This window comes from Schistocerca piceifrons, chromosome 6 (genome assembly GCF_021461385.2).
Source record: "Schistocerca piceifrons isolate TAMUIC-IGC-003096 chromosome 6, iqSchPice1.1, whole genome shotgun sequence".
In the NCBI taxonomy this organism is placed as follows: domain Eukaryota; kingdom Metazoa; phylum Arthropoda; class Insecta; order Orthoptera; family Acrididae; genus Schistocerca; species Schistocerca piceifrons.
In genome coordinates, this window is record NC_060143.1 from 211,065,439 (window position 1) to 211,209,617 (window position 144,179).

Consider the following 144,179-nt stretch of genomic DNA (forward strand, 5'->3'; position numbering starts at 1 on the left):
TACACTCCATACAAATACTTTCAGAAACGACTTCCTGACACTTAAATCTATACTCGACGTTAACAAATTTCTCTTCTTTTGAAACGCTTTTCTTGCCATTGCCAGTCCACATTTTATATCCTCTCTACTTCAACCATCATCAGTTATTTTTCTCCCCAAATAGGAAAACTCATTTACTACTTTAAGTGTCTCATTTCCTAATCTAATTCCCTCAGCATCACCCGATTTAATTCGACTACATTCCTTTATCCTCGTTTTGCTTTTGTTGATGTTCGTCTTACACCCTCCTTTTAAGACACTGTTCATTCCGTTCAACTGCTCTTCTAAGTCCTTCGCTGTCTCTGACAGAATTACAATGTCATCGGCAAACCTCCAAGTTTTTATTTCTTCTCCATGGATTTTAATACCTACTCCGAACTTTTTTTTTGTTTCCTTTACTGCTTGCTCAATATACAGATTGAATAGCATCAGGGAGAGGCTACAACCTTGTCTCACTCCCTTCCCAACCACTGCTTCCCTTTCATGTCCCTCGACTCTTATAACTGCCATCTGGTTTCTGTACAAATTGTAAATATCCTTTTCGCTCCCTGTATTTTACCCCTCCCACCTTCAGAATTTGAAAGAGAATATTCCAGTCAACATTGTCAAAAGCTTTTTCTAAGTCTACAAATGCTAGAGAAGTAGGTTTGCCTTTCCTTAATCTATTTTCTAAGATACGTTGTAGGGACAGTATTGCCTCACGTGTTCCAACATTTCTACAGAATCCAAACTGAGCTTCCCTCAGGTCGGCTTCTACCAGTTTTTCCATTCGTATGTAAGGAATTCGTGTTAGTATTTTGCAGCTATGGCTTATTAAACTGATAGTTCAGTAATTTTCACCTCCGTCAACACCTGGTTTCTTAGGGATTGGAATTATTATATTCTTCTTGAGGTCTGAGGGTATTTCGCCTGTCTCATACATCTTGCTCACCAGATGGTAGAGTTTTGTCAGGACTGACTCTCCCAAGGCTGTCAGTAGTTCTAATGGAATGTTGTCTACTCCTGGGGCCGTGTTTTCACTTAGGTCTTTCAGTGCTCTGTCAAACTCTTCACACAGTATCATATCTCCCATTTCATCTTCATCTACATCCTCTTCCATTTCCATAATATTGTCATCAAGAACATTGCCCCTGAATGAGAAACATCCCTGAGGCTGTGGCTAAGCCATGTCTCCACAATATCCTTTCTTTCAGGAGTGCTAGTTCTGCAAGGTTCACAGGAGAGCTTCTGTAAAGTTTGGAAGGTAGGAGACGAGGTACTGGCAGAAGTAAAGCTGTGAGTACTGGGCGTGAGTCGTGCTTCGGAAGCTCAGTTGGTAGAGCACTTGCCCGCGAAAGGCAAAGGTCCCAAGTTCGAGTCTCGGTCAGGCACACAGTTTTCATCTGCCAGGAAGTTTCATATCAGCGCACACTCCGCTGCAGAGTGAAAATCTCATTCTGGGAACATCCCCCAGGCTGTGGCTAAGCCATGTCTCCGCAATATCCTTTCTTTCAGGAGTGCTAGTTCTGCAAGGTTCGCAGGAGAGCTTCTGTAAAGTTTGGAAGGTAGGAGACGAGGTACTGGCAGAAGTAAAGCTGTGAGTACCGGGCGTGAGTCGTGCTTCGGTAGCTCAGTTGGTAGAGCACTTGCCCGTGAAAGGCAAAGGTGCCGAGTTCGAGTCTCGGTCGGGCACACAGTTTTAATCTGCCAGGAAGTTTCAACATTGCCCCTGTATAGACCCACTATATACTCCTTCCACCTTTCTGCTTTCCCTTCTTTGCTTAGAACTGGGTTTCCATCTGAGCTCTTGATATTCATGCAAGTGGTTCTCTTTTCTGCAAAAGTCTCTTTAATTTTCCTGTAGGCAGTATCTATCTTACCCCTCATGAGATAAGCCTCTACATCCTTACATTTGTCCTCTAGCTATCCCTGCTTAGCCATTTTGCACTTCCTGTCGATCTCATTTTTGAGACATTTGTGTTCCTTTTTGCCTGCTTCATTTACTTATTTTTTATATTACACTATAATTCATTGTGTTTTAATACAATAAAATATTTTTGTGAAGAAAGGCATTTTTAGAGACATGTGGTTTTGGTGTTGGAGAAAGCAGGTTCATGTTCTGCTACATGCAAAAATTTGTTCCCCTTCTTTGCGTTTGTAACATATTCCGCTTCTTTCTTATTCATGTAATGGAAATACGTGCTGCAGTATTTGATATTGTGCACATCTAAGAGAGCGTTCTCTCTCAGGTATGAGTTTCTTCGATTTTGTGACTTTGGTTTTAATAAAAATCGATAGACGAAACTCCTCAGTAATGATATTTATATTGTAGCTTGTTACGAATATTTGGCTGTTTATTATGAGTATGCCGCAATTTCCGAGGCTTTGGATAGGCAGGAATCTAAGACGATAACTTATATTGCTGTCAGGGAAACAAGAAGCAATCATATTTTTAGTCTAGCTTGTCACAAATACTTTTGCGTGTTATTCTGATTACGTCTCGATTTCCGAGTGTATAGTTAGATAGGAACCTAAGTGCACAGCTGAAACTGACGAGAGTGGAAAGATGAGCAATGACATTTATATTTTTGCTTGTCACAAATACTCGTATTTTGCTGCAGTCGAACCGTTAACATATTCAGCAGTCATAAAAAAGATCGGACCACGCAGCGAGTAGTAATGAACTCTGTGCAAAATATAAAATGGACAATGATATTATGGGGCCTGACGGTTATTTGTACCATTGTGACGTGTACAATGAGTGCAGTGGTCAACGACCGAGGTAGGTCGAATTACTAAAGAGTGTACATTGTATGTGTGTCATATCTTTGAACTGATGATCATTGTTTGGTTCCCTTCTGAGCAACCATAACTCGCTCCATTGTTTGGCGGGTCAGGAACTCCTTTCAGATCAGTCTGTGAAATTATTTTGGACGTGGCGGCCCCTGCAACTTGTTGTGATGCAAGATGTACATGTGCTCCTCTTCTATGTAATTAGCTTGAGCAGTGTTAAATAAAAAAGGGGTGTCAAAGTGCTTGTTACATGTGCCTTTCACCCTACGGTGGTGACCCCGAAGTTATTAGGGGGTAAAATTACTCTTCCAAGCCTTAAGCATGATCCAATGTAATTACGATGACACCTGGCCTTGTCAAGAGGGATCAGCAAGGGCCACCGGCAATAGGACCTTTCCTACAGTCGCTTATTGTGCCTGAATCGCCTCGTGCCTCTCCTGGCAACACCTTATTGAGATAGGGTATGTAAAGCAACCACCTTTTTGGCCTGTGAGGCCTCAATTGTGGTTTGAACAAGTGGACGCCATTTCTCAACTGCACAACATTCCTTCAGATGCAGACTAATTCGCAGACTTAATTTTGCAGCTGGACTTGAACGTAATCGAACCTGTTCTGTCTGCTCTGATTCATCAATCTTTTACTATGTTTAAGAAGACTGTCTTGCAGCGATTTCTTGACCCCCCCCCTTCCAGAATCTCGTCTGAACAAGATTGTGCACAGTATTTTTGGTGTCGAGAAATCCCCTTCTCAGCTGCCACACTCGCTCTATGTTTTGGCGGTTCTGAAACTCTTTTCAGATCAACCCATGACATTATATTGGTCGAGGCAGCTCCCACAACCTGTTCGCGAAGTTTTATCCGCATTTCCTGACGTGTCTATGGACGAATTGGCTTTGATGTGTGTGTGTATCAAAAGATGTGGTGTGTAGTAGAAACCTTCTCAGTGACAAATCTAAAGTGCTCAGTGAGAAAAATTTACGTGTGGTACAATAAGAATGCAGTGGGAATGTATTCACATCTGTTGGACGAATGTTATGAAAACGAACACTCCAAACATTTCATGACAATTAATCTGTAAAAAACACACCACGTGTCATAAAGAAAGCGTGTAAACCGTCTGAGGATGAATCACAACGATTCAAAACCGGTAACGGTACCCTTTGAATAAAGGAACTGAAAGTAAATTTGTGGCTGGTTGCTGTCTCAACACCATCAACATTTGTCTTCAAACAATAGCCACGGTCTCCATCATGTCATCATATGACAAAATTGCATTATATTAAGCTTATTTATTTATTCAACTAAAAATCGTTCAAGACTGCGGGATAGGCCTACATAATTGGTTTTCAAATATTGTACACACACACACGCATACACACATTGCTACAGAAAATTAAACATAGAGAATTGCAGATTCGAGATGACGTGTTACGTAAATTCGATCAAGGCGACATGCAGAGTGACTCGTGACATATGTATAGTCAAGTTTGTTGCCATGTATCGTCTCCCATATATCGAATACATGCAATTCCTGTATCAGTTGCCGCAGCTCGTAGCTTTTAATGTGAGCATACAGCTGAAGTCGCCTCCAAATAAGACATGTTCATAACGGCCTAAGAATAGTGGCGCAATCTCCTCTGCATAAACAGAGATCGACTGTGCCTTCTGTTGGACCCCTACGTTTCACAGACGTTGATGATTCGTACTCTTAGCACTGTGAGCGCCTGTTTTCGCACTGACGGTAAGTACACCACGACCTCGGTTTCTATGCCTTCTCACAGAAGTATCACTGTTCCGCTGCCGCTGTCTGTAGTGGGTATAATGCATGTTTCGTACTCATAGAGATTGGGAAAGCTCTTGACACATACTTCCTATAAAAGGACGATGTCGATGTTGGATGCACATAGCATGTCTCGTAATAGTTGCAATTTGATTGACATTCTGATTGTATGAATGTTTATAGAGGGTGTTCGATACGCTTGCCGCTGTTTCTCAGTGTGTAAATCGGACGTGAATGCCTATGTTAACTAGTGTGATGCTGCTCGGCGACATGGTGTTGGTGCAACCGTCTGCTTCTTTCGTGCGGTTAACATCCTGTGGACGCCGCATCCACTATTGCGGCTGCGTCGTCGATCTGTGGACCAGTATCCGATTCATTGGCCCAGTTCCTGTGCTGATTGTCCGTCTCTCTTCAGGCTGTCCATCGTAGATGATTATTACTCTGCATCCGTCGATGAGCAAGTATGAGAGTACATGTTGTGTCAGTTCCTTTCTGATCTGTCACACCCCACTGATAACTGGTAGGTCGTGAAGTTCGACATTTTCCCTCCAAGTGGCTGAGCACCCTTCCATATGGGCATAGAGTATCGATCACCAAGTCAGACGGAAAATTCGAAAATTCGTGTGCTTCATAATCCCTGTCGTGCATGATCAATAGTTACCTCTCCTACACGTCCATCGGAGAGACGAAATTTGAGATCATGTTTAGTAACTCGAATGACTTTGTCACGTACTTCATCATTAATCACTTTGACGTACACATCGTTGCTCACTATGGAGAGTTGTATTCAAATAAGTTCGTTTTAATCAAGGTTAACTTAGTCTCGTAGGAACCTTTCAATTTCATAGGCTTTTGGTCAAGCTTGTTCAGTCTAAAAACAAATCTTGAGTGTCGACTTTCAGTATGCATGTGCCATTTTACAATGAAGCGCAAAAGAAACTGGTATAGTCATGCGTATTCAAATACACAGATATGTAAACAAGTAGGATACTGCACTGCGGCTGGCAACGTCTATAAAAGACAACAAGTGTCTGGCGCAGTTGTTAGAACGGTTACTGCTATACAATGAGAGGTTATCAAGGATTAAGTGAGTTGAACATGGTGTTACAGTCGGCACATGAGCGATGGGACGCAGCATCTCCGAGGTAGCGATGAAGTGGGGATTGTCCAGTATGACCATTTCGTGAGTGTACTGTGAATATCAGGAATCCGGTAAAACATCAAATCTCTGACATCGCTATGGCCAGAAAAAGATTCTGCAACAATGGGACCAACGGAGACTGAAGAGAATTGTTCAACTTGACAAGTGCAACCCTTCAGCAAATTGCTCCAGATTTCAACACTGGGCCATCAACAAGTGTGAGTGTGTGGACCATTCAACGAAACATCATCAATATGGGCTTTCAGAGCCGAAGGCCCATTCGTGTACCCCTGATGACTGCACGATACAAAGCTTCAAGCCTCGTCCGGGCCTATCAACACTGACATTGACTGACTGAAAACATGTCGCCTCATTGAACAAGTCTCTTTTCAGATTGTATTAATGCAAATAGACTTGTATGGGTATGGAGACAACCTCATGAATACATGGACCCTGCATGTGAGCAGGGGACTGTTCAAGCTGGTGGAGGGTCTGTAATGGTGTGGGGCCTGTGCAGTTGGAGTGATACGGGACTCCTGATGCATTTAGACACGACTCTGACAGTTGACACGTAGGTAAGCATCCTGTCTGATCACCTGCATCCATTCATGTCCATAGTGCTTTCCGACGGACTTGGACAATTCCAGCAAACAATGCGTCAACCCACATGTCCAAAATTGCTACAGAGCGGCTCCAGGAATACTCCTCTGAGTTTAAACGCTTCCGCTGGCCACCAAACTCCCCAGCCATGAACATTATTGAGCATATCTGGGATGCCTTGCACCGTGTTGTTCAGAAGAGATCTCCACCCTCTCATGCTCTTGCAGATTTATGGAGAGCCCTGGAGATTTCATGGTGTCAATTCCCTCCAGAACTACTTCAGACATTAGTCGAGTCCATGCCATGTCATGTTGCGGCACTTCTGCATGCTTGGAGGGGGCTCTAAACGATATTAGTCAGGTGTACCAGTTTCTTTGGCTATTCAATGTATATCGGTGTCTTCAAAACCAGCGAGGATGCCAGACAGGTAAACATCCGCACACCCAAAGTTCTGCAGCAGGGACGTAGACAGACATCCGAGTCGCAGCACCACCGAAGGCAGACTGAAGAATTGAGCTACAAACAATGTACATGAAGTTGGATAAAACTACAATTTTCACTAAAAGTTTAATTTCGTTGAATGACGCTATCCTTCATCGTAATAGCTGGATAGCATGTCTCGGAGCTAAATTACTGTTAGCTTCAGAGTGCTAGACATTTGTAATTAAGTTAGGGACCTTGTGTGTCGATGAGTTGGCATTTTTCCAGTACAGTGGAGCTACATTTTATGCACCTTCTCATTCTTTCGAACACTCAAAAACTATTTTTCAGGAGTTTTTACTGACGTAGTTGTACACTGTACTACTACATTTGTAACCCATTTTCCGAAACATAAATTCCAAAATAAGACATCACTCTGATTGAGCTTTATGACAGTAGGAGCAACGAGCTAGCAAGTGACGTCACAGGCATCACATGACTCAAATGGAGCGTTTTAGTGGACTTTCAAATTATTTGACTTTCATTTCGGTTTTTATAAAAGAATACTGAAAATCAAGCGGAAAAAAGCATGCTATGAGCATAAAATGACATAATTAACAATTTAAGACGATTTCCAGAAAACAGTCAAATACCATAGTCCCTTTCTGTGCAACCGAATACTCACTCCATAGACGTTTATAGCGGCTTTTTTTCAGTTAGACACCATTTAGTCACTGCTGTGTAATAATAATATCCATGTTCACTCAGTATCCGCTTCTTTTAGTGTAGCCTCTCTTTTCCTGTTCCTTATATTTTACTATTAAAGTTTATCTGTCCATTACATATAAATTGGATAATCTTCTTGTAGGTTTTAATGTTGGGTTCAGATAACAAGGAATTGATTGACATTGGCTGTAGAATTTTGTTCTTGATAACAAATGTTAAAAATTTGTTCCTTGCCTCACTATATTTTCTGCATCGAAATAATATATGGTTCATATTTCCCCGAGTAGTATCGTCACAATCACAGGCTGTTGTTGGTTTATATGCAGTCAGTATAAATGTACAGGAAATGTCCCATAGTTGAGCCTTATTCTGCTTAGTGTAGGTGTTGCTTGTCAGGGTCCATAAACATACTCAAACGAAGATCGTAGTTGTATTTCTGCATAGTTGCCTCCTTTGCGTCTTGAGCTTTGCGTCCATTCGTTCTACCAGGATTCGAATGTCCTTTTCAGAATAATTTGTCTATATTCTATATAGGGAAGCTTTATGTCTATGGTTTTCCCTTGCTCATAGGTTGCTTTTCCATTTGATATGCTTTTTTGTTGCCTTGGACTCCACAATCGGCTTCCACCCACGTAAAGGCAATCTGTTTTTGTCTTCTGATACATTCATAATACTAATAACGAACTTGGAGCAGGTACTCATTAGTGGTTTTTGAAACTTTCATATTTGATATTGCTTGAAGTATATTTTTCGAGAGTGATAACTTTGTATTAGGTCTGTATTTCTTATCCACACATCATTGTATTGCCTTTAATACTACGATTGTTTCGGCCAGATAGGTAGAAGTGGTTGCTGGTAATTTATATTTTTGGGCTATCTGCGATTGTCGACTGAATATAGCACAACCAGTGTTGTCCTCTCCTGCTATCTTTGATCCATCTTTGCATATATGGATTACCCATTGTCTTGTTTCATCCATTTGTCTTTGCAGTGCCATAATTGTCTCCAAGAAATCAGACTTTTCCTCTGTCATTTGCAATGAGATGCAATGCGTGATGATGAAATAGTCATATTGGTAAATGGCGCACTGCATACTTGTGGCAATATCTTTGCGCTCATTTGCAAAATCGTTACATGGCAAATGAAGTCAAAAGGCGTTCTGCCCCAATTTCCTGGACAACAACAGTACAGTCATATTATCTGATGAATTGGATGCTGCAAGCATATCTATCATTCCACAAGCATCTTCCTCTTTATATGGAGGTTATCTCTAGCGCTTCCACCAGGAGTGTATTTGCTGGTGTGGATTTAATTACTCCTAAGCATTTGTGTATACAGTAGTACTGCAATCTATCCAGCTTCTCTAACATTTTGCAAGTCATGTATTTGCAGTATATACATCCATAATCCAATCTGGATCTAATGAGTGAGCAATGTAGGAGAAATGTCACTGAAGGATGTGCTCCCTATCTTATTGTAGTAAGTGATCGAATAATGTTAAGCATTTGCTCACTGGATTCAATTAAATATGTGCCATCTAAGTAAGCTTGCTGTCCAGTGTCATTCCTCAGAACCGAATAAGTGCTTCAAGTTGAATTACTTTAACATCTACATGTGTTAACGATATCTTGGTACACAAATATTCCCAGTGAATATATCTACTGAAGATTTCTCTGGTGTCATCATCAGGCCATGTCCACAAAGCCACCAACTCAGATTCTCAACTCATGATGTAAGGTTGGTCATCGCCTCCTGTAATGAAAAATCAGAAGTAAACATACGTATGTCATCTGCAAACTATATAATTTTAACTGATTGATTTACTACCCTCTCCATATCATAGGTACAGTATATTGCATGTATTAGTGAGCTGAGTACCAACCCTTGTGGTATGCCATCATTCATCATGCATGCACCCTTGAATCCAGAATTTTTTCTAATATATATAGTTCGTCCACTGAACAATGATGACATATCTTCTAAAAACTGAGGTTGAGCTCCTACAAGTAGTAACTTATCTAATAGTGCATATGTCTGAATATTATGATATGCCTTTGCAATACCTGAAAATTGTGCTACTTTATCTCTCAACAAAGCCCCAGCTAACTGGAAACTAATATTGAAATGTTTTCTATGTGTCTTCTACCTATATGTAACCCAAATTGCGACCCAGCTAGTAAAGATGAAGATTCTTCCCACCATTAGAATCGACTTTTTATTAAAGAAGAGGGCGAAAAAATCAGCCAAGCAGTTGCAAAACAAAGATTCACTAGCCCGTGGTCTAGGTTTTGATATTTCTAAAAATGGCTTGTTCAGAAGGAGTGGGTTTATTACATCACATGATGGTACATTAGATTAGCTGAAGCTGAGCAGCTCTTGTCATATAGAAAATCGAGCAAACAAGAATTATCCCAGGCTATGGCTTTAGATAGCAGCCAGATTACATTTAGCATACTTCAGAATGAATGCTCACTAGTAAATGCCCACAGGTAGAGTCTCTAGCCAACATAAAATTGTAATAGGAGTCACAGAATAAAATATTTGCATAAGTTACATGTACATCATGTTCACTACTTTAGCTAATACATGAAGACAGTGCAATCGGTCTGTAAGGAGTGACTAGTAATGAATCATTCACGTTTTTCATATATGGGGACTATGATCTGTCTCTTCCATTCTGGGACAGATTCTTGATGCATCCAAATTCCGTTATAGATTTGAAGAAGTAATTCTACAGCACTGTCAGGCATGTTCTGTATCACAGAATATGTGATCTGATCCATTACTGAGGCAGTGTTAAGGCTCTCTTTGATGACTAATGTCAACTCACCAGTATTGAAATGTGTGGTTAGCATATGATGAGTTGCAGTAAAATCCCTCTGTCTCCTGAATAACTTATTGCAAACACATGGTGAAGCAGTAAGGTTACAGAATTTTTCCGTCCACTCATATGGTCGTATATTATTGACTACAGGGGCGATAATACTAAATCTGTTGAACTTTTGCCATATCTCTAACGATTTTGTATTCTCACTCAAACTATTTCAATATTTTTCCAAATTTTCGATAGATTTCAATATTTTCTTGGTTATAGCTGCCATTTGTTTATAAAACAAAAAATTGTTCATCTTGGATCGTTTAACATGTTCACATAATGCTGCCATTCTAACTTGTATTGCTTTATTGGAGTCTTCATTCCACAATTGATTACCCAATCATCTAGCTTTTGTTGATAAAGGTAGCTTTGGGATGGATTCATTTGCTGTATGATATATGCTGTTCTCTAGTTGTGTAAAAGTCCTGTGTGGATGTTTTTTCTGTTGATTTTACCTCTAATTCAAGAATGTGGAAATGTTTATATCAATCTGCTTTGTTCATCTCCCAAGCCAATTTGTTTGCATTATGTGCTTAGTTGTTTGTCTAGTATTGTATATTCATAGTAATAGGGAAATGGTCTGATCCCATGGTATCCTGCACAACCGACCATGCTGTGACTAGTTCATACAGGGAGAAGCTAATGTTATATCCGCTGCAATTGCTCGCATCCATGGTCCTTGGTTTAATGTGATAAATCCATCATTGTATATTATCATGTTGTAATCATCAGTTCAAGACATTATGTACTCTCCTTCCTTATAAACCATATGATTCCACCATGCTGTGTGGTTGGCGTTGAAATTCCCACAGATTAGGAAGGGTTTTGGTATGTGTTCACAACATTGTGTACATTTGTTGTTTGAAATTCCTACAGGTTGAGGGATGATACGCAGATGTAATGAATGGAGAATTGGCATGTGTTAGTACTGACTTCTACTGCTAAGACTTGTAAGCCAAGGTTGGGTAGTGGCATGGTAAGTGGTTTATAGTTGAATTTTGTACTAACCAATAAGGCTACTCCATCTGTCCTGTCCCTTCGATCTGATCTTATTACGTACTTTATATCCTAGACATCTAACAGACATACTTGGTTTAATCTAGGTTTCACTTATGACAGTGATGAGTAGTCATTAGTATAAATTTGTGCATGTATGACTCTCTGTTAGCATATACAGTTCTGGCATTCCACTGGAGGACTTTAATAATCATCACTCTGTTTATATGAGTGAAGTGTAAGTATGGCCTGTTTCTGTACTGATCCATATTTTTTTATGCTATTGAAGCAACCGTTTTGTATATATTAGCTTGATCCAACTATCGTTGTTTAATGAGGTAAGCTGTGTTATTAGATTTGTTATTCTAGGTACCAGCTGTTCGATTATCGCCATATTCTTGTCCTCCACTCCTGATACAATTGCCTGTTGTGGTACAGGGGTATGTGATTGTGGTGCTTGTGGATTATCTTTAATAGAGATATTAGTAAATTTATATTTGCAAAAAGAGGACTTGGAGTTGGCATAGTCTTTATTTGTTTTGGCCTACTGTGGTGAACAATTGTCGTGAATCTGTGCTGAATGATTTTTATGGGGAGTTGGACGGACTATTTCTCCATCTGCAATTTACTCCTACCAAGATTCCCTGCCACAGTAGCATGTAGTCTTTGGTTTATATATTCTTCAGCTTCCTTAAAGGATACACTGTATCTAGCTGATGCTTTCTTGATCTCTAGTTGTTTGAGCTATATTGGGCAAGACTTATCTCTCAATGTATGGTCCCCCTTACAGTAGAAGCAGCATATTGTTTCGCTTGTGCATTGAGCTGTCTCATAGTTCCCTCCACTTTGATTGCATCAAGCCTGTGACTAACATTGGTTACTAAGACGGCAACATAAAGGCATCTAAAACACTGCGACACCAGGGGTTTGTACAGTCTAACATTGCACGTCATGCCATATGTTTCACATTTTTGGTAGGAACTGCGATGTGAATGTGGCCACACATGTTTGCCTGGGTATGTGGTTTGTCGTTTCCAAATTATTTATTCTCTTGTTCATTCTGCATACATGGGTGAGCGTCTTTCAGCTCCAAATCTGTTAATTCGGAATCTACGTTTCTAAAAAGTCCCTGCATATGTGTTCTGTGATTTAGTATGTATGGTACCATCCGTTTATGATGTAGCAGGTTGTTCTCCGCAATCTTGTTTGCGATGTGTATTGGTCATCTGGCTAGAAAGGTATGTTGTATTAGGTTTAGGTGCTCCGACGTGGATGGAAGAACTGTGACACACAAATATACATCTTTTGCCCTGTGAAACTTACGTAAAGTTGTACAGCAGCTCATTGGATGTGCTTGCAGACAGATACAACTAAGGAGTGGTTTGTGTTACTGAATATAGTGTCAACGAGACTATGTCCATCCTGGGTGGCACACTGTCAATCACTGTAGTAAACACCTGTCCTTACGCAAAGCTATAGGTAGCTCCGCTTCCATAGTCTCGCAGGCTGATCTCCACTACTAACTGTAGCTTCAAGCAGCAGCCTTGGAACTCCGTACTAGAACTGTCATATATCAACACCAAACACGAAACCCGTTGATACCTGTGGCCGCTGTTTGTCACAATGCGGAAGTCCATCTCATTGGCGGCGGCACGGAGCTTGCTGATTGAGCTGTGCTTCTGGTTGGCAGCGATATTCAAAGCATCACCCATAGCACTAGTTGGGAGCTGTCTGAGTGGGCTAGCTCTGGTCGCAGTCATTGGCAAGGTCACTACAGTTTGCAGTCTCCCTTGTTGGTAAATCAATATGAATTCTTTTTCCCCCACATTCTAGAGATATGAGATGTTCTGCTTGTACCCAGAATCTGAGGTAGATAGTATCTTCCCCAGGGTCATGGTGTGGGATTACCATTATCACTGTGGTTACCATTAAGCCCCTCAACAAATACATAAAATGGGACTGCTGTATCATTATAGTACCCATTTTTCGACATATGTTAGCACTGTATTTGTTTGCGAACGGTTTTTCCTTGGTATATTATTCTTTTATTGCGTAAGTTATGTTCTAAATGAGTTACCATCCAGTACAGTCCTCAAAATCCCTCTACGGGGAAGGGGACTTGATCCTTTACTTATATCAAAAAGTGTCAGACATGCATGTGTTGTGTGTTGTCTAATTTGTTGCTGGTGTTAAATGGTGACTGCTCGCCTATTCTCTTTTACTTCTTCCTTCAGCCCCAATGTGCGTTTTGCTGCGGAGCTCGTCATTTGCTCGATATTCATACTCATGTTCAGGAGAGACCTCTTCCCTCCCCAAATGTGCCACTGTCCATATTTATAGTACCAGTATTTGTTCTGATTATGCAGAGTTTTGGTCCTTTTTATTTATTTAACACACTCGGTTTGTATGTGTCGTAACAACTTTGTCCTGCTGTTTTCGCAAAAAAATGAGAAATTAACTATTGCAATCCCATTTATTCCGTTGCTAACCAAAGATACAGAATTTAATTTATGTTTATACACAATGGTACGTTCCAAAGATAAATGTAAACAATTGATGTTGAGTGTTGATATCTTTGTTGTATTGGTCCGGAGCACGTGTAAGATGTGTCGTCTGCTACTGTAAACATGTCTAGAATTGTGAAGTTCTTTAGAGTTATAAGAAATAATTGGAAGAAAAGTGTATTTGGAACAGCTGCTTTATCATATGGAGTGTCTTATGCCAAGGATAAATACGAGTAAGTATGCTTTGTAATCACATTTACGTTATGAGTTTTCTCGCTGTACTGTATAATACTGTCAATGTTACGGCTACAGTAAAACTGTGACCAAAAAAATAGGCTAATGTAGTGTATGCCCGGGTGTGATGTAATTGTTGGTTTTTTATTTTCATTTACCTCTTTGTCAAAAAAAGTCGCAAATTCATATTCGTTTACAAGTTTGTCTGTTGTATGCTGACCGTGCAGTTGAAAATTTGACAGTTGCATTTCTTGTTAACGTAAAAATTTTCCTTCGATACATTCTTATGTCGCTGCTGTTGTAGTTGTTCCATTTTTGCCTTTGCTAAACTTCGATAACATTCATTTTAATTTTGATTCAACAGGACCAATCAGTTGATGAGAGACTACTGTTTGAAGGCGTTAGAATATGGGTCACTACCAATTCCAAACGAATATAATCCTAAGAAAATAGTGGTGATACTGAATCCAGTTGCTAACAAAAGGTAAGAACGCTCGCCATCTACTCAGTTGATAATTCTAGTTGTTGTTTTGCATACAGCTGTTCTTGGTTCTCATAACATAGGCCTGCAAAACCTTTGCTGTATAATTTTTACGCATATATGGAAGAAAATTACGGAATGCCTACAGCAAAATAAGTATGGATCTACACTTTTATAACATCCGGTGTGCATACAGGGTGTCCCATTTATTTTGACCACCCTAAATGACTGTTTGTCCAGATGCAAATTACAAAATGTTTCAAGCAAATGTTCTTTAGCCATCACGGGGACATCAATCAGCATGATTGCCTTCATTGTAGCTTTGTTTTTTTACAAAGATATGAAAAATGGTATGACTTTTTTAAATGGCACCCTGAATTTTTTATTCGGTAATTCATTTCCTCACCTAAACACCTATTCAAAAATGTATCACAGTGTACCATTCACCGAAACTCAACGTTATTAATTACACAACACAACATTGACATTGACGCTGCCAGCATTTGGTGCAGGTACGGGGGGTAATGGATCACATCCACGTGCTGATATTGACAGAGGACAAATGTAAACATAAGTAGAATGCATACCCGTCATTCCATCAACTATCGTCAGTTGAAGAGTTGTGTGAGTAGAATATACACCAACGAAGAGAAGGTAGACATGCTACTCATCTATGGGGAATGTAAGTTAGCAGAACAGTAATTACAATACTGTTTTGTTATGTACGGGCGCATTTAGTACAATAGTTTAGTCCTTTTAGATACTGTTGTGTAGAGTAGGCATACAGTAAAGGCTGTGCTTCCTACAAACTGCATCGACGTAAGATTTCTTTTATTGTTGTTATTGAAGGTAGGTGAAATGCTACGCAGGCAGTGGAACTGTACAGAGAGCAACATCCTGACAAGAACCCACTTTCCTGATGAATGTTTTCTTGTCTTGTTGCAACGCATCAGGAAACGTTAAGTTTCAACCCATGTCAACGCAATCGTCATAGCACTCACACAGACGAAGCTGCCGAAGTTACTGCTCTCACTTCCGCTGCTATGAATCCACATGTGAGCACACAACACCTCGAACACGAGGTTGGCATTTCTAAAACCAGTGGACATCGTATTCTTACACATCACCGGTTCCATCCTTACCATGTACACTTACATGAAGAATTGCATGGGAATGATTTCCAGAATCGTGTACAGTACTGTCAGTGGGCACAGCAGCAAATTCTCACCAACCCGAACTTCTCCAATGTTCTATTTACTGATGAATGTTCCTTCTCAAACAAAGGACTGGTAAATACAAGGAAGGCGTTATTGGTCCAGTGCCCATGATGGCTTAGACAGGTGGAACATCAGCATCAATAGGAGAGTGAACGCCTGGTGTGGGATGCTTGGTACTTCAATTATTGGCCCTTATTTCATCAATGGTAGTCTAAATGGCACAACATATGCCAGCTTCCTTAGATGAATTCTTCCCCCTCTTCTGGATAAAGTGCTACTAAGAACCAGGATGCGTATATGGTATCAGCACGATGGATGTCCAGCACGTAATGCCTTGCATGCACATCATGTTCTGAACCGAAGGTATCCTGCCAGATGGATTGGTCGAGGAGGAACTATTACTTGGCCTGGTAGGTCTCCTGATGTAAATCCACTGGACTTTTTGCCTTGGGGATGCATTAAAGACATTGTCTATCGTGATTTTCCAACAACCCCAGAGTACAAGCAGTTACATATCGTGCTTGCTAATTCTCTTCAGCAGGCAGCACTGGAAGCAATAAATAATTCTTTCATTTAATGAGTGCACCAGTATATCTGTGTCCAGGGTCACCACTTTGAGTACCTTTGAATGTTCTACTCCTGGGCAATGGTACAGGAGAGTCAAAGTCAATTTTGTGTTATGTTTATATTTGGTTTTCATTTGTTTTCTGACAACTCCAGCAAGTGGACGAGTTTGTGATTCCAGGCTCAAAGTCAGTGTTGTGTTATGTAATTAATAATGTTGTGCTTGAGTGAATGGTACACTGTGATACATTTTTGAATAGGTCTTTAGGAGAGGAAATGAATTACTGAAAAAAAATACAGTGTGTCATTTAAAAAGTCATGTTGCTGTTCATATCTTCGTAAAAAACAATCATGCTGGTTGATGTCCCCCTGATGGATAAAGAACATTTGCTTGAAACATTTTGTAATTTGCATTTGGACAAACATTTATTTAGGGTGGTCAAGATAAATGGGACACCCTGTATAATAATAAACTGCTGCTTTCTCGAGGCACTTTAATCCTACCTTAGTAGTAATCCGCAAGGAAAAATTCAAGTTTCTGCAAGGTAGATAGCTTATACACGCAGGATGTCCTAGAAGGAATGGTCAATATTCAGGGATATGACAGGAACAATCATTTGAAGCAAAAAAAAAAAAAAAAAAAAAAAAAAAAACATGGGTTCTGAAATGTATATCTTAAGAGCCATGAGCGCTTCTTCATCTTTGATACAGTGAAATGCATCTCTTGTTCTCAACAAGTACTCATAGCTCATAAGGTATGCATTTTAGAGCCCTTGTTTACTAGATTTTTTTTTACTTCAAATGATTGTTCCAGTCATATGCCTGCATATTGACCATTCATCAGAGCACACCCTGTATAACTGATGTTAGGATGATGATGATGGAGACATCAGAATGAAATACTCCCTCTTCATGCATTGATACAAACATGATTATGCTGTGGGAAACGTTGCTGGCAGACTCTTTGTGTAAAGATTATCACATTGTAAAACTTCAGAAGTAAAAGAGAGAGAAAGCAACAGAAGCTTAAATTTTTCAACATGTAGCCTTATTTACACATTAATTTGTGATGTGAATATAAAATGATTCATTCCACATCATTAAGATTTATCATTCAGATGATCCATGGAACATGAAACTAACAAACAAACTCAGAGACTTTGTCTTTAAATTAACACTTCGGTTTCCAAAACTACCTTTTCCTGTGAATATTACATTCCTACAGATGTTTCACAATAATTAATTTGTAATAATTTGCTGTTAGGTATATACACAGACACAAGCATGTAAGGTAAGTCTTTCCGCTCCCGGGATTGGAATGACTCCTTACCCTCTCCCTTAAAACCCACATCCTTTCATCTTTCCCTCTTTCCTGACGAAGCAACCGTTTGTTGCGAAAGCTTGAATTTTGTGTGTATGTTTGTGTTTGTTTGTGTGTCTATCGACCTGCCAGCGCTTTTGTTTGGTAAGTCTCATCATCTTTCTTGATATACCACTAAGCTGCACAGGGTAGCCACGTGGTCTAAGGCGGCTTGTCACGGTTCACGCGGCTTGTCACAGTTCACGCGGCTCCCCCCGTCAGAGGTTTGAGTCCTCCAATGGGCTTGGGTGTATGTGTTGTACTTAGCGTAAGTGAGTTTAAGTTAGATTAAATAGTGTGTAACCTTAGGGACTGATGACCTCAGCAGTTTCATCCCATAGGAACTTTACCACAAATTTCCAAAATATACTGCTAAATATAACATCGCTCTCAGTTTTATTTGCAGATGACACATCTGTACTCATTGGGATGAGACCACAGGAAAAAATTCCCCAAAGAATCATTGACACACTAAATTGTTTAGAACATTTATGTATGGAAAAAACACATCTCACATTTAAAACTAAACAGTCTGAATCAAGTGACTTCCAAATTATCCATAAAAATCACTAGGCTAATTTAAGGAAGCAGAATCTGTCAAATTCCTGGGGATATTTTTAGAAAAAAATTCATCCTGGTCGTTGCATATAAGTTACTTGGCAAACAAGCTAAACAGTATAGTATTCGCAATGACAATATTGCCCTATGCAAGTGACATTGACACTAGGGAAGTTGTTTAACGCAACTATTTTGAAGCCATTGTAAGATAAGGAATAATCTTTTGGGGCAATGCAAGTAGTGTAAATAGAATATTGTTACTCTGAAACACTGTTATTAGAAAAATGTGTAATAGTAAGCCTAGAGAGTCATGCAGACATTTATTCAGGAGTCTTAAAATTTTAACTATTTGATGTACTTACATTATGAACCGTTTTTCTTTACCCGTACCAATCCAGAATTATTTATAGAAAACCATTTTCAACATGTATGACACAATTAACAAAGACAAATTCAAGTTGCCACTTCATAGACCAAAACTCTACTCTCAGATTACATGGCTATGAAAATCTATATAAATTTAAAATGTAAAACTTTCACAGTATGAAACTAGGTTTACTGAAGATAAGATTACATGCCACTCTAGCGCAAAATGTTATTATTCACACATGGAATTTTTAAAAGATGATTTCTTTGTAGAGTACTGAAATAGATTTGTATTGTTGTATGTATCTCTGGTAAATTATCTATATTGATGAGTCCCCTGTACAATCAATGATTTATTTATGTATGTCATGTGACTTTAAAACTCTGATTCTGATTCCACACCTTGAGTCCAAAAACATTTCCCATTTTACTTGTAAGGATGATGTGTTGGTCACGAATAAGAAAATAACAGGTACCAGTAGTGCTCGGACTGGAAGCACGACGAAGAGGTAACTGTCATAGTTTTGAAGGAAAACCTTTAAATTTGTATGAGGCAAGTATTGTAAGTGCAATATTCCTTCCAGAAAGTCTTTTCTTGCACAGAATTTGTGTAGCAATGAAACTTAATAATAGATTAAAACTGTATGCCACATCAAGAATCAGACCAAATATTTTGTCTTTTGTATGCACTTGTGTGGCAACTTAGCCTCCAGAGCATTCACGATTAATCTGTATAGGCATGTATCATATTGTCTGTTAGTCCTGGAACAGTTTGTAATGGAAGGGAGCCTCTATGCTACATATACCATGTAAAGAAACAGAAACTATGGCATTGTAGGTGTAAAACAAAGCATGAGGCTACAGAGGGAGAGAGATGCTAAGTGACATTTGGCTAATTTGACTGTGAGAAGAGTAATGTGTGAAGGCTTCAGTGACTACCATCCCACAATTGCACTGAAAGACCTCTCTAAACTAAAAAGCTCCATCCGAACAGGTCTCGAAAGACCCAATGGTACTGACCAACTGCCGTGTCATCCTGACCCTATAGGTGTCTGTGGCTGCAGACATAAAGGGGCTTGCGGTCAGCACACCCCTCTCCCAGCCATTGTCAGTTTTCGTGACCGGAGCCACTACTTCTCAGTCAAGTATCTCCTCGGTTTGCCTCACAAGGGCTGAGTGCACCCCATTTGCCATCAGCGCGTGGCAGACTGGATTGTCACCCATCCAAGTATCAAGACCAACAGAGCTTAACTCGGTGATCTGCCGGGAAACAATGTTACCACTGCGGTAAGGCCATTGGTGAAAGACCTCTCACAAAACCAAAAGAAATTGCCATCATGTGTAGTGGCTGTCAGTGTCACCAAATTTTGTGTCCAGACATACATTGATAAGACAGGATGTGAAATTGAGGGTAAGAAAGCAAAAGCAGACATGTTTGACACTGTTTTATAATGCTCCTTTACAAAGATAGAGCCAAGCATACTTACCCAGCTTAATTCTCACACGACTGTAGGGTCATTAAAGTCACTGGAAAAGTTTGAATTGTGGGAAGGAAATCAGCAGTCTCCAGTGAAAGGAATCATCCTAGCATTTACCTTAATGCAATTTAGATAAATATTAATCTGAATGGTCGGGTGAAGATTTGACCTGTCACCCTCCCAAATGTGAATCCATTTTGATAACAATTTCACCATGTCGGTCAATAAAACTTTTCTTAGGTTTCTTATATATGATCCAGTTATCCGTATTGGAGTGCTTTTTAAATGCAGGTGGACAAATATCCAGTCAGTTTGTATAATATTTCAAACTGCTCGAAAGATTGGAAATTTGTTTTAAATGTTCAGAAATGTAAAAGTGCTTGCTTACGAAAAATTCAGAAATGTAGTGTTGTGTGATTATATCAGTGAGTCACTATTAAATCTGTTGTCTCATACAAATGCATGGGTATAGCAATTTGTGGGGATACCAAACAGAATGATCACATAGGCTCATTTGTAGATAAAGTAGGTGGCAGATTTTGGTTAATTGGTAGGAGACAAGGAAAATGCAGTAATTCTACAGTGGGGACTGCTTGCAAAATACACATGTGGTTCATTCTACCATATTTCTAAAGTGCGTGGGAGCCACGCCAAAAAGGATGAACAGAGCATATTGGACATACCGGTATACAAAGAAGGGCAGCATGAATGATCCAAGTTTTTTTTACTCAGAGGAGGGTTTCACAAAAATGCTTGCTGAGAGCTGTCAACTATCTAGTGAAAACCTACTTATAAAGTTTTAAGAATCAGTTGAGGAATCTATAAACATGCTGCAGCCCCTTACAGACTGCTCCTTTTGAAATTGCAAAGACTAGGTTACACTAATTGTAGTGTGTACAGAAGTCTTTCAGTCTTTCCTTCTCATCCCGTGCGGTAAGTCTCCCCTGACCTGAGGTTCTGGGCGACTTTTCTGAACTGTACCTGTTTCCCTAAACCTCTCCAGTCCTTTTCCTTTACCCCTCTTCCTTCCCCTTCAACTCTTATGCCAGAAAGAACCACTGGCTCTGAGAGCTTGTAAAAGTTAAACCTTATTGTGTGCGTGTTCTCCTCCCGCTGATTGGTGAGTAGACTTTTTATCTATCCATTTACATTGTATTGTCAGTAATTGATTATCATCATTCAGGTATTTAAATTATCTTTTGTGCTGTGCTCAGTGCAGGAAAAACCCACAATATGCTGTACAATGGGAGTACCATTTGCCATGCACTTCACATTCATTTGCTAATTGTAGTTGTTGATATAGAGTAAAGGTAACCACTCACAATATAGTGTAGTCCAGGCGTTGAATAGCAAGCAAGCACATAAACAAGACTGAAATCATCAATAAGCTTTCAGGCAATGTCTATATAACACACACATTTTTCTGACATTATAGCATTACTGTGGTGAAGACATGCAGCAGTGAGACATTTGAAAACTTTGTTAGTTAGTTAGTTAGTTACTATCATGTTCCACAGATCATTCATACGATTAATCACAACGATGTGGAACTAGTCATTTTACATTCACATACACTTTCATTTGGAAATATGGCTACATGCTGACGATTTACAAGAGTATTAGAAATTCAAAAATAGAATTTTTCTGTGGAACAGGAATTGTCAAGGACAAACTTTTTCAGTTTGTTTTAAAATTTAACTTTGCTGTCTGTCAGACATTTTATATCAGTGATTGTTGTGGTTGTTGTCTTCTTCAGTTTGAAGACTTGTTTGATGTAGTTCTCCACACTACTCTATTTTGTGCAAGCCTCTTTATTTCTGAATAGCTACTTCAACCTATATCTTTTTGAACCTGCTTATTGTGTTCAACTCTTGGTTTTCCCCTACAGTTTTTACCCTCATGCTTCCTTTGAGTACTAAATTGGTGATCTGTTGCTGTCTAACAATGTCATGTCAAACAATCTCTTCCTTTAGTCAAATTATGCCACAAATTTCTTTGAAGCTCAGTTCTATTCAGTACCTCCTCATTAGATATATGAAGTACCCATCTAGTCTTCAGCATTTTTCTGTAGCACCACATTTCAAAAGCCTCTATTCACTTCTTGTCTGAATTGTTCTGGTCTATGTTTCACTTCCATACAGGGCTACACTCCATACAAATACCTTCAAAAAAGACTTTGTCACACTTAAAACTGTATCCAATGTTAACAAAGTTCCCTTCTTCAGAAATGTTTTTCTTACCATTGCCAGTATACATTTTATATCATCTCTACTTTGACAACCATCATTTATTTTACTGACCAAATAGCAAAGCTCATCTACCATGTTACTTTTAGTGTCTCATTTCCTAATTGAATTCCCTCTGCATCACTTGATTTAGTTCAACTACATTCAGTGGCCCTTGTTTTGCTTTTGATACTGTTCATATTATATCTTCCTTTGAAGACACTGTCCATTCCTTTTACAATCCAAAGGGTCCACAGTGTAGAAGATATCTCTTTGAAACATTATGTACTAAAGTCCAGATTGCTACTATAGTAGTTTAATGATGCATTGTCATGGATCCATTTGAGTTAGAATGCTGTCTTCAGATCATCTTTGAAAGGTTACATAACATTTTTTGTAACTTTCACAGATGGTCTGAATATGGCATACTATTAAAAATGGATCCATTACAATAAATACATAATTAAATTACTATAGCAGCACCGAGCAAGGTAGCGCAGTGGTAGCACACTGGACTCGCATTCGGGAGGACGACGGTTCAATCCCGTGTCTGGCCATCCTGATTTAGGTTTTTCGTGATTCCCCTAAATCACTCCAGGCAAATGCTGGGATGGTTCTTTTGAAAGGGCACGGCCGACTTCCTTCCCCATCCTTCTGTAATCCGATGAGACCGATGACCTCGCTGTTTGGTCTCTGCCCACCAAAGCAACCCAACCAAACCTACTATAGCAGCAATGAAGACTTTATTACATACTGTCCATGCCCAGCCTCATAAACAGTTCAAAATTTCCCAATGGGAAACTATGTAGATATATTGTTACAAGTAAACTTTTTCAGTACTAATTCACAACCATACACTTCAATATATTGATCACTGCAAAATCTACATTTTCAGTGCTTTTGAACTTTAGCTCTGCCTTAATATGTGTAACAACTCTCTCCTTTTCACATATTAGTTTTATATGAGTAAAATGCTGAAGTGTAATATTTTATATTTAACGTATCTAACCTGATGGTCATATGATAGGCACAAGGATTATATCTTTCCACAGCTCTCTAAGTTTCCCAAACAGACAAGCAGCTCTCTTGCTCATTGATCAGTGGAGAAATGACTGATAATTATTAGAAGAGACTGGAAGGTAAGCAGATGGATCAGGTGACAAATGTCATTATAAAATGAAATTGTGCTTTTCATGAAAATGAAATGGAAGTGGGCAAGGCATGTAACCATGTGAATTGATGGTAGGTAGACTAAGAAACATCTTTTCTGGACTTGAAGAGAAATGGTCATTTAGTGGAAAACTGGTAGATGGCCTTAAAAAATGTGAGGAGGCAACATTAATCCTTGTATCTAAAACCTTAATGCTTAAAAAAGGCAAGTCCTACATCCAGCAGAAGTTGCCAGATGGATGACGACGACGACGATGATGATGATGATGATGATTCAATAGAAACTACAGCAATCATTCAATGAACATAAGAGAGAAAAATTAATTTCCAACGGATAACATTTCTGTAACCTTTGTACGTGTACACTGATGAACCAAAATATTATGACCACTGCTCACTGCAAGACCAAATACTGCCTGGTGGCACTGTGGACATGGAACACTGTAAGAAAAGTAAAAAGTGGAGCAGAGATGAATGGGGAATCATTTAGCAACGATACAGGATGAAGATGGGGAAATCCACCGATATGAGTGACTGACAAAGGGCAGACTGTTATGACATAGCACCACAGAACAAGGATCACAGGAATGGCAAAACTTGTTGGCACTTGCATGCAACAGTTGTGAGCATCTATAGACATTGGTTGAAGGATGGTGAAACCACAGATAGGTGACAAAGTGTCAGACAACCCTACCTCATCATACAATATGTAGTTCGGAGGCTTGCCTGCTCTGTAAAACATGATAGATGATGATCTATGGCTGATCTCACAACAGAGTACACAAGCATAAGTGTTTCAGAACATGCCATTCAGTGCACATTGTTAAACATGTGACTCCTCTATGTACTGCCCCTGAATACTACCGTGTAGAACCGAAATTGTCATCATTACAATTGCAATTGACACGGGACCATCAAGATTTGACCAAGGATCAAAGGAAGCATGTCACCTGGTTGAATGAATCAGTTTCCTTATTACACCAAGTTGATGGTCATGTCAAGATATGCCAGCATCCATGCTCTGTACCATGGGTGCAGGCTAGTGTGTGTGTGGGGGGGGGGGGGTATTATACTATGGGGAATATTCAACTGGTCTTTCATGGGACTCACGGTAAAGCACAGACACTATAACAGCTATGTAAACATTTTTTGAAACTACCTGTCTCCCTTAATGCCTGATGTCTTTCCTACCAATGATGGCATCTTCCAGTACGATAACTTCCTTGTCACTATACCAGAGACGTGCCACAGTGATTTGAGAGCATAATAGTGAACTCATATTAATGTCCTCGCCACAAAATTCGCTTGATCTGACCGCTGTGGATCACATCTGCAACACTATCAAGTGCCATATCCGCAAATCACTAGCCCGTAATTTATGGTTACCACATTATTTGTGTCTAGAATTGCTGGTGAATTAAATAAAAATTTAGTTTCTGCTGGAAATTATATAACTTTCTTGGCAATTGCCTTTCCAAGATTGACTTCTGAAATACTCCTCTGTGATACAGACAAGAGGGAGATTGAGTCAATAATTAAATCACTGAAGACTAAGGACTATCATGGTTATGATGGAGTGTCTAGCAGAATATTAAAGTACTTTGCTGCACATGTTAACCCTGTATTTAGCCATATTTGTAATTTTTCCTATAGGAATTGTCAATTTCCTAAATGATTAAAGTACCCAGTAGTAAAGCCACTTTATAGAAAGGGAGAAAGGGTTAATGTAGATAATTTTAGACCTATTTCTATGCCATCAGTCTTTGCAAAAGTTATTGAAAAGGCTTTCCCCTGATAACGAAGTTCGGTGGCAGGAGGAACAAGACTTTTGGCCAGGTGAATACATGGTTATAAATACAAAATCAAATAGGGGTAACGCAGGAGTAGGTTTAATAATGAATAAAAAAATAGGAGTGTGGGTAAGCTACTACAAACAGCATAGTGAACGCATTATTGTAGCCAAGATAGACACGAAGCCCATGCCTACTATAGTACTACAAGTTTATATGCCAACTAGCTCTACAGATGAAGAAATTGATGAAATGTATGATGAGATAAAAGAAATCATTCAGGTAGTGAAGGGAGATGAAAATTTAATAGTCATGGGTGACTGGAATTTGACAGTAGGAAAAGGAAAAGAAGGAAACATAGTAGGTGAATATTGACTGGGGCTAAGAAATGAAAGAGGAAGCCGCCTGGTAGAATTTTGCACAGAGTGTAACTTAATCATAGCTAACACTTGGTTCAAGAATCATGAAAGAAGGTTGTATACATTGAAGAACCCTGGAGATACTAGAAGGTTTCAGATAGATTATATAATGGTAAGACAGAGATTTAGGAACCAGGTTTTAAATTGTAAGACATTTCCAGGGGCAGATGTGGACTCTGACCACAATCTATTGGTTATGAACTGTAGATTAAAACTGAAGAAACTGCAAAAAGGTGGGAATTTAAGTAGATGGGACCTGGATAAACTGAAAGAACCAGAGGTAGCACAGAGTTTCAGGGAGAGCATAAGGGAACAATGGACAGGAATGGGGAAAAGAAATACAGTAGAAGAAGAATGGGTAGCTTTGAGGAATGAAATAGTGAAGGCAGCAGAGGATCAGGTAGCTAAAAAGACGAGGTCTAGTAGAAATCCTTGGGTAACAGAAGAGATACTGAATTTAATTGATGAAAGGAGAAAATACAAAAATGCAGTAAGTGAAGCAGGCAAAAAGGAATACAAAATCTCAAAAATGAGATCGACAAGAAGTGCAAAATGGCTAAGCAGGGATAGCTAGAGGACAAATGAAAGGATGTAGAGGCTTATCTCATGAAGGGTAAGATAGGTACTGCCTACAGGAAAATTAAAGAGACCTTCGGAGAAAAGAGAACCACTTGCATGAATATCAAGAGTTCAGATGGAAACCCAGTTCTAAGCAAAGAAGGGAAAGCAGAAAGGTGGAAGGAGTATATAGAGGGTCTATACAGGGGCAATGTTCTTGATGACAATATTATGGAAATGGAAGAGGATGTAGATGAAGATGAAATGGGTGATATGATACTGCGTGAAGAGTTTGACAGATCACTGAAAGACCTAAGTGGAAACAAGGCCCCGGGAGTAGACAACATTCCATTAGAACTACTGACAGCCTTGGGAGAGCCAGTCCTGACAAAACTCTACCATCTGGTGAGCAAGATGTGTGAGACAGGCAAAATACCCTCAGACTTCAAGAAGAATATGATAATGCCAATCCCAAAATTTAAATTCTAAAGGTGGCAGGGGTAAAATACAGGGAGCGAAAGGCTATTACAGTTTGTACAGAAACCAGATGGCAGTTATAAGAGTCGAGGGGCATGAAAGGGAAGCAGTGGTTGGGAAGGGAGTGAGACAGGGTTGTAGCCTCTCCCCGATGTTACTCAATCTGTATATTGAGCAAGCAGTAAAGGAAACAAAAGAAAAATTCGGAGTAGGTATTAAAATGCATGGAGAAGAAATAAAAACTTTGAGGTTTGCCGATGACATTGTAATTCTGTCAGAGACAGCAGAGGACTTGGAAGAACAGAATGGACAGTGTCTTGAAAGGAGGGTATAAGATGAACATCAACAAAAGCAAAATGAGGATAATGGAATGTAGTCAAGTCAACTCGGGTGATGCTGAGGGAATTAGATTAGGAAATGAGACACTTAAAGTAGTAAAGGAGTTTTGCTATTAGGGGAGCAAAATAACTGATGATGGTCGAAGTAGAGAGGATATAAAATGTAGACTGGCAATGGCAAGGAAAGCATTTCTGAAGAAGAGAAATTTGTTAACATGGAGTATAGATTTAAGTGTCAGGAAGTCGTTTCTGAAAGTATTTGTATGGAGTCTAGCCATGTATGGAAGTGAAACATGGACGATAAGTAGTTTGGACAAGAAGAGAATAGAAGCTTTTGAAATGTGGTGCCACGGAAGAATGCTAAAGATTAGATGGGTAGATCACATAACTAATGAGGAGGTATTGAATAGAATTGGGAAGAAGAGGAGTTTGTGGCACAACTTGACTAGAAGAAGGGATTGGTTGGTAGGAATGTTCTGAGGCATCCAGGATTGGTTGGTGAGACATGTTCTGAGGCATCAATTGGTCACCAATTTAGTACTGGAGGGTAGCGTGGAGGGTAAAAATCATAGAGGGAGACCAAAAGATGAATACACTAAGCAGATTCAGAAGGATGTAGGCTGCAGTATGTACTGGGAGATGAAGAAGCTTGCACAGGATACAGTAGCATGGAGAGCTGCATCAAACCAGTCTCAGGAGTGAAGACCACAGCAACAACAACATTTAAAAGGCTGTGTATGTAAGGATAATTGATCATTTTATATCCCACGATTTGCTATCAAATGTACAGTTTGGCTTTAGAAGTCGTTTAACAACTGAAAATGCTATATTCTCTTTTCTCTGTGTGGTACTGGATGGCCTAAACAAAAGGTTTCAAATGCTTGGCATATTTTTTGATTTAACTATGGCATTTGATTGTGTTGATCACAAAATATTTCCCCAGAAGTTGGACCATTACGGAGTACGGGGAGTAGCTCACAATTGGTTCACCTCTTACTTTAGCAACAGGCAGGAGGTCATAATTCACAATGTTGATAACGTCAGTATTGGGGCCACTGCTGTTCCTTATTTCCATAAATGATCTGCCCTCTAGTATTACAGGTAACTCTAATATATTCTTGTTTGCTGATGACATTAGCTTGGTAGTAAAGGATGTTGTGTGCAACATTGGCTCACTTTCAAATAGTGCAGCACATGACCTAAGTTCATGGCTTGTAGAAAATAAACTAACATTAAATCACAGTAAGACTCAGTTTTTACAGTTTCAAACACACAATTCAATAAAATCTGGCGTTTTATTTCACAGAATGGGCATATGATTAGTGAAACTGAACAGTTCAAATTTCTAGGTGTTCAGATAGGTAGTAAGCTGTCATGGAAACCGCACATTCAGGAGCTTGTTCAAAGACTTAATACTGCCATTTTTACTATTCAAATGGTATCTGAAGTGAGTGATCATTCGACACACAGATTAGTCTACTTTGCTTACTTTCATTCGCTCATGTCGTATGGTATTGTATTTGGGATAACTCTTCCCATTTTCTAAAATGATATTTTTGGCTCAGAAATGGGCAGTTCGAGCAATAAGTGGTGTAAGTTCACAAACCTCTTGTCGATCCCTGTCCACGAGTCTGGGTATTTTGACATTGGCCTCTCAATATATATATATTCCTTACTGTCATTTCTTATTAACAGTATTAGCTTATTCCCAAGAATAAGCAGCTTTCACTCGGTTAATACTCAGCAGAAATCAAACCTGCATTTTGATTGGACTTCCTTAACTCTTGTGCAGAAAGGTGTGCAGTATACTGCTGCATCCATTTTCAATAAGCTACCACTCAAATTCAAAAATCTCAGCAGTAATCCACGCGCTTTCAAATAAAAACTGAAGAGTTTCCTCATGGGTCATTCCTTCTAGTCTGTCAATGAGTTCCTTGAAAAATTAAGCTGATTCTTATTGTATTGTTGATTGCATTTACTTAAACTTATGGACTGACTTTTTGCAGATTCATAAACATTTATTTTTATGTGTTATCTGTTATTACTTTTATGTCGTAATTTCGTGTACTGACACGTTCCATGGCCTTGGAGATATGCTCCTCAATTTGGTCCTACAGAACTAGATGTGTAAATAAAAAAATAAAATAAAAATTAAAAAAAAAGACATCTAGTTTCACATACCTACCAAGGATCTGTCAAATCCATGTCAGCAGAATCACTACTGTGATGCATTCTACAGGTACACAAACATGACAATAGGTAGGTAGTTGAAATGTTTTGGCTCATTGATGTATACATGTATGTATGTACTATTCTACAGGTTACACTTTCAGAGAATTTCCAATACGAATGAAAAGTGTGGCTAATGATGTTCTGATTTTAAAATCTGGAATCTTTTGCTGGAATTTACCATTTGTATGATACTACTGTGAAAAATCTATTGTTTTGTGAGTTTCTTCAGTCAGTGTTCTTTGAATTGTGCTATGTAGTGAATTGTTGGCTCATAATATGCCGAAGAAGCTAAAGGCAGAAGTACAATAATTGATGGAAACAGAAAGTTGTGTCTGTATATACTTTCATCCTTGTGCTGTACCATTGTCTACTGTATCCACACAAATAAATCTATAATGGCAACAAAAGGATGTAGTTGACATGTCTTTCACTAAGCGACATGTGAGGTGTTCGTTGTGTTCCGTCAGTATCTTGAGAATCCAATAAAAATGTAAACAGACAACTAGAAATACATAGCACAAGGAATTATGCATTTATATTTCAGTTTATTAATGTTCATAAAAAAATGTGTTCATTGCACATTTATTGGTGTTCCTTCTTCAGTTTTCAATAATTATACTGTTCATTGCAATAGTGTTCATTGGTATAATTCTCTTTTCTGTATTTAATTTCAGGAAAGCAAAGAAAAATTTTGATAAATACTGTGCTCCATTACTTAATCTTGCAGGAGTATTTGTTGATGTTATGCAGACAGAATCTGTTGGCCATGCTTGTAATATAATAGAGAAAATTGATGCCAGAACTGATGCAGTTGTTGTTGCTGGTGGAGATGGGACTCTCTCTGAGGTAAAGAAGGAAACAAAACTCTAAACCCAAATATGTCTGTTCCTTTTTTTTACATATATAATGTAGGAAGGTATTTTTCACGTACCAGGTATTACGTTTACATTCCTAACTGCAGCAGTGCTTAACATGAAGTTACATACATTCACTGTATTGAGGCTGTGAAATAACTTTTGTCATTGTTGTTGTGGTGGTCTTCAGTCTGAAGACTGGTTTGATGCAGCTCTCCATGCTAAGCATCTTCATCTCAAAATAACAACTGTAATTTACATCCTCCTGGATTTGCTTAATGTATACATCTCTTGGTCTCCCTCTGTGATTTTTACCTCTCACACTTCCCGACAATACTAAGTTCATGTTCCCTTATGTCTCAAAATGTGTCCTTTTAACTGATCCCTTGTTCTTGTCAGGTTGTGCCTCAAATTTCTTTCCTCCCCAATTCTGTTCAGTGCCTCCTCATTAGTTATGTGATCTGCCCATCTAATCTTCAGCACTCTTCTGCAGCACCACATTTCAAAAGCTTCTATGCTCTTCATATCTAAATTGTTTATCATCCATGTTTCACTTCCATACATGGCTACACTCCATTCAAATACTTTCAGGAAAGACTTCCTGAAACTTAAATCTCTTACTTGATGTTAACAAATTTCTCTTCTTCAGAAACATTTTTCTTGCCATTGCCAATCTACATTCTATCCTCTCTACTTTGGCCATCATCAGTTATTCTGCTGTCCAAAAAGCAAAACTCATCCTGTTACCCAAAGCACAGCAGAGTGAGTGGCAGGTGGTAATGTGTATGCATCACTTGAGGCTTCGTCGACTTGTGACAGTCATGGCCGCAGATTTCTAGGCCTGCATTGTCATATAGGGATTTTAGTAATCCCCTTGATAGGTCAGGGGTGCACAAAATGAAGGAAGCAGCTACTTGGGTAGCAGAATACTTGTGGAGTGCACATGAGGGTTTTTAGGCTAGATGGTAGCTCTGATGAACACTCACTGGTCGATGCACAGCAAGGGAAGTCAGTCGGCATGCGTAGTAAAGTAAACTGACAAAATATTTGTAATAAAGTTCCTGAATTTACTGCTCTCCAGGAAAGTTCTCACATGCAGATTACTCTTGGATCGAAAGTTGGCAAAAACCCAAACTGGAAAGCTCTGAGGTATTTACTGAGCAATGGAAAGTATATCGGAAAGACAGATTTGAAGCCATAGGAGGGGGAGGTTCATTGCACTTGACAAAAATATTGTCTCTGTTGAGGTTGAAATTGAGTGTGACAGTGAAGTTATCTGGTCACGTATAATAGGTGCAGGTGAAACCAAGTTAATTGTTAGATGTTTTTACTGGCCACCTGATTCCACTGTGATAATTCTAGAGTCATTCAAAGGAAGTCTTATGATCAATAGTGTGTAAATAACCAGATCGTGCAGTACTTCTTAGAGATGACTTTAACCTATGCTAGCTCAGCAGCTCACATGCAATGGAAATATCTTAGACCTTGTAGCTACAAATAGGCCGGACCTTATTGACAGTGTCAGTATAGGAAGGGGGATTAGCAATCATGATGTAATTATAGCAATTATAGTTACAAATGTTAATAAATCACTCAAGAAGGCTGAAAGTGTGTTTCTGCTAAATAGAGCAGATAAGCAATTGTTAGCATCTCACTTAGAAAGTGAACTGACATCACTTTGTTCCAGTAAGGTGGACATAGAGGAATTATGGGCAAGGTTTAAGCAGATTGTAAATTGTGGTCTGGAGAGTTATGTGGCTAGTAAGTGGACGAAGGATGGACCCACCATGGTTTTATAACAACATTTGTAAGATGCTGAGGAAACAGAGGCTGTTGCACTCTTGATGCAAAAGAAAACACACAATGACAACAAACAAAGGTTAGTTGAAATATGTGCATCTGTGAAAAGATCCATGTGCGAAGCATACAACTACCATCGTCACACCTTAGCAAAAGATCTGGCAGAGAACCCAAGAAGTTTCTGGTCCTATGTAAGATCACTAAGCAGGTCTAAGGCTCCTATTCAGTCCCTTGTTGACCATTCCAGTGTGGCAGTTGTAGATAGCAAAATAAAAGCCGAAGTTTTAAATTTCACATTCAAGAAATTGTTCACATGGGAGAATCGTACAAACATACTGTCATCTGACCACTGGACAGACTCCCATTGGGACAACATAGTAATAAGCATCCCTGGCGTAAAGAAACAACTGAAAGATTTGAAAGCAAATAAATCACCTGGTCCAGATGGAATCCCAATGTGGTTTTACAAAGAGTAGTCCGTGGCATTGGTCCCTTACCTAGTCTGCATTTGTCATGAATATCTCACCCCACAAGTGAGTAGAAAAAAGCTTAGTTGATTCCAGTATACAAAATGGATAAAAGAATGGACCCACAAAATTACAGACCAGTATCCCTAACTTCAGTCTGCTGAAGAATCCTTGAACATATTCTCAGTTCAAATGTAAATAATAATAATAATATTCTTGAGATTGAGAAGCTTATGTCCAAGGATCATCAAGGTTAATGAAAGCATCACTTGTGTGAAACTCAGCTTGCCCTTTTCTCACATGGTATATTATGAACTGTGGATGAAGCGCAACAGGCAGATCCCATATTTCTAGATTTCTGGAAGGCTTTTAACACGGTGCCCCATTGCATGCTGTTAATGAAGTTACAAGCATTTGGAATAAGTTAACAGATATGTGAGAGGCTTGAAGACTTCTTAAGTTGTAGAACCCAGTATGTTGTCCTTGATGGTGAGTGTTCATCAGAGACAAGGGTATCATCAGGAGTGCCCCCAAGGAAGTGTGATAGGACCACTGTTGTTCTCTATATACATAAATGATATGGGAGACAGGCAGGGCAGCAATCTGCAGTTGTTTGCTGATGATGCTGTGGTGTACAATAAGGTGTCGAAGGTGAGTGATTGTAGGAAGATACAAGATGATTGAGACAAACTTCCTAGTTGGTGTGATGAATGGCAGCTAGCTCTAAATGTGGAAAAATGTAAGTTGATGTGGATGAGTCAGAGGAACAAACCTGTAACATTCAGAGAGAGTATTACTATTGTCCTGCTTGACAGTGTCAAGCCATTTAAATATCTGAGCATAATGTTGCAAAGTGATATAAAATGAAACAACCATGTGAGAACTGTTGTAGGGAAGGTGAATGCTTGACTTTGGTTTATTGGGAGAATTTTAGGAAAGAATGGTTCACCTCTAAAAGAGACTGCGTATAGGATGCTGGTGCAATCTATTCTTGAGTACTGGTTGAGTGTTTGGGATCTGTATGAAGCCATATTGAAGGAAGACATCGAAGCAATTCAGAGGCGGGCTGCTAGATTTGTTACCGGTAGGTTTGAACCACACATAAGTGTTACGGGATGGTTCAGGAACTTAAATGGGAATCCCTGGAGGGAAAGCGACATTCTTTTTGAGAAACACGATTGAAAAAATTTGGAGAACCAGCATTTGAAGCTAACTGCTGAATGATTCCAGTGCCACCAGCGCTCCCACCAATACATTGACATAAGGACCATGAAGATAAGACACGAGAAATTTGGTGTCATATGAAGGCATATAGACAGTTGTTTTTCCCTCACTCTGTTTGCGAGTGGAACAGGAAAGGAAATGACTAGTAGTGGTTCAGGCACACCATATGGTGGCTTGCAGATTACGTAAGTATATGTGGATGTTATACTTTAAATGTCTCATTTTCTAATCTAATACCCTCAGCATCACCTGATTTAATTCCACTACATTCCATTATCTTTGTTTGCTTTTGTTGATGTTCATCTTATACCCATCTTTCAAAGCACTATCCATTCTGTTCAGCTGTTCTTCCAAGTCCTTTGCTGTATCTGACAGAATTACAATGTCATTGGCAAACCGCTAAGTTTTTATTTCTTCTCCCTGAACTTTAAATATAAATTTTTCTTTGGTTTCCCTTAGTGCTTGCTGAATGTCAGATTGAATAACGTCAGGGATAGACTACAACCATGTCTCACTCCCTTCTCAGTCTCTACTTCTTTTTCAAGCCCCTCGACACATGACTGCCGTCTGAGTTCTGTAAAAGTTGTAAATAGCCTTCCGCTCCCTGTATTTTACTCCTCCTACCTTCAGAATTTCAAAGAGTATTCCAGTCAGCCTTGTCAAGAGCTTTCTCTACGGCTACAAAAGCTATAAACGTAGATTTACCTTTCCGTAACCTGTCTTCTAAGATAAGTTGTAGTGTCAGTATTGCCTCACATGTTCCTATTTTTTCTGCAGAATCGAATCTGATCTTCCCCCAAGGATGGGTTCTACCTGTTTTTCCATTCTTCTGTAAATAATTGTTGTTAGTATTTTGCAGCTTCTTGAAGTCTGTGGGTATTTCGCCTGTCTCATACATCTTGCACACCAAATGGTAGAGTTTTGTCATAGTTAGCTCTCCAAAGGCTATCAGTAGGTGTGACGGAATGTCGTCTACCCCGGGCCCCCTTGTTTCAATGTAGATCTTTGAGTACTCTGTCAAACTCTTCTCGCAGTATCACATCTCCCATCTCATCTTCATCCACGTCCTCTACCATTTCTATAACATTGCCTGCAAGTTTATCTCCATTGTACAGACCCTCTATGTACTCCTTCTACCTTTCAGCTTCCCCTTCTTTGCTAAGGGTTGGTTTTTTGATCTGAGTTCTTGATATTCATACTACTTCTTCTGTTTTTCCAGAGGCCTTTGTCTTTCCCTGATTATATGTGCTTGTAAATCCTTACATTTGTCCTCTAGCTATTCCTCTTTAGCAATTTTGTACTTTCTGTCAATCTCATTTTTAGACTTTGTATTCCCTTTTGTCGTCTTCATTTGCTGCATGTTTATATTTTCTCCTTTCATCAATTAATTTCAGTATCTCCTGTGTCACCCAAGGATTTCAACTAGGCCTTGTCATTTTATCTATTTGATCCTCAGCTACCTTAACTATTTCATCTCTCAAAGCTAACCATTCATCTTCCTTTTTTTCCCTTCCCCTGTTCTAGTCAATTGTTCCCTAATGCTCCCTCTGAATCTCTCAACAACCTCTGGGTTCTTTCAACTTATCCAGGTCCCATCTTAATTTCCTATCTTTTTGCAATTTCTGTAGTTTTAATCTACAGTTCATAACCAATACAGTGTGGTCAGAGTCCACATCCGCCCCTGGAAATGCCTTGCAATTTAAAATCTGGTTCCAAAATCTCTGTCCTATCAATGTATAATCATTCTGAAACCTACTGGTGTCTCCAGGTCTCTTCTATGTTTACAGCCTTCTTTCCTGATACCTAAGCCAAGTGTTAGCGATGATTAAATGATGCTCTATGCAAAATTCTACCAGGTGGCTTCCTCTTAAATTCCTTGCCCCCAGTCCATATTCAATTACTGTTTTTCCTTCTCATCCTTTTCCAACTATCGAATTCCAGTCCGTCATCACAATTAAGTTTTTGTCTCTCTTAACTACCTAAATAATTTCTTTTATCTAATCATACATGTCTTCAGTCTCTTCATCATCTGTGGAGCTTGTTGGCATGTAAACTTGTACTGCTGTGATGGGTGTGGGTTTTGTGTCTATCTTGGCTACAATGATATGTTCACTATGCTGTTCACAATAGCTTACCCATATTTGATCTTATATTATAACCCTGAATTCACCTGACTATAAGTCCTGTTCCTGCATATCTAATTTCAACCTATCCATTTCCCTTTTTTAAATTTTGTAATCTACCTATCTGATTAAGGGTTCTAACATTCTGCACTCCAATCCATAGGATGACAGTTTTTTAAAATAATATCACAATAAAAAGTATTTCTGCTAGCACCTAAAATGTTCTATAACACTGTGATGACAAATTTTTGGATTGCAAGTTATTACATAACACAATAAGATTGTGTCATGTGCTCAACTAACAGCAAAGTACACAGTTGTATACATGTATCTCTGTAACAGGGGAACACACTTACCACTTCTGTTGTATGCAAAATTTTGATTGAAAATATCTCCTAAGTTAATTGTACATATTCCGTCAATATATGACTCCTTGTTATGAGTATGGTTTAGACATCATGACATGGTGTGAAAGATGACAGTTCTATGTTCTGAATATCAAATAAACATACTGGTACTTCAAGATTTTTCATTTATCTTATGACAGTATCCAAGACAGAAATTGTAGATTTTTAAACTTCCAGTTCTCTCATGTAGATGAATTTGGAAATGGGAAGAGAAAAAGGTGTAGATAAGTGGGAAGGGAGGTTACTCCAAATCCCAGAGTAAATTAGACAACAACCACTTAGGAGCAATTGAAAGTTTATAATGTGCAATTGCAAATGAAAGTCAAAGGGACAATTGTAGAAGTGGTGAACTAAATAATTATAAAAGGGAAGTGGGAGTATTAATTTTTTCAAGTACACATTAAGCCAAGAAATAAGAGGGAAAGGCTGTTGAGGAGTACTGAGAAAATGTGAAGGATAAGTAGAGCTATAGTAGGTGGTGAGAACCAAATTTGTACTGAAGCCCAGTTTCCCTTTTTGAGTGTTAAAAGTAGGGTTGTTGGGAGTAGGGTCCCAAATGGACAGAATAGTGAAGCCAGTGTACAGATCTATTGCATTGTTAATCAACTACATGTTGTGTTATATTAGTGTTAAGTTTGTTTTCTTCTTACACCTTGTTGGAATATTACAGGAATGGAAATTCTAGCTTATAAAAAAAAAATACCGACATGACAAGCAACCACTTAACTACAAATGTAAGGTGCATGGTGCGTAGGCACTATTAAACAAGAGCTAATACAGATGGGAGAGATTGGCTTCCATTTATTCATTTTTATTTCTTACATGGTTGTTGGAAGTTTGATAGCGACCATCTCAGAATAAAATTATAAGTAGACTTTTCATCTCAGGTGAAACAACAGAATCATATCTCTAAAATTGCTTGTCTCTTTACTACTAAAATCTTGCCAGTAGGTCAATTCATATGTGCAACACTTAAGAATGAAAGTAACATTTCCCTCATGATATGTAACTACAAAGTAATGTAACTCGATGGAAGTAGAATCATACATAGAAAGAACTGCTGTGGCATAGTACAGAAGATAATTGAAAGAAATACACAATGACAGAAACTTTTGTTCAAAGCAATAACCACACTGAAGTCACTGCAATTAATGATGTTCCCCAGGGCATTACAAAAGATGGGACATAGTTCTTAATAGAGTGTGTGATCACTGTGGAGGGCAATGCATGCTTTGCAATGTGCTCCCATGCTGAGCACAAGGTTTGGAAAGAAGTTCTTGTTGTAGGGTGTTCCATTCATACACCAGTGTGGTTGACGGCTGGTGGATAGGCTCTGGTGCTTGTGGGCATTCTGCAATATGTCTCCCCAATGTATACCTCACAGACTCAATGGGATTTAAGCAGTGCAATGGGCAGGCCAGTCCATTCACGGAATATCCTTGTGGTCCAAGAGCTGCTCCACCTGCGTTGTTGAGTGGGCTCACACAATGTCATCCATAAAAATGAAGTCCGGGCCATATGGACTTCTGAAAAGATGCACATCGGGAAGCAGTACAGTGTCACAACACTGACCAATGAGTGTACCATGTTAAAAGATTTGTAGTTCAGTATGCCCTTTCAATGTAATGCCTTCCCATGCCATAACACTTGGACCACCAAAATGATCATGTTCAGCAATTGTGTGTTCCAAAATGTCGCCATTTGAGGGACTAGGGAACCATCACAGTTTGCGGTGACTTCAGTGTAATCGCTGTCTTTGAATAAAAGTGTCATTTCTGTTTTATTGTATTTCTTTGAATTTTCTTCTTAACTATATGATAGCAATTCTTTCTATGTGAGGTTCAAATTTCATTGAGCTATGTTATTTGGCAGTGTCACATCAGGTGAAAGTTACTTTCGTAATTAAGTTTTGCACACCAGTGTATGCCCTGCTTACTAAAGCTGTTAATGTGTGGGTTGATAGTATGTGGGTCATGAAAACTCTCTCTGTGAGTTGTCAGAATAATTTGAGTCTATTGCATAAGGAAGTTATAACATGATACTCTACATATCTTGGAAGTGGCCATTCTGACAAAAATCGTCTGACTGTATATGGCATATAGACTTTTGTCTAATTATTGCACACTAACAAAGGAGCAATGACTTCACTTTATAGACATAAAAGCTCATGAGTTGACTTCATTTGTGGATTATTTAATAGTAGGAATGATGCATTATCATACAGTGCAGGCTTTCATAGCCGATATTTGTGTGCTTTCTGATTTTTACTTTATGCACTTTAGGCTGTGGTCCAAGGCATATTTATTTGCATAACATTTTGTTTTCAATGGTAGAGACATCATCAGAGGGTATAAAGACTCAGAAAGCAGTACTGAACTTAAACAAGTGCAGAAGCCTAACTGCTTATATATAACCATGTAATGTTCGGTTCATAATATCTTCAGATCGTTGCATAAGATTACAGGTTTATGCTGAAGTGTGTTGTGGAGCTTGCAGTGGAGAAGAGTTGGTGCTGTTTGCTTTATTTATTACTAAGAGTCACAACTTGTGTGATTTAAATCCCTTTCTTTTGGGTGGGTGAAAGGTTTTTCTGTGATTTTGAGTTTCAGCGGTCTCTCTGTATGTCCTACCATAGTAGTTGCTGCTGATAAACCTTTCAGGATGTGAGGTTGTGGTCCAAGAAACTTTTCTGTTCCTGACGTTTCATCCAGGATTGCGCTGAACATCTTCAGAGACACTCCTCACTGAGTCTTGGCAACTACTATAGTAGTGTTTGGACCTTGATAAAACCGTAGTATCGAAGAAACAAATTTGAGGCTCCCGGGTCTCAGAGCATGATCTGCTATGTTATACCCCACTTAAGGAACACAAGAGCAGTTTTCATCTGGGAAAGATGGATAAATTGGCAGTAGATCGTGCTCCAGGACCAGTAAACCACCAAATTTGTTTCTTTGATACTGTGGTTTTTTAAGATCTAACGATTACTATGTTAGAATGTACGGAGAGGCCATAGCAAATTAAAAGCACAAAAATAACTTTAACAGAAAAAAAGGATCAAAACTGGACAAATTGTGGGTCCTAGTGATAAATGAAGCTAACAGTATCAAATGCCCCCTACTACAAGTGCATAGCACACATTGGCACAACTGCAGAGTCTTAGACAGCAGTCTGATGACATCATAAACCAACCATTCTCTGGATATGTATAAACAGTGCAGCTTACTGAGCTGCTTTATGTTCGAAATTGCTTTCTTACTTGTTATAGCCTCTGATGACATCTGTAGCTCTGAGAGACAGAATGTAAGGCAGAGAAATATGCTTAGGACAGTGACCTAAAACCTATAAAGCAAAATTCATCAATGATATATGAGTTAAGCTTTATTACTTTTGTATTAGTGTTAGCATGTGGCAGGATGGATTAGGAGACTTGTGACATAAGTTCATGTGAATTGTTTTAGGAAGTGAGAGCCTCCATGAGATCAGTCATGTACTTTGTGAATGTACATCAGAATGTATGTGTGACCGTGAAGCTCATGACTGTGCAAAAAGAAACATTTTACATGGAATGAATGGCATGTGTATATATAAAGAGACCATTGTGTGTTGGTGGGTTTAATGAGAACATGACTCTGGAGTAACCTCTGAACATTTGTATGACAAATAAACTGAGAGGTGGAGGATGACGGTGACCTCTTCCTCCATCCCACCCCATATTTTTATTCATTTCCTCACTCAGGTCATTATTATTCTTCCTGTTCCATGTTTTCATCTCATCTGTTGTTGTGTATATTTATTCACTTCCACACCCCCGTATTTTACACATGGTGTTTTTTCCCAAAGACATTTTGTCGTATCATTGTGGTTTTTACTCCTTACCTTTGATATTTTGTATTCTTCCTGTTCACTGTTAGAACTCAGGACTTGACTATTGTTTGTTACCAGTTACTTTTGTCTGCACTTTTTGCTTTGCCTTTCCTGTCACTTGGCTGCTTTTCCACATGACAAAGAAATTGTTCTTAAGTTCTAGAAGATCAGGAAATGGTGTATATTTCCTTCTGGGATTGCTCCTAGATGGCAAGAGTAAACTTCTTTTCTGTCTCACATAGCAATCCTCTGTTTATTTCTCTTTTGTATTTCATATTTGCATATTCAAATCAGTGGACAATCCAACGTGGAATAATAGGAGATGTAATATCCTTTGTCCCGGCGTTGCATCTTCCGTCCCACCTGTGAGCGTGGCTCAAGTCCCTAAGGAAGATCCAGTTGGAAGGCCTGTCACATACGTGTAATGATCACATCCTATTCCGTTCCTGCCATCATCATTTCCCACCCCATCAGAGGCAGGGACACATGTGAAAACCTTCATGTTGTTGTTGCAACTTAATACATTTCACTTCACAACCTAATTATCCATGTGGGTGATTGACCGCATGTAGGCTTGTCCCAAGGATCAACTGCCCAATGTGGAACATGCTGCTCAGCTCAATGTGAATGATTTTAATGGTGGGTGCCATCTATGCCATCCCCCACCCTCAACACCACCTCCTGAAGTACACAGATGCCGGCTCTCCTTCCAACATAACCCATTCCTGCAAATTTCCTGGCACAGTCTCCACAATTCCCTGCCCTCCACCTGCCTCTACCCCTATGTCAGCTAACACACCATTCCACCATTCTGTTCCAAGCCAGCCAATATACTCCATTGTAACCTAATTATCACATTGTCTCTGTACCTTTTCACTCAGGATCATCTAACTTCCCATTGTGCTATATTCTTAGTGATTTTCATATTGTCATTTCCTATGTGCTTGTTTGCTACTAAATGACTCGTCTGTTCCATAAATAGACATTTATCCTCTCTCTTTTTGACCCCTGAATCAAGCGTCAAATTATTTGTTACCTCATAATTTAAATCTGAGCTATTATTTTCTGTTGTTACTTTTATCCTCATTATTCATCCATAGTGCAATTTTTTTTATCTATGACTGAGTGGGACGGGCAGTGGTAAACACAATGGGCTCATAACCTGGAGGACAGCAGTTCAAGTCCGTGTCTGGCCATCCATATTTAGGTTTTCCATGATTTCCCTAAATATCATACGGTGAATGCTGGGGTGGTTCCTGATAAGGCACAGCTGACTTCTTTCACCATTCTTTTCATCCAGACTTCTGCTCTGTCCCTAATGACCTCATCATTGACAGGATATTAAATCCTAATCTTCTTTCCTCTCCTGAGGTCCAAGGAGTCTTAATTTGGGGCACGAATAACAGTGCAGCCACAATTAACCAAGGCTTATTCATCCATATACAAAATAACAACAAGCTGTTACAAGTAAACAGTAAGAACACATCCGTCAGTGAGTGCCTTGAGTGCCTGCTGTGCTGTCTTTATATAGAGAAGGGCTCCGGTAGACAGCACAGCAGCTGCCATGCCATATGCACAAGTCCTGCGACCCACCACAGGTAGCCTCTTGTGGGCAGCCCACACAGACGCCATTGGCAGGCAGACATTTGAAGTGTAGTGCATTAGTGGTCTGGTGCCATGGTACATATACAGGTACTGTGTACAGGGTCATTGCACCCCTCCTCCATTGGGGAGAGGAGCTCCTCCGACGCAGAAGTTGAAGCAACTTATGAATTATCCATGGCCTCTGCAGTGTGCACCGCAGGTGATGACTGCAGCAGTTGGAGGAGGTTTTGGGCCAGAACGGGTGAGGAGGGGTGGAGGTGAGGCATTGGTGGACATGGATGGTGGCCGCCTCTGCCTCCTGCATAGTACCATAAAAGAGGACTGGTGAAAAGGGCGGTGGTATCATCTTGACTTCCAGAACCTTAACGTGGCGGAACAGCGCCGACAGTGAAGTCCCGGCCACTTGGGTGGGGATACCACTAGTGAAAGACCATACAGTATCAACACTGCCGGTGGTGGAAGCACTGGTGGCAACAATGTGTTATGGGAAGGACCAGCAGCATGCTGTGCCCCAAAGGAGAGGGCAGGCAGTGGTGAATCTGTGGCCCTCACTGTTGTACAAGTTCGCAGCTGATCATGGTGGTGTGCCACCAGCCTCTCACTGGTGCGTGCACACTGTACAGAGAAGGCGGCTGCAGAAGTCATGGCCAGTGTACAGAATCCACTCTGAGGAGCCAAGAGCAAACTGTGACAAAGGCTGTGCTCATGGGTGTTGTTGGGGCAGCACAAGCAGATTCAGGAAAGTGGGTGGCGACTATGGAGCATATTTAGAAAGACTCTGATCCCCCATCAGTGTAAACCCGTAGGAACTCGAGAAGTGTGCCAAGACATCATCTGTGGAGTAGTCCGTGATATACTTTTTCATTTGAAACTTGAATGTGCTGATGAGACATTGTGCGTTACCACTAGCCTGGGGGTGGAAAAAGAGGTACAGTCACATGGTGAATGCCGTGATGGGTGCCACTGATGACCTCACCGTTGAGTGCCCATAAACTCCTCCTTGATGGGGGCAGAAATTGTGGAAGGTCTGAGATGCAAACTGTGGAGCTTTATTCATCACAAGCATATATGGCAATACTTGTAGAAAAATAAATAAATAAATAAATAAAATGGAGAGGGCCTGAATTGTAACTGCAGCTGACAGCAAAGGACAGCATACAATGTATGGAAATTTAGAGAAAGCATCGACAACCAACAGCCAGTAAGAATTAAGGAAGGACCCTGCAAAATCAACATGGACGCATTCCCATGGTGCAGGTGATGAAGAGAGCATCGCATGTGGTGCCACCTTTTGAGTAACGCTTTGAAAGCAGGCTGCAACAATATGCGCTGGGCCAAAACACGTGCTGATGGGCCAGTGACTTAGTAAGGGAGGATCTCCCTCTCGCCCACCACCCCCCACCTCCTCCCCCAGTATCTCTGATGTAGAAGCTGATGCACATCCCACCATAGGGCAGCTGTGATCACAAACATGGGCGACAGCCTGTCTGTAGCTAAAAGAATACCACCATTAAATACCGAAAGGTTGTGACGGAGGGCAAAATAGTTGTGCAGAGGATCATAAACCAAGCCCAGAGGTCTGTCTGGCCAACCATACTGAACGAGGTGAACAAGTTGATGCGAAAATGGGTCGGCAGTGACAGCAGCTGTGATCTGAAAGCCTGCAGCAGGAAATCCTTCAATTGTACATTGCGTCTCAAATCTAAATGGAAACACATTGCGTCTCAAATCTAAATGGAAACAAAGGAGTTCATCTTCGTCAAAAGTAGGGTCCGGCCCCATCATAAGCTGGGACAGCACATCGGTGTTCGCATGTTGTGCGGTAGGCCAGAAATGTATTTCAAGGTTGTGGCAAGACAGAAACAAGGCCCAGCACGGGAGGCAATTACCAGCTTTGTAAAGCAACAAAGCAGTAGGATTAAACAACAAAAGCAAGGGCTTGTAGTCAGCAATGTGGTGGAACTTAGACCAATAAAAGAACACATGAAAGTTTTTGATGTCATAGACGATAACAAGTGCTTCCTTTTCAACTTAGGAGCAGTGCTTATAAATGGAGTAAAGCGTTTTTGTTGTTTAAGCTATTGAATGTTTGGAACCACTCTCATATCAGTGTATGAGAATGGCCCTGAGACAAGAATGAGAGGCATCTGTAGCCAAAACCGGGTGGTGACCAGGATGGAAAGTAGCCAAACGAGGAGCAGAATGTAATTTATATTTCAAAAGCTTGAAGGCGTGCTTACAGGCCGGTGTCCACTGAAAAGGAACATTCTTGTGGAGCAACTCGTGGAAGGGATGGGCCAATGTGGCCACACCTGGAATGAATTTGTGAGAGTATTCAGATTTACCTAAGAATGCATGAAGTTCTTTGAGGCTTGTAGGGCAAGGCAGAGCTGTGATGGCAGCAACATGATGACATAAAGGCATTGTCAAGATGGTTGAGGCAATCTGAAAGGGACATTGTCAGTTGTTCCAAAAAGCACTGAATCATTGCTGGGGCACTAGCCACACCAAATGGGAGGTGCTGATATTAGTACAACCCAAAGAGCGTGTTAATCACAAGGAGCCATTTAGAATCCTCATCCTGAAACGTGACGGCTAACGGGGCTCTGGTGAAGCTGCGATAGGCCTAGCAAGCCAGTAGTGGATAAATCAACTGCTTTCAAAAAGGGAACATGCCTCGGATCACGGAACGGATTTAAAGGAAACGGACCAAGCAATGGAAAAGGATTACGAGATGGTTTACGGCTGGGCACCTTAAACATAAGGACTCTAACTGGGAAGTTAGAAGAAATTGTAGAAATGATGGAAAGGAGGAAATTGGACATCTTGGGACTTGCTGAGACTAGGTGGAGAGGAGTTGGTGAAAAACCACTAAGTAAAGGATGTAAACTGTACTGGATAGGGAATGAGAGGGGAAGAAATGGAGTGGCAATAGTGGTCAGAGAGGGTCTGCAGGAGGAGGTGGAAGGTATCAATGATCGAATGATAAAAGCCAGAGTACGGGTGAAAGGAAAAAGCATTGAAATCATCCAAGCATATGCCCCACAGGTGGGGTGTACAAAAAAGGAGAAGGAGGAATTTGAAGATGACATGCAAAAGCAGCTAAATGGAGGAAACCAGATTATAATAGGGGACCTCAATGCACATGTTGGCACAGACAGGAAAGGATTCGAGGAGATAATGGGACCAGAGGGCTGGGGGAACCGAAATAGAGAAGGAAAATTGTTGCTGGAATTCTGCAAGAGGAATGGGCTGGCGATCGCAAATTCGTGGTACAAGAAGAGGAGTAGTCACAAAATAACTTGGTACAGTGGGGACTGGTCCCAAACTTCAGTAGTAGACTATGTACTAGTGGATAGGCAGATGATGAGCAGCCTCACAGATGTTAAGGTCATACCATCTGAGGCCTTAGACAGCGACCATCGGCTGTTGGTAGCCACCCTAAGAGAGAAAAAAGATAGGAGGGCAACAGATATACAGGAGAAAAGGTTGAAGACATGGATGCTGAAAGAGGATGAACGGAGGACCCAGTACCAGACACTGATCAGGAAGAAGCTGCCAAAGGAAGATCAGAGAACAGTGGAAGAAGAATGGGGCGATTTTAAGAGGGCTCTAGTTGAGGCAGCTGAGACTGTGTGCGGAAGAACTAGCACAAAGAGGAGAAGTAGGGAAACCCCATGGTGGAACAACATATGTAAAGAGGCAGTACTTCGAAAGAACAAAGCCTTCAGAGAATGGTTCCAGACCCGAACAGAGGAAGCTAGGGTAAAATATAAGGAAAGCAAGAAAGCGGCACAGACCATAGTAAGGGCGGAGAAGAAGAAGTGGATGGAAAAATGGACAAGAATGTTAGAAGAGGACAGTGAAGGGAACAAAAAAGTACTTTACACCATGGTAAGAAATAAGAGGAATGACAGAAGCGAGTGCCTGAGGATCATGGATAATAATGGAAGAGTTGTGGAGGAAATGCATGAGCTCAAAAAGATTTGGAAGGAGTACTTTGAAGATCTGTTGAATGCTGCCAAGCAGGTAACTAACAGCGATGGAGAGCCTAAGGCAGCAGACGATTATAATAGTGGGGAAATTGATGATCTAACTTGGAATGAAGTGGAAGAAGCCATAAAGAGGATGAAAGGGGGCAAGGCACCAGGTTGGGACGAAGTAACAGTGGATATGATACGAGCAGCAGGAGAAGTAGGAACCCAGTGGCTATACAGAGTGCTGAGGGTGGTGTGGAAGGAGAACAGAATTCCTGAGGATTGGAAGAAAGGAATTATAGTCCCGATCTTCAAGAAAGGGGATAAAAGGAGATGTGAGAACTACAGAGGAATCACCCTGCTATGCCACTGTGGAAAAATCTATGAAAAGATGCTGGAGAAGAGAATAAGAAGCAGTATTGAAAGTAGACTGCAAGAGGAGCAGTACGGTTTCAGACCGGGAAGATCAACAACGGACCTCATATTTGCGGTAAGGCAACTGCAGGAAAGGCACTATGAGTACGGGAAGGACTTAATCATGGCCTTTTTGGATATTGAGAAGGCGTATGATAGTATCTGTAGGGACAAGCTCTGGGATGTGCTGAACGCAAAAGGGATAGATGAAGAGATTACACGAAAAGTCAGAAAAATGTATGAGGGAAGTGAGAGTTGTGTGAAAGTGGGGAGGGAACGTACTGCATGGTTCAAGCTGGAAAATGGGCTGCGACAGGGAAGTGCACTTTCACCTTTATTGTTTATTATTGTTATGGATGAAATCCTACAGCAAGTATCAGATGCAATTGGAGATCATAAAATGAAAGCAGTGCTTTTTGCCGATGACCTGATGTTATGGGGAAATTGCGTGAAGGAGGTGCAAGAGCAGTTAGATGCATGGGAGGCAACGGCAGCACAATATGGAATGCATTTCTCTGCAAAGAAAAGTGAAATAATCGTCACAACAAGGAAGAAGAATAGGCCAAATGTGGATATAACTTGTGGAGGGGAAAAACTACAAGTGGTAGAGAACTTCAAGTACCTGGGAAGCGTGATTGAAAGTAAGGGGGGAAACGCAATGGAAATAAATGAAAGATGCAGAAAAGCAGGGCAGTTCTACAAATGCATTAGGGGGCTTATTTGGAGCAAGGAGGTGCCACAGAAATCCAAGGGAATTATATACCGAACCTACTTTGTCCCCATATTGACATACGGAAGTGAGACATGGGTAATGCACAAAAGCGACAAAAGTAGAATACAGGCTAGTGAAATGAAGTTCCAGAGGAGCAGGTTGGGTGTAACAAGACGAGACAGATTGCGAAATTTGTATGTGAGGGAAAGACTAAAGGAGGAACCAGTACAGGACAGGATAGAAAAATCAAGACTGCAGTGGTATGGACACATGAAGAGAATGGATGAGGGAAGAATTCCAAAGAGGATGTTTGATCTGCAACTGGAGGGGAAGAGGCCCAGAGGAAGACCAAGAGATAGATGGGTGAAGGGAGTGAAGGAATGTGTGGTGAGAAGAGGAGAGAACTGGACGAAGGTGGAAGAGGGGGAATGGTGGAAAGACAGAACACGGTGGAGAGGCTTGTGTTCCCGACAGACCCAGCCAGTGGCTGGAAACTGTCCAAGATGATGATGATGATCCTACATAACCTGTAAATAGTCTTCAGATAAATCGGTTTTGTAGAAAAACTGACCCCAGTGACTTTAGCCAGTAACTCATCCTGACAGGGCAAATTCAGCTTTTTAACAGTCACGAGGGGGATAGCCCACTCACTCAATGTAGTTGGCCCAATGACATCAGGTATCCAGTTCTTATTTCACTTTATTGTGCAAAGTCACAGAATAAGGCGCACATGGAAATAGTGTCGCTGTGCCATAGGTTTCAGGGTAATGTGGATCACGAAATTAGTGGCACATCCAAAAAAAGAAGTGAGAACTCAGAACATCTAACTGCTGGTAAGGGACCTGGTCTGAAGTGAGGTGCACCGTATCTGAAATGAAAGAACCAAAAGCATTGAAAGCATCCAGACTGAACAAATTGTCAGTGAAAGCGTCACCCACTACCAAGAAAGGCAAGGAACGAACCACAGATTTATGCACAGTGGGAGCTGTAAATTACCCCAAAATTGGAATATGCTGCTCATTGTAACTCGCCTAATGTCAAGTAACTGGAGACAGTGCTGCAGGTCCCAAATCCACATATGCATGCAAGTTCAATGAAGTCACGGTTGCACCCATGTGCACATGTTGTCTGAACTTTGTGTCCCATCACTCACACTTCAATAAACAGTTGTTGTGAGTCATAAACACTGGAGAGAGACAATTAACGTACATGTCCATGTCCACTTGGGCGGTGGGGGGGGGGGGGGGGGGGGGGGGGGGCTGGGAACAACACACAGACTATATGTGTCCTTTTTGCTACAGTTGTTGCAGGTTGCCAAGCACTTAGGGCATGTAGCCCTGTAATGTTGCACAAAACTGTATGGGCAAAATAGGAGGGCAGAGCACCATCATTGCTATGATGGTGGTTGTTCGGCAGGGCGTGGAGGCCACATTCGTACAGCTTACATGTTGTCCCTCTCCCAATGACTGATGGCCCCTGGCCAGGGACAGGAGCCGCTGTGGCAATGTGACACCAAGCCTCAATATGATCACCCGCAGCACAAGATACTTTGAAAGGTTCAGCAGTATTAAAACACTTCATCCAAAGATGGATTCTCACACTCCAATGCATGTTCCTTATTGGAAGTCAACCAAATGATTGTGTCATGGACCATAGAATCAGCATAGGAATCAAGATGAGTGCTGGTAACAAACTGACAATTGGGACTGAAGCTATTGAGCTTGGCAGAACTGGCGATGCTGTTTCTGATGACGAAAGAACTTTTATGTGTGGCACAATGACGTGTGCATTTATGGCCGTAATTTGACAACTTACACATTTTATCAAATGAAAACAACGCAGGTTCCTGGAATATCATAAGGGGGAAAAGGCGGCAGCTACAGCGACAGCTTGGAATCCACCATTGTGGCCGATAAGTTTGTGATAGCAAGTGTAAGAGCCTCTGGTTCTCAAGGAGAGAACACTGTCTCCATGGACATGTAGCCAATAGACTAAGTTCAAGGAAGTGTATGCCACACTCCACCAATTGTGTCATAATGCAAGATATAAATAACAGTGCAGGCCTAATTAACCAAAGTGTATTCATCCATATACAAATGAACAACGCACATAGAAGCTGAAACGATAAGAACACGGTTAATAGCCAGTGCCTGCTGCAGTGTCCTAATATAAAGGAGGGCTCCAGTAGACGGCAGCTGCTGTGCCGTATAGACAAGTCTGCAGACGGTCTCTGGTGGCTGCCAGTGCAGATGCTGTTGCCAGATGATTTGAAGTGTAGTGCACCAGTGGCCAGGTGCCATGGTGCATATCCAGGTATTGTGTACAGGGTTATAGCATAAAGGTTCTGGGTGACTTCCTTGTTCCTCCACTGCTTTTCTAATGGTAAGCCAGTGCTCATTTCATTTTCCACATAACTCCAATCTGTTTATTTGACTTTAACAACTGAATAAATCGATGGGCACTTTTCTGATATTGTTTACTTCCTATAGTTTTCCTTTTGCTCTTAAGCTCTAAAAGCTGCAAATTTGTTACACAGTCATAAAAACTGATTACAGTGTCATACTGGTTTTACCTGACATTATAAAGTGAATAGTTATTATTGTTTTAATATTTGATTTATGACCTCTTATTTTAGTCCTACCATGACTATTTACTTCACACATAGGGTACTGTAACTGGCAATCACTGGTATTACACAAAGGGAGCAGAAAATTCTTAGGAAGAAACTCATGGCATTTGGTGAAATATTTTAAACTTGAAAGAAATACTTACACTGTATTAGGTGACTCACATTCCTTTCCTTAATATTATTATAGTTCAATGTTAGTGGTAACTGACATTGTAGTTAATGCACTCTCATTTGTACCAGCAACTAATGTATAGTACACATAATTATGCATATGATTTATTAGGTTGTCACTGGTATGCTCCGCAATGGAAATGCAGTTAATTATCCTGTTGGGGTAATACCACTTGGCCAGACCAACACACTTGCCAAGTCACTGTTTTATGATTCTGATACCAATGTTGTGAAACATATTGCTGAGGCAACAATGGCTGTAATTCGAGAGGCAAAGAAACCTGTAGATGTAATGAAAATTGAAGTCTTAGGGGTAAGTTAACTAACTCATAATTTAAAACAGTGAGAATTATTATAATGTGCTTGGATACCTGTGAGTTCATATAGATCAGTCCAAGACCTCCATTCCTAACATTTGTCAAAGAGAAGTTACATTAGTGTTCTGAGTATTGTTCCTGAATTTTGTCATGATTTTGTTGGTAGATCATTAATATTTAATTATCTTCTGTGCAGTTATTATTTTGTCATTCTTTATGTACAGGAAAATGAAAACAAACCAGTAAAGCCAGTGTATGGACTGGGTAGTATACAGTGGGGAGCCTACCGAGATGCACATGCTAAGAGGGATAAATACTGGTACTGGGGAAGCTTACGGTCCTATGTTACATATGTTTTCACTGGTCTTAAAAGTGAAAAAAGTGGGATATCTTGGCAGTGTGATGCAGAGTTGGACTACATCTATCCATGTGGTGGCTGTTCAAAATGTTTCAATCCAAATGTTGTCAGGAATAGAGCCACTGCATCACAGCCGAGACGTTGGTGGCAGTCATTTCTTCCAAGACAGACAGCTGTATCAGGAACAGGTTAGTGTACAAGTACAATCAGCAAAGCGAAACTGTTCGCCTGTCTTGATAAGCTTGATTATCTTCGGTTGTGTACAGCTCGCACCAAAAGGAACACAACACACACTGGCAATGCCCACAGCACCACATGTAGCGCACTTTCAGCAGTTTATTTGTTCCCTTCTTAATGTAATTATTTTACTTATAGACCTTTCTAATTTTCTCTGATTGCATATAATTTCCACGTATTGTTTTATGTATACACTCTACTACTTTTATCTGTTTGAAACACCAAGATGTCTGTGCCTCAAATATGCAATTAAGAGCAGAGTTTTACAGTTATGTGGTAGCTGCATGGCAAAATTTGAGGATCAAGATTTCCATGCAAGTAATTAAGGTTTGCATCCCCTTGGTACCATATACTATTTTTACATTGTATTGTTTGTTAATGTATTGCAAATGTAACATGAGTATAGCCGAGGTATGCCGAAAATGAGAACATACAGTACCATTGATGGGTATATGACAGTTATTTACTGACAGGATGTCTCAGCGTACATGGGCCATGAGAGACACTGTCCTGGCACTCGTCGAGTATGGCGCACTGTGCACTGTGCCAATGATGTGATCCAGTTCCAGGAGGACCACTCACTGATTTACACAAGTCAAATCTTTATCAATGGTTTATGCAACAGGCTGGCATCGACCTGATTGATTGGCCTGTTTGAGTGGCAAACTTGAATCTCATTGAAAATTTTGGGCCAAAGTGAAGCATCGCATTAACTTAGACTGCCGTTTCTAGTGTTAGATACATAGGAGAGTATTGCAGTCAATGAGATCTATTTCCAGAGGCTGACCACCTTCATACCTCATCAAATGAGACAGGTAATTGATGCCAGTGGTTGGGTAGCTTTCATACTATCCTCATTCCTTACATGGAACTTTCCTTGTCTCACATTACTCCATATCATATTACAACATTCGCTACAACTGTACATTTGTTAATTAGAAATTTACATTAAATCATTGTACTTCACATTTTACTTATTGAGTTCTGCTACTTAACACTTAATACATCTAAATTACAGAAAGAAACCTCAGAGAAAGTTAATTACAATGAAAATAGAAATTGTGTGTTAATATGAGACAGTCAGAGAAAACACTTAATATCAACCAATATAAGAACAGGTAAAACCTAAAATAATAATATTCTCTTTCTTACTGCCTCTCCAAGATTTTATGTGTTTACTGTGCAAAAGAAGTGTAGTCAGGATTTATAAAAGCTTGTTTTCAAGTTAACATTCTTCGGGGCCCAAGGATAGCATTCCATGCACTGTGCCCATTTCTCTGGTAGTTTTCAGAGAAATGTCCACTACAAAATATGCATTCAGTGTCTTCTCCTTCAGATTGTACATCTGAAGCATTGTCCTCAATTAACTTTGCATCAACATATGAATGACTGGAAGACTGAATCGTATTTTTTTTTTTCTCTTTCTATTTTTCTTTCCCAGGAACAAAACTTTTGCTTCTGTCTCCTTTGATTCTACTACAACTCTCATCTCTGATTTTTTCCCAACATTCCCTGTATGGAAACTATGCTAGCTATGTAACAGATTCAGAATGTGCACTGATTTTTCTAGATCAGGTGGTTCTTGATGTAGCATGCAGATTTTGGGAGCTTGTCAGCTACCAATTGGACTCACATTTACTCTGTTGTTTTCATCTTGTATGTCATACTCCTGGTGTATTGTAAAGTCATTGTCTCTAAGTTTATGCCTGTTGTGTGGGAACAGTCCCATTTTCCAGAGGCCGTTTATAGCATTTTCCATTGTCACTGGTCTCAAGTAGGTAACTCCATAGAACCTCATTATCAAAAATGAAGTTGCTACTTGACTTGTGTTTTTGCCCACCAGGTTTCTGTTTCTTGAGGGTAATGTGTTTTAAATGGCCTCATGAATCCCCACAAGAGGCTGTATTTTGTGCATGGAATGGGGTGATTGACAGATGATGTGGACAGAGTTTTCTCTTGCTTTATCTATCACTCAAATGTGAAATGATGTCCATCATGTATTAGCACAACAGGATCATTGGCTTCTTAAATTTTACAAACTTGTCAAACCACTTAGAAAAATATGAGTCTGAATTCAGCTGCAGGGTAGCAAAATGAAGTTACCCTAATATTAGATACCATGTCCTATTGTCTTATGCTGGAAACCTAGCCACATAGTTACATTGCTGAGTTTGAAGGACAGTTGATTACAGCAAATGAAAAAGTACTTCGTGAATGATGTAATGTATGAATATTGTTGCAACAGCTACTCAATTTTAGATATTAAAGTGCCACAAGCATATATCTCAAAAAACTTGACATTTGGCACTTTTAAAATCAAGAACACTCCAAAATATCCAGGTCCCTGATTATCTTATTGTCACTGCTCTATGCCACAGGCACTGTAAGAACAATGTTCTGATACCTCCCAGAAGAACTGAGAACTTATTGTAGTCATAATCTAGCCTTCTCACATTAACAAACTCTCTCATAACAGGCACCTTTCATCTATATTCAAAGTTATTTTCAGTAGTGATAGTATCTTTGGTTAAATTAAAAACAATGTCAAATCAGAACATAAATAGTCATTTTCTCAAATTAAATTCTAATTGCAGTAAGGAAAAGAGTTGTCGTTCTGTCATCTGATGTCTGCAGTTTCATACCTACAGGCCACTGACATTGCTAAGTTCCATTTTCCTTGAAAATTATGGAGAAACAAACCATAATTTTCTGTTGGAAAGTCGTATTCTGCAATTGTCTTGTCAATTAGTAGGTTGTGCAATTTTGTATGTGCTTACCCCTTTTGGATAATTAAACTGGATTTTAATAAATATTGTCTGGCAGACTTTAAACATTGAATAGCTGACCTTATTTTTACCAGCGTATTTGCAATTTTACTTAGAGACCAAAATGTATTAGCTCATTGTTATCTTTCTTACTCGAGTTCATTTTAATAATTTTTTCGATGCATTTGCTTTCCCATTCTGTCTGGTACTTCTGTGAATAGCTTTACACATACAGACAGAACTTTTGCATCTTAATTCAGACCTGATTGCTTTTGACATTGAGATCAGCTCAAAAGTTTTTCTGTTGATCTTAGCACTTACATCTGAGTGCATAATTTGATAAATGGTGTATCGTTATGAGTTTCATTCATGCCAAAGAATTCAATATTCATTCAGTTAGTTACTCTCTCCAACATTTGATATACGAGCTTCGTAAAAGATAAAATTTTGCTACAAGTCTGTTTGTTTACTCTCTTCATTGTGCCTGTCTGTGACGCAACATCTCCTCTGAGCAGTAAGTAGCAGCCTATCCTATTCATAATATTTCTGATCAAAAATCATTTTCTCCTCAATGTAGTAATATTCTCACACACCTATAAAACAAATATCTTTACTATAACTTGGATGAATTTTGTTTAGCATTTTGTGAATTTATCTTTGATACTGTTTTCTTTATCTCATACTACAATAGCTCTCTTAAAGACTACAGATACCATGCATCATTGTTGTACTCATTAGGACAAGAGAAACTATCACAGAAAGGCTATTGGCACGTACCAGATGGTGGAAAAAAACTCGTTCACCGCATGATGATCAGGCATTGACTGCGAGCTACTTGATACTAACACCTCCGTCGGACTGCATCTAGCGCTACCTGTCAAATCACTACACTTTTCATGATTGCTGTTGATGCCCTATACTTCTGTGTATAATATTTAATTGGTATTAATTTCCATTGTCATGTGTAGTACATCTCACTAGTATGACAATATGTTGTTGCTCGACATGGGCATTAATGGTGCAAAAGCATTGCCACAAATTGCAACAGGGCTGTACATGCCAAGAATGCCTGATGTGGTACTTTGCCATATTTTGTGCAAACAGTTTTGTTTTGTTGGCTGTAATTGAGAAATAAATAAATAAAATAAACATTGGTCTTTAAATATGTCTGCTTGTGTCTGTATATGTGTGGATGGATGTGTGTGTGTGTGTGTGTGTGTATACCCATCCTTTTTTCCCCCTAAGGTAAGTCTTTCCGCTCCCGGGATTGGAATGACTCCTTACCCTCTCCCTTAAAACCCACATCCTTTCGTCTATCCCTCTCCTTCCCTCTTTCCTGATGAGGCAACAGTTTGTTGCGAAAGCTTGAATTTTGTTTGTTTGTTTGTGTTTGTTTGTGTGTCTGTCGACCTGCCAGCACTTTCATTTGGTAAGTTACATCATCTTTGTTTTTAGATATATTTTTCCTACATGGAATGTTTCCCTCTATTATAACCATAAAATAAACATTATTATGAGAAGGAAAATTGCTACTCAGCATCTCTGCTATATGGTGAGTAGCAACTTTCCTTCTCATAACATTGTTACATTCCATCCTGGATTTTCCATTCATCATCATCATCATCATCATCATCATTTAAGACTGATTATGCCTTTCAGCGTTCAGTCTGGAGCATAGCCCCCTTATAAAATTCCTCCATGATCCCCTATTCAGTGCTAACATTGGTGCCTCTTCTGATGTTAAACCTATTACTTCAAAATCATTCTTAACCGAATCCAGGTACCTTCTCCTTGGTCTGCCCCGACTCCTCCTACCCTCTACTGTTGAGCCCACAAGTGTCTTGGGTAACCTTGCTTCTCCCATGCGTGTAACATGACCCCACCATCTAAGCCTGTTCGCCCTGACTGCTACATCTATAGAGTTCATTCCCAGTTTTTCTTTGATTTCCTCATTGTGGGCACCCTCCTGCCATTGTTCCCATCTACTAGTACCTGCAATCATCCTAGCTACTTTCATATCCGTAACCTCAACCTTGTTGATAAGGTAACCTGAATCCACCCAGCTTTCGCTCCCATACAACAAAGTTGGTCGAAAGATTGAACGGTGCACAGATAACTTAATCTTGGTACTGACTTCCTTCTTGCAGAAGAGAGTAGATCGTAGCTGAGTGCTCACTGCATTAGCTTTGCTACACCTCACTTCCAGTTCTTTCACTATGTTGCCATCCTGTGAGAATATGCATCCTAAGTACTTGAAACCGTCCACCTGTTCTAACTTTGTTCCTCCTATTTGGCACTTAATCCATTTATATTTCTTTCCCACTGACATTACTTTCGTTTTGGAGATGCTAATCTTCATACCATAGTCCTTACATTTCTGATCTAGCTCTGAAATGTTACTTTGCAAACTTTCAATCGAATCTGCCATCACAACTAAGTCATCCGCATATGCAAGACTGCTTATTTTGTGTTCACATGTCTTAATCTCACCCAGCCAGTCTATTGTTTTCAACATATGATCCATAAATAATATGAACAACAGTGGAGACAGCCTTGTCTTACCCCTGAAACTACTCTGAACCATGAACTCAATTTACCGTCAACTGTAACTGCTGCCTGACTATCCATGTAAAAACCTTTAATTACTTGCAAAAGTTTGCCTCCTATTCCATAATCTCGTAGAACAGACAGTAACGTCCTCCTAGGAACCCGGTCATATGCCTTTTCTAGATCTATAAAGCGTAGATACAATTCCCTGTTCCACTCATAACACTTCTCCATTATTTGCCGCAAGCTAAAGATCTAGTCCTGACAACCTCTAAGAGGCCTAAACCCACACTGATTTTCATCCAATTGGTCCTCTACTAATACTCGCACTTTCCTTTCAACAATACCCGAGAAGATTTTACCCACAAAGCTGATTAAAGAGATACCTCTGTAGTTGTTACAATCTTTTCTGTTTCCATGTTTAAAGATTGGTGTGCTTACTGCTTTTGTCCAATCTGATGGAACCTGTCCCGACTCCCAGGCCATTCCAATTATCCTGTGTAGTCATTTAAGACCTGACATTCCACTGTATTTGATGAGTTCCGACTTAATTTCATCCACCCCAGCTGCTTTATTGCACTGCAATCTATTTATCATTTTCTCCACTTCCTCAAATGTGATCCTATTTCCATCACCATTTCTATCCCATTCTACCTCGAAATCTGAAACATTACTGATCGTATTTTCACCTACATTGAGCAACTCTTCAAAATATTCCCTCCATCTGCCCAAGGCATCCACAGGATTCACCAGCAGTTTTCCTGACCTGTCCAAAATACTTGTCATTTCCTTCTTACCTCCCTTTTGAAGACTGCTAATTACACTCCAGAATGGTTTTCCAGCAGCTTGACCCATAGTCTCCAACCTGTTTCCAAGGTCTTCCCAAGATTTCTTCTTCGATGCTGCAATTATCTGTTTGGCTTTGTTTCTTTCTTCAACATAACTTTCTCTGTCTACCTGAGTTCTAGTATGTAGCCATTTTTGATACGCCTTCTTTTTCCTTTTACAGGCTGCCTTGACTGTGTCATTCCACCAAGCTGTTTGCTTCATCCTACTTTTACACACTACTGTTCCAAGACATTCTTTAGCCACTTCTAGTACTGTGTCCCTGTACCTTGTCCATTCCTTTTCCAATGACTGTAATTGACTACATTCAACTAACTGGTACCTTTCTGAGATCGCTGTTATGTGCTTGTGCCTGATTTCCTTATCCTGAAGTTTCTCCACTCTGATCCTCCTACATATGGACCTGACCTCCTGCACTTTCAGCCTCACAATCCCAATTTCACTGCAGATTAAATAATGATCAGTGTCATCAAAGAATCCCCTGAATACACGTGTGTCCCTCACAGCCTTCCTGAGTTCCTGATCTGCTATTATATAGTCAATGACAGATTTGGTTCCCCTGCCTTCCCAAGTATACCAGTGAATGTTCTTATGTTTAAAAAAGGAGTTTGTGATTACTAAGCCCATACTGGCACAGAAATCCAAGAGTTGTTTCTCGTTCCTGTTGGCCTCCATATCCTCTCCAAATTTACCCATAACCTTTCCATATCCTTCTGTTCGATTTCCAATCTTGGCGTTAAAATCACCCATGAGCAGAACACTGTCCTTGTCCTTTCTCTAACAACTACATCACTGAGTGCCTCATAAAAACTGTCCATCTTATCTTGATCTGTCCCTTCACAATGCGAATATACTTCGTTCATTTACATACCTTATTGCAACTACGCTGGGTTCCATTTCTTTCCTGATGTAAAGCCCTACACCCCATTGTGCTATTCCTGCTTTGACTCCTGACAGGTAGACCTTGTATTCTCCCACTTCCTCTTCTTTCTCACCCCTTACCCGAATGTCACTAACAGCTAAAACGTCCAGCCCCATCTTACTTGCAGCCTCTGCAGCTCTACCTTCTTCCCAGAGTAGCCCCCATTGATATTAATAGCTCCCCATCTCATTACCATTTGTTTGCCAAGTCGTATCTTGGGAGTCTCTGGTTTGTCGGTTAGAGGTGGGACTCCGTCACACCCAAAGGTGCGAGGTATTTTGCTCTGATTGTTGCCAGCATCATATTTAAAGTACCAGGGAAGCAGGTTGCTAGCCTTACTTGCCCCGAGTCCCATTGGGTTTTACCCCTAACGGCTGAGGGACTAACCGGTGGATTTGGTAATCTTTGCCCATTGTTTAAAATAAACATTAAAAATAAGTCATGCTGCTGAAGTTATTAAGGTGCAACAACTTTAGTAGTAGTAGTAGTAGTAGTAGTAGTCGTAGTAGTAGAATAGTCCAAAAATTGCCAGAGATTTAATTTTTTATGTTTTACACTTTAGACTTACATTGCATATTCAAAAATGTGATATTGCATCACAGAGACAGGCTGCTTTTACTACCAGCATTTCTGAAATTGCAAATGTTTATTTCCTGTTTCCCTGTCTCTATTTGTATATGCTTCTTTTCTCCACTTTCTATTCAGATTTGTACTTTCTTACAATAACGTACAAACGGATGTTAGTGACTTGTATATGTTGATGCTTTCAACTCTTCTCCATTTCCTTACAGGGTTTCTGAGTGGTATTTTCCAATTTTTTCATAGTTTTTGTTTCTGTTTGTATACTGAAATTGTCTTCCATTAACAATAAATGCCAAACGTTCTAACTAGCTGCACTTTCCTAATTATAGCATTACATCCAGTGCAGTGATCTCACATTAATCCTAAAAGCTGACTATCAAGTATTGATTCTGCAGATTTTTTAAAATGATTTTAAAACATATTGACAACATGTAGGAATTTTGCAATGGAAATAGTTATTCATCATTATGGAGTGAACTACTGCAGTTGAATTTGTTATGTGCCACATTGAGCACTAACCTGTTATTGCCTATACTTCTACATGTGCCAGGCACCATGTGCTTGGGCAGATACCTCATATTGCATTACCTCTGCAGCCTGACTCACACTTGACTGAAAATTTCCCTCTGCCCCTCTGAATTTTGTCACTGCTGAGACAAGATAAGTACAGAGACTGTAAACGTTATTTTTGCACTTGAAGTTTCCAACCTCCAGGTATCTCTGAAGATATCACACTGAAAAGTATAGAGAGATCTTAAACCCTCTTTTGAAATTGAAGATAAGGCCTTTCCAACAGTTTCTGACATGATTTTAGCAGCCTATGATTTGCCCAGTTAACCTCAGCAATTCAGTCTCCCGTTTTAGGTACTCATCCATAATTCCTTCAGTTCTGGCAACAAGTGAATAAATCTGTCAGTACATAAGCTGATATTTTTAGATCACACATCATGGTATGATGTTTGAAATGGTGCATATTACACCATTAACTGCCTGTAAAAGATACACAGTCGAGTCACATTAATGTGACTGCTACCCATGTTTAATATCAGCATACAATAACCAATCACAGATGGCATATGGCAGCAGCAGCAGTGGAAGGTATATAAAGTGTGCTGTGTGGGGTTGCAGAAAACAGTGCAGCCGTTGTCGTAATGCACTATCCAAAACTGGTGCTGAGGCAACTGTGGTGCATCATGAACGATATATGACGGGGGTAAACAGTGGCTGCAGAGATATGTACGGGTGAATAGAAATGAAACTGTCAAACAATTGACTGCCCAGATGAATCAAGGGACTACCAACAGTGTCTCCTCAATGACCATTCAGCAAATGTTGCTGCTTATGAGCCTCCGCAGCAGGCACCTGGTTGTGCACCCATGCTGACTGCTTTTCATCAGTGATGAAGGCTGGCATTTGCTTGTCAGTACTGCAACGGGTGTCCACTGAGTGGTGACAGGTGGCCTTTCCAGATGAATCACATTTCGTGCTCCATCGGACAGGTGGCTGTTGGATCATCAGAAGAGTCCAGGCCAGAAGAGGGAGTGTTATGGTCTAGGGAATGTTTTCACGGCATTGCCTGGGTTAGCTTTTCATTCCAGAAGGCACATTGGATCAACATAAGTATGTACTTATCCTTGGGGACCTCGTCCTCCCCTACGTGCAGTAGGTTCTTCCTTGGCAGGATGGCATCTATCAGCAGTACAATGCAACATGTCACACAGCTCAAAGTGTACCAGAATGAGTATACCATACTTTGCTGGCCACCAAACTCCCTGGATTTAAACCCAATTGAGAATCTGTGGGACTATCTAGTTTGGGCTGTTCGCACCATGGATCCTCAACCAAGAAACGTAGCACAGCTTGTTATATTGCTAGAGAAGGCCAAAATGCACACTATAAGCTCACGCAGGATGGCGTGAGGTCTGAAACAGGATACGTAATGAATGCTATAAAGAAAAGTACATAGCTTCTTGAATACTTAACTTTAATCCATCATTTGTATACATCGTTCTTGATGAGACATGCTTCATACGATAACTATCAATTGCTATGGTGCCTTGCTAGGTCATAGCCATGGACTTAGCTGAAGGCTATTCTAATTATCTTCTCTGCAAATAAACGAGGCTTCATCAGTGTTGCATCGCTAGCTAAGTCATCCGTACAACTGGGGCGAGTGCTAGTAAGTCTCTCGAGACCTGCCGTGTGGTGGCGCTCGGTCTGCGATCACTGACAGTGGCGACACGCGGGTCCGACATGTACTAATGGACCGCGGCCGATTTAAAAGCTACCACCTAGCAAGTGTGGTGTCTGGTGGTGACACGACATTCCTCCCCCGCAAATCGGCGAATGGTCGTGTTATAAGGCTTCCGCCCGCTGTGGGGAGGACCCCATGTTGGCGTCTGCGATGAGGTGGGGAGCCTAACAACAGGCGAGGCTGTGCCACCCGCACCCGGCCATTCGGTCCGAGGGGAGCTAGGAAATGCCTGAAAACCTAGTCCAGGGTGCACGCCAACATGCGGTGTTTGCGCCTGTAAAGAGACCGGAGGGGCCGAAGGGTCGACCTCCATCGAGTCGGAGCACCCGACTGGCTAAGACGACAGATGGTCCGGAGTGGGCAAGCGTTCCATGTCGGAGGACAGCTGGTCATGGGAAGCGATCGGCGGCGTGCGACCCAGGGAGGCACTTGGCGGCGTCGGCGGGAGAACAGGCGGCGGCGGCGGCGTGTCGCCATGGGGCAAAATGGAAGGCAGCGTCGGTAACACCTGGGGATGAGGCGAGCCAGTAGATGGGTCCCCAAGGCTCTGACCGGACGGCACCGTCGCTGAAAGCAGACGGGGAGCGGCAGAACCCGTGCGACGACAGAGGCGCAGCTGATTGAGATGCCGACGCACCTCACCAGAGGCCCCCAAAACCAGATACATAGCGCGGCCGAGGCACCGAAGAATGCGCCCTGCGAGCCAATGCCGTGAACCGCGATAGTTGCGATAGAATACAACATCGCCCGGAGCAAAAGCAGGAGTCTGCCGCTGCACAGGAACCTGATGCGGCGGATGCAACCAAGACATCAAGGTTCGATGAGGACGACCGTGAAGCAACTCAGCCAGTGAGCGACCATCGCGGGGCTGAGAGTGATACGAGGACAAAAAGAGCAATAACGCTTCCTCCCGAGAATGCGACTCTTTCAACTTCAACTTCTGTGACTTGAAAGTCCGGACCAATCATTCAGCAGCACCGTTTGACTGAGGCGAAAACGGCGCGGATGTCAGATGTTGAATACCATTGGCCTCGCAGAATGACTGAAATTCTGCGGACATGAATTGTGGGCCATTGTCGGAAACTATAGTCTGCACACGTTCAATGACACCTTGTGATTCCAAATCGTGTGAGGTTCTTGCGACCTCATCACGCAATGCGTGGGGAACATTGCGCGCTCTGAAAAATTTCAGTTGCGCATTTACTTTCAGTTCCAAATGTGCTTCATAGTTCTTAGCGCAACCAAGGCCCGGTGCAAAAATGTCTGCAAAGTCGTCACATAGACGAGAAACACTGGCTGAAGGCACAGTCTGGTTCACTGATAGGACCTGATTCACTATAGACAAGTTAAACAACTGAAATAAATCTAAACCAAACAAGTTCACTGCAGAAGAAGAACGAAGTACGTAAAATGACACAAGTTTTGTTTGTCCCTTGTATGTTGCAAGAAGGCTGCACTGTCCTAACACAGGGATCGTGTGACCTGAATATGTAGTTAGCTGAACATTTGCGGCACGCAACGGAGGAGCGCCTAGTTGTTTGTACGTGTCTTTATTGATCAATGAAACTGCAGCTCTGGTATCGAGCTGGAATGGGATCACGTTGCGATTAATGTCTAAGTCTACAAAAAGTTTATTGTCCTGCTGACAAGAGCGACTGTCTCGTGCAATGTGAACAGACACTGGTACAGAATCACTTGCCAATTGACGTGATTTCCGGTGATGTCGACGTACACTTTTTGTGGGACGCACACAGTCACTTTTAGAGAGAGTGGCACTGGGTGGAGTGGAATTAACTACATGAATTTCCATGGGCGAAGGTTCACGAGCCTGAGTATTCTTGGTTCGATTCCGGCGCGAAGCAAAGGGCCTGGAATGGTTTTTAGTGTCCGATCTGAGCTTTTTCTGGTAAACACTCTGAACATGTCCTTTTTTATTACAGAAAAAGCAAATAGCTTGGCGTGAAGGGCAATTCTCACGTGAATGTCTAGTAGCACACCGCGGGCATGATTTTAGTACTGCATTTGCATGCTGGCGCAGGACACGTGGCTGCACAGACATGCGCGAGGGCTGTTTACAGTTCCGTGCAGCTCGCCCGGCGGGCCGGTTAATGTGACACACAGCTGGCAAAGTTTCAAATGATTCCTGAGCAAAGTCAAGTGTGTCTTGCCTATCCAATATGTCTATCACTTGTTGAAGGGAGGGATTGACTAGTTTCAAAATTTGCTCTCGTATACGAACATCAGAAACGTTCTGTGCAATTGCATCACGTACCATAGTATCTGAATAAGGGAGTCCACATTCACACTCAAAAGCACAATCCCTGGTAAGGCCTTGCAAAGTTGCAACCCACTCCCTATTAGTTTGACCGGTCGTACGTTTTGTACGAAAGAACGTATACCGTTTTGCAACTACATTGACTGATTCCTTGAAATATGCATCTAATGCACACAAAATTTCGTCGCAGGACAGAGTTGCTACGTCGCGTCGGGGAAATAATTTCACTATCACACGGTACGTTTGCACCCCTACACACGCCAATAAATGAGGCTGCCGCTCGTTACCTTGAATTCTATAGGCGGCGAGATGAAATCCAAATTGGCGTGACCAATCCGTCCAGCTTTCCATCGCCGCATCGAATTGTCGAAACTGGGGTGCAACAGCATGTTGTGGCTGCGGTAGCAGTGAAGTGGCGGCTGCCGCATCGGTTTGCATTGCACGCTGACCCTGGACAAGCTGTCCAAGGGCATCCAATAACGCCTGCGTCTGCTGATTCTGCAAGCGATAAAATTCGGACAGTACATCTGGAGATTGTGATGAAGCCATGACACAAATAAATTAGAGCAATACGAACGCAAAATCCTCTTTCAAGCCTCGTCGCCACTTGTTATATTGCTAGAGAAGGCCGAAATGCACGCTATAAGCTCACGCAGGATGGCGTGAGGTCTGAAACAGGATACGTAATGAATGCTATAAAGAAAAGTACGTAGCTTCTGGAATATTTAACTTTAATCCATCATTTGTATACATCGTTCTTGATGAGACATGCTTCATACGATAACTATCAATTGCTATGGCGCCTTGCTAGGTCGTAGCCATTGACTTAGCTGAAGGCTAGTCTATCTATCTTCTCTGCAAATAAACGAGGCTTCGTCAGTGTTGCATCGCTAGCTAAGTCGTCCGTACAACTGGGGCGAGTGCTAGTAAGTCTCTCGAGACCTGCCGTGTGGTGGCGCTCGGTCTGCGATCACTGACAGTGGCGACACGCGGGTCCGACATGTACTAATGGACCGCGGCCGATTTAAAAGCTACCACCTAGCAAGTGTGGTGTCTGGCAGTGACACCACACAGCTAGCTCTCAGCATGGCTCCACATCCCTGTCTGTACCTCCAGTACCTCATTGACACTCTACCTGCATGTCTCACAGCGGTCCACACTGAAAAGTGTGGTATTCAGGCTTTTGACAAGTGGTCACATTAATGTTCAAAATGTCCTATAGCATTACGTGTAAGTGAGTGAATTATGCTATGAATATAATAGAGGGAAACATTCCACGTGGGAAAAATATATCTAAAAAGAAAGATGATGAAACTTACCAAACAAAAGCGCTGGCAGGTCGATAGACACACAAACAAACACAAACATACACACAAAATTCTAGCTTTCGCAACCAATGGTTGCCTCGTCAGGAAAGAGGGAAGGAGAAGGAAAGACAAAAGGATATGGGTTTTAAGGGAGAGGGTAAGGAGTCATTCCAATCCCGGGAGCGGAAAGACTTACCTTAGGGGGAAAAAAGGACAGGTATACACTCGCACACACACACATATCCATCCACACATACACAGACACAAGCAGACATTTGTAAAGGCAAAGAGTTTGGGCAGAGATGTCAGTCGGGGCGGATGTACAGAGGCAAAGATGAAGTTGAAAGACAGGTGAGGTATGAGCGGCGGCAAATTGAAATTAGAAATTAGCGGAGATTGAGGCCTGGCGGATAGCGAGCAGAAAGGATATGCTGAAGGGCAAGTTCCCATCTCCGGAGTTCTGACAGGTTGGTGTTAGTGGGAAGTATCCAGATAACCCGGACGGTGTAACACTGTGCCAAGATGTGCTGGCCGTGCACCAAGGCATGTTTAGCCACAGGGTGATCCTCATTACCAACAAACACTGTCTGCCTGTGTCCATTCATGCGAATGGACAGTTTGTTGCTGGTCATTCCCACATAGAACGCTTCACAGTGTAGGCAGGTCAGTTGGTAAATCATGTGGGTGCTTTCACATGTGGCTCTGCCTTTGATCGTGTACACCTTCCGGGTTACAGGACTGGAATAGGTGGTGGTGGGAGGGTGCATGGGACAGGTTTTACACCGGTGGCGGTTACAGGGGTAGGAGCCAGAGGGTAGCTGGTTACCAAGCCCCCACCGAACAGCATGCCACCCTCCACCTTAAAAAACTATCCAATCTCCTGGTTTCCCACCTCCGGAAAGGCAACTCACTCACCCTTCACAACCTTTCCAGCAAACCTCAACCTCCTCTCATTGCACACAAACCCAGTCTCTCCCATCTACTCAATCTCCCACTTCCAGCTCCACTCCCTCCAAAACCTCAAAATTCCAATCAACGCAATCTGGAACCACAACACCCCAATTCAGTAGTTAATCTTTCCTCCAAACCTCTCTCCCAATCCGAAACCTCTGTCCTATCCAAAGGCCTCACCTTCAGCCCCACTCCCGGATTTAACCAAACAGCCCTCGTCAAAGATTTACTGTCCTACACCCGTACTCTCTGCTGGAAATATCACTTTGCCACGAAGAAAAATGATCCTAATCCTACTCCTAATGATCCAACTCCCCAAGACACTATCCAAATTGAACCATGCCTGGAACAGTTCCGTCCTCCGTCACAGCGGGACCCACCTCCTCTTCCTCAAAATCACCCTCTCCTAACCTTCCAGGAATTTCTGACTTCCAGCCTTGCCTCTCAATCCTTCTTAAAAAACCTTAATCCTACTCCCAACATCACCACTGCTGAAGCCCAGGCTATCCGTGATCTGAAGGCTGACCGATCCATCGTCATTCTTCCGGCGGACAAGGGTTCCACAACTGTGGTACTTGATCGTCGGGAGTATGTGGCTGAGGGACTGCGTCAGCTTTCAGACAACACTACTTACAAAGTTTGCCAAGGCAATCCCATTCCTGATGTCCAGGCAGAGCTTCAAGGAATCCTCAGAACCTTAGGCCCCCTACAAAACCTTTCACCCGACTCCATCAACCTCCTGACCCCACCAACACCCCGCACCCCTACCTTCTACCTTCTTCCCAAAATTCACAAACCCAATCATCCCGTCCGTCCCATTGTAGCTGGTTACCAAGCCCCCACCGAACGCATCTCTGCCTACGTAGATCAACACCTTCAACCCATTACATGCAGTCTCCCATCCTTCATCAAAGACACCAACCACTTTCTCAAACGCCTGGAATCCCTACCCAGTCTGTTACCCCCGGAAACCATCCTTGTAACCATTGATGCCACTTCCTTATACACAAATATTCCGCATGTCCAGGGCCTCGCTGCAATGGAGCACTTCCTTTCACGCCGATCACCTGCCGCCCTACCTAAAACCTCTTTCCTCATTACCTTAGCCAGCTTCATCCTGACCCACAACTTCTTCACTTTTGAAGGCCAGACATACCAACAATTAAAGGGAACAGCCATGGGTACCAGGATGGCCCCCTCGTATGCCAACCTATTCATGGGTCGCTTAGAGGAAGCCTTCCTGGTTACCCAGGCCTGCCAACCCGAAGTTTGGTACGGATTTATTGATGACATTTTCGTGATCTGGACTCACAGTGAAGAAGAACTCCAGAATTTCCTCTCCAACCTTAACTCCTTTGGTTCCATCAGATTCACCTGGTCCTACTCCAAATCCCATGCCACTTTCCTTGACGTTGACCTCCACCTGTCCAATGGCCAGCTTCACACGTCCGTCCACATTAAACCCACCAACAAGCAACAGTACCTCCATTATGACAGCTGCCACCCATTCCACATCAAACGGTCCCTTCCCTACAGCCTAGGTCTTCGTGGCAAACGAATCTGCTCCAGTCCGGAATCCTTGAACCATTACACCAACAACCTGAAAACAGCTTTTGCATCCCATAACTACCCTCCCGACCTGGTACAGAAGCAAATAACCAGAGCCACATCCTCATCTCCTCAAACCCGGAACCTTCCACAGAAGAACCCCAAAAGTGCCCCACTTGTGACAGGATACTTTCCGGGACTGGATCAGATTCTGAATGTGGCTCTCCAGCAGGGATACGACTTCCTCAAATCCTGCCCTGAAATGAGATCCATCCTTCATGAAATCCTCCTCACTCCACCAAGAGTGTCTTTCCGCCGTCCACCTAACCTTCGCAACCTCTTAGTTCATCCCTATGAAATCCCCAAACCACCTTCCCTACCCTCTGGCTCCTACCCCTGTAACTGCCCCCGGTGTAAAACCTGTCCCATGCACCCTCCCACCACCACCTATTCCAGTCCTGTAACCCGGAAGGTGTACACGATCAAAGGCAGAGCCACATGTGAAAGCACCCACGTGATTTACCAACTGACCTGCCTACACTGTGAAGCGTTCTATGTGGGAATGACCAGCAACAAACTGTCCATTCGCATGAATGGACACAGGCAGACAGTGTTTGTTGGTAATGAGGATCACCCTGTGGCTAAACATGCCTTGGTGCACGGCCAGCACATCTTGGCACAGTGTTACACCGTCCGGGTTATCTGGATACTTCCCACTAACACCAACCTGTCAGAACTCCGGAGATGGGAACTTGCCCTTCAGCATATCCTTTCTTCTCGCTATCCGCCAGGCCTCAATCTCCGCTAATTTCTAATTTCAATTTGCCGCCGCTCATACCTCACCTGTCTTTCAACTTCATCTTTGCTTCTGTACATCCGCCCCGACTGACATCTCTGCCCAAACTCTTTGCCTTTACAAATGTCTGCTTGTGTCTGTGTATGTGTGGATGGATATGTGTGTGTGTGTGTGCGAGTGTATACCTGTCCTCTTTTCCCCTTAAGGTAAGTCTTTCCGCTCCCGGGATTGGAATGACTCCTTACCCTCTCCCTTAAAACCCATATCCTTTTGTCTTTCCTTCTCCTTCCCTCTTTCCTGACGAGGCAACCATTGGTTGCGAAAGCTAGAATTTTGTGTGTATGTTTGTGTTTGTTTGTGTGTCTATCGACCTGCCAGCGCTTTTGTTTGGTAAGTTTCATCATCTTTCTTTTTAGATATATTTTTCCTGAGTGAATTATGCTAACCATACATTGTTCTATTGCTGTGGCATCATTGTAAAGCACAGTACCAAATATATTATCAAAAATACAGATTACTTCTCACTATAAAGATGGCACGTTGAGTTACAGACAGGCACAACATGTGAAGACTGTTCCAAATTGAGCTTTCAACCAGTGCCTTCTTCAGAAAGGAAGATGTGTTCGCATTCACACAAGCAAGTTCACCTCATGCATACATGATAGTGGTCATTACGCAATGATTTGTGCAAGTTAAAAATTAGCACACGATCGTATCTACATATTTGCATAATACTTTTCTCATGATGTGTGATCTTAAGCTTCCCTGATGAATCAGCTGTTTGTATTGTTCTCTGGTGTCAAGTCAGATGCAGTCTTTTACAAAACACAATATTTCAACAGAGTATTTGTCCTCATCTTCAGGTGATATAGAATGAATGTCTTTGCTACGTCATGCCTCCTGTATACTCGTATTGTTCCCCACCTTTTCTCTCACTACCTGCCTGCGTACTGCATTAGGTGGAATGGTGAACACAATAACACATCACTCTTAAAAGCTGAGATGTCTGTGTGATAGGACACAGTTCAGAATTAACTGACAAATTTGAAGCAAATAAGCTGTCCTTAATGTATGGATTGGAAATAAAGTTATCTGCAAGACTTTTCAAAAAGTAAGGGCCATTTGGTAATTAAAAATATACTAGCTGAAAAAGCTTTTATTGGCACTTTTAGTTTTCTACAGACCTCCTTCACTTTTACATGTAATCATCATTTGCTTCTAAACACTTCTTGTAACATTGCACTGTCTTGTAAAATGCCTGTAACATTGCACTGTCTTGTAAAATGCCTGTGTATAGACATTCTCCACCTATAAATTGAACCAGTTGACACTGGCAATTTTCAGTTCCTTACTGTCTTCCAACTGTTGTACTTCAAGCCATTGTTTCAAGTGGAAGAAGATGTAACAGTTACTTTGTACAAGATCAGGACTACGGGGTTTCCAGTGCGTAGCGTAAAATAATAGAAAATAAAGGCTCTTTACTCCAGTGTGGTTTGTTATGATTGTGAGCATACCATGAAAAGTACTTCGTGATATTGTCTTTGCTTTAAACACATTGTAGGTTAAAAATGCAAATGGTAACTTTAATGACTTCACTTTTAAATAGATTGAGCAGAATTGCCTTCAGCATTTCTATTAAGTGTGCTTGCGGAGCTGTGGAATTATTACATAACATGCAAACCTTTTCTTTGAAACATGATCTCTGTTATTTATCTAAGGTGTCTGGTTTGATGTATATGTAGACAATACAGATTTTATTTGGCCAAGTTCACTGAATATCATTTACTTAACGTAAAGTAAAATTTCTCTGTTCCAGCTGCTATAATGTAATGTACTCAGCATATGAAATCTGGTAATAGTGAAAGTTGAAGCAAAATTTGAAAATTCTTATGACTATTATTCAGTATTTCATTAGATACTAAGAATTTATCACTTCTCGTTAGCAAAACTTGGCTCTCTGAGCCGTATTCAACAAAATTAATATTATGCGCTGTAATGGTAACCAACAATGGGAATAGTCCACTAATCTTAATGTTGTACTACCTAGGAAAGGACACTTCTTGTACACAAACAGAAGAATATTATCTTAAACTTTACAATAATAAATATATTTTCAAACACAAACCAGGAAATTATTAATTGTTACAGACATTGAGAAATATACCTTGATCCAGATGTTAGTGCATCCATTCATTTCAGCAGTACTAGCCAGAGGGATGAAAGATTTCATCAAATAAAAAATTTGCCATATTGTTTTTGTGATGTCTTTGTTCTTTTCTGTGCAGTCAAACGCACACACTACTCAATTTTATGTCTTTGGTTCAATTCACCTTGCAAATTAAGCATGAGAATATTTAAGGTACATTTAATGTCTCTACTAAAGTCAATTGCAGGAGACAGTACAAGCAGCAACATGCATTGTTGTAGAGTAGGAATCTTCCAAATGACATTTTACCACAGTGTCAATTTTTGATGGCTTTTCTCAGTTTGGTTACACGTCAGCTGTAGTTGTTGATCCATGTTCCCCAAAATCAACCAGAAGAATGCCCATTATGCCACAGAAAATGTTAACCATCATGTTTTGACTCAAGTAGGGAAACAGTTTGAATTCATTTGATTTGGGTGAAGTTGACTGGTGCCATCGCGTTGATTGTCACTTTGATTCTGCATTAGTGTAGGATATACCTGTTTTATTACCCGGAACAATCTGAGATTACAAATAATCTCTTTCTCATTGGTAGCAGCCCCCAAAAAAATTTTCTCCTTGTTATTCTTTTTGTTGATCCATAAGCATATTCAGTAAGTTGTGGTATCTAAACTTTTCTGTGGGAGTCATGTAGAAAGTGGCATGTCCAACATGAAGAAATTGATCAGCTGGTTATTTGTTCAAATAAATTAAAATGTAACTAAGACTGCAAATTCTGTAGTTTATTCAGATCTCGAGGTCTCTGGTCTCCTCCAATAGTCAAAGCAATGACATTTCATCACTTTTAAAGTCTCAAGACTATTGTCTACCTTTCATTAACTACTGTAGGCCCATGAACTTTGCACAGGTCTTGTGGAATCTGAGTAAATGTAGATTCTTTGCACTCAAAAATTGAATTGCAGCACGCATTCCTCTGCTTCTGAATGCAATGGACCCTCATGTGGAGGTCCCAGGTTCAGTTCCCAGTGCTGCCAGAGTTTTTTCCTTGGTGGAGGAACTGGACTGGAGTGCACTCCACTTTGTGATGCCAATTAAGAAGCTTCCTGATTGAGAGGTAGCGGCTCCAAGGTCTGAATGTCGACATTGACCGGGAGTGAGGTGTGCTGGCCTCGTGCACATTCACATTGCATCCAGTAATGAATTGCTGAGGGTGACATGCTGGTCAGCTGACTATCATGTGGTCTTAAGGGCCTAATTGTGGGATTATCATGTTTCTTAATTCCTCAAGTGGCAAAAGCAAAGAGTTTTGAAGCTGTTGGTTTCACCCTCTGCGTTCTAGGCGCTTCAGGCTGGCACTGCGCGACCGCTACAGTCGCAGGTTCGAAACCTGCCTTGAGCATGGGTGTGTGTGATGTCCTTATGTTAGTTAGGTTTAAGTAGTTCTAAGTTCTAGGGGACTGATGACCTCAGATGTTAAGTCCCATAGTGCTCAGAGCCATTTGAACCATTTTTTTCACCCTCTTCCAGGCAACCATGGAATCAAAATGATGATTTCTGTAGGTTCATAAGCAGTCAGTAGATAGCACATCATTCATACAACTTTGTGAGGAGTTACTGCCGTTTAAATGTAATCAGCAATAAACATTTAAATATAATCAATACTGTTCAGATACATCCTGTTGTATTGACACAATACTCTTGATATTTAACTTATTGTACTTCACACATGACATAGGCATACAACATCTGAAACTTCAGTAGTGTGTGTGTTTGTCAGTGCAGTAATTCATTGGAAAGAGGATTCAAGGTACATATAATTGTGAATTTAGTTTCATTTTATTGTGTGCAGTGTTGAATGATCAGTACTTCTCATTGTTAAAAGTCTTGAAACATGGTAGTGGTGTGTTGCATGTTTTGCACTTATGTCTTGTTTCTTGGCACAAAATTTGTATATTTATCAGGTGTTCAGTAAGAAATATGAGAAAAGATGAAATAATGATTGAATCATTCATTAGTTGACATTGTGCCTTGAATATGAATAATGAAATATGCTGTTAAATAAACTTTCTTGTGTTTCTCAATAGAATGTCTTGGTAAAAAGTGCTTGTTTTACATGTGGTGTAGTGACACACTTAGATTGTTCTTATTCAGAACGAATATCTACTGTGTCTTTTGTAGAAACAAATGAATAGTTTGTAATACACAGTTTTGTGCATGGCTTAGGACTGTTACCTTGACACTATATACAAGAGTCATCACAATTATGAATATTGAGGAATTTATCGTTGCTGTCACTTTTCTTGGTTTTCTTCCTCTGCTCCACACAGATGCGTTGTCATCAATTGTATATTTTACTCCAATTACATAGAGCAGAAAAGTAAAGAAAACAGCACCTTTATATCAGTCTTCACAAATAGTTGGTCACTATTTGAAATCAAAAACAGAAACAACAGACCACAACAGCAAATGAGCATATAACCCCAAATAAAAGGCCAAAAATCTGAACAAGTACTAGGATATTTAGATAGAAATGTGGCTGTATGTGCCAGCGTGTACACAATACCCAGGTAACTGAGTGGCAGTGCTTTTGAAAAATCCGTAATATACATGGCCATTTAGTGTGATGAGTAAACATGTCTACAGCAGAGGAAAGTCATTCCAGTGTGATTAAACACATGCTCCGCATTTGGGGAATAATGCAGACCAAGTCAAAAAGTTAATCATTTTAAGTGGTGACCCACAACAGTGGCAGAGTATTACAATAATCTTAGCTCAACTCTGGAGCAAAAGAATAAAGTGTTCATAACAAGATCCTATCAGTATTCGCATTTGTCGATAATAATGGAGTGAGTAAATAAATTCCTAACAGGAGTACAAATTTAGTTCATTTGAACAAAATGGAAGAAAATAGGAACCTGATAGTGTAAGATGCTGTAGGAAAAGCACACGATTAAAGAAGAAGAAGAAGAAGAGAAGAGAAAAAAGATGGGCGTGCATTCTTATATAGAACAAAACACAGATAATAATGATACACCACGCACAATATTCTGGGCATACATATTAACTGACTTCCAGCGCAGTTCATTGACTTAGTGCTTAATAATTTGATAGAAAAAGAAAATAGTATGTTATTACATCGCGGGCAGGGCACAACATTCTAAGAACCATGTACTGAGCCGGCCGGAGTGGCCGAGCGGGTCTAGGCGCTACAGTCTGGAACCGCGCGACCGCTATGGTCGCAGGTTTGAATCCTGCCTCGGGCATGATGTCCTTAGGTTAGTTAAGTTTAAGTAGTTCTAAGTTCTAGGGGACTGATGACTACAGCAGTTAAGTCCCGTAGTGCTCAGAGCCATTTGAACTATGTACTGAACGTTAGAGCGATGCTATGTCGTAAACCAACTAATTCAGACACAATACTTTATTTACTAAGAAAACTATTTTGAGACACTTGTGGTATATATAAAATGTAAACATCATTGTATTTGGTCTTAGTTTAAGTTTATGGAATGGTACTGAAGATATTACTTGCAAGTGCACATTGAGGAGCAGTGACTTAAGTTCTTGACAATCACACACAGCAGGGCTTGGTGCTGTCACAGAACACAGTTTCACAGATGAAAATGACAACTTGATGTCGTTGTCAACATTCCTGGTACACTTGGAACCTCGATAAGGCTGCTAGATCCAAACTGGTGATTTGGCTGCAGTGCCCTAACAGTACAGGCAGTGCAACATGCCCTCTTCAGTTCTCGTACATTTACCACCACACTTGGAAGAGATGCAAAATTGATACAGTTGACTGACTCCTTGGTTGATGTATCTACATCCGTGGTAGGCAGGATGTTAAGAATTCACACAAAATGCTTAAAGGCAAAATAAGATTTGCATAATAAACTTGAGAGAAAGTGAAAATGGCACAGAACTGCCTACTATTAATACCTACATAAAATTTCCTGGAATCTTCCAAGTATTAGTTTAACAAGATATTTCTAGGATTTTCCCAGAATCTGCAAATATTAAATGGCAAATACTGGCAGGAAGGCAGAAAGGGACCGGTGTATCTGTAGCAGTCTAATAATTAGAGCTGGCCGAAGAAAAGCTGTGTCAATATTTCACTGAAGTTATTGGAAAATTATAGATAGACTAATTATCAATGTATTTTGAATATAAAAGTGTTCTTTGTTTATGTTTTCAGAATTTAAAAAGAAAATTGACTACAGTCAAGTTGTTAATGAGGAATGTGGAAATGCTCACAACCTGCAAATATCAACAGTTGATTTGTCTGTGACAACATCGAATGTTTATCCCAACTGTGAGCAAGAAGGAGAGCCACATATGAAAGTTAAAGTTGGTAAGACACAAAATGGCTCTATACGTGTTATGTGTTTATCAGTAGCACCACCCTTTGTCTCTCTCTCTCTCTCTCTCTCTCTCTCTCTCTCTCTGTCTCTGTCTCTCTGTGCATGTTCCTATATTCCTCTCTCCCACATACCACATGCATTAAATTTTTAACTGTATCACTTTTTTGTAGGACCTCCAAATGTGGGATACTTTTCCTTTTTAACTGAAGGCTGGAGCTCAGAACAAGGAAATGACAGGACAATTCAGAATGAGCTCAGCGTACGAGAAATTAATATTAATCCTCTGAAAGTTGTGGACATGCCTGAAGTAAGTTATAAAATTTATAAATTACACATAATTATATCATACTAATCTATTTTATATTTTTAATGTGAAAATTGTGTTTTACATGCTTTACAACACAAAAATGGATAGGTAAAAATAATCTACTTACCCAGTGATGGCAGGAGAAAATACATATTAAAGTTATGGAAATGTGCACGCTTGTGGAGCCAGTGGCTTCTTCTTCTGGCAGAAGGGTTGAAAGGAAAGGAAGAGAGATGAAGGAAATGGGGAAAGTTATGGGAAAGTCAACCAGAATCCTGAGACTTACAGGACAGCATGAGAAGGAAAGACTGATTGTTGGGGTCTGCAAAAGCTTGTACATTTCCATAACTTTAAATGTACTTTCTCTTCCCACTGCTTGGTGAGAAGATCTTTTTTTTTCTATTCAGTTATATTTTAAAAATTGATTATTTTGTTGGTGTATTAGTTTTTACAGTATAAAATCATTGCTTCATTTAATTCTGATGATTAGGAGTCACACACACACACACACACACACACACACACACACACACACACACACACACACATGTCAAGAAGTACCTGTCTTGGTACAGGTGGGTGGCATATCTGTAATGGGAAGTAGACTGATAACCATGCCAGACCCTCTACACAGTGCTTCTGTAACCCCAAAAATCCTTGTGTGTCGACTAACCAACATCAACTATTAGTTCATTTACTCTTCTTATCCAACCAGCAATATCGTTTTTCTGGACTTTGACTACCTCTTGTCATGTAGCCGGCCGGTGTGGCCGTGCGGTTAAAGGCACTTCAGTCTGGAACCACGTGACCGCTACGGTCGCAGGTTCGAATCCTGCCTCGGGCATGGATGTGTGTGATATCCTTAGGTTAGTTAGGTTTAATTAGTTCTAAGTTCTAGGCGACTGATGACCTCAGAAGTTAAGTCGCATAGTGCTCAGAGCCATTTGAACCATTTTCTTGTCATGCATTGAAATGGGGGTTACCTTACAAAAACTTACCCTGCTGAGCCAAAGTGATGTTCTCTCACTAAGTCAACATGTACAGTATTCTACTTGATGCCAATACTAGTCTTGATCCCAGTCTTGGATATCACAATTAACTGTACTGTCTATAACCCAGATGCAGAAGCTGCTATATACCCACACATCATTTCTTGTTGAAGTCTTGTTGCAGGTGTTTCCTATTTAGATCTATATACATACACTGCGAACCACCATATGGTACATGGTGGAGGGTACACTGTATCACTGTTAGTCATTCCCATTCCTGTCGCACTTGCAAATGAAGTGCAGAAAAAAATGACACTCTGTATGTACAAGCTCTTGGTTCTCTTATCTTGTCTTTGTAGTTCTTATGCAAGAAATACATTAATGGCAGTAGAATCATTCTGCAGTCTGTCATAATGACCAGTTCTGTAAACTCTCTCAGTAAGAATGTATTCTTTCCTCCAGTGGTTCCCATTTGAATTCATGGAGTATTTCCATGGTACTAGCATGTTGATTGAATCTGTTGTTGTTGTTGTTGTTGTTGTCTTCAGTCCTGAGACTGGTTTGATGCAGCTCCCCATGCTACTCTATCCTGTGCAAGCTTCTTCATCTCCCAGTACTTACTGCAACCTACGTCCTTCTGAATCTGCTTAGTGTATTCATCTCTTGGTCTCCCTCTATGATTTTTACCCTCCACACTGCCCTCCAATGCTAAATTTGTGATCCCTTGATGCCTCAGAACATGTCCTACCAACCTGTCCCTTCTTCTTGTCAAGTTGTGCCACAAACTCCTCTTCTCCCCAGTTCTATTCAATACCTCCTCATTAGTTATGTGATCTACCCATCTAATCTTCAGCATTCTTCTGTAGTGCCACATTTCGAAAGCTTCTATTCTCTTCTTGTCCAAACTATTTATCGTCCATGTTTCACTTCCATACATGGCTACACTCCATACAAATACTTTCAGAAACAACTTCCTGACACTTAAATCAATACTGGATGTTAACAAATTTCTCTTCTTTTGAAACGCTTTTCTTGCCATTGCCAGTCTACATTTTATATCCTCTCTACTTCGACCATCATCAGTTATTTTGCTCCCCAAATAGCAAAACTCCTTTACTACTTTAAGTGTCTCATTTCCTAATCTAATTCCCTCAGCATCACCTGACTTAATTCGACTACATTCCATTATCCTCATTTTGCTTTTGTTGATGTTCATCTTATATCCTCCTTTCAAGACACTGTCCATTCCATTCAACTGCTCTTCCAAGTCCTTTGCTGTCTCTGACATAATTACAATGTCATCGGCGAACCTCAAAGTTTTTATTTCTTCTCCATGGATTTTAATACCTACGCCAAATCAAATTTTTCTTTTGTTTCCTTTACTGCTTGCTCAATATACAGATTGAATAACATCGGGGAGAGGCTACAACCCTGTCTCACTCCCTTCCCAACCGCTGCTTCCCTTTCATGTCCCTCGACTCTTATAACTGTCGTCTGGTTTCTGTACAAATTGTAAATAGCCTTTCGCTCCCTGTATTTTACCCCTGCCACCTTTAGAATTTGAAAGAGAGTATTCCAGTCAACATTGTCAAAAGCTTTCTCTAAGTCTACAAATGCTAGAAACATAGGTTTGCCTTTCCTTAATATTTTTTCGAAGATAAGTCATAAGGTCAGTATTGCCTCACGTGTTCCAATATTTCTACGGAATCCAAACTGATCTTCCCCAAGGTTGGCTTCTACTTGTTTTTCCATTCGTCTGTAAAGAATTTGCATTAGTATTTTGCAGCTGTAGCTTATTAAACTGATTGTTCGGTAATTTTCACATCTGTTAACACCTGCTTTCTTTGGGATTGGAATTATTATATTCTTCTTGAAGTCTGAGGGTATTTCACCTGTCTCATTCATCTTGCTCACCAGATGGTAGAGTTTTATCAGGACTGGCTCTCCCAAGGCCGTCAGTAGTTCTAATGGAATGTTGTCTACTCCCGGGGCCTTGTTTCGACTCAGGTCTTTCAGTGCTCTGTCAAACTCTTCACGCAGTATTGTATCTCCCATTTCGTCTTCATCTACATTCTCTTCCATTTCCAGAATATTGTCCTCAAGTATGTCACCCTTGTATAGACCCTCTATATACTCCTTCCACCTTTCTGCTTTCCCTTCTTTGCTTAGAACTGGGTTTCCATCTGAGCTCTTGATGTTCATACAAGTGGTTCTCTTCTCTCCAAAGGTCTCTTTAATTTTCCTGTAGGCAGTATCTATCTTACCCCTAGTGAGATAAGCCTCTACATCCTTACATTTGTCCTCTAGCCATCCCTGCTTAGCCATTTTGCACTTCCTGTCGATCTCATTTTTGAGACGTATGTATTCCTTTTTGCCTGCTTCATTTACTGCATTTTTATATTTTCTCCTTTCATCAATTAAATGCAATATTTCTTCTGTTACCCAAGGATTTCTACTATTTCTACTAGCCCTCGTCTTTTTACCTACTTGATCCTCTGCTGCCTTCACTACTTCATCCCTCAGAGCTACCCATTCTTCTTCTACTGTATTTCTTTCCCCCATTTGTGACAATCTATTGTGATTGAATCTACTGGAAGTAGATCTAGCAGGACGCCTCTCAATTGCTTCGATTTCTTTCATCATTACAATCTGTTGGGTATCCCAAACGTTCAAGCAGTACTCAAGAATGGATCACAAAATTGTTCTGTGTCTGGTCTTCTTTATAGATGAGCTACAGTTTCCAAGAATTTTCCCAGTAAAATAAAATCAACCAATTGCTTTCACTACAATCGACCTTAAGTGCTCATTCCATTTCATGTCACTTTGCAATATTATGCCCAGATATTTAATCTCTGTGTCTGTGTCAAACAGCACACCACAGATACTGTATTCAAATGTTACAGGAGTGTTTCTCCTCATCGCCACTTTTATGTGATGAAAAGTAGCACCCCTTGTGAAAGCAGCCACATCATCTTCCAGTTGTACAGGAACTACCTTCAGTTTTGTGTGTGTGGAGAGGGGGAAGGAGGCACAGGGTAGGCAGGCAAACAGCTTTCTGACTGATATGGTGTGGCATACCAGGATTTGCTGTGTTGTGCCAATCTCTTCCTCTCAGAGTATCGTTTGCCCCCAACATACACAAATATTTATTGAATATATTCCAGTTTCTGTCTTTGCTTACAATTTCCATACTCAATAGCTGTGTTTAGGTTCATTGAAGTCTTCCCTGATGTCTTAAATATGTCATATCAACCTGTTCCATCTTCTATCTTTTATTTTCTACATATTTCATTCATCACCAATTCTGTTGAGAATCACCTCATTACATATAAGTGCACTTCATTAGAATTAAATTACTACACAAACATTAATGTCATAGGAAAGCTCTTGTAGACTGTAAATACTTAGGTATTAAAGGAGACCACTTACCGGAAAACAGAAGCATTGAGTTGTCCATAGGTACACAAAAGATAGAAAACTTGCTAGCTTTTGGAGTCATTACTCTAGCTTGTAGAAGGATAACTCTGAAAGCTAGCAAGGCTTCTTTCTTTTGTGTGTCAATGTATCTGCTCTGGTGAGTGGTGTACTTCAATCATGAAGTATTTACACCACCTTTTACATTGCCAGAGCAACTAAGCACCTACTGCTACTGCCAAAATGTGGCAAAATGCGAACATGACCTCTTGGTTGCTGAAAATGCACACCAGAATAGTGACTTCAGCAGCTGCCATCTGGAGACAGCTTCTCAGTACCACCTCCACTGGACCGTTTGCGTTGCAGCCATCCCTCAGACATAGCCACCATTACAACATTCTCTTGGCTTAAACATTTACCAGTCTCAGTTCTCTGCTACTCATCCTTATTCCTTTTTCCTTACCTTTAGTGTTCCCTCTCTTGTTATTTTGACATTGTGAGTCAAATGTGTATTAAAATTTTATTTTTAGTAGTGTTTGCAGCTGGATTTCAACATTTTTTGCCAAATAAAGTATGATTTTCCTGTTATTCCTGTTAAGTATCATATATGAAACAGACCATGTGCTGTTGATCTAATCAACTGAAAACAAGAAGTGCATAATTCTCTACATGCATTCCATTTCCCTTTTGTGAACACCTGCAAAATTTTGTTGGAGCTAATATTACTTCTCAGTTTTATTTTATATATATCTTTGCATAGTACTTTGTCTTTTTTATCCAAAGATTGTACTTTAGCATTTCAGTATCCTTATTAGGTTGGGGTGGGGATTATGCTTACCACATCCATAGAATTCATAAAACTATTAAGTTCCAAATGGCAAGCACCACAGGAATCACGGAGAGCACTGGCTATGTTGAGATACATAATATGCAGTGTTTCTGATGGTTTACATATTCTCAGCACCCCTGCCCAAGTATGACAATAAGTCAGTCTGCCACAATCTGGACACCACCACCTGGCTGAATACCCAAAAGCAGTCCGAGAAAAAGAATCCCAAGAAAAAGTCTGCCTTTTTGGCAGATAAAATCAGCTTTGTGCTTTTTTTATGCGTGAAGTGATGGTCCCATATCTCATCTGGAGAAATGAATTGGGACATAAAATCAGTTGCCTTCTTTATCAAATGTTCCAAACATTATTGAAGATTTGGTTTTAGCATTTGCTTTTGGGCAACATTCAAGAAATGCAGCACCCAGCTGACATAAAGCTTTCTGATGGTCTGTCTGATCATGATGCACAGCTAGTTACAGTATATGGTATACACTACTGGCCATTAAAATTGCTACACCACAAAGATGACGTTCTACAGACGTGAAATTTAACTGACAGGAAGAAGATGCTGTGATATGCAAATGATTAGCTTTTCAGAGCATTCACACAAGGTTGGCACCAGTGGCGACACCTACAACGTGCTGACATGAGGCAAGTTTCCAACCGATTACTCCTACACAAACAGCAGTTGACCGGCGTTGCCTGGTGAAACGTTGTTGTGATGCCTCGTGTAAGGAGGAGAAATGCATATCATCATGTTTCTGACTTTGATAAAGGTCGGATTGTAGCTAATGCGATTGTGGTTTATCGTATTGCGACATTGCTGCTCGCGTTAGTCAAAATCCAATGACTGTTAGCAGAATATGGAATCGGTGGGTTCAGGAGGGTAATACGGAACGCCATGCTGGATCCCAACGGCCTTGTAATCACTATCAGTCGAGATGACAGGCATCTTATTCGCATGGCTATAATGGATTGTGCAGCCACATCTTGATCCCTGAGTCAACAGATGGGGACGTTTGCAAGACAACAACCATCTGCACGAACAGTCAGACAACGTTTGCAGCAGCATGGACTATCAGCTCGGAGACCATGGCTGTGGTTACCCTTGATGCTGCATCACAGACAGGAGCACCTGCGACGATGTACTCAACGACGAACCTGGTTGCATGAATGGCAAAACGTCATTTTTTCGGATGAATCCAGGTTCTGTTTACAGCATCACGATGGTCGCATTCGTGTTTGGCGACATCATGGTGAACGCACATGTATTCGTCATCACCATACTGCCGTATCACCCGGCGTGATTGTATGGGGTGCCATTGGTTACACGTCTCAGTCACCTCTTGTTTGCATTGACGGCACTTTGAACAGTAGATGTTACATTTCAGATGTGTTACGACCCGTGGCTCTACCTTCATTCGATCCCTGCGAAACCCTATATTTCAGCAGGATATTGCATGACCGCATGTTGCAGGTCCTGTACGGGCCTTTCTGGATACAGAAAATGTTCGACTGCTGCCCTGGCCAGCACATTCTCCAGATCTCTCACCAATTGAAAACACCTGGTCAATGGTGGCCGAGCAACTGGCTCGTCACAATACGCCGGTCACTACTCTTGATGAACTGTGGTATCGTGTTGAAGCTGCATGGGCAGCTGTACCTGTACATGCCATCCAAGCTCTGTTTGACTCAATGCCCAGGCGTATCAAGGCTGTTATTACGGCCAGAGTTGGTTGTTCTGGGTACTGATTTCTCAGGATCAACGCACCCAAATTGCGTGAAAATGTTATCACATGTCAGTTCTAGTATAATATATTTGTCCAATGAATACCCGTTTATCATCTGCATTTCTTCTTGGTGTAGCAATTTTAATGGCCAGTAGTGTAGCTCCATACAGTAATGCAAAACAGTCCCCCAAAGTAGTGTGTTCAATTACCGATTTAACAACTGAAAATTTTAGGGAAAGCTTACAACAGTTAGACTGGGATGAGGTGTATGGGGAACCTTATGCTAATTTAAAATTTAACCAATGTCATAATACCTTTGTGAGTATACGAGGGCGGTTCAGAAAGTAACCTCCGATTGGTCACAGTGCGGGTTGTGGGGGGAGTAGCGGCGCCATCTGTGCATTCACGCACTCAACAGGTCAGTCGGCATCAAGCCGTGGTCGAGTGAACGTCGTACCTGCGCTAGTTTAGTTTTTGTGGCAGTTTGAAATGTGTGCTGCAATAGAAAACCCCGCCAAATGTGAAGTGCGTGCTGTCATAAGGTTTTTTACAGCCGAAGGACATTCTGCAGCAGCTATTCATCATGAGCTTTGTGCCGTGTACGGACCGAGACTTATGAGTGAAGGAGTTGTCCGTGAATGCGTACGTTTATTTAAAAGTGGACGAGAAAACGTTCATGATGAAGAGAGGAGTGGTAGACCATCATTGGTGACTGACGAACTCGTTCAGACAGTTGATGCAAAAGTTCGTGAAAATCGACGTTTCTCAATGTCGGAGTTGTCTACTGGTTTTCCACAGATTTCTAAGACTCTCTTGTACGAGATAGTGACAGCAAGATTGGGTTACCGTAAGTTCTGTGCACGATGGGTGCCCAAAATTCTTACCGACCACCACAAAACTCAAAGAATGGCCTCTGCATTAGACTTTTTGTCACGTTATGAGGACGAAGGAGAACCATTGTTAAACAGAATCGTGACCGGTGACGAAACCTGGATTAAGTACGTGAACCCTGAGACAAAAGAACAATCAAAGATGTGGGCACATTCAAATTCGCCTACCAAACCAAGAAAAGCCTCGCAAGATTTTTCTGCCAGAAAAGTGATGGCAACGGTGTTTTGGGATGCCAAAGGGGTGTTGTTGGTTGAATTCATGGAACGTGGTACGACCATTAATCAAGACGTGTACTGTGAAACAATAAAAAAGTTACGACGGGCTATACAGAACAAACGCCGTGGTATGCTGACTTCCGGTATCGTTTTTTTGCACGATAACGCCCGTCCTCACTCTGCTCGCAGAACAACGGCCCTTCTTGAGTCCTTCAAGTGGGACGTTATCAACCATCCACCTTACAGCCCAGACCTGGCGCCAAGTGATTATCACCTCTTCATGCATTTGAAGAAATGGCTCAGGTCACAGCGGTTTGATGACGACGAAGAGCTCAAAGATGCGGTCACAGGCTGGCTCCAGGCACAAGCGGGTGATTTTTATGCAGAAGGAATTTCAAAGCTTGTGAAGAGATACGATAAGTGCCTCAATCGCTATGGAGACTATGTAGAAAAATAGTGCAAAGATGTAGTTGTAAGATGTATATATTAAAATATTTTTATTTAACTTGGTGTATTTTTTTAAATCAACCGGAGGTTACTTTCTGAACGGCCCTCGTATTTGAAGACAGTTTCCCTAAGAAAACGGTGAAATATAATTGTAAGAAACCATGTAAAAAGCCATGGCCTACTAAAGGGATAAAAATACCGTGTAAACAGAAAAGGGAAATGTATCTTATTGTTTGGAGGAGTAATGATCCCAAAACAGTGAAACATTATAAAAACTACTGCACTGTATTCAGAAAAGTTATTAAAAAGTCCAGAAGTGTGTGCATTATGTCTGAGATTAACGCATCTCATAATAAATTTAAAACAATTTGGAATATTGTTAAAAGGGAAACAGGCCAACTGAGAACACAGGAAGACCGTATTTCTATCAAACTCAATGAACAGTCTGTTAACAAGAAGTCAGAAGCAGAAAACATTTTTAATAATCATTTTGAAGTGTTGTAGAGAAAATAGGATCCAGCTATTCATTAGAAAATTCAAGGCAATACCCATGTTGTTGTTGTCTTCAGTCCTGAGACTGGTTTGATGCAGCTCTCCATGCTACCCTATCCTGTGCAAGCTTCTTCATCTCCCAGTACTTACTGCAACCTACATCCTTCTGAATCTGCTTAATGTATTCATCTCCTGGTCTCCCTCTACGATTTTTACCCTCCACGCTGCCCTCCAATGCTAAATTTGTGATCCCTTGATGCCTCAGAACATGTCCTACCAACCAGTCTTCTTGTCAAGCTGTGCCACAAACTCCTCTTCTCCCCAATTCTATTCAATACCTCCTCATTAGTTATGTGATCTACCCATCTAATCTTCAGCATTCTTCTGTAGCACCACATTTCGAAAGCTTCTGTTCTCTTCTTGTCCAAACTATTTATCGTCCATGTTTCACTTCCATACATGGCTACACTCCATACAAATACTTTCAGAAACGACTTCCTGACACTTAAATCTGTACTCGATGTTAACAAATTTCTCTTCTTCAGAAACGCTTTCCTTGCCATTGCCAGTCTACATTTTATATCCTCTCTACTTCGACCATCATCAGTTATTTTGCTCCCCAAATAGCAAAACTCCTTTACTACTTTAAGTGTCTCATTTCCTAATCTAATTCCCTCAGCATGCAATACCCATCCAATTTGATAAAATTGAAGTTCAGCCCCTCTCTCCTACTGAAATTAGGAAAATAATAGATTCACTCAAAAGTAAAAGCTCACATGGAATTGGTGTCATTTCCAACAGAGTACTAAAAGCTTGTTCCGAACAAATAAGTAGGATTATCAGCCACATATGTCGTAGCTCACTGAAACAGGGCATTTTTCTAGATAGACTGAAATATGCTGTTGTTGAACCATTGCATAAAAAAGGGGATAGGTCTGATGCGAGCAACTACCGCCCAATCTCACTTCTGACAGCTTTATCCAAAGTTCTTGAAAAAGTAATGTATTCAAGATTGGCATCACATATTCGTAAAAATGAAGTACTAACAAAATGTCAGTTTGGTTTTCAGAAAGGCTTTTCAACAGAAATTACTATATATACTTTCACTGATCAAATATTAATTGCATTGAATAACTGAACATCATCCATTGAGATATTTTGTGATCTCTCAAAGGCTTTCGATTGTGTGAATGTGAATCATGAAATTCTTCTAGAGAAGCTTAAGTATTGTGGTGCGAGTGGGACAGTGCACAAATGGTTTAATTCATATTTAACTGGAAGAATACAGAAGGTTGAAATTAACAGTACAGATAGTCTGCAAAAATCACTAGAGTCCTCTAACTGGGGAGGTATCAAGAATAGTGTCCCATTGGGTTCAGTCTTGGGTCCCTTGGAATCCACCAGAAAAAATGTATACCCACTTTAAGGAATGAAAAGTATTACTTATGTGTTTATTTTACATGTAATAATTAATCACACATGTTGTACAACCTTCAGTTTAGCACATGGTTACTTTAAATTTTCAGAATGTTCACTGTTAGCGGCTATACACATAACAGAACAAAGAGCGGTTGCCACAACTACGTCAGTCAGTGTTACAGTGGAGATCGCTACACGTCACTCTAATCTGCTGGCAAAGTTCCTCGAGCATGCGTGGCTTACGTCGATAGATGTTATCTTTCACAGTTCCCCACAAGTAAAAGTCCATAGTTGTTAGATCTGGTGACTGTGGAGGGAACTCAATCCAATGCCCCGGAAAATTGTCATCCAGGAAAGCTTGTACGGCTAGGTGGTAGTATGGTGGTGCCCCAACCTGTCAGTATAAGACCTCTTCATCATCTCCATACATATACCTGGCAAAATTGATGTGATTAACATTTCCAGGTACACTTCTCCAGTGACAGTAGCATCAAAGAAAAAGGATCCTACTAAGCCCCTAGATGATAGTCCACATCACACATGAACCCATGATAAACTGACCACTTTATCCACATAAAAATGCGGATTTTCCGGTGCCCAGTACACACTATTATGCCGATTCACGGTTCCATTAAGTTTATATTGTGCCTCATCACTCCACACTATGTCTGTCAAAAATTTTTTGTCATCAGTTACCATTTGCTGATACCATTTGCAAAATTGCATTCGGCTATCAGGATCATCTTCATTATTGCATGCCATAATCATGGAATGTAAACTTTCCACTTTGCAGCTTTCAGAATTCTTCGTACACTTGTACTGCTAACCCTCACTTCACATGCACATTGAGTAGCAGACTTCCGTGAAGAATTAACAAACATTTCCAACATGAGAGCCGACGAAACTGGACTTGTAGCTGTACAATGTCTTCCTGATCTTCTTTGTGAATATCACAAATCGTTCCATGCAATTCAAACCTGTCAATGATTCGTTTAATTGTTAGGCGGGTTGGCGGTTCTGTTTCAAACTCCCGCCTCCACTGATGTTGCACTTCTTGAAAAACCACTTCAAAATACATTTTTGTTGCTCGAATGTCAAGCGTGCTCCAGTCATCTTGTTTTCTCAGTACTGAGATGAAAGTACTAACATCTGTTGAGCCAAAGACCATACTATAACACACTCTTAACTCAAATCAAATGACAGTATCGATACCTCGATAGAGTCTGACAAGGAGTGTATACATTTCTCTGGTGGACTCTGTATATTAATTACTTGCCACTGTAAACATCTGCTTTAAAATGCATATCTCAAAAGTTATGAGCACTTGTTCTTTAGAGAGTTGTATTTCAAAGTAGAGAAGATGAACAAGTGCTCATAGCTCTTAAGATATGCATTTTAGAGCACATGTTAACTGGACATTTGTTTTCTTGTTTTGGTCCATACTACCACTTCCCAAAATATGGAAAGCAAAGAGCTTGCATCAGAAGAGATTTGTTTCACAGTGTCAAAGGTCAAGAATTACTGATAGCTCTTAAGGTATACATTTTAGATCCCATGTTTACTTGACTTTTTTGTTTCGAATGATCATTCCTGTCATATCCCTGAATATTGACCATCACATTTGAAACACCCTATATATTCATGAAGATGCAAAGCTAGTTTTTGTCGCTGATGATACAAGTATAGTAACCACATCCAACAAGCAAGAATCAGTTGAGGAAACTGTAAATAATGTCATTCAGAAAATGCAAATTCTCTGCAAATGGACTCTCACTAAATTTTGAGAAAACACAGTTTATACAATTCTGTACAGTAAATGGCATAACACCATTGATAAACACAGACTATACAGAATGAGATTTTTCACTCTGCAGCGGAGTGTGCACTGATACGAAACTTCCTGGCAGATTAAAACTGTGTGCCGGACCGAGACTCGAACTCGGGACCATTGCCTTTCGTGGGCAAGTGCTGTACCAACTGAGCTACCCAAGCACAGCTCACGCCCGTCCTCACAGCTTTACTTCTGCCAGTATCTCGTCTCCTACCTTCCAAACGAGATACTGGCAGAAGTAAAGCTGTAAGGACGGGCGTGAGTCGTGCTTGGGTAGCTCAGTTGGTAGAGCACTTGCCTGCGAAAGGCAAAGGTCCTGAGTTCGAGTCTCAGTCCGGCACACAGTTTTAATCTGCCATGAAGTTTCATATCAGCACACACTCCGCTGCAGAGTGAAAATCTCATTCTGGAAACATCCCCCAGGCTGTGGCTAAGCCATGTCTCCGTAATATCCTTTCTTTCAGGAGTGCTAGTTCTGCAGGGTTCACAGGAGAGCTTCTGTAAAGTTTGGAAGGTAGGGGACGAGATACTGGCAGAAGTAAAGCTGTGAGGATGGGGCATAAGTCATGCTTGGGTAGCTCAGTTGGTAGAGCACTTGCTCTCGAAAGGCAAAGGTCCTGAGTTCGAGTCTTGGTCCGGCACACAGCTTTAATCTGCAAGGAAGTTTCACAGACTATACACTTTCTTCTGGTATACCTGCTCCATTACTATTTTACATACCAGTACTCTCTGATCTTCCAATAACATATTGTGTACAGTATCCATGTTTACTCTGTGATTGTAGTTTTTTTGTTAATGAAAATGCAGATGATGTGCAAATACAAGACTAAGTTACATTATTCTAGTTTAGTTTTGTTATTGACAGTCATCTTTTTTCACCATTTTTGGCATGGTATCTTTCTCAGTGTTCATTACACATCACACATATGCAATCTTCATTTGTCTGGTGGACTATCTTATTTTGACAGAAATTGTGGTAAAGAACCATGTTTTGCATATCGTGTTACTACATGTTGGAGTTTGCAGTTTGCCTGTTTCCATTCTTCCTTTATTATGACATCAGTTGAGTAGAAGTTGTTCCAGAAAAAGTTCTGTTTTTCTATGAGTATTTGGCATGTGCTTTTGTAGACCATGGTGTTTGGCAGAAGCATCTGTGTTCTGATGCCTTCTGTGAAGATGGTTTCTTTCATTTAAGATGTAGGCCAGTCTTGAAGGCACTGTTTTCCTGATGCCCAGGATTCATTTCATATAGCGGGATTTGCCCCCCCATGAACCATGGACCTTGCCATTGGTGGGGAGGCTTGCGTGCCTCAGCGATACAGATAGCCGTACCTTAGGTGCAACCACAACGGAGGGGTGTCTGTTGAGAGGCCAGACAAACGTGTGGTTCCTGAAGAGGGGCAGCAGCCTTTTCAGTAGTTGCAAGGGCAACAGTCTGGATGATTGACTGATCTGGCCTTGTAACAATAACCAAAACGGCCTTGCTGTGCTGGTACTGCGAACGGCTGAAAGCAAGGAGAAACTACAGCCGTAATTTTTCCTGAGGACATGCAGCTTTACTGTATGATTATATGATGATGGCGTCCTCTTGGGTAAAATATTCCGGAGGTAAAATAGTCCCCCATTCGGATCTCCGGGCGAGGACTACTCAAGAGGATGTCGTTATCAGGAGAAAGAAAACTGGCGTTCTACGGATCGGAGCGTGGAATGTCAGATCCGTTAATCGGGCAGGTAGGTTAGAAAATTTAAAAAGGGAAATGGATAGGTTGAAGTTAGATATAGTGGGAATTAGTGAAGTTCGGTGGCAGGAGGAACAAGACTTCTGGTCAGGTGACTACAGGGTTATAAACACAAAATCAAATAGGGGTAATGCAGGAGTAGGTTTAATAATGAATAGGAAAATAGGAATGCGGGTAAGCTACTACAAACAGCATAGTGAACGCATTATTGTGGCCAAGATAGATACGAAGCCCACACCTACTACTGTAGTACAAGTTTATATGCCAACTAGCTCTGCAGATGACGAAGAAATTGAAGAAATGTATGATGAAATAAAAGAAATTATTCAGATTGTGAAGGGAGAAGAAAATTTAATAGTCATGGGTGACTGGAATTCGAGTGTAGGAAAAGGGAGAGAAGGAAACATAGTAGGTGAATATGGATTGAGGGACAGAAATGAAAGAGGAAGCCGCCTGGTAGAATTTTGCACAGAGCACAACATAATCATAACTAACACTTGGTTTAAGAATCATGAAAGAAGGTTGTATACATGGAAGAACCCTGGAGACACTAAAAGGTATCATATAGATTATATAATGGTAAGACAGAGATTTAGGAACCAGGTTTTAAATTGTAAGACATTTCCAGGGGCAGATGTGGACTCTGACCACAATCTATTGGTTATGACCTGTAGATTAAAAATGAAGAAACTGCAAAAAGGTGGGAATTTAAGGAGATGGGACCTGGATAAACTAAAAGAACCAGAGGTTGTACAGAGATTCAGGGAGAGCATAAGGGAGCAATTGACAGGAATGGGGGAAATAAATACAGTAGAAGAAGAATGGGTAGCTTTGAGGGATGAAGTAGTGAAGGCAGCAGAGGATCAAGTAGGTAAAAAGACGAGGGCTAGTAGAAATCCTTGGGTAACAGAAGAAATATTGAATTTAATTGATGAAAGGAGAAAATATAAAAATGCAGTAAGTGAAACAGGCAAAAAGGAATACAAACGTCTCAAAAATGAGATCGACAGGAAGTGCAAAATGGCTAAGCAGGGATGGCTAGAGGACAAATGTAAGGATGTAGAGGCCTATCTCACTAGGGGTAAGATAGATACCGCCTACAGGAAAATTAAAGAGACCTTTGGAGATAAGAGAACGACTTGTATGAATATCAAGAGCTCAGATGGCAACCCAGTTCTAAGCAAAGAAGGGAAAGCAGAAAGGTGGAAGGAGTATATAGAGGGTCTATACAAGGGCGATGTACTTGAGGACAATATTATGGAAATGGAAGAGGATGTAGATGAAGATGAAATGGGAGATATGATACTGCGTGAAGAGTTTGACAGAGCACTGAAAGACCTGAGTCGAAACAAGGCCCCCGGAGTAGACAATATTGCATTGGAACTACTGACGGCCGTGGGAGAGCCAGTCCTGACAAAACTCTACCATCTGGTGAGCAAGATGTATGAAACAGGCGAAATACCCTCAGACTTCAAGAAGAATATAATAATTCCAATCCCAAAGAAAGCAGGTATTGACAGATGTGAAAATTACCGAACTATCTGCTTAATAAGTCACAGCTGCAAAATACTAACACGAATTCTTTACAGACGAATGAAAAAACTAGTAGAAGCCAACCTCGGGGAAGATCAGTTTGGATTCCGTAGAAACACTGGAACACGTGAGGCAATACTGACCTTACGACTTATCTTAGAAGAAAGATTAAGGAAAGGCAAACCTACGTTTCTAGCATTTGTAGACTTAAAGAAAGCTTTTGACAATGTTGACTGGAATACTCTCTTTCAAATTCTAAAGGTGGCAGGGGTAAAATACAGGGAGCGAAAGGCTATTTACAATTTGTACAGAAACCAGATGGCAGTTATAAGAGTCGAGGGACATGAAAGGGAAGCAGTGGTTGGGAAGGGAGTAAGACAGGGTTGTAGCCTCTCCCCGATGTTGTTCAATCTGTATATTGAGCAAGCAGTAAAGGAAACAAAAGAAAAATTCGGAGTAGGTATTAAAATTCATGGAGAAGAAATAAAAACTTTGAGGTTCGCCGATGACATTGTAATTCTGTCAGAGACAGCAAAGGACTTGGAAGAGCAGTTGAATGGAATGGACAGTGTCTTGAAAGGAGGATATAAGATGAACATCAACAAAAGCAAAACAAGGATAATGGGATGTAGTCTAATGAAGTCGGGTGATGCTGAGGGAATTAGATTAGGAAATGAGGCACTTAAAGTAGTAAAGGAGTTTTGCTATTTGGGGAGCAAAATAACTGATGATGGTCGAAGTAGAGAGGATATAAAATGTAGGCTGGCAATGGCAAGGAAAGCGTTTCTGAAGAAGAGAAATTTGTTAACATCCAGTATTGATTTAAGTGTCAGGAAGTCATTTCTGAAAGTATTCGTATCGAGTGTAGCCATGTATGGAAGTGAAACATGGACGATAAATAGTTTGGACAACAAGAGAATACAAGCTTTCGAAATGTGGTGCTACAGAAGAATGCTGAAGATTAGATGGGTAGATCACATAACTAATGAGGAAGTATTGAATAGGATTGGGGAGAATAGAAGTTTGTGGCACAACTGGACCAGAAGAAGGGATCGGTTGGTAGGACATGTTCTGAGGCATCAAGGGATCACCAATTTAGTATTGGAGGGCAGCGTGGAGGGTAAAAATCATAGAGGGAGACCAAGAGATGAATACACTAAGCAGATTCAGAAGGATGTAGGTTGCAGTAGGTACTGGGAGATGAAAAAGCTTGCACAGGATAGAGTAGCATGGAGAGCTGCATCAAACCAGTCTCAGGACTGAAGACCACAACAACAACAGCGGGATTTGACAGTCTCGTAATGTTGTGAGGTCATTGGTTTTTATCAGTAAACTCTTCAGGGCTAAGTTGCCGTGGTCGATCTGTAGAACTTCTTCTCTCTGACGTTTCGTTCTCAACTACGGAGAACATCTTCCGAGGTGAGTCGACTCACCTCGGAAGATGTTCTCCGTAGTTGAGAACGAAACGTCAGAGAGAAGAAGTTCTACAGATCGACCACGGCAACTTAGCCCGGAAGAGTTTACTGATAAAGACGCCGGCCGTGAAAGCCTACATGGAATGATTCATTGGTTTTTAGTTTCCCTTAGATTACTTGGATCACTTTAAGCTGCTTTTGGTGCTAAAGGCATTTTAAATAGTGTCATTGCTGTTTTTATTGCAAGTCTTTGAGTCAGTTGGCTATTGTAAATTAATTTTATTGTTGCTGTTGCTCTTTATTTCGCATGGGTGTTGTTTGTAGGGTAATTCCAAGATATTTGTGTTTTGGTTCCCTCTGTAGTGTTTTATTTTGAAGGGCCAGTGTACTCTTTGGTTTGAGATTACCATCTCTTCTTTGCTGTGGTTTATTCATAGGTCATTTTGCAGGGCCAATGTGAGTCTGTTTAGTGTATTTTGTACTTTCTTTGTCTTCTAAACCTATTACCATATTTTCTGCATAAAGTATGAGTGTTGCTGGGCTGTCCATAATGATCTTCATTATGTCTGCTGTCATGATGTTGAACAGTGTCAGGTCTCCTTGTAGTACACCATTGTCTGCATTAAATTCTTGGATAGGGGAATAACATCAGATATTTTGATGTGGTTTTCTGTGAGGATGTGTCAAAGTAGTTTTGCTATCTGCATCTACCTCTATACTCTGCAAACCACTGTGAGGTGCACAGAGAGGTTACGTCCCATTGTATCAGTTATTAGGATTTCTCCCTGTTCCATTCATGTTTGAGCACGGGAAGAATGATTCATTGAATGCCTTCGTGTGTGCAGTAATTATTCTAATCTTATCCTCACGATCCCTGTGTGAATGACACATAGTGGGTTGTAGTATATCCCTAGAGTAATTATTTAAAGCCAGTTCTTGAAACTTTGTTAATAGACTTTCTCTGGTAGTTTACATCTGTCTTGAAGAGTCTGCCTCTCAGTTCCTTCAGCATTTCTGTGACACTCTCCCGTGGATTAAATAAATCTGTGGCCATTCGTGCTGCCCTTCTCTGTATATATTCAATATCCCCTGTTAGTCCTGTGTGTTATGGGTCCCACATGCTTGAGCAATATTCTAGAACTGCTCGCACAAGTGATTTGTAAGCAATCTCCTTTGTAGACTGATTGCACTTCCTCAATATTGTACCAATAAACTAGAGTCTATCTCACCTGCTTTACTCGCATCTGAACCTATGTGATCATTCCATTTCATATCTCTACAAAGTCTTACACCCACGTATTTGTATGAGTTGTCCAATTCCAACAGTGACTCATTGATATTATAGTCATAGGATACTATGTTTTTCACTTAGTGAAGTGCACAGTTTTGTATTTCTGAACATTTAGAGCAAGTTTCCAATCGCTGCACCACGTTGGAATCTTATCAAGATCTGACTGAATGTTTATGCAGCTTCTCTCAGATATTACTTGATTACAGATAACAGCATCATTTGCAAAAACCCTGATTTTATTATTAATATTGTCTGCCAGTTCATTAACATACAACGTGAACAACAAGCATCCAAATACACTTCCCTGCGGTACACTCAAAGTTATCTAACAATGGCTCTCCATCCAAGGTAACACGCTGTGTCCTCTCTAATAAAGAGTCCTCAATCCAGTCACTAATTTTACTTGATACCCCATATAATCATACTTTTGACAATAAGCGTAGGTGTGGTACTGTGTCAAATGCTTTTCGGAAATCAAGAAACACTGCATCTACGTATTTGCATTGATCCAAAGCTTTCAATATGTCATGGGTGAAAAGTGAGAGTTGGGTTTGGCATGATTGAGGTTTTCTAAAACCATTCTGGTTGGCATTGAGAAGGTCATTCTGTTCAAGACACCTCATTATGTTTGAGCTCAGAATATGTTCTAAGATTCTACAGCAAAATGATGTCAAGGATGTTGGATGGTAGTTTTGTGGATCAATTCTGCTACCTTCTTGTAGACAGGTGTGACTTGTGCCTTTTTCCAGCAACTGGGCATGGTTTTTTGTTTGAGGGATCTATGATAGATTATAGTGAGAAGAGGGGCTAAGTCAACCGCAAATTCATTATGGAATCTGACTGGGATTCCACCAGATCCTGGAGCTTTATTCAGTTTTAATGATTTCAACTGTTTCTTATCACCACTGACACTAATACTTGTCATTCATCTTTTCAGTGGTATGAGGATGAAATTGGGGCAATTCTCCTTCGTTTTGCCTTGTAAAGAAATGTTGTGTGTCATCAGTTTATAGGCTGAGATTTTGGACGAGTGTTTTTCTATTAATAGTGTTGAAGACTTTGCTATAGTCAGTAAAGACTAAAAAATATTATATCCCCAGATGTTGGAGAGGGGAGCTTGCTCTATTGTACAGTTCACCACAAGTAGGTTGCTTCTTCCCTTTCTGAAACCACATAGACTTCGTGATGTTTGGGCATCTGCTTCAGCAGTAAACCTGCAACTTAATATTTTCTTGAGAATTTTGAAAGATGTGTTTTCTATGGCTGTGCCTCTCTGTATGAGTCTGAGTTGCAGGTTTCTCCTTTCCCTTTGAAAAGTACTTTCGTCATTGATGTTCTTCATTGCTATGGTATTTTTTCTGTGCCCATGCAGTTTTTTAATAGGGTGTCGAGTATTCTACTATCATGTGATAGCATTCTTTGAGGTATTCTGTGTATATGCCATCTGGTCCTGAAGAATTTGTTTTTGCCTTTGTTATTGCTTCTCTTATTTCTTGTTTTGTTATGTTGGCATGATTTTCTTCCTTGTACTGTAGTTGCTGGATGTTTCCTTGGGTCAAAGTTTTAGGGTGGCATCAAAATGGTTTTCACAGAAATTCCCTTTATTGCTGATGATCTTGGTTTTCTGAGTGCTATGAGCAGGTCTCTGAGCATGTTCTGCTCACCATCTAGCATCTCCTTCTATGTGATGTGCCTTCTTCTTTATTAGTGTTTTGTATAACTTTCTCAGTTTGGTGTATAGTAACAGGTCATATTATTGCATTGTGGTTTTGGCTTGGTGTAGTGCTAACAGCATCATCTTTTGTTCTTCATTACCCTTCTTGACAAACCACACTTGTTATTTCCTATTTTTGATTTGCATTTGAAATCACTGCAGAGTCTTTGTGCATAGTTGTACTGCTTCTGTAGCCTGATGTCACTGTATTATATGTTGCTTCTTCTATTTTTCCTAGGCTTTCTTTTAATTTCTCTCTGTCTAATTTCCTGGACATACTGTTTGACACAGGCTTGGTTGTTGGTTATGGTCGACTGAATTCAAAAGTTGTAATTGGTATATGTTTTTCTGGTTGATGCTGCCATTGATATCCAAAGTATTTTCTGGTTCATTGGATTTATGCCTTTGCCTCATAATAATATGAAATCTGTTTGGCTGGTTCCTTTGGGCACTACTTTTTTTTTTTTTTTCCTCTCTCTCCAGGTTATCTTTCTTCCGTTTCCACAATCAGTTCCTTTTTAGCATTTGGTTCGACCTTCATTTGTGTTTGTACTTTTGTTTGTCTTTCAATTTCATCTTCTGCCATAATCAGTGGTTCAGCATATATGCTTACCATTGTGATGTGATTTGTTTTGCAATAACTGTGTTTTCACCTCTTATTATTTCCCTTATTATTCTTAGACATGATTTGAGGGAGATGGAAACACTTCCTGCTGCTGTACCTATGGCTTGGCATGTGAAAAAGTGAATCCCATAGTGTTCTTTTATAGTATACTCTTGTATTAAAAGAAGGAAAGTTGCTATTCACCGTATAGCAGAGATGCTGAGTCGCAGATAAGCATAACAAAAAGACTCTCACAATGAAAGCTTTCAGCCATTAAGGCGTTCGTCAACAACACACACACACACACACACACACACACACACACACACACACACACACACACACGACTGCAGTCTCAGGCAACTGAAACCACACAAGTTTCTATGAGGATGATATTGTCATATATAGTTAGTGTCTCTGTTGGTATGAATGATATTGCATTTTTCAAGGCTTTGTTCCATAAGAGGATATTTGCATGCTTAATGCAGTTCTTCTCCTTTGAGTGTCAGGTTGTCTGAAAACAAAATCTGCTTCCTCTTACTAAGATTCCCATCTAGATAACTTCTAACGTTTTCTGAAGTGGTGTTTTCTTTAGGTTGCCTGGTTACACCCAGGCCTTTTTTCCATGAGTTCAAGATCATTGTCTTCATCTACTGTTGTCCCAATGATGTATCCGATTGGTAAATTTGCAGCCAAACACACATACCCATTGCCATGGCAAGACTGACTGTCATTATCGATAATGGCTGCCTGCTCAAATGGAGTTTGAGAGTGGGTACTGAAAGATGCATAGGGTGAGGATAGTGGGATAGCGTGAAGCAAGGGTTCCACTGATGACTTGGCAGCCACACAGTAAGATAAAAGGAGTTTAGAGGGTATAGGAAAAGATGAGGGGAAGGGGGGGAGGAGAGGAAGGTGTAGATGAAGAGGGAGAAATGGGGAGAGGAGAGAGAATATGCATGCATGAGGAGAGAGGAAGAGTAGTGGGAGAAGGCAATGCACAATCTAGATGGGGAGGTGGTGTTATGGACAGAAGAGTGATGGGAAAGGGTAAGGTGAGGTAGTAGGGAAACAGATAGCAGAGGTTTAGGCTTGGGGGGCTGCAAGAACACAGGATATGTTGGAAAGACAATTCCCACCAATAGTTCATAGAAACTAGAAGTCATTAGTGTTATAGTGTGCAGCATGTTCGGTAGCCGGGTGGTCAAGCTTGTGGTTTGCCACCGTTTGGCAGTGATCAGTTATGTGAGTAGAAAGTTGGCCACTCGTCATGTCCACATGGAATGCTGTACAGTATTTGTAGTATAGCTGATGAATAACATGGGTGTTTTCACATATGCCCATGCCTTTTATAGGGTAGGAAACGCCTGTGACATCACTGCAGTAGGAGATGGTAGGTTGGTGTAAGAAGTAGATCTTGCACCTGGGTTGACCGAAGGGAATGACCCATGAGCTGCATGATTGCAACCACGATTTGAATAGGGATATACAAAGCTACTCTGTTGGTTGAGTGTGCAGCAGAACACAACTTTGGATGATGTGGGTAGGATTTTAAAAAGGAGATCCCTCATCTCACAGCCATGCCTAGTAATTAATCTGAAGTATTTTTTCCCTAAAATAAAGTATTGAAACAATTTAGCAAAATGTATAGGTAGCAAAACTTCTAGAATGTAATTGTGTTCTGAGTGTTATTTAGGACACTGTAATACTTTCTTTTGTTGTAACATATACGTATGTTTCTCCATCACTATGAAACTTTTTGTCACTTGGCATATTTTTATCTTAAAAAGGGAATGCTATCATGATGCAGTGATAAATATTTTATCCATCTTAGTGTAAATTTGAGGAAAGCATTAAATCATACACCAGTTGTGTGAACTTCTTTTCATTTCCAAGAGGGGCTCTTCATAGAATCTGTGACACCTTCTGTTTCAAGTTATGTGGATGGGTCAAAAAGTAAGGTAATAAGTCCTCTGCAAGATAAGGTTAACTCAGAAAAGCAAAGATACACCCAAAATAATTTAGGTACTAGTATAATTTCACATAGTCATCATGTTTATCTAAGCACTTGTTCCATTAGTAAACCAGGCTGATGAAAGTAAGCTAAAAGAAATCAAGGTTCAGGTCTAGGAGTCACTTAACCACAGCCTCTTGGGTGTTGGCATCAATTTTGAAATGGCAACCCGCCAGGAATTTCTTTAACGGTCCAAAGAGAAGGAGAATAAATGAACAAAGAGTTGTTCTTATGGGGCAACTGCAACTGTACAAATCCATTCTGAAAAATGAAGAAACCACAGGACAGTTGCTTAAGCCACACTCTTTTACTGTGTACACAATTGGTTTTGAACACTTAAAGTTCCATCAAATGGTGTAAAACAATAAAATCACTTAATCATCTGAGGTCATCCTCACCCCATTGTTGTCATGGAAGCAAAGGTTCCAAGTCAAAATGGTAAAAGGGACAAAAATTCCATGACAGCTGTTCCCCCTTGCTGCACGACCAGGAAAACAAGCAGGAAAACTGTGTAATAGTAAATACTAGTCATGAGACTCACCGGCAGCATTTGTGGGTCTCTCCACAGGTGAGGAAATAAGTCACCAGCACACCATCCACAACCATAACTTTCCACATGGATACCATTGTTTAGAACTTATTGGGGCAGACACTGGATGCCTCCTTGACATTGACATTTGCTTTATGCCTGGTGTCACATGATGCAGCATTGTTTCATTCCATGTGATGATATGGTGCAATAATGGAACACCATCCAACTGATGCTGCAGTAAGTGCTGAAGAGACAACCCCACTTGCTTGGCTATACTCTCGACTTAAAATTGCTGAGGAGTTCAGTAAGGACATGTTTTCTGGTGGTCCAATGTGTTGTGCACATAATCCAGTACATTTCCAATACAGACACTGACTTTGTGTAGCACCTGCCTCACGTGAGTGCACTGATCACCTTGAATCAGCCCTTCAGTATAGTACATGTTGTCATCTGAGTTGGAAGTGCTTGGCTGCCCTTACCTTTGCTCACCTCTCGCTTCTATTCACCTCTATCAAATTCTTGGCAAGGAAACCACACTTGTTTTCATGAAATTCCACATTTCATAAACTTCCACTAGTTGGCAGTGAAAGATAAAATTTTCCTTAAATGCAGTAATTACATTACATTTCACACTTCAGTTGCCAACCATTCATTCATAAGACCTGTATCTTGAAGACGTAATACAAAATGCTGCTGCACAGTGATCCCCAGCATTGTTTGGATACTTTGATTGTTTCTTCTACCTAGACCAGCAAATTAATTCACATTTGGTATTTATATACTCTCTTTTACTTTACTTATTGAACCACTCTCATATTTATTTAGATTTACATTTTATAATTCAAATAAATTATTTGCAGTACTGTGCGTGTTCACTTAGTGCTAAGTATATCAGTAAGAAGAGTGACAAGCAAGTAACAAAAATTCAACAGCCATCATAATCACGGGAATACTGTCATCATATCTAGCAGAGATAGAACAAAGCTAGTGACACTTATGTTAAATACAATAAAGTGCAAATGTGAGGACTGTGTCAAAATTGTATGAATGCAGACTAACATGCAGAGAGGTCAAATATGACACAGGTAGATGGGGTTGAAGTGGATGCTGAATGTAACAAAAACTTTTGCACTTACAAACTGCAACTGTGGAGAGTTGGAGAGATAATCACATATAGTTGTGCATACACAGGTTGTAGAAAAACCTACATATACAAAAATATAGTTCCAGAAGACAACAACAATTCTTTTTTATATGACAGAAATGTCACAGGTGCACCATTTCTCCGCTACGTTATAACAATTTTCACACTAGTGAAGCTGAGAGACAGTGTTCAAACTGCTGTGTGATGGATATTGTTTTACAGATGTTGACTCTTTTTCAGGGGAAATGAAGGTTGGTTGTACGGGACACTTTAGACACTCCACAAGAGTTGGTTGCCCATTTGAAATGCAGATGCTCATTGTGCATTAATGTTAATGGACAACATTTTCAGCAACATCTCTAACTGTAAAACAATATTCATCATGTGGCAGTTTCAACATCATCTCTGAACACCATTAGCGTCTAACTCTTCATAGACCCCTAAGAGAGATATGATGCACCTGTGGCATTTTTTTTTTCTTTTTATCTCTTCTAAAGACAAAAAATTATGTGTGCATAGAGTTTTTACACTCTGTGTAAAGAAACATGAGAAATAGATCAATGCATAATAGGAAGCTCTTTATCTTTATAAAATAAAGTACAAAATTGTTTTCATTAAACAAATTTTCATATGTGACAAATTATATGCTTTCTTGAAATATTTAGATTGCTGATAATAATATTAAAAATGTACATAAAACAAGTGTATAAAAGCACAGATAAAAAATAATTAGCATGACAAAATATTACATGTGATGAATGAGAAGTCAGATGTTATGCAAATATAATTAATACTAAACCATATAGCTACTTGGCACAAACATGAGACTACCAATGAAGTTCAGAAATAACAGTTCCTCTAGAAAGGAGAACATCACAAAAAGTTCACAAAGAAATATAAAATGTGAAGGAAAGGAGCAGTACCAAGATGATAACAAAAGAGGTAGCGTAATGTCCCTGTCCCCCCCATGAACCATGGACCTTGCCATTGGTGGGGAGGCTTGCGTGCCTCAGCGATACAGATGGCCGTACCGTAGGTGCAACCACAACAGAGGGGTATCTGTTGAGAGGGCAGACAAACGTTTGGTTTCTTGAAGAGGGGCAGCAGCCTTTTCAGTACAGGGGCAGCAGTCTGGATGATTGATTGATCTGGCTTGTAACACTAGCCAAAACGGCCTTCCTGTGCTGGTACTGCGAATGGCTGAAAGCAAGGGGAAACTACAGCTATAATTTTTCCCAAGGGCATGCAGCTTTACTGTATGGTTAAATGATGATGGCGTCCTGTTGGGTAAAATATTCCAGAGGTAAAATAGTCCCTCATTCGGATCTCCGGGTGGGGACTACTCAAGAGGACGTCGTTATCAGGAGAAAGAAGACTGGTGTTCTACGGATCGGAGCGTGAAATGTCAGATTCCTTATCGGGCAGGTAGATTAGAAAATTTAAAAAGGGAAATAGATAGGTTAAAGTTAGATATAGTGGGAATTAGTGAAGTTTGGTGGCAGGAGGAACAAGACTTTTGGTCAGGTGAACACAGGGTTATAAATACAAAATCAAATAGGGGTAATGCAGGAGTGGGTTTAATAATGAATAAAAAAATAGGAGTGCGGGTAAGCTACTACAAACAGCATAGTGAACGTATTATTGTGGCCAAGATAGACACGAAGCCCATGCCTGCCACAGTAGTACAAGTTTATACGCCAACTAGCTCTGCAGATGATGGAGAAATTGATGAAATGTATGATATAAAAGAAATTATTCAGGTAGTGAAGAGAGGCGAAAATTTAATAGTCATGGGTGACTGGAATTCGATAGTAGGAAAAGGGAGAGAAGGGAACATAGTAGGTGAATATGGATTGGGGGTAAGAAATGAAAGAGGAAGCCGTCTGGTAGAATTTTGCACAGAGCGTAACTTAATCATAGCTAACACTTGGTTCAAGAATCATAAAAGAAGGTTATGTACATGGAAGAATCCTGGAGATACTAGAAGGTATCAGATAGATTATATAATGGTAAGACAGAGATTTAGGAACCAGATTTTAAATTGTAAGACATTTCCAGGGACAGATGTGGACTCTGACCACAATCTATTGGTTATGAACTGTAGATTAAAACTGAAGAAACTGCAAGAAGGTTGGAATTTAAGGGGATGGGACCTGGATAAACTGACTAAACCAGAGGTTGTAAAGAGTTTCAGGGAGAGCATAAGGGAACAATTGACAGGAATGGGAGAAAGAAATACAGTAGAAGAAGATGGGTAGTTCTGAGGGATGAAGTAGTGAAGGCAGCAGAGGATCAAGTAGGTAAAAAGACGAGGGCTAGTAGAAATCCTTGGGTAACAGAAGAAATATTGCATTTAAGTGATGAAAGGAGAAAATATAAAGATGCAGTAAATGAAGCAGGCAAAAAGGAATACAAACATCTCAAAAATGAGATCGACAGGAAGTGCAAAATGGCTAAGCAGGGATGGCTAGAGGACAAATGTAAGAATTTAGAGGCTTATCTCACTAGGGGCAAGATAGAGACTGCCTAGAGGAAAATTAAAGAGACCTTTGGAGAAAAGAGAGCCACTTCGACGAATATCAAGAGCTCAGATGGAAACCCAGTTCTAAGCAAAGAAGGGAAAGCAGAAAGGTGGAATGAGTATATAGAGGGTCTATAGAAGAGCAATATACTTGAGGACAGTATTATAGAAATGGAAGGGAATGTAGATGAAGATGAAATGGGAGATATGATACTGCGTGAAGAGTATGACAGAGCACTGGAAGACCTGAGTCGAAACAAGGCCCCCGGAGTAGACATCATTCCATTAGAACTACTGACAGCCTTGTTAGAGCCAGTCCTGACAAAACTGTACCATCTGGTGAGCAAGATGTATGAGACAGGCAAAATAATCTCAGGCTTCAAGAAGAATATAATAATTCCAATCCCAAAGAAAGCAGGTGTTGACAGAAGTGAAAATTACCGAACTATCAGTTTAATAAGTCACGGCTGCAAAATACTAACGCGAATTCTTTACAGACGAATGGAAAAACTAATAGAAGCCGACCTCGGGGAAGATCAGTGTGGATTCCGTAGAAATATTGGAACACGTGAGGCAATACTGTCCCTACGACTTATCTTGGAAGCTAGATTAAGGAAAGGCAAACCTACGTTTCTAGCATTTGTAGACTTAGAGAAAGCTTTTGACAATGTTGACTGGAATACTCTCTTTCAAATTCTGAAGGTGGCAGGGGTAAAATACAGGGAACAAAAGGCTATTTACAATTTGTACAGAAACCAAATGACAGTTATAAGAGTTGAGGGGCATGAAAGGGAATCAGTGGTTGGAAAGGGAGTGAGACAGGGTTGTAGCCTCTCCCCGATGTTATTCAATCTGTATATTGAGCAAGCAGTGAAGGAAACAAAAGAAAAATTCGGAGTATGTATTAAAATCTATGGAGAAGAAATAAAAACTTTGTGGTTCGCCGATGACATTGTAATTCTGTCAGAGACAGCAAAGGAGTTGGAAGAGCAGTTGAACGGAATGGACAGAGTCTTGAAAGGAGGGTATAAGATGAACATCAACAAAAGCAAAACGAGGATAATGGAATGTAGTCGAATTAAATCAGGTGATGCTGAGGGAATTAGATTAGGAAATGACGCTTAAAGTAATAAATGAGTTTTGCTATTTGGGGAGCAAAATAACTGATGGTCGAAGTAGAGAGGATATAAAATGTAGACTGGCAATGGCAAGAAAAGCGTTTCAAAAGAAGAGAAATTTATTAACATCGAGTGTAGATTTAAGTGTCAGGAAGTCATTTCTGAAAGTATTTGTATGGAGTGTAGCCATGTATGGAAGTGAAACATGGACGATAAATAGTTTGGACAAGAAGAGAATAGAAGCTTTCGAAATGTGGTGCTACAGAAGAATGCTGAAGATTAGATGGGTAGATCACATAACTAATGAGGAGGTATTGAATAATATTGGAGAGAAGAGAAGTTTGTGGCACAACTTGACTAGAAGAAGGGACCCGTTGGTAGGACATGTTCTGAGCTATCAGGGGATCACAAATTTAGTGGCAGCGTGGAGGGTAAAAATCGTAGAGGGAGACCAAGAGATGAATACACTAAGCAGAGTCGGAAGGATGTAGGTTGCAGTAGGTACTGGGAGATGAAGAAGCTTGCATAGGATAGAGTAGCATGGAGAGCTGTATCAAACCAGTCTCAGGACTGAAAACCACAACAACAACAACAACAACAACAACAACAACAACAACAATGTCCATGTAATCACCAGGAAGCAGTGAGCTATGAAACAAGTTGATGGAAGATCTAAGCATGAGCTGAGTGTGAAATGGGTAGGTTGGTGAAGTGAACATGAAGTATTGGGTAGCAGGAGCAACAATATGCACTCAATTTTCATAGATATAAAATGGAGTTAACTGATAATCTGATAAGTATTGCATATCTGTCTTCCCCTGCCAGACCTAGAGTTCTGAAGCTCCTGGTCTGTAATCCTATGCTTGAATAAGAAAACAAAATTCATTGTCCACATGATATGTCACAACAAATTCTTGAGCACCACATTGAAAGGAACGGTTTTAGGGAAGAAAAAAAGAGGAAGGTTGTGGAAGAATAATATGAATTCACTTAAATTCAAACAGTACACTGACTAGAAATGCTCAACAGAAGAGAGACATATGGCTGCAGTAAAAAGGCCTAGCCTTTAGAACATATTGATGATGAAAATGGAGCTGTTGTATTAGGCTCACACACAAAGGATAAAAGACAGATTGGACTAAGATTGCTTGTTTGGAAAATTTAGAGGCAGCAGTCATCTACACTCAAAAAATTCAGAATTGTGAGAAGTCTTTCTATATTTGAAATAGTAAATGGACAAGTTTGCATATGCATCCGCAAATCTGACTTGGGTTCCCAAAATGTGGCTTCTTAGCTGTGGGATGTCTGGTCTATACTCTTACAATATAGAAATTTTATTTTACGTATGCCAGATTTCGAAAACTTATTCTTATAATCTATAATTTTGTGCCTCACAGCAAACACAAAATGTGATTAGACAAGAAAATTGTTTTAACATTTAATTGTAGATTTTTAATGGATTACTTCTGTGGTATGTCATGTTAACATGCTTAATTATCTTGTCAAGCTGCTTTTCTTTGTTGCTGTCTGTGCATGGCCCACAGGTTTTATTTTTTCCTTGTTGTTTTCACAATGTTATGTCTTCATTCTGAAATGTGGTTTAATTAATTAATTAATTTATTTATTTATTTATTATTGTTCCGTGGGACCATATTAAGGAGAAGTCTCCATGGTTATGGAACGAGTCAATACATGAAATTATAACACGATTGTAGAAAGAGATAAAATGAAATATAAGAAACATATTCAGGCGACAAGTCGTAAGTTTAAATAAAGAAAATCAACAATGTAACACTGGAATTTGCTTAATTTTTTTAACTCTTCCAGGAGCTCCTCGACAGAATAGAAGGAGTGAGCCATGAGGAAACTTTTCAGTTTAGACTTAAAAGTGTTTGGGCTACTGCTAAGATTTTTGAGTTCTTGTGGTAGCTTATTGAAAATGGATGCAGCAGAATACTGCACTCCTTTCTGCACAAGAGTCAAGGAAGTGCATTCCACATGCAGATTTGATTTCTGCCTAGTATTAACTGAGTGAAAGCTACTAACTCTTGGGAATAAGCTAATATTGCTAACAACAAACGACATTAAAGAAAATATATACTGCGAGGGCAATGTCAAAATTCCCAGACTATTGAATAGGGGTCGACAAGAGGTTTTCGAACTTACACCACACACAGCTCGAACAGCCCATTTTTGAGCCAAAAATACCCTTTTTGAATCAGAAGAATTACTCCCAAAAATAATACCATATGACATGAGCGTATGAAAATAAGCGAAGTAGACTATTTTTCTTGTTGAAATGTCACTTATTTCAGATACTGTTCTAATGGTAAATAAAGGAGCATTTAGTTTCTGAACAAGATTCTGAACATGGGCCTTCCACAACAGCTTACTATCTATCCGAACGCCTAGGAACTTCAACTGTTCAGTCTCGCTTATAATATGCCCATTCTGTCTGATCAAAATATCAGTTCTTGTTGAATTGTGAGTTAGAAACTGTAAAAACTGAGTCTTACTGTGATTTAGCATCAAATTATTTTCCACAAGCCACAAACTTATTTCATGAACTACATTATTTGATAATATTTCAATATTACACACAAGATCCTTCACTACCAAGCTGGTGTCATCAGCAAACAGAAATATTTTGGAATCACCTGTAATACTAGAAGGCGTATCATTTATATAAATAAGAAACAGCAGTGGCCCCAGCACCGACCCTTGGGGAACGCCCCACTTAACAGTGCCCCATTGGGACTGAACATCACTACCACTCTCAATATTGCGGAGAATTACCTTCTGCTTTCTGTTATTAAAGTAAGAGGCGAACCAATTGTAAGTTACTCCCCTTACTCCATAGTGGTCCAACTTCTGCAGTAATATTTTGTGGTCAACACAGTCAAAAGCCTTCGTTAAATCAAAGAAAACACCTAACGCTCGCAACCTTTTATTTAATCCATCCAAAACCTCACAGAGAAAAGAGAACATAGCATTTTCAGTTGTTAAGCCATTTCTAAAACCAAACTGTACATTTGACAGCAAATTATGTGAATTTAAATGCTCCAGTAACCTTGTATATACAACGTTCTCGATAACTTTAGCAAACATCGATGGCATAGAAATAAGTCTATAATTATCAACATTATCCCTGTCTCTCTTTTTATAAAGTGGCTTCACTACCGAGTACTTTAATCGGTCAGTAAACCGACCACTCCTAAAGGAAAAGTTACAGATATGGCTAAGTACTGGGCTAACAACCATAGAACAATACTTCAGTATTCTGCTAGATACCCCGTCATATCCACGAGAGTTCTTGGTCTTTAGTGATTTAATTATTAACTCAATCTCCCTCTTGTCAGTATCATGGAGGAGCATTTCAGGTAACAGTCTCGGAGCACTTTTTTCTACAAGTGCTGTATGATTCCCTGTTGGGACTAGGTTTCTATTTAGTTCACCTGCTATATTCAGAAAGTGATTATTAAATACTGTACATATATGCGACTTATCAGTAACACGGACATTCCCACTACGCACTGATTCTATATCCTCGACCAGTCTCTGCAGACCAGCCACTTCCTTTACGACTGACCATATGGTTTTAATTTTATCCTGAGACTTAGCTATTCTATCTACATACCACATACTTTTTGCCTTCCTAATAACTTTTTTAAGCACCTTACAATACTGTTTGTAATGGGCTGCTGCATTTAGATTGTGACTGTTTCTAACGTTTTGATATAATTGCCACTTTGTTCTACAAGATATTCTTATCCCTTTAGTCAGCCACCCAAGCTGCATGTTTGTTCTAGTACCCTGTTTTGAGCATTCTAACGGAAAGCAACTTTCAAAGAGCACGAGAAAAGTCTTGAGGAAAGCATTATATTTATCGTCTACTGTATCAGCACTATACACATCTTGCCACTCTTGTTCCTTGATAAGGTTTACAAAGGTCTCTACAGCAACTGGATCAGCTTTCCTAAAAAGTTGATAACTATATTTAATATGTGTTGCAGCACAAAAATCTTTTAGAGTTAAAATTTGTGCATCATGATCTGAAAGGCCATTCACCTTTTTGCTAACAGAATGCCCTTCTAGTAATGAGGAATGAACAAAAATATTGTCTATGGTTGTTCTACTGTTCCCTTGCACTCTCGTTGGAAAGAATACGGTTTGCATAAGATTATATGCATTAAGGAGGTCTACCAGCATCCTTTTCCTTGCACAATCACTTATGCAATTAATATTGAAGTCACCACATATAACTAACTTTCCTCTAGCTTTAGCAAAAATGTTGTGAAATCAGAGTCTGGGGATCTATAAATAACAACAGTAAGAAGTTTAGCTCCACTAAATTTAACCACACCTGCACAACATTCAAACACCTTTTCAGTGCAGTACTTTGAAACATCAATTGACTCAAATGGGATACCGTTTTTCACATACATGGCTACTCCCCCACACCGCAAAGAGCTCCTAGAAAAGCTGCCAGCCAACCTGTATCCTGGTAAAGGAAGCCTCTGAATTATCCCCTTAGTTAAGAAGTGTTCAGATATACCAATAATTTCAGAGTCAACATCTATAAGCAGTTCACTAACTTTATCTCTAATACCTTGTATATTTTGATGAAATATACTAATTCCCTCATTAATCGGATACCTAAGCTTTGTCGAAAGTGGTTTCTTTGTTAGAGAGACTTGCCTTAAGCAGGAATACCTATCAGCTGATTTCAATCTAAAAAAGGTACAGCTCTAACACCCACAACTACCAGAATTTTCCCATGAGTGATCCCACCACCCCCACCTATGCTGTCACCTATAAGCTTTGCCAACCTCCCCTTTCCGTACCTGTTGAGGTGCAGGCCATGTCTAGTGAAACCCGTCCTGCTGATAGACTCCACCGACACCACTGAAATGTGACTCATGCCTTCTGTCATCAGCGCACCCCCAAGTCTCATGTTATTACACCTGACGGCTGTATTAAGATGAGGCCGATCATGACGCTGAAACAGTTCCACAAAATGTACATTCGTGTTGCCAGTCTGAGTGGCTATCTCTTCCAGGTCACCATCTATTTCATATTCCCCATCCCTGTCAATACTATTACCAGCCCCATCCACAATCACTACCTGATCCTCTTTAGTAAAATCCCTACATAACCCCTCTATGTTAACAGTCACCTGAGCCAATCCTGCATTAGGCTTCACAATGCTGGTGACCTGGTACTCACTCCCCAACACTTCCTGCAACTGCTGGCCTACACCTCTACCATGAGAACTACCTAACAACAGAACCTTCTTCTTTCTCTGACACTTTGCAAATGTCCTAGCCACCGTAACTGCTGAGGTCTTCTGCATACTTCCTACATCTACAGCTACTAGAGATTCCTCTCCACTAGACTCTGACAGTTGGTCATATCTTGCATTTTTCCATGCTAGTCCATCCCGTGCAAGGCTTTTCATCTCTGCATAACTACTGTAACCTTTATCCATTTGGACCTGCTTAATATATTTAAGCATTTTCCACTAAGATATTGCCTATCTTCCTCCCTACTTGCTTCCATTGCCAAACAATTGTTTTTTGATGCCTCAGGATGTCCTCTATCAATGTATCTCTGTCTTTAGTTAATTTATGCAATAAAGTTTCCTATCCCCAGTTTGACAAGTTTTTAGCCTGTATACCCTTCTTGTCTGTACCATTTATCATCCACATTTCACTTCCATATAATGCTACTGTCCAGATATATAACAACTGTCTTTTTCAAGAATATGTGGGATGTTCCGAAAATAAGTTATGTCATTGTTTTTGAAAGAGAAGATGGTACACTAGGTGATACAAACAAACACCATATGAATGCACACCCATTGCCAGTTCAGTGACAGAAGGGGCATCAACAGAGGAGGAATGACATATGCACACAATGCCAAAGAAGAGAGAGAGAGTATCAGCAAACCGACATGCCCAAGTTTATTTGAGAACACGATGGCAGACTGACATATACTGACAGTGTGGTCACCAGTGGAAGTGCTTGCTGTTATCCAGTATGAACGGGCATGTAGAACTAGTATGTCCATCATCCATGAACACATACAGGACATGTATGGTGAAGAGGTCATGTCTCGGCAAATGGTTGGTCGTTAGGTTGCATATTCAGAGAAAGCAGTTAGTGGGAGGGGGATGAAGGTCGAAGAGGACATTTCTCCACATTCACAAGTGAAAACAACATTGCTAGAGTACAGGACATTGTTTTAAGGGACAGGCACACAGTGGTGTTAGATGTGACATCTACAACATAAATTAGCCATGCTCATGTCTGTCACATACTCCGTGATGTGTTGGGTTACCAGAAAGTGTCTGCAAGATGAGTGCCAAGAACCCTGACCCCAGATCACAAGAGTGCAAAAATGGGAGCCAGCCTCGATCACTTGATGCAGCATGTGCGAGAGGGAAATGAGTTCCTGTTCAGAATAATCACAGGTGATGAGACATGGATGCACCACTTTACCCCTGAATCGGGGCAAACTCAGTGATGTGGAAGCATCTTAGTTCACCAGTGAAGAAAATATTCAAAGTGTCACCCTATGCAGGAAAGGTTAAGGCCACAGTGTTCTTGGACACAAAAGATGTGATTCTCCTTGATTTCCTCCAGCAAGGGACCATCAGTGTGGCATGTTACTGCAACACCCTCAACAAACTCAGGTCTGCCATTTGATGAAAGAGACCAGGGCTTGTGAGTGAAGTTGTTTTACTCTCGGACAACACTGCAAAACCAAACACGGCAAGGCTCACATAGTATCATATTTGTCGCATTAGATAGGACAGATTGGATCACCAGGCCTGCAGCCCCAATCTTTGCTCATCATATTTTCACCTGTTCCCTGCACTGAAAGTCACACTCTCAGGATGTCACTTCCAAACCAATGCTGAGGTGAAGCAGGCTGTGCAACAGTTTCTTGTCTCACAATGCACCGAATTTTACCAGACTGGTTTCTTCAAACTGACTGTATGCTACAGCAAATCTCTCAATGACAGTGGCGACTATGTCAAAAATTTTGCTAGATGTATTGTTCATGATGCCATTGTGTGTTTGTTTTTAGCAATAAAGTATCAGTATGAAAAACACAGATGAGACATACTTTCAGAGTGTCCTTTGCAATTTTCTACGTGTTTTCAGAGAGCACTTGATATCCTTTTTACTTCAGCCACCGGCATTTATTTTGATGCCGAGATAGCAAAACTCATTTCCTGATCTAATTCCCTCAGTGTCACTAGATTTAACTTAACTACACTCCTTTACTCTTGATTTACTATTGTTTATGTTCCTTGTGTAAGCTCTCTACAAGACACAATGTATTATGTTCAGCTTATTGTCCAAGTCCTTTGCCATTTCTGGCAGAATGACATCAACAAACTTCAAAGCTTTTATTTCTTCGCCCTGAACTTGAATTCTCTTCACCGATTTCTTCTCTATGCACAAACTGAATAACATTGAGGATAGGCTACAACTCTGATTCACTTCCTTCTCAACAACTACTGCCTTCCCTTCACACCCTCCAAATGCAGCCTGGTTTCCACACAAGTTGTAGATAATCTTTTATTCCCTGTATTTTATCCCTGATAAGTTCAGTAATCAAAGAGTGTATTCCATTTAATGCTGCCATATGCTTTTTCTAATTCTATACCAGCAATAAATGTCGATTTGTGTTCCTTCAGTGTAGCTTCTAAAATACATTGTACGCTCACTATTGACTTGCGTGTTTTTGCATTTCTCCATAATTCAAACTGGTCTTCCCAAAGGTTATATTTCACAATATCGGTGTGCACTTATGAAGTCGGATAGTGCACAGTGGCTAGGAGCGTTGTATCACGCAATATTCCACCGGCCAGTAGTATCATTCTTCTGTAGTATTAATTAGGAATGGCATAACGTAAAACACAAGTATTACAATAAGAAGTAAAAGAGAGAGTTTTCCAAGCATATAAATTCTACTAAGAGAAATCAGAAGCAGAAACAGTGGTCCAGTGTAGTGCTCATCCCAGCATTGCCAATCACCAGTGTAGTCAACAGCTGGAGCAGTGTGAGGTGTAGGGGACAGACAGAGTGCATACTAGCAATGCTGCAAAACATTCTCCCCCCCCCCCCTCTCCCCCCCCATCTATCTCTCTCTCTCTCTCTCTCTCTCTCTCTCTCTCTCTCTCTCTCTCTCTCTCTCTCTCTCTGCACAGTGCAGCTGACTTCTAATGTGTACACCACTTTACACTTTAGTCATTCCATTCTTCTGTTGATTATCTGCACTAGTACTCTGCAATCCTGACTTATTAAAATGATGGTTTGCTAATACTCACATATCATCTTCTGCCTTCTTTGTTGTTGTTGTTGTTGTTACATACTACTTGGAGCTTCGGGTAATTTGCTTGTCTCATACATCCTGCATATAAAGTGGAACAATTTGTCATCGTTGGTTCTCACAAGGCTCTTAATGATCCTGCAGGAATGTCACTTACTCCATGTGTCTTGTTTCTAGTTAGCCCTATCAGTGCTCTGCCAACTTCTTCTGACATTACCACGTCACTTACATGTCTTCACCCTCTTCCCCTTTCCTTTCCATAATATTGCCCTTTCTTTTCTTTACGTAGCCCTTCCACCTCTCAGCCTAATTTGCTTAGTAGTGGCTTGCCATCTGAGCTCTTGATGTTCTCTCTTCATCTCTCAATGCTATCCATTTATTTCCTTGTGTATTTCTTCTGCCTATTTCTTAGCACTTCCTGTGGTACATCCAACTACTTCAGATTGTTCTGCCATATTCAGGTCCCATCTCTTTAATTAACCAACTTTCTGCAATTTTGTCATATATATTCAGCAACTAATAAATTATGATCTTAGTACACATCTGCTCCTGGAAATGATTTCCAATTTAAAATCAGTTTTATAAATCTCTGTTTTACCATTAGGTAATTTATCTGAAGCTTTCTGGTGTCTCCAAGTGTCTTCATCTTGCAATAGTTAAATTATGCACTGTGAAAATTCTAAGAGACAGCTTCCCATTTCATTCATTTCCCACAGTCCATTTTGTCCCACACTCACCTTTCTTCTGTTTGTCACTACTGATTTCCAGTTCACACATCCCTTAATTGACTGACAAATGCCTTATATCTCATCATTTATTTCAGTCTCTTCATCATTTGCAGAGCAATCAACCTTATATATTTCAACCACTGTGATGGATTGTTGTTGTGTATGGACTCTGGCTATATTAATCCATTCAGTATGTTATTTATAAAAGTTCACCCTCATTCCTATTTCATAGTTTTTGTTAGACCCTTCCAGCCGTCCCACTGTGTCTTAACTTTAACCTACCCAGTTCTTTCTTCAAGTGCTCTAACCCACCATATGAAATGGACAGCTATCATTATCTTCAAGTGTGTAAGCAACCACCCACAGCGAGGTCCAAGGTTTGTGGCTTTTGCTATGTCTGTATCAATTTTCACCCTGTAGCCATTTTAGTGATGATGTTTTGTTTAAGAATATTAATATCCTTTGTTGTTTTGTAAGGTATAATGGTAACCATATTAACCAGTAAAACACAGAAATGAAAATATCTCTTGCAGTTTTATATGTTGTAGAAATATGCATTCGTAATTACATCTGTATGCATTGGTTGTTTTACAGGAGGTGAGGAAGTGGGGTAGGGAAGACCAAAGATGTATTGCTGGATTGTGTAATAGTATGACCTAGATAATTAATGTTTCCTGTGTATTCTACCACTGGGATGAATCATGTATCTCAGTGTGTAATACTGTTTTTAGTACACTGAGGTGTCAAAAGTCATGAGGTATCTCCCAGTATCATGTTGGACCACCTTTTGCTTGGTTTAGTGCGACAACTTGGTGTGGCATGGACTGAACAAGCCATTTTAAGTCTCTTGCAGAAATATTGAGCCATGCTACGTTTATAGCTGTCCATAACTGCTAAAGTGTTGTCGGTCCTGAATTTTGTGCACGAACTAACCACTCATTTATGACCCATAAATGTTTGATGGGATTCGTGTCAGGCGATCTGGGTGGTCAAGTCATTTGCTCAAATTGTCCAGAATGTTCTTCAAATCAATTGTGAGCAATTGTGGCCTGGTGACATGGTCCATTGTCACCCATAAAAATTCTATCATTGTTTGGGAATGTGAAGTCCATGAATGGCTGAAAATAGTCTTCAAGTACCCAAACATAACCATTTCCAGTCAATGATCAGTTCATTTGGATCAGAGGATTCAGTCCATTCCATGCAAATGCAGTGCAAACCAGTACGGAGCCACCACCAGCTTGCGCAGTGCCTTGTTGATAACTTGGGTCCATGGCTTCATGAGGTCTGCGCAACACTCTAATGATACCATCATCTCTTACGAGCTGAAATCAGGATGCACCTAACCAGGCTGCAGTATTTCAGTCATCTAGAGTCCAGTCAATGTGATCAAGAGTCCAGGAGAGGTGCTGCAGGCAGTGTTGTGCTATTAGCTTAGGCACTCGCATCGGTCATCTGCTGCCATAGCCCATTAGCATCAAATTTCACTGCACTATCCTAATAGATACATTTGTCGTATGTCCCACATTGATTTCTGCATTTATTTCATGCAGTATTGCTTGTCTGTTAGTGCTGAAAACCCTAAGTAAATGCTGCTGCTCTCAGTAATTAAATGAAGGCTGTCAGCCACTGTGTTGCCCACGGTGAGAAGTAATGCCTGAAATTTGATATTCTTGGCACACTCTTGACATTGTGTATCTCAGAATACTGAACTCCCTAACAATTTCTGAAATCGATGGCCCATGTGTGTAGATCCAACTACCACTCTGCGTATATAGTCTGTTAATTTCTGTCTAGTGGCCATAATTATATCAGAAACTTTTTCATGTGAATCACCCTTGTACAAATGAGAGCTATGCCAGTGCCCTGCCCTTTTCTACTTTGTGCCTGCAATACTACTACCATCTATATTTGTGAATATCAGTATCACATTACTTTTGTCACGTTAGTGTATACTGCCTTCCACACAAGGTCTGGAAGAACATACGTTCAAGGTTGTTAATGAAAATACTGGTGAGTGTGCCAGCCAGCCAAACCTGTAATGTTCAGATGCAGCATTAGTAGTATCCTGCTTGATACAGCACATTGTTTAAATATCTGGGCCTAATGTTGCTAAGCACATGAGGATTGTGGTAGGAAGGGCGAATGGTACTTTGGTTTATTTGGAGAATTCTAGGAAAGTGTGGTTCATCTGTAAAGGAGACCTGGTGTAGGATGCTAGTGCGACTTATTCTTGAATACTGCTCGAATGTTTGGTGTCCATACCAGGTAGGATTACAGAAAGATTTGAAGCAATTCACAGGCTTGCTGCTAGATTTGTAATTGGTATGTTTGAACAACACGCAAGTGTTACAGAGATGCTTCGGGAATTGAAATCAGAATCCCTGGAGGGAAGGCGACGTTCTTTTCAAGGAACACTGTTTTGAAAATTTAGAGAATCAATCATTTGAAGCTGACTGCAGGATGATTTTGTTGGCTCCAAAATACAATGCATGTAAGGACCACGAGCTAAGATACGAGAATTAGAGCTCTTATGGTGATGTATAGATAGTCATTTTTCCTGTGTTCTGTTTTTGAGTGGAACAGGAATGGCAGTGACTAGTAGTGGTACAGGGTACCCTCTGCCAAGCACCATAAGATGGATTTGGGGAGTATCAATGTCGATGTAGAATGGCTGGTTAGTCCTAAAGTTCACAAGCTAAAGTTTTCAGGTAATGGTGGGAGACAAATAAGGAGTAAGGGGAGCTATCCACTTTCCTGTTACTTCCTTCCTCCGGGAGGTTGAGGAATGTTGGAAAGGCAGGCTTAATCATTTAGTCCGCAGGTTGACAGGTATATTGCAAACATGGGAAGATATACAAGGAAGCGAAGCATGAGAGAGAGAGAGAGAGAGAGAGAGAGAGAGAGAGAGAGAGAGAGAGAGAGAGAGAATGTATGTTTATTGGCGATACTTGGTACTTTACCTCCTGAAGATGAATACTGGTAGACCAAACCATAGGAGTATACAGTTGACTCAAGAGATGTGTGAAGTAGTATGATTGAGATTATTGGTTTAAATAGGCATACACCTTGTCTTGTTTAAATTGTTAACATTTCTATATTAAAAACAGAAAAATAAAAAGTTCAAGCAGTTTTATCATTGCACTTATCCATTTGAGTTACAAAATAATTATTTTTGAGCTTGCCATGCTGTCGTGGACAATGACTTTTCTTTTAACCCCCCTTACCCACTTTTTTCTTTCAGGGTAAGGATCAGATGCTGTCAATTGACAATGAAGATTATGAAGTGAGACCAGTGCATGTCACACTTCTACCAAAAATTGTTTCTGTATTTTGCAAGACTGAGGCTGCATTGTGAACTGGTAAAATATCAGTTTAGTACTGTTTGTGTTCAAATTTTGATGTGTGTATACCATTTGAAGTTGAAATTCACCTAATTCAAGCTTCAGTGTTCCTGCAACTTAACTTCAAACACACCAAAATTTGTCAAATATATGTCCAATAATAATTTTTTGTATTACATATTTGTATGAATTTACAGTCATAAAACAGATTCTCAATGCTACTGTATCTCATTTTATATTGTAAATATACTTTTGAAACTTAATTCAGTTCTTCATTACCTTCCTTTCCCTTTCTCATGCTGGAGTTTCGAAGCCTGTCAGAGTGTTTGTGCGTGTGCACGAGCGCGTGTGTGCCCACACATGTATGTGTGTGTCCATAGTATAACTAAAAGAAAAGATAAGCCTTCACATATTATATTGGCCTTTTTTAGAGTGTGTTACCCTTTCAAATATATCAAACACAAATGTGCCAGTAAAATTTAAATAATGGCACGAATAGCAGATCTTCTGTGTCCAAAACTTTTCTATGTAACTGGCTCTCAGTGTTAAGTTTTGAATGAGAGTCAAATGCTCGTTACTTAAGAAAACCATTGCACATTCTCACATGTAACATCATTTATTCCACGTCAAGGAAATTTACTTTGAAAGTAACGGTTCTCAAACCACCATTCACAATATTTTCCTGCGACCTGTTAAGGGCTCCACAGATGAGCAATGAATCGCAGCAATCCATCTAATGTGTTGCTTGCCTTGACAGCCCATGCATGACCAATTTGCCAAGTAATTTCAATCAGTATTATGAACATCACTGTGTTGAGGAGTTCTGTTATGGCAAATGAACTGCTATGTTTAGCAGCAGCTGCAACTGATTTCCGTATCTCCAGGAATACTTGCAAGGCATAAATTTAAAATAAATTAGATTTAGAATTTATTAAACTTGTTTTGAAGTGCTATTCTTGGGAAATGTAGGTCACCTTACAGAATACATTACATTTTTCACTGACGCCATATGGGCTGTGTACATATTTGCAGTATGCTGATACACTTAGTATTACATTTATTAGTCCTTAATTCCTTTTTATTCATTAGTCTTATAATTTAACAAATATTTACACTATTTACTCGATATTTCTATAGAGGTGAGTCAATTGCAGTCCTTCTGGTTATCATAACTCTTGTTATAAATTGTATGAAGGAGAGTTAGATAGTATGAAATGACAAGCGATTTGAGTATGGCTGTATGATAGATTTGCCCTCAACATTTAAATTAAAATATCCTCTTAATATTACAATAGGTGCTGGTACTTGTGTCATCCTGTTTAAAGGTTAAAAACTTTAACAATGCGTATAATTATTTAATACATAACTCAAAATCATAAGAGAGAGTTCTTTCTGTCAGGACTATGAACTTCCCATCAATTCTTTTCCTATAGTACAAGCTTCAAAATGCCAAATGGGAGCGTACATTTTCTATTACTTCTAGATACAAATGGTAACACTGGCACCCACTTCCCTTCTCAGAGTAGTTCGTGGTCTATGAATAACTTTAACCTAAATTTCCTACTCAACATGGGCAAGGCAAAATGAAACAAAACTGCACAACCATGCTTAATAAATAGAGAGGTGAGCCATTGCCATATTGACACACACCACTGCTAACAGCAATGCCAGGTCTGCATTTTTAAAAAAAAATCATGTTTCCATACATTGTCCTGCATGCTGGATAAGTCTCACTGTCAGAGTGTAAATTAATATAGTTTGTGTAGAAGTGTGTGTAGTTATATAACAACTGGACATCAAAATGGAGGCAGACAGATGGACAATAACTGAAAAAAGCCACTATACTGTCGCAAGCCAGCACCCAGCATTATGATAGCAATAATGATGTAACTTCCTGAAACTGTCTGAAGATGAACCTGAAAAGGTTCGAAAACCAGTTCATGGAATAAAACATAATTATTCAAAAAAGTGACTGGTTGCAGGAGGAAGTTCGGGTTAGTTACACCAAACAACCCCCATTTAGCAGTAGTTCATTTATTCACCCAAACACAAGCTAGGCTCACAAAGAACTGGACATTGCAGAAGAGAGAAAACATAATCTTAGCTTAGTTCAAAGGTAGATGCATCGATGTTTGTGTCGATTTCATCTGCGCCACATAGCCCCCCACCCCCCTCCCCACGCAGTATGGAGTACTCTTGAGAGGCTGGGGGGGGGGGCAGGAGTGGTCCACGGGAGCTGGACCACGGTCAGCTCGACAGCGTCGTCGGGGAGCTGTGTGGGTAGATGTTGTGAAGGAAGGTTCGGCCACCAAACCTTGAAGTCATTGAAGCGAGCCGGGCGTCGTACTGGGTGTGCTGGTCGTGCGGCGACAGGTAGGCCGGCAGTTGCGGGTGGAACGGAGCGACGACAACGGTGTCTCAGGTTGGCATGGCGAACACACGAAGCATGTCCAGGTCAACGTCGGGCAGGAGGGAAACACATTTCACCAGGTGGCAGGAAATCGCCAAGGTTGTGTCATGAGCACTGGATGAAGAGAAACACTCTACGAACAGTGTATAATTGCGCAGTATTATTGAGATGTCGTGGATTATGTCCGGGGGGACAGGCACAAACACCTCGAGCAAGGGCACACTCAAGATGGGGGGGCATGAAAAACCTCGACAGAGCGAGGCAGGTGATGGTGGAGAGGTCGAAGGGAACGGCGAAGGGCCCAGCGGCGAGGGCATGATTGTAAGTAAGCTCGACGTGAGGAGCATGTGGTCACTCGACGGAGTGCGTGAGACTGGAGTAAAGGGCGAGGTAGGAGGAGAGCTCGACGATTGGAGATGGAAGTCACTCGACCGAGTGTGTAAGTCCGACGTGGAGGGAGTGGTCGGAGCGTCGTGAGCCACGACAGTGAGTGGCATGGTCGTGGCCTGAAGGGGGGTAGAAGAAGGCTCGACATGAGCAGGCTTAAGTTTGTTGAGAGAGACTGTAACAGCTGAATCTTTAATCTGGATGTCATAGGTGTTGGCTGAGCGCCGGAGAACTCGGTACGGGCTGGTATATGGAGGTTGGAGGGGGAGCACGGACAGTGTCATCATAGAGCATGACGTACTCGCAGTTGTCCAGAGATTTCCGGACACGAACCTTAGGGCGGGAGTGGCTGGTGGGCAGAGGGATATGGAGGTTGATGAAGTGGCGTCTGATGCGGTCCATGAAGGAAGGTTTGCTCGACAGAGCACAGGGGAAGTGAGTCTTAGATGGGTGATGAAACACGGTGTTTCGCACTAGGTCGTGAAAGTTTGTGGCGTCGCAAGAAGTCAATGCCTAGTATAGGTTCACCAGTTTCGCACACTAAAAAAGTCCACTCAAGTTTGCAGTTTGCAGAGACTGAGACGACGTGGGAAGTTGAACCCGAGCATTGTAGTTTAGTTGAAGTCACGGGATACAGTGAAGTGTGATGAGGGCGGATGTTCGACGACGCTAAGGACGTAGGCAGCAGTGAAACATCGGCGCCTGTGTCCACTAGGAAAAGGTATCTCAATGAAATGTCTTTAATGTAGAGTCATCCGCAATTATCCGGTCATTCCCGGACAGAATGGAGCACTGGGGGATGCCTGTCATGTTGTGCGCAGGAGGCGGCACCTGGACCTACCTGCGATTGGTGTTTGGGAAGTAGTAGGGTGGTCTGCAGTTCTGTGCCGCCTCACCAAACCGTGTGTGGAAGTAACAGTACAGGTAGTGCAGTTGCATTTCCTGCAGAACGTTCATTGCCAGTGGCGGTGGCCAAGGTTCGGTAGCCGCAGCAGGCTCGGTTGCAGGAGGAGGCGTGACTGTAGGTGGAGCCAGTGATGTCCCAGTAGCTTGTTTACTGCTTCCTGGAGCTAGCGGAACAGTCGGCACAGTGCAGCCCCGGCCGCAGGACGATGAGCCTGAACCTGAGACTTGTCAGGTAGGCAGTGACTGGAGAAATAGAGAAGTGATGCATCGTGTAGCTTGTCAGCAATTGTTATTCTTTGCTCGACAGGTTAGGGAGACCTCTGAGCCAGAGCAAAGCGGATGTGAGAAGATAGTTTATCTGACCAGATGGCGAGGAGAGCTGTGTCAGAGAGTACCCGTCTCCAGAGCTGGGAAGGTTTGTAATTGCCTAGTTGCTCGACGTGGAGCACTTGCCGTATTGCTGCCTCAGTTGAGTATGCAAGCCAACGTAGGACTGTCTTTTTGGCTAGAGTGTACCAGGTAGATGAGTCCAGGGTGTTGACCAGGTCAGCAATAAAGTCCTCCTGGTTGTGCAGGTGGGTGATGGGGCACAGAAACCTGGTTGACTCATAGAATTTGTAATGGTCGAACACTTCGTCTGCAATTTTGAACCAGGTTGTAGCTCTGTCATTTATTCACCCAAACACAAGCTAGGCTCACAAAGAACTGGACATGGCAGAAGAGAGCAAGGATAATCTTAGCCTACTTCAAAGATGGATGCATCAACGTTGGTGTCGATTTCATCGGTGCCACAACTGTTTTTTGCACCCCTTATCTGTTGGTCAGAAAACATGTAGCTTGAGACTAGCTGATTTAGGTTGCTTTTGCTGGGTACCACCCTCATGCTTTACTGTATCACTTTTACCACACACAGTTTTTAGATTACACCACATGCGTAACAATAGGCATTCTGACCTTTCTTGCTATTTCCAAGCCAACCACTAAACACTGTTTCTGTTTCCTGTTGGGGATTATGTTGTTGTCATTGTTGCGGTCTTCCATCCAAATACTGGTTTGATGCAGCTCTCCATACTAATCTATCCTGTGCAAGCCTCTTCATCCCCAAATAATTAGTGCGACCTATTTTCTTCTGAATCTGCTTACTGTATTCATCTCTTGGCTCCCTCTAGGATCCCCCCCCCCCCCCCCCACACACACACACACACACACACTTCCATCCAATACTAAATTGGTGGTTCCCTGATGTCTCAGAATGTGCCATACCAACAAACCCCTTCTTCTAGTCAGGTTGCTCCACAAATTTCTGTTCTCCCCAGTTTTATTCAGCACCACCTCATTAGTTATGTGATCCATCCCGTCTAAACTGTTTTTCATCCATATTTTGCTTCCATATGTGGCTACACTCCATATAAATAGTTTCAGAAAAGACTTCCTAACACTTACATCTATATTCAGTGTTAACAAAATTCTTTTCTTCAGAAATGATTTTCTTGCAATTGCCAGCCTACACTTTATATCCTCTCTACTTCAGCCATTATCAGTTATTTTGCTGCCCAAACGGCAAAACTCATGTACGACTTCAAGTGTCTTGTTTCCTAATTTAATTCCCTCAGCATCACCTGATTTAATTTGACTACATTCTGTTATTCTCTTTGCTTTTATTAATGAACATCTTATACCCACCTTTCAAGACACTATCCATTCCATTCAACTGCTCTTCCATGTCGTTTGCAGTCTATGGCAGAATTACGGTGTCAGTGACAAACCTCAAAATTCTATTTCTTCTCTCTGAACTTTGATTCCTTCTCCAAATTTTTCTTTGGTTTCTTCTACTGCTTTCTCAATGTATAGATTGAGTAACATCGAGGATAAGCTAAACCCTGTCTCACTCCCTTCTCGGGTGCTGTGCTGTCCCCCCCCCCCCCCCTCCCCCATGCCCCTCGACTTATAACTGACATCTCCCTTTATTTAAACTGTGATACTTTCAGAATTTCAAAAGAGTAGTTCAGTCAACATTGTGAAAAGCTTTCTCTAAGTTTACAAATGCTATAAATGTGGGTTTGCCTTTCTGTAACCTATCTGGTAATATATGTCATAGGGTCAGTATTGCCTTGTGTGTTCCCATTTTTCTCCATATTCCAAACTGATCTTCTTCAAGGGCGTCTTCTATCAGTTTTTCACTTCTTCAGTAAAGAATTCGTGTTTAGTATCTAGCAAACATGACTTATTAAATTGATAGTTCGATAATATTCACAACTCTCAACACCTGCTTTCTTTGGAATTGGAATTACTACATATTTCATGAAGTCTGAAGGTATTTTGCCTGTCTAATATATCTCACATGCCAGATGGAAAAGTTTTGTCACAGCTGGCTCTCCCAAGGCTATCATCACATCTGATGGAATGTCATCTACTCCAAGGGCCTTGATTTTACTTGGTCTTTCAGTGCTCTGTAAAATTCTTCTCACAATAGTGTGCCTCCCATCTCCTTTTATCTAAATCCTCTTTGATTTTTATAATATTGCCTGCAAGTTCATTTCCCTCATACAGACCACCTATATATGTAGATTGGAACTTAAATAGTGGCAACACTGCTGTGGAGACACTATGCGATGGAATCTACTATTTTCGCTAATAGCACACATTGTTGACATACCTACCTTACCTCCGAGCAAATGGATTCACCCGTCCCATGTCACCTGTGTGTGCACAATCGAGGGAAACACAGCCACTTGTGAGCAAGCGATCTAACGTAGTAGTGTCACTATGTTTCTGAAACAGGAACAACAGAGTTGGATCAAGACTGAATGTGCCAGAGGCTGTATAGCACACCAGTGTCATCAAGGTTTTCAATAGGCATGCGGGGAATCGGCATTGCCATACAGGACAGTGGCACGTTCGGTAAAAGCCTTCAACAAAGGTCAGCAAACTGTGGCAGACATGCATCGGGCAGGTTGTCCTAGCGTCTCTGAAGTAGTAGTGCATGCTGTTGCCAGGTTAGTGGACAGTGATCGATGCCATACAGTTCATGAGCTCATCCACGAAATTGGATTAGTGCATATGACTGTGCTTCACATCCTGAAGGAACACCTGGGCATGAGAAAAACTGCATACCAATGGGTTCCGCATGACTTGATGGAAATCCAGAAATGGATGTGTTATGATGCTGCTCAGATGCACTTGGAGCTCTATGAGCGCGAAGGAGAGGCTTTCTTACACCGTATCATAACACTGGATGAGACATGGGCCACATCGTATGAGCCAAAACTGAAATGCCAATACAACAAATGGTGTCATTATGGGTCGCTGCGAAAGTCAAAAGTGTATCAGGGCACTGTATGGTGAAATTATGGTGATTCTCATGTACAACAGTGATGGTGTTATCCTAATGCATTACTTTCCTCCACAGCAGACCGTCAATGCATAGTATTACTGTTCGTTGTTGGAGCGTCACCTGTGACCAGCTTTGCGAAAGAAGCAGTGACACTTTTTGTGCAACCCACCCATCATTTTGCACGACAATGCACTCGCGTATACAGCGCAAACTGTGGCTTCTCATTTTGGTCGATGGGACTGGGAAGTACTGTACCATCCACCTTACTCCCCAGACTTAAGTCCTTGTGACTTTGATCTGATTCCAAAGATGAAGGAACCACTTCATGGCATTAGCTTCGGAACTGTTCCAGAGATTCGACAGTCAGTAGACCACTGCATTCACATCGTCAGTAGAACAGGCTCTGCTAATGGTGTACTACGCATTCCACAATGCTGGCAACGGTATTCTTCTGACCAGAAGTCCTGTTCTTCATGCCACCAAACTTCACAAATGCCTACTATATCCAGTTCAACCTGTCCATTTCCCTTTTTAAATTTTCTGACCTACCTGCCCGATTAAGGGATCTAACATTCCATGGTCATATACATAGAATGCCAGTTTTGTTTCTCTTGATGACGATATCCTTCTGCCAAGGGAAACTCCCCATTGCACCAGCCTCAGATTAGTGGTAAGATTGCCCACTGGATAGCCTGTCAAAAATTGAACACAGATCAAGCATGATAACAGGAAGAAGGTGTACTGCACTGTGAAAATAAAGCAAAATAAAAACAGTGAATGGTCCAAACTTAACAAGTGCAATATCAAGGGAATATGAACAGCCCCGGTGTCATGGTCCAGTGGTCACGATGTTGGACTGTAAACCAGACGAACCCTGTTCGAAACTCCCTTGTGTCATTTATTTATTTATTTTCACAACATTATGAACTGTCCGTCCAGTCATTGAAATGTTGGCAGTTGTCATACTATACGTTAGTTATAGAATATGAGTCATGTGGTGAGATGCATTACCGTTGCATGTAAATATTACGAATAGTGAGAGCAATCAATATACCACATAGACATCTCACAGAAATGAAAACAACAAGCAGACAGGTGTGAACTATGTTACAACAAAGGAATTCAAGAGTCAAAACTTCCAAAACAGAACACAACTTCAAAAATGTTAAAAACATATGTCTTGACAGAGCACAGGGAAACTGTGTGATTGTGAAAATGCTGCATTCCTTCATTGCAGTTTATGTGACAAACTATTATGTATTCATCATTTCCTTGCGAGTGATCACATTCACATTTGTGTGAACACCTGAATCGGGCAAGGAGGCATATCCTACTCACTCACAGGTATAGCATAGGTACATCGATAAGAGAATTCTCTATCACATGACACATGTACTGTCATTAATGCCGTGTACAACACACCAGACATGTTTTCAGGTGGAGGATTTGGCTGACTTGCCACCTTCTCATCCAATGTTTGCGGTTCCCAATCAAAAGCCACTTTTTTTCAGCTGCTAATAGAATAGTTGTGCAGAATCATCTGCCGTTATAGGTCCTTACCTTACACCTCACTGTTGCAAGTGGGTATTACATCATAGCACAGACACAAAGTTGAATACAGCGAACAAAAAAAAATTGGCATGCGGGAGTTTTGAACACGGCTCACCTGCTTGGCAGTCTGTCATCGTGACCACTTAACCACGACATTGTTGCTTTATGCTACTCTGTATTGCACTTCTTGGCCTTGAACTATTCTCTGTTTCTATTTTGCTTTTTTTTCACAGTTCAGTACACCTTCTCCCTGTTTTCATGCTTAACCTGTGTACAGTTCCTGACAGGCTGTCCACTGGGCCTTCATACCACTAAATCTGATGGGGATGCAATAGGGAGTTTCCTCTGTGAGCAGTCCGCATCCGGAAATCTGAACGGAGCACTATTTTACCTCCAGAATATTTTATCCAAGAGGATGCCATCATCATTTAATTATACAGTAGAGCTGCATGCCCTTGGGAAAAGTTATGGCTGTAGCTTCCTCTTTCTTTCAGCCGTTCACAGTACCAGCACAGCAAGGCCATTTTGGTTGATGTTACAAGGCCAGATCAGTCAATCATCCAGACTCCAGCCCCTGCTGTTACTGAAGAGGCTGGTGCCCCTCTTCAGGAACCATACATTTGTCTAGCCTCTCAACAGATACCCCTTCAATGTGGTTGCACCTACAGAACAGCTACCTGTATTATTGAGTCATGCAAGACACCCCACCAGTGGTAAGGTCCATGGTTCATGGGTGGAGCCAGGAATTACATTTCGTACCACATTTCATTTTTTGGATGCTATCACCACAGATGCAGATTCTAACTTTGAACACATATGTAAACAAGCACGGCACCCCACCACTTTTCACAAGTTTGTGGTGTCACCTGCTGACAGTCACAGACTGCTCAGAGCCGTGCACCCACCTTTTTGCCCATAAGCTGTTTTGTTGAATCAACAACAATCTGAATACATAACCTGCGCAGTTTGTTTGTTTTTCATGGCTTTGCTGGCCCTTGCATCAAAACAATACTGTTGTAGTTCAGCGGTAGTCATAGTTAACAAAATGTTTCCTTGTGGTCAAATAGAGATGTATCATGTAGCAGCATATACTATCAACAAAGGAAGATAAGAAAATGTACACAAAATTTCGTATTTTGTGGAATAATTAAAAAAAAAAAAAAAAAAAAAAAAAAACGGAAGATCTGAAATTTCAGAGGACCTGGCAACACTGGCTGCTACCCAGCAAGGAAGCCATATTGTAAGCGGTGCATGAATTGCGTGAGATCCATCAGATTGCCTGGAATTTCCATGTGATCAGTAACCAATCACTGCAATTTGCCCACACACAGGCATACGTGCAGTCTACAAAGCGATCCATTCTTCATGTGTGTGAGTGTGGGGGCTTTAGAAATGTAAACAGTTGTGACGTCACATTCATTGAAACGTGGCCCCACGTCACAAGCAGTTTATTGTTATGAAGTATTGCATAGTCTTCTTCCTAAAACCTTTGACACATTTTGCTGTCGCCAGACATCTGTGTATGCACTGTGTTTTATTGTTGTAAATGGGATTTTCTTTGCAGCTTAAATTTTAATTTGATATTATTCTCTTGTTTATGTTTTACTGCTGCATTAGCGGGTTAAAGTAAAATCTTATGTTACAGTATCAGTTCGATACCGGTCAAAATTACAAAAATTTAGCTGAAAGCTAAAACAATGAAAAATTTCTGGGTTCTCCCTGGCTGTCCCAAGATGTATATGTCCTGGCATAAACAAACAAGGACTACCTGTAAGACTGGTAGAGAGGGTGAGGGGGGAGGGGGGGGGGGGAGAATAGCAATGGTTCAACTCGTGTTTATGACAAACCTTGTTGAAAGTTTGAATAAACCAAGTTGGGACAAAATACTTGGGATGAAATTCAATGTCGTTTTCTCTCTTTTTGCATCTGCACGGATTACTACTCTGGCAGTTAACCGACCCCAACTTTGCTGTTTCCCAATTGGCGATTCTATATGTAGTCACAAGCTTGATTGATACTACATTTTTGGTCTTTGGCTTGAACATTTAAAGATAGACTTGTGAAAAACATGGAACATGCTGTACAGATTTTGACGGCTATAGGGTAATCGTAAGGTAGTCAAATGGCTGTTCACAATTATGACTGCATACCACACTACAGGCCATAATTTGGATATTAGGTTTGAATCTTTGAAGATAGACTTGTGAAACACCTGAAATTCGCCGTACAAATTTTTGACAGCCATGGTCGATCACGATCATGACTGCAGGCCATGATTTTGAATCTATTGTTTTGAAATTTTGGAAGAAAAGCTTGTGAACCATCCGAGACTTGCTGTATAGACTTTAATGGCTATGCACTATCTTCAGATTGCCAAACAGAGTGTCAGGAGCACATATGGATATCGTGCTATAAGCTGCAATTTATTTTGAGATATACTTGTGAGACACTCAGAATTTACTGTAAACTCATTACAAGAATGAATGGATTACACTTTCCAGTTCGCCATTGCTTCTCGCAATTACTTTTGCACTCAAAATTGTAAACTAGGGCTGTTGATAAAATATCAATATTTTTCCCAAGAAACATCGTATATATGGGCGGCATTTTTCTCCCATTATATCGATATCAAAATGACAATATCGAGTGTCAATATTTCTATATTATATTATTATTTTCTCACAATCTTCGGTAAATATTTGAAGTTGTTCCTTTCAAATTGCAGTAGAACATAATTTTACTTTCACTATGTGAAGGAGTCTGACTACTTTCTGAGTTTTCATCATGTCCAATCTTTCACTGTCTGAAGAAAGTATATGTGGCACAAAACAAGAAGAAGTGGCGGTGTGAATGGAATAACAAGATTTCTGATGTGAAGAAATAGCACACCAGTGGCATTAAATAAAGGAAAAAAGAAAATGAAAAATAAAATAACCATTTTTAATACAATTAGTGTGGCATTTCTTCACATCAGCATTTTAAAAACAGTTGCTGAAAATTATTTACAAAGATCTAAATGACAAGACTGGTCTTTGCAGTGGGCAGACACATTTGATGGGAAATGCTGCCATAATCGGCACTCGCTGATGCCAACATAAACTGCAACACTTAGCTTCACCATGCGTTGGCAGAATATCAAAGTACCTCCATAGCTGTTCAAACTTCTATAAAAACTTTAAACTAAACAGTGGCCTGATGGTTCATACACACATAGTTCATTCTCATTTAGCCAACATTTGTTAATACATAAACCAGAATGTTTGCTTTCTCCTAGAAGAAAACTAAGATTATCTACCTTATTTTTAAGGGTGATACTGACATGCAAAAATACCATAGAGTTACAACAAAATAGGGGGAAGTTTGTTCTGTCTCAATGCAGTTCACTTTGTACTTTGTCACCACAGTCTGTCTCCACACCTCCACACTTAAACTAAAGAAGAGTGCTGAGAGTGTTGATCCCATCCTAACATTATTTTCTGTGTATTTAGTATGTGGGGCTTGTTTACTATTATACAAAGCATTTTCTTGGTCACTAGATGTTTACCTGCCCCATTTAAATGTAAAACATGGGAAGTGTGAAATTGGTGTCTGAGTCCATTTCCACTTGATGGAATCACATTTTTGAAGTGTTTACATATATTTTCAGACTATTGGTTTGTTGCAGTTATTTCTTGGTTAACACAGGACCACCATAGCAGATCATAACTAGGAGGTTGACATCTGTCAGCAGACCCAAACATTTCTTCAATTCTCGAGTGGTTATTTACAAAGAAAGCTGATGCATATTTCTGAGAAGGATAGATATTTGTTTTATTCATACTTGAAGAATTTAGTACCATTTTTGAAGAATGGTGAGATTTGCCAGCTACAAATTTTATGCATCTAGAAATACCCAACTGAGATGCCAGGCTGATCAGTCAAAAACCATATACGAGTCTGTGCTGAAAAGTAATGCCTCTGAATTTTTTATTCTATTCTTAAAATCAGTTGACGTGTTATGTGTCTTGCATTCAGTAGACTTTCCCACTTTGCAGACTCAAGTAGCGACCCTCTGCCACTAGTGTGGAACATAACTATGTTGGTGTGAGAAACAGCTTGCTGTAATCAAGCTTCTAACTGCAGAATGGTTCATCCACACATGAAGCACCTTCTCCTTCAGCATATGACAGTGCCAGACTACACAGGAATGCTGCGACATTTGCAACAATCAGACACCTTGGGTTCACTGTCATCATCATCCACCATGATTTTCATCAGTTTCCAAAACACGCTTGAAGACTTCACTCTGTTGGTGATGAAACAGTGCAAGCAGAGGTGAGGTTGTGGCTCCACCAACAGAGTCAAACATTCTACAGTGCTGGTGTCAACAAACTTGTCTCTTGTTGGAAGAAATGTGTTCATTGGAGTGACTATGTTGAGAAATGAAAATGTAGACTGGAAGTATAAAGATGGAGAATGTTGATAACATTTGTTTTATTTAAAAGGCATTATGAGTTTTTGCATAAAAAACATGGAGCCATTACTTTTCAGCAAATTCAAAAGAATGTGAAAATTCCTGATAATCAGCAAAGTTAAGCAAATTCAAAAGAATGTGAAAATTCCTGATTATCAGCCTGCACAATGGGTGTTACTCAGCAGCTCCTGTAAAAAGGGGCAAGACTAAAAAGTTAACACATCTCTAGGAAGGCCCTACTGAATAAGACACTTAATCTCACCAGTAAATTTGCAATTACAGCTGCCAGACCAAGTACTTGTGGTGCACTTTGGCTGCCTGCAAGCACTTTGACTGCCTGCAACTTCATACAACAAGATGGCAGTGTTTGGCAGAAATCAGCCAACACAATGCCCCAGACCAACAAAAGGTCAGCCGCACATCGTGAAACCACGCCTTAGGCAGCAGTGTACGGTTAAGTGTCAGTACAATCTATGGTCGGCACCTCTGTATCATTTTTGTTCAAAGGACTGAACAGCTAACAGTTGTGAGAGTATATTAGATTAAGATAGTCAGAAAAGTTACTATTTTTAACATATTTAATTAATGATTAATACATACACAGTTAAACGATGTGCAAGATGTAACATACCATTTTGGGGAAAGTTGTGTTTTACTCTCTTGCCTTTCTTTCCAATAAATGATGATCATGACCGTTGCAATCATGGTTTCATATTTGTTAAGTATTACATTTTGAATAGTATACTATAGGAAATTACGTGCATGTTCATGAGTTGAGATAGACGCAGTTTATTTGCTGGCTGGGGTGCTGTAGACAGTATTCCCATGTTGCTGCACTTGCTGCTCACCTGATTACTCTGTGCCATCACCGTCCCACCTAGGAAATGTTCTGCAGGCCATCAAAGAGTGGACTGTGATGTCCACACTATTGTCATGGGAACACAAGCTGAAGCTGTTATTACATTCAATCAGATATCTATCCGCCTGGAAAAGAACTGTCAAACAAGTGGCAATAACAGTTTGACTTGCAAGCGTATTTCATGTATATGAAATTGTAGGAGGTGTTACAATGGTACAACATTTTTACTTATGAATAGTAGTTCTCAGTTGAAGAAATAGATGAGCACTTGGTTCCAGCACAGACTGCAAACAAGAAGTCCATCAGAAGATTGCATGGTTTAGGAGAACCAGAAAATCAAGAGATATTACTCTGGCTTTTTAAAAAGGATCATAAATTGAAATTCAATGGCAATACCACTTAATACCAAGTGGCATTGCATCTAATGTGTTTTTCACTTTGTCCCTTATTTTTGTGTGTCCTGAATGAGAAGTTAATAAATGTGGTGGACTGCCTTGCCGAAGATAAAGTAGATGAAATTGGTAATGAGATCTAATGTTTCACGTTTGATGGACGTGCTCCTTTTATGTCTGATGCCTATAATTGATGGGGACCAATAATGTCAGCTTTGTTAGTGTAGAGTTCAATAGCATGTAGTATGGCTTTGTGGCAACAGAGACATATCAGTGGATATTGGCACAAGGATGTTCAGCCATGCAACACTTGTGCACTGGCAGTCCTGACAGATGAGAGTTGACCGGAATAAACTTTCTCTTTTACTTGTAAAAAGAGAAAATAATGGAAAGAAGGAAATTTGGGTTTAATGTTCCATCGACATCAAAGTCATTAGAGACAGAGGAAAAGCACCTAGGATAAGGATGGGGAAGGAAATCGGCCATACCCTTTCAAAGGAACCATCCCGGAATTTGCCTGGAGTAATTTAGGGAAATCACAGAAAATGTAAAACAGGATGACCGGATGCAGGTTTGAACCATCATCCTCCCAAATGCGAGTCCAGTGTGCTAACCACTGTACCATCTCGCTCGGTATGAGAAAATAATGTGGTTTAGATTTTGATCTGTTAACAGAAGTAATCTACCATGAGGGAGATAATGGTGCAGCCATTTGTAGTGTTCTTGCGATTTAGTCATACCTTCTGAGACAAAGCCTTGTGTATTACAGCTGCTTAAGTGCTTTCCACTTCTTCTGGAAAATTGCATAGGTTTCCATGTGACTTCAGATGATATCAATACCCTATAGATATAATAAAATGACATAGATTTCTGTGCTCCTTGGAGTTGAACCTCAATTGTTCATTATTCGCTATAAACAGATAATCCCCTTCCGCTGCAGTGCAATCTCACAATTCTCGATGGAAGGAAAATAGCTGACCGGCCACTGCGACTAATTTCCTTGTCCACCGCTATTTCACTTATGCTTTGGAGACCTTCTACATCCCAGCAGTATCCTTAGTAGTATAATATATCTATCCCCTCCTTAAAATACTTTTATTCCTAAACCAAAACACACAGTTTTTATATTTATGTTCTAATAATCACCTGTGCTTTGTACATTAATGTCAGATCTACAGTGGTGCTAATTGAACCACTATGACGTAGAACCCTCCGACCTAACATTAATACCACTAAGGTTCCCTATTACTATTGATATTTGTTCTATCATATATTCCTTCATTTCCCACTGAAGAGTTGAAAACTGCTGCAGCAAATAAAGAAATCACTGATAATATGTGATAGCCTTTTCTCATTGTAATTTTCAATGTATTCAATTACTGCATGCATGTTGATCCTACAAGCAAACTTTGCAGTGCTGTGAAGTCGGTGCTGCCGTACCCACTTGATGATGGTGAATGCTCACACTGACACTCGCAACTGTCTTGTGTCACTGTTATGCTTCTGCATTTTGCCCCAGCTTAGCTGTTCTGCTGCTCTTACACGCTCATCTTATCACTAGAATCCACAAATTCCCTTTTTATTTTTGCCTATTTTCCATCAATAAGTTTAATATTTGTATTATATTCGCAATTTTCATGTTCTGCTTTGAACATTCTGACCAACACCTGGAACTGCCTAGTTCTACTAATGATGAATTAATTATTCATTTGGAATGGTTACTATACAAAAGAAAGAGCATCTCTTGTTGGGAAAGGCAATTCCCTATACTGCAGGCTTGCATTACAACAGCAAAATACTTACTCCAATTTATTTGATTATAGTCACAACTTTATTAATCATAGGAATATTTTAATAATTGTAGAATGAAAATATGCCATTTCTATTACTGCCCTGCATAATCTGTGTACTGAAGGAAATTATAGTCTCCCAAGAACTGGCAGATACTGGTGTATAGCTGCATATGATTAATCAAATATTATTTCACATATGAGAAAATTGGTTATATTTTGTATGTTGTAAGAGCATAATTAACAGATTTGTAAAGTGTGGCAATACATTTCAATTTGTTCCACACATGTTAGTTGTTGCAGCTGAAAGATATTAAATTTTTACTAAATACTTTATTTTGGGACTTTATTCCCTAATGTACGTTTATTTCTGTTAAGGAACAGATTCTACATAATTTCAGTGCTATGCCCATTTGAAAGATTGGTGTACTTAAAAACAACATACATGGCATGCAAGAAGTCTAAGCAAGCATTATCTTATTTACTTCTCCCCATCCTCACTCAGTAATGAGTTATTGTGTTTCTTGCACATTTTACCTACCTTTTGGGATGCCAAATGCACGTAATGCTTGTATACAAGCGTCTAGGAATATTTTATTACTTTCATATTCATTTTAACAATGGTCTAGCTCAAGACTTTTTTCTGCATCCATGTGCTTTCCTACAATGCCTCATTGCTGAAGAAATCAGTTGCTTCCCTCTTATTTTGTCTCATGATTGGTTCTTGCAAGTTAGGTAAACCGGAGGAGAATGTCCTAGCTATTATGACAGCTATAGTAGAAAACCTCTACCATTTTATTAGTTAAGTCCTGATGATAAGAATGATCATTTTGCTGTACTTAAACTATTCCCAGATATGTAAATAAGGTCAATCTAATGCCCACTCATTTTCTTAGTCTAGTTTAAAGTAGTTAATTTAGAACCTAATAAGGCATTGGGAATATGTAGCTTTTGAGATGACTCAATGTACCATTTTATGATGAATCAAATATATTTGGTTTATGCCAGTTTGCCAGAAATATGTTTAAATTACTTACTTTTGATTTTGTCACTGATATTCTTACTGTAATAATGTGCAATCATTTTATTCTCAAAGCAAAAATGTAAAAACAAAAGTAATTACTGTGAAGTTCTAACTTCCCTGTATCAATTAAAAATTTTAAGATATAATGTTCCATGGCCCACCTGTAGGATGGTAATGTAGTAATTCCCCCCATCACTGTGCTCATACAAGTAACATGAGATTCAGCTCACCTTCATGTACGTATTAGTACCAGCCTGGTAGCTACTTTGTCCCGTCTACTGCTACTTTGGTGTCAATTATGTCTTCATCTTGTTACCTCTAAAGTCAGAGCCTATCCTGTTACCTTTACTTCTAGCTTTGTCATTCTGCACACTTTCAACAATTCTAAGCTGTTTATGTGGCATGTAATGATGTCCAAATATATGGCTGGTATCTGGGATAAGGAGCCATGGTGGCAATTGAAAAAGATGAGAAAGGTAACAAAATATTTGAAAAATATGATTAAAAGGTGATAAAACACTTTTAAAATGTGATTAAAAGGTGTCAAATTATTTCAATAAACATTTATGGCACAAATGAATTGTTTTTATTTATGATAATCTTCTATCAAAAAGGCTGGTTAAGACCATAATAAATATTTCTATTATGATCCTTAATGGGGTATGGCCATGTTTTTCTTCGTACCTACTTATTAATCTATGTGGGTACATTGGTAATTCCATTTTAGTAATTGTATATTGGTGGTAATAATAATTCACAAACAAAATCTACATCACATTTTTAAAACTAACGACATTCTACACTTTAATACTGAAGAAAGATCAACATATATATTTTTGGATTAGTGTTATGAATCTTAGCAATAAAAGAAATAATTGTACTAGATTTTATTTTCACAAGATTTTTCCTAATAGTTTCCACCTCCCTTTCTTTCACTCTTTCTTCCACTTTTTTGATTTGTGCACCCTCAAGCACACCCTTGCCAATTTTGATGCCTTTAAATCATTTATTCGAGGTTTTTTTTTTTTTTAATTTTTTTTTTAGCTGAACCTCGAAAGAGGTTTTTTTTCCATGCTTCCTTCAATTTATTATTATTAAGTTTTCTTTTCCTTTCATAGTTTTTCTTTTTGTACGGAGTATAAGTTGCATGTGCTTGTTGTCCATACCTAATGAGCGATGAGTCAAAGGGCACAGAAAGAAATGGGGGTGTTGTCCCAAAGCATCCCTCACAGTCAAAACACTGTTTAAAAATGTTTTGGTCTTCACCGCCTTGTCTTCTCCTAATGTGTGCTCCGAAATGGAATATCTTCTATCTGTGTCTGCATTTCCATGGGGTTATGTAAGAGAAGCCTCAACAAGTTTTGAAACACGGATCATGGGGCTCTTTCTGAGATGTGCTTCTATAGTTCACAATTCAGTAATTGTCAAAAAATGGTTCAAATGGCTCTGAGCACTATGGGACTTCACATATGAGGTCATCAGTCCCCTAGAACTTAGAACTACTTAAACCTAACTAACCTAAGGACATCACACACATCCATGCCAGAGGCAGGATTCAAACCTGCGACCGTAGTAGTCACACGGTTCCGGACTGAAGCGCCTAGAACTGCTCGGCCACAACGGCCGGCAGTAACTGTCAATACCTTTATTATCTAAAGCTAGGTTACTTTTTCAAACTGAAGAACCTTCCACTCATCTAATACATAATCTTGCAGGACATTAAGCTGTATCATTTTTGCAGCTTTTAATGAATCACTGCAGCTTCTGCTCTTCATTCTTTCTTTGGTGCTTAAAAACCTAAAACTTGTCAGTGATGCACTTGATAAGCACACCTTTTCCTTCACGTTTCCAAGGTGCAATGTACTCTCATTGGGCATTATTTAGAAACCACAACTTTTCACTCTCTTTCAGTTCACTACGCTTTTTGGTTACTTGTTCACTAGCAACTAGTTGATGAAGAGGAAGCAGATTATTAAATGTAAGGAGTTCATTATCAAGAACTTTGGAAATACTCTCAATTTTCCTCAAAGCAGAAACCTTCAAAACATGAGCCAAAAAATTAATTTTTTTTCTGTTTCTGTCTGCAACTTGTGAATCAAAGGTATCTGGCTTTAAAAATGTTGCATGAACTTACTGAGTAGTTCTTTGGCTGAAATTAAAACATAAAGATTCACTTTCACTAAAGGCTTTTTAAGGCATTCACAGTGGCATTGTAAGATTTGGACTAAACAGTAGCAGAATTTTTCTTCTGAGGTATTTAAGAAACTAATATTGAATATGATCCCACTGTTCCAAAATCCTGTTGTCTGACAGTCCTAAAGTAAGCCGGCTTGTAGTTGTATGTCTCAAAAATGTGTGATGCGAAATTTAAATTTAGACTCAATTCCTCTGAGCAGGCTAACTGTCAAAATAATGGTAAATATTTGCCAGAAATTTGGATGCTTCTTCATATAAACACTCCAAAACTTTTACATGGGCATTATGCAATGTATGAAAGTTCCAAGGTCTGATGTTTATAAGTTGTCTGCTCGGGTCTCCTGGACATCACTATCTAAAAGCCTACATACTTTTTTATTGACATTCAACCTCTCTGATCCCAGTATAAGGCATTTATTTTGAGACAAGTTGGCTTTGGAAAGTGCTTCACACTACTTCTGAAACTTAAAAAAAAAAAAAAAAAACTTATTTTCTTCCTAAAAAAAGGAAAAAGAGGTGACAAAAGATGACAACACTGAAAAAAGGTGACTACAAGTGAGGAAGATGAATGACTCCTCTCATTGTGTATCTGATACATGGGTCATAATCATGATGACCTGATGCTAGACACTTTTCACTATCACCAAGATAAGAGAGATTGATAAGACACCTATATCAGCGAGCAATATACATTTTGGCAAACAATGCAAATATGTGAGATGCAATATTGTGCTCCAGTATGAAAGCATTGTAGACCTTTTGTTGAGCCCCATATTCCGTAACCTGCAATAAAACCTCTTATTGTGATATTCTTCCATTTTTATAAGGGCTGGACAAAGTACTGTAGCATCATGTTTGGATATAAACTGCTTAGCTGAGTGTTTTGTTTCACTGACAATCAGTTGAAGTAACGCTACATTTAAAAATAACTGAAATATTTAATAGCAGAAGATCCCATCAGTGGGATATGCTTTGGTCCAGGCAGCTCGTGAGATGGTTATGGTAGTGACTGTAGAGCTTCAGGTACAACCACTTCAGTGTACTGTGCCCCTTCCATTTCATCTTCACTTTCATTCAACATATGAGCAAAAACATCACTGTCACTTTCTGAACCATTGCTACTTTCACTGAAATACTCTCTGTCACTAGTATTTTCTCGTACCTCATGAACTTAATTGGCAGTAAGTCCCCTACTTGGGCCACAGATTAGACTCACTCAAAAAAAAGTAACTTAAAGCAAAATAGCACAGACATAATATTTAAATAACTATACTGCCAAAAACAACAATACAGTATGAAAAAAACAGAATGTAAACAAGTATTATGAAGCATGATGTCAACAAATGGACAACACAGTACCAGAGTTATATGCCATTGATATTTCACTGCAATGATGCTCAAAGGTCAATAACTATCAATGTACACATAAATAGATGCATCAAGCATCAATACTGGAGCATGATAGCACATTCTATGACGAATTTTGTAAGCTAAGCAAAACTAAATAAAATACTGATGAATCGGCACTCTGACAGTGCTGATATCTGCAGGGAATGATTATTGTTATCTTGATATACGAAGTGTTAATGAAGGCCACCTGCAACAGTGGCTGATGGGTAGGAAAATGTCACACATGATGACTCACTTTCAAGAGCAAGATACAAGTGGCAACTGAGATAGTGAAGCAGTCAATTAGAATTGCAATAAAGCATACCGATTGCCACTGTATTAGTTACATAACCTAAATTTCTTAGTTTCCCATTAAATGTTCTACATTGGAAACATTGATCACTGAAATGCGCACACATAGTTAACAGCCAATGTCAATACTCCTGTTCACAAAAGCAGCACGTAAATTCAGCAACACACAAGGTACTCTAGCCACTGTTAACACTTTAAAGTGTCTTTTTAACACATTTCACTCAGTGAACTTGTTATACTAAATATGGATACAATTCCATGTGTGTCAGCTTACAAAACATTGATTGCCAGACTGCATGACTGGGTTATCCTAAGCTAGAATGTCTAAGAGGAGAAACTTCCCTTCTTTTCACATCTCCACTGTAAACCTTATCTTGGGATGAATATTATTTGTGTGATCAATGAACTACTGCAGTATCCCAGCTATCAGGCCATTTCAAAACCCTATCATGCATATAATGAAGAAAAAACAGCAGGTATATGTAAGCAGTGTTTGAGGCACACTCCTATCCATAAAAAATTTGGCTGTGACTACTGATAAAGAAGAATTCATGATTACCACATTAGGAATTTATCATATACAGGGTGAACATTAATGAAACTGACAAATTGCAGGGGTGGATTCCTGACTGGAAATGGAGGAAAAAAGGTCCTATGGACATGTGTCCAGAAATGGATGGTGTGTGTGTGTGTGTGTGCAGTGACAACAAATTGTCCTGGAACCCAGTACAGAGCTGCATTGCATCCACATCACAACAGATGTTCAAAGTAAACTCCATGGTAGCAGTTCTCACGCAGGATGCACATAATTGTACTTTGGCTTACACCATGTAGGCAGGCCACTTGCCTCGAGCTCATATTAGGGTTCGTCTCAATATCCTGTAGAATCTGGTCCTCCAAATCTGGTGTACACTGTCGCATATTTAAAAATGCAACGCCTGAAAGGCAACAGAACAGCAGCCAGAACAAATAAGTTTTCTAGAAAGTGCACAGAGCATAAAGAACATGCCACAGGAAGGGTGTTGGTTTGGGCATTGGCTGGAAATGTTGGGTACTCTCATGAGGTATCACATAAGCTCTCGTGTTGAGCCGCGAGGCACGGCTGTGCATTGGCAGTGATCATATATGGTCATACACAAAGCCCCGCAGGGCGCTGTCCGGAAGTGCTAACGTGGAAGAGGCGCCATGGCCTGCCGAACAGTATAAATGCAGAGGCAGCGTAGCCCGAGAGAGAGAGAGAGAGAGAGAGAGAGAGAGAGAGAGAGAGAGTGCGGTACAGACTGCAGTCCAGGAGGGATGTCTGCGTAGGTCAAGCCCAGGGCCTGGACTTCTAGTTTTCGTTCTGGCTCTGCTTGCACTCATACCTAGCAGCGTGCCTCCCTCCATGCAATTTTGCAATCAGGAGTAGTTTACTTTCATTCAAGTCACTATCCAATTCTTGCTAAGATGAGAAATTAAAGATTATAGTTATTCAGGTCCTGGCTTTGTTCAATTATTTCCGGACTGAGTTCCATAACTCTTTCAAATTTCCAGTTATTCATCTTCACGTTAACTGGCTGGATGGGTCATCTCCAGTCTCCAATGTCACTGATTGTGTAGACAGCTTGCTGGACATGACAACACACAGTCTGCCGCCTCCCTACTTGTCTGTCTGTCTGAAAAGACCCATGATCACACAAGTGCCCAAAAAAGGGCTTGAAATGTTGTGTGATGTGGTAGGTGTCTGTGAGGGTAGTTGTTTTGGTGTAGCCACACTGCCTCTCAACTGTTTCCATCCGCTTGGCTATACACAGACACAATCTTGGCTTGTTCCTGACTTGAACACCGGACCTTTCTGCTGTTTGCAATATGCTGTATCAATCACACAGCCTGCAACACACAAGGAACACATAGCACATGATATGAGGAAAGTTCATTTGTCAGCCCATCTACTGTGGCAACGATGCATTTCCAGACACATGTTCATAGGACCTTCTTTCCTCATTTCCAGTCAGGAATGCATCCCTGCAGTTTATCCTTTTTATTAATGTCCACCTTGTATATGACTGTAGGAAAAGTAAGTGGTGGTGAGAATATGACCAAAAAAATCTGATGATTTGGGAGACAAATGGACTGCCAGCCATTTCATGATCTACAGGCACCTTCACAAAGAGCACATTGTGATTGGTCAAAACTTCAACTGAGCCTATCTTCAGTCGTTTGATATCATCATCAAAAATTTGAGAGTTCTTAGTATGGTGATCATAGCACCTGACAATAGGTACCAGTAACTTAATCCAATACCTGACAATTCTGTACACGGGATGTGCGAACTTCCAAGATTGCCCATGATGCACTGGTTCTGTCAGTGCCTACTGTGCACATGGAACCACTCACACAAGATTCATGCATACAATCGCTTGTTGACAGAACTGGACGCATCCTATTTTCATCCTTATGAAGGTGCTTCAACATGCACTGATGACCGAGTGGGGACAAACAGCGCAAAGTTGTTTTTGTGGATTTTGTAGCTCTTTTCTGCTCAGTGAAACTTTACAGTTTGTTGGTCTCATAAATAGTTAACGGATGAAACGTCCACTATTTTCTGTGAGTGTTATTTGAAGCTTAGTATTAGTTACAGGTCTATGTGCAAACAGACTTTCACTGCAACTTGTTCATGTTTATTTTCAATTAAGAATACTTGTTCACTGTGTACGTATGTATTTTGTAGAAATGGAGTGGAATAGAAGATTGGCTGAAATGTTAATTTCAGTGTACCAGGAGTAAGCATCACTGTTTAATACAATAGATTCTTTGCACCAGAATGAGCTAAGGCAGTAATAATTTTTCTTTGAACTATTTTTAGGCTGGTGAATCAATAGATTAAATGCACAGTTGTTACATTTTTGTAAATTTTAGATGTTAGATGAAATTGTAGATGTAAGCACAAAGTGTTATAACACTATTTATATAAAATGACTGTTTTCAGCATGCAAGGAAAGAAATAATCACAAGAATGGCGAAGAAAGTAGGAGAAGTATTGTCCAGCATCACAATGGAAGATTGTAGAATGAAGTTTTCAGTCATTTCCCTCAGCACTCCTTTGAAGGCAAATAAAATCTAGCAGCTTATATTTTTGGTGTGTTGTTCTTCTGGCTTTTTCTTTGTGATAATAGCCACAGTTACAGTAATAAGAGCCAAAGTGACATTTTCTTCCACCCTACTGAGCTTCCTGAGCATTGTCTTCTGACAGTATTTAAAAGGCAATTATAACGAGGATGTTTACACATACGAGCAACTTAGTTTCACATAATGTAATTGAACAGATGGAAAAAAAATCTACTTACCAAGTGGCAGCAGGAGAAAACACAGATAAAGATACTGAAATTTTCAAGCTTTCAGAGCCAGTAGCTCCTCCTCCTGGCAGAAGGGTTGAAGGGGAAGGAAGAGGATTGAAGGAAAAGAACTGGTGACATTTAGGAAATGGAGTGAGTTCAGAAAAGTCACACAGAACACTGGGTCAGGATGCAAAGGAAAGACCAATTGTTGGGAACTGCACTGGGCGAGAATTGAAAACCTGAGAGCTTAAAGATGGAAGATAAGGTAATATGAAGACATAAGTTACTGCCAAAAAATCGTCCATGAGTTAATAAGAGAAGAAAGCTAAGTGCCTCGTATTTGCTAGAGGTGGAGGGTTGGAAAAAAACAGACAGGCCAGAAAATAGCATAGGGTCTTACAAGGATATAGTGGAGATTGGGAAGGGACAAAATGCTTTTCTATGTGTGGTGGGCAAAATGTTGGACAGAATGGACCTCACTTAAGGGCACAAGTTTAGGAAGCCATTGCCTTGTAGAAGGAGCTGATTAATAGATTCAAGACCAGGAAAATACTGAGCGATAAGAGGTGTACTCCTAAGTTGTTTTTTGGAGGCATCAGCATTACCAGGATTGGATGTGATGGCCCACGAACTCTACTTCTGAACTAGGCTGGTGGGGCAGTTACGTCCAGTGAAGGCTGAGGTGAGAATGGTGGTCTGTGGTCCACTGTTGTAAGGAGTCTGCCCCTGAACAAATAAATTTGCCTTGAATGCCAAGGTTGTATGGGAGGGAACATTTGACATCAAAAGGATGGCAAATGTCAAAATATAAGTACTGTTATTTGTTAGTGGGTTTAATGTGAACAGAAGTGTGTGGCTGACTCTCAGAGAAGATGAGTTCAACATCAAGGAAAATGGAAAGGGATTCGGTACAGGACCAAGTGAATTTTAATTGGAAGAATGTATTTAGAGATTCCATGAACAGGCCAGCCTCGCCAAAGTCCATATGGCAAACCCACAAACAAACAACAGTACTTACAGTTGCCATATTTTCCACATCTAATGTTTCCTCTCCCATATAGCCCTGGCATTTGAGGCAAACATATTTTTCCAGATGCAGATTCTTTACAGCAATGCATCACCATTCTAAATTTGGCCTTCACTTATCCCACCAGCCTAGTTCAAATTCAGTTTTCATATGCCATCACATCCAATCCTCCAATCCTGGTACTGCTGGAAAAAAGAGAGAGAGAGAGAGAGAGAGAGAGAGAGAGAGAGAGAGAGAGAGAGAGAGGGAGAGAGAGAGAGGAGTATACCTCTCGCATCACTCAGTATTATCCTGGTCTTGTACGTATTAGTAAGCTGGTTTGGCAAGGGTATGATTTCCTGCAATCATGCCCTGAAATGAAGTCCATTCTGTTCCAGATTTTGCCCACCACACTTAGAATAACATTTTGTTGCCCTCCCAATCTTCACAATATTCTTGTCACACCCTATGCTCCTTCTGCACCCATTTCCCTACCCTATGGCTCCCACCCCTATGACCATCCCCACTGTAAGACTTGCCCTATGCACCTTTCTCCCACCAACTACACCAGCCCTTTAACTGGCAAAATGTATTCCATCAAATGGAGAGCCACCAGTGAAACAACACATGTACACAATAGTGTGACGAAAGTCAAACACCATACTATGCATGATGTGAGATGTGACAGTTAATTGTTTGCCACTCATGGCACATATCATATGTTTTAGTGATGTCACTCTGTTTTATTGATTCTGGAGCAAAGGAGACTACCATCCAATTCTTATTCTGACATTGGCTTATCAATGGTTTGAGCCTATTCCACTTCTGAATATGAAAGTTCAAACTGTCGAAACCAGTAAAGTGAAGCAAGTAAAGGTTTTCTTGTGCATGTGATGACTTAGTTTTTATCTTTGTTGAAGAAAATCATTTCTGAAAATGACAAATAACGCATTAGTAAGTACTTTCTGAAAGCATTGCCTAGAGTGTAGCCTTACATCAAGGCCAGCCATGGTGTGCCAAACGACATGCGAGATGGATGTGCCTGCAGGCCGAGGCTTGGTCTGTCTCAGCTTTGCTCAGTCCTCCTCAGAAGTACCGAGAACAGCACAACATTTCATTTAGTATTGCGGTGTGACATTTTTCAGTCACCACAATGCTCTTCAGTTCAGGAGAACCAAGGTGTCAGTGCTGTTTGCCCTTCACTATTTATTTGTGGTATGAAGGATAATCACAGGTCCAGTGGCTGTTTGCACAAAAAGAGCAGCCTAGCAATCTATCACCACAAGCCTTTAAAAATGAATGGTAGTCATGGAAAAAAGGATGAGAATTCTCAATATCTATCATGCAGTTGCATCATTCTTTGGTACTGCAAATTATCTATGAAATAACATTACAGCTCCATGCAGAAATAACATACGGATTTAGTTGACAAAAAGAGCAAAAAATTACAATGACCGACAAACAGGATTCGAGTTCGGTACATTATGAAGCAGTTTGTGCTAAATTTGTGGGCATGAAGCGTGTGAAGAATTTGCTGGTATGACCAATAAAATTTCTATATTTGCATGTATTGTTCCACTGTCAGTTGCGATAGTTTTCAATGGAACTGGACGAGGGGTGTGGTCTTTGTATATTACTGCAAGTGACATACCTGGTATGATTTTTCAGTTTAAAACCTGCTATTATTGAATTTATGAAGGAAGAAGTAGTGCAAACGTAGAAATTAGATCATCTGGAATGGACTGCATACCACACATTTTAAGTGGACTTTCCACAGTAAGACACTTTAAAGTGAGAAACAACTTATTTCTGATTTGATGGGGATGCATTTAAAAATTGCATTGCAGAAGGGGCAGATTCTGACAAACAGTCCATTTCCCTAAGCTCACTGGCATTAAAGAAAATGCAAGGTCTGAAGAAGTCACTGGGGCTTTGATAGAATTACAAGAATAGTTTCCAAATATTTTGAGGGCACTGCCAATCTTACACCTGTTTTTGAGACCGTTTGTCATTGCAGTTGAAAGTGCCACCCCTGTGCATGTGCAAATGTAACTGATTTATATGTAATGTAATTTTCATTTTAAAGACAAATCCTTTTATGTTAAAACTATCCAGGACATCTACGCTGTTTCCCTCAGTTTGTTTCCACGTCTCCATAATGAGGTTGCAAAAGTGCTACAATATTTCGATCAATATATGTGTGTGATTATGTAGCAATCTGAGTGGGAGAATTTGTGAAACTGTCCGTTTCTGTCTGTGTACTGACAGTTTGCACCAGATAAAAATAATATTATGTCTTAAGAGTGCCAAAAATAATTAAATAATATTGAACATTTGCTTTTTTGTTGTGATCTATGTTGTTGAGAAATATGAAACACACTATATTATGAAAAGTATGGATTGCTGCTCACTGTAACGATGACAAGTTGAGCTGCAGACAGGCACAATGAAAAGACTTCCACATTTATCTTTCGGCCACACCTTCTCCAGGGGGAAAAAAAAAACCACACTCACACAAGTAAGAACACCTCGTGTACACAGGACCACTATCTCCAGCCACTCTTGCTTGAATGCAACTGTCACATTGGACGAAAGCAGCAATCTGGAGAAGGACAGGCAAGGGGGAGGGGTAGCATGGTATGGATGGGGTAAGTGAAAAATGCTGTCTGGCAGAGCACACAGGGACTAAACGCTGACAGGACAAGGCTGCTGCGTGCAGTATTGGGAGACTGTGCGGGAGGAGCGGGAATGGGGAGCAGAAAAGCAGAGAAGGGGAAAAGACCAATGGATGTACTGACAGAGAGCAGTGCACAATGGGAGTCAAGGGATGTGAATTGGGAGGAAGTGACAGGACAGGGTGGGCAGAAACTTTTGGGTGAAGGGTGTGGACAGTAAAGTTGAGGCTGGGAGTAGCAATATATCCTTTTCATCGTCATCATCATCATCATCCTCAGTATTTCCTTCTAGATAGCCAAGTAGAAAAACTGAACAATATGCCTCCATCAATTTCTGTCCTGGTATAGCTTTTCTCTCTCCAGTGCATCCCACATTACTCTTCTCCTCATGAGATCTTCATTAAACTGATCTGCCCATCTTTTCCTAGGCTGTCCAAGTGATCTTTTCCTAGGTACCTTCATCCCCAAATACTAATGTGCACTTCAAGTCAGGTGCATTCACTTTAGGAAACCTTACCACTTCAATCTCACAGTGCTCATTCTTTCTTCCATGGTGAAGGTCACCTGCAGGTCTCTCCTTACATATTCATTCCTCTCTCTCTCTCTCCCTCCTGGTAGAGCTAACCTAAGGAGCTTCATTGCACATGCTTGCATATCTCTCTCTTTTCTCTTATTTATAACACACGTCTCCAGACTAAATGTCATGACTGGCAGGAGGCGCTTTTTTTATATATATATATATATATATATATATATATATATATATATAAAATGGAAGGAAACATTCCACGTGGGAAAAATTATATATAAAAACAAAGATGAGGTGACTTACCGAACAAAAGCGCTGGCAGGTCGATAGACACACAAACAAACACAAACATACACACAAAATTCAAGCTTTCGCAACAAACTGTTGCCTCATCAGGAAAGAGGGAAGGAGAGGGGAAGACGAAAGGAAGTGGGTTTTAAGGGAGAGGGTAAGGAGTCATTCCAATCCCGGGAGCGGAAAGACTTACCTTAGGGGGAAAAAAGGACAGGTATACACTCGCACACACGCACATATCCATCCACACATACAGACACAAGCAGACATATTTAAAGGCAAAGAGTTTGAGCAGAGATGTCAGTCGAGGCAGAAGTGTAAAGGCAAAGAAGTTGTTGAAAGACAGGTGAGGTATGAGTGGCGGCAACTTGAAATTAGCGGAGATTGAGGCCTGGCGGATGACGAGAAGAGAGGATATACTGAAGGGCAAGTTCCCATCTCCGGAGTTCGGATAGGTTGGTGTTGGTGGGAAGTATCCAGATAACCCGGACGGTGTAACACTGTGCCAAGATGTGCTGGCTGTGCACCAAGGCATGTTTAGCCACAGGGTGATCCTCATTACCAACAAACACTGTCTGCCTGTGTCCATTCATGCGAATGGACAGTTTGTTGCTGGTCATTCCCACATAGAATGCATCACAGTGTAGGCAGGTCAGTTGGTAAATCACGTGGGTGCTTTCACACGTGGCTCTGCCTCTGATCGTGTACACCTTCCGGGTTACAGGACTGGAGTAGGTGGTGGTGGGAGGGTGCATGGGACAGGTTTTGCATCGGGGGCATCGTCATTCTTCCGGCGGACAAGGGTTCCACGACCGTGGTACTTGATCGTCGGGAGTATGTGGCTGAGGGACTGCGTCAGCTTTCAGACAACACCACATACAAAGTTTGCCAAGGTAACCCCATTCCCGATGTCCAGGCGGAGCTTCAAGGAATCCTCAGAAACTTAGGCCCCCTGCAAAACCTTTCACCTGA

General features: G+C 40.4%; 1 protein-coding gene across 1 annotated transcript; it reads left to right on the top strand.

Annotated features, from left to right (window-relative positions):
• The first annotated feature begins 13,927 nt into the window (after window positions 1–13,927).
• Window positions 13,928–114,570, top strand: LOC124802792 (acylglycerol kinase, mitochondrial). The gene is made up of 8 exons (XM_047263794.1): window positions 13,928–14,085; window positions 14,451–14,570; window positions 29,994–30,165; window positions 49,679–49,879; window positions 50,108–50,429; window positions 73,613–73,768; window positions 73,949–74,085; window positions 114,284–114,570. The coding sequence occupies exons 1-8, from the start codon at window positions 13,976–13,978 to the stop codon at window positions 114,395–114,397; spliced, it is 1,332 nt and encodes a 443-aa protein (XP_047119750.1). The 5' UTR covers window positions 13,928–13,975; the 3' UTR covers window positions 114,398–114,570.
• The last annotated feature ends 29,609 nt before the right edge of the window (window positions 114,571–144,179 follow it).

Bases quoted from the DNA above. Each gene is read 5' to 3' on its own strand.
- LOC124802792 (XM_047263794.1), top strand. From the start codon at position 13,976: ATGTCTAGAATTGTGAAGTTCTTTAGAGTTATAAGAAATAATTGGAAG. The intron at 14,086-14,450 runs GTAAGTATGCTT...TTGATTCAACAG, and splicing joins TATGCCAAGGATAAATACGA to GACCAATCAGTTGATGAGAG. The intron at 50,430-73,612 runs GTTAGTGTACAA...TTATGTTTTCAG, and splicing joins GACAGCTGTATCAGGAACAG to AATTTAAAAAGAAAATTGAC.